The 129,224-nt window shown below is 35.7% G+C and overlaps 2 protein-coding genes and 1 long non-coding RNA gene across 7 annotated transcripts; 1 reads left to right on the top strand and 2 right to left on the bottom strand.

Annotated features, from left to right (window-relative positions):
- Positions 1-7,670: 7,670 nt before the first annotated feature.
- LOC137406611 (arrestin red cell-like) lies at positions 7,671-37,259 on the bottom strand. Of its 4 annotated transcripts, none has more exons than XM_068093212.1 (14): positions 37,240-37,259; positions 35,410-35,555; positions 35,036-35,066; positions 34,377-34,437; positions 34,014-34,156; positions 29,598-29,696; positions 27,038-27,097; positions 22,805-23,008; positions 21,557-21,641; positions 19,371-19,443; positions 17,468-17,614; positions 13,228-13,434; positions 10,610-10,742; positions 7,671-8,576 (listed from the first exon to the last, which is right to left on the bottom strand). In XM_068093212.1, exons 2-13 carry the CDS (start codon positions 35,460-35,462, stop codon positions 10,643-10,645), a joined length of 1,263 nt encoding a protein of 420 aa, XP_067949313.1. In that variant the 5' UTR covers positions 35,463-35,555; positions 37,240-37,259; the 3' UTR covers positions 7,671-8,576; positions 10,610-10,642. The 4 variants fall into 4 exon arrangements, with proteins under 4 accessions (XP_067949313.1, XP_067949312.1, XP_067949315.1 ...); XM_068093211.1 differs by lacking the exon at positions 37,240-37,259 and adding an exon at positions 37,039-37,150; XM_068093214.1 differs by lacking the exon at positions 37,240-37,259 and adding an exon at positions 37,039-37,150 and having other exon boundaries at positions 7,671-8,516.
- A 448-nt stretch (positions 37,260-37,707) lies between these two features.
- LOC137406610 (transmembrane and coiled-coil domain-containing protein 3-like) lies at positions 37,708-68,838 on the top strand. 2 transcript variants are annotated; one of them, XM_068093208.1, is made up of 15 exons: positions 37,708-37,801; positions 46,515-46,635; positions 47,807-47,942; positions 48,854-48,999; positions 51,104-51,217; positions 52,741-52,881; positions 54,214-54,366; positions 55,027-55,248; positions 56,877-57,060; positions 57,515-57,682; positions 58,950-59,080; positions 60,628-60,778; positions 61,296-61,375; positions 66,050-66,199; positions 68,208-68,838. In XM_068093208.1, the coding sequence occupies exons 2-15, from the start codon at positions 46,522-46,524 to the stop codon at positions 68,358-68,360; spliced, it is 2,043 nt and encodes a 680-aa protein (XP_067949309.1). In that variant the 5' UTR covers positions 37,708-37,801; positions 46,515-46,521; the 3' UTR covers positions 68,361-68,838. The 2 variants fall into 2 exon arrangements, with proteins under 2 accessions (XP_067949309.1, XP_067949310.1); XM_068093209.1 differs by lacking the exons at positions 60,628-60,778; positions 68,208-68,838 and having other exon boundaries at positions 66,050-66,157.
- A 36,113-nt stretch (positions 68,839-104,951) lies between these two features.
- LOC137406560 (uncharacterized) lies at positions 104,952-107,141 on the bottom strand. Its single transcript, XR_010979900.1, has 3 exons — positions 107,070-107,141; positions 106,151-106,360; positions 104,952-105,405 (listed from the first exon to the last, which is right to left on the bottom strand). It is a non-coding gene; the product is annotated as an uncharacterized lncRNA (long non-coding RNA).
- Positions 107,142-129,224: the final 22,083 nt, after the last annotated feature.

The raw sequence follows: 129,224 nt of genomic DNA, 5'->3' as shown, positions 1-129,224 counted from the left end.
ACGCTAGATTAGCTTTATGATCAGACGACTCCAGATCTAAATAGTAAAGTTTCCCAACGAGAGTTCCCATAGCATGTATTTGGTGGGGTTTGTTCTTAACCCAACATCTACTGTGGCCAAATTGTACTATCATACCCTTACTAGCGGCCGACTGTACAGAGAATAGATTTTGTTTCAAATCTGGTACATGAAGTAAATCGTGGAGAGTGGCTTTTCTTTTCACTTTCCGGCTAACGGACACTGATATCATAATGTTACCTGAGCCTATGGCATCCAATACTCTGCCGTCCGCTATAGCAACTTTCTCAGGCTGGTCAAACTTTGTGTATGTACTGAAACCACTGTTTTCAGGAGTCATGTGATGAGTTGCCCCACTGTCAATGAGCCATTCTTTCGCTGCCGCTATATTTTCTCCTACTAGAAAAGCGCTCTCCTCACTTTTAATTCCAGTTGCTTGAGATTCAGTCACAAATTTAGCTCCATGCTGATTCGCCTGACCACGGCCCTGACCACGACCACGGCCCTGACCACGACTGTAGTTTCCGCGACTATAGTTTCCATGATTGTAGTTAGCACGATTGTAGTTACCTCGACTATTCTGTTGCGCTGTGCAATCTTTGACCATGTGATATGGTGAATTGCAGTTATAGCATCTTCTCTCATACGTGTTATCTCCGACGGTATATAAGGCAGTGTCAGAATTTGAAGTCGTTTTTCCATACTTGCCGCTTTCACCAGAATCCATTTCAGCAGCTTTTACGCCATGTTTCTGCTCTTCATTGAGTAACGCGTTTTGAACAAATTCTAATGTTAGGGTTTCAGGCTTTTGCGCTTCTAAGGCTGTCACGACAGTTGCATAGCTACTCGGCATACTGCCCAACAGTGTTACTACCTGATCTTCCTCGCTCACCGGGGCTTTGATAGCCGTGAGCTTGTTTACAATATCCTTCATATATTTTAGATGATTTTCTATAGATGTACCATCACGCATGATAGCTCTGAAATATGGTTTCTTTAGATATATCCGATTTGCTAGTGTGTCTCTGTCGAAGTGAGACTGTAACTTCTCCCACGCTGCTTTCGGTGTCTCATACTCAGTGATCAAATATATGAATTCATCACTGATCGCCAATACAATGTGACTAAGAGCTCTCTGTGATTGTTTTATATAAGCTTTCTTAGCATCTGCACCTTCCGTTGGCTCTGTAATACTACCGTCACAATGTTCATAAAGTTCCTTTGCAATGAGCAAATGTTTCAGTTTGAATCGCCATGTAGAATAGTTGGACGTAGTAAGTTTATCCACAGACAGTTTATCATCCATGGTGCTTGCTTGATATTAGAGTCTTCCTGGGCCCATAACCTATTGTTTTATACGCGATTATAAGGGATTTATAGTTGAGTCCTTTTATTATACAGCCACCATTATCAGGATACAATCAAGCAAGGGAAGAAGAAAAAGAATTGTTGGTAGAATATAAGTTGAATAATAATAAAGACGAGCAGACAACTCTAAAACATAATCCAACATTATCTAAACTAATATGATATAATAATATTTGAACATATAGATGCTCGCTACTTTACAGTTTCAGCTTGGCCATTCCGTCCGACTATTCAACATACGTGTACATGTCCGAGTTGCGATCATAAAAAATGTCAAATTCTGAAGAGTTAAGACCCTGGCGTTTCGAGCCTGACGCTCTATCTGAAGAAGATCCTTAACAGAATCAAACCTCCCAGCAAGTAAGCACCGCCACTAGCCAGCTCTTATGTGCCAAGCTAGCTAGTAGTAATAGTTTTAGCTTGAAAGTGATAGAACGAATATTATTATTATATACATGTATATGATTTTAATGATGATAATTATCACTTCATATTGCGAAAAAATAATTACAAATTTTTTTCGAATGACAACATTAACAATTTTAATATTTAAATCTAGTGCTGCACTGATATACTGTTGAATAACATCGACCTGATGTATTAGCTATGGTTGCATAGACATATCTGTTCATTTCTTTAGGAGCTAATACCACCGGCTACAGAGTGGTGTGTCTGCAAGCGCTGTCAAGACATGCCATCTCTTCCTGAATGTTTGTGCTGCCATGATGCTGAGTTTGCGCATCGTCTCCATGACCGCGGGGAGCATGAATGCCTGTGTACGCATCCTGGTGTGGACGAACTTGTGGCGCCTGCACCCCTTAAGTTGGGGTGGAATAATTACCTGCGATATCACAATGAGTTGGATTTTCATTTAATGCCAATAACACCAAAGCTATGCTAATGTGTCAAGCATTATCTACAATTCTTGTGTTACACATTTAATGCATCGGTTGAACACACATATTCTGAACTCGTGGAACACAAGGAGAATTGTTATATTTGGCTTGTACACTTACTACAGTAGAGAGTGTATTAGTTTTATGATTTTGTTATATAAAGATCGAGATTATTTTGATGATCAACAATTATTGTTTTTCAATAATTGTTTTGGTAGATAATCTATTCCCATTTGGAGAGCCATCGCCAAATGCTAGGAAAAGGTTGTGTGCCTACCGCAATCTTGTGTTTTGGTTTATGCCGCAAATCTTGTTTGCAAGTCTGCAAACTCTTCTTCATCATCCGTTGGTGGGAAAAGAGCCTGAATCTTAGACACCAAGCAGGCAGGTAGAGGCCGTCGCTCACCACGACGAATTTGCGGCATAAGCCAGAACACAAGCTTGCGGTATGCACACAACCTTTGTAACAACATCCGTTGTAATGGACCTCACTCTCAGGCCGTGGGAAATTTGATCGGACTGGCATCGCTTGAAGCCTTCCAGCTCCATGGCGTTAGAGCTGGTGGTCTCCGTTGACTGCAAAGTAAAAAAGTTACGACCAACAATCACTTTCACATTATTTGAATGAATTATTTAGCTAGATCAGCAACTTAATGTTTATGTATTAATAACTACTGAAAAATTTGGGTTTTTGTCAGGCTGTGAAGTAAAAACTGTCAAAGTTTTACCTTGACAAGATGGCTGCTGACTATTAAACCGCAGCTCTGATCCATCATAGTGTAGGCCCCGTATAGTGCGCAATGCCCTGGACTATCGCATCTACCGTCACCTGCCAAATCAAGCTCCCAATCGATTGCTGCCATCAATCCCTCGTTATGCAGGGTGTACCGCTCAGCAATACACTGTAAAATATTGTAAAACTTCATTATACAAGATTAATTTGTATCATTATCATTAGTCCAAGAATGTAGAATCCTCTTCCCCCTTTTTGTGCTATATTATGATGAAGAATCAGAATTTTAAATTATAATATATTTCGCTTGAAGAATGACATACTTTCATTTCAAGAAAAAAATTGTTTCTAAATGTCATTATTCAATTAGTGTGCCTAGCTTTTACTCACATTTTCCAAGTTTATGGGTAAATATTAACACTCACACCATGTAAGTATTCTCTTTGTTGGTAGAGGCAAACAACACTGTGGCTTGGTATCGCCATGTTCAGGAGCGACAGAAAACGGAGGTTCTGCGTAAGGCATCCGCCAGAAAAGAGTGATGCAGCTGCGAGCAGGGGGTTGATGACATGAGCTCTGTTCACCCTGGCAGTTGTTTCCAAGTGTACGATTGGTGACAGGAGGCACATGTAACCTTGAACTCTACCCATCCGCCTTCTCTCACCATCGTGAATGAGCAGGGGAGGGCGCAGGCTTGACAGTGAAATAGTCGCTGGAGTGCTGTCACACTTACTATTATTTTCTCCTCTTTGAAGGAGGATTCGGGTCTGAAATCACAACACAATAGTTGACTTGCAACAAGATTTGTACAATATCATTTCCTGTTATTATATCATATTTGCTTGATCAGAAAAAGAATAAATATATAGCCATGCAATCATGACACAGATTTTACAAAACCTTATCAGAATCCATGATATTGTAAACATAAAAATGTGAGTAAATAACTATGGATATTCTTTATATTTTGTCAAGTTTGGTTAAGTTCAGCTCTATCTTACATGTAATTGGAGAGTGTTTGACGCTTCCCAGTCTTCAGTGGTTGGCACAAACTCTTCATCATCTAATACTAATAATAATCATCTAATAATACTAATATGCTATTAATGATGATACCAGAAAATGACAATAACTATTTTATATAACATATCTATAAGTGAGTGGGGTTAAGAAATTTGGCGAAATTAATCGTGAAACTTATAACATTATTTTATCAATTATAGATTAATATATTACGTTTTACAGATAGATATGCAGTATGAATTAGTTTTGTTATTATAATAAGAATAATACACGTAATTAAAAAGATAAAATACTAATAATATCATATTACAATTAAATGACATTAATATTGTAATATTAAATATAGATTAATACAGTAGTATTAGGAGAATACTAGAAAATAACCCGAGTTACTACTACTAATACAAGTGGTTCATAAAATAAATTACGTGCTTTGGTGGCATGTGGAGTATGCAAACAGGTTAGAAAACATGTCGTCTTTGAAATGGCGAAAACAAAGGTAAGAGTAAGCAGGCGAATAAATAAAGTTTGTCACATCCAGCTTCACCCAGTTGCTCCACGCCCGGTGAAGGTCTGGTCTTTTCTCTGCTCTTGGCTAAGAAAAAGGTGCTTCTCAGCTTGCCAGCTGCACAAACACGATGTGGCGCGTTAGAGATTATGACGAATTGAAATTAACAAGTTTAATACGAGAAAGCGTATCTGTTATTTGTGATAGATCAAACTTGAACTGAAACTAACATTATCTGATCATGTGACTTACAATTCTCGCCATATGGCGCGAACAACTTCTACAGCATTTTTCGACCATCATAGCGGACCACAGGGATCATCATTTTTATCAGAGGATGATATGCAATCGTTCAAGCTAAGTTTGAAAAATTAAACATATTTTTATGCTATGTTTTGAGATATCAGTGCTCAAAGTTGCAGCATTACGATGCCGATGAAATAGACGCGTAAGAACAATAGACATGGTTTTTATCGCAAACGTGAAGTATATTTGTGAAAATAGTTTGACGAATAAGGATGCATGAAAGTGTAAACATAAACCATCTCCCACACATACGTCACATTTTAGCCGTTTTAGAAAACGAATTCAAACTAGGGTGGTCTCATGTCGCTGCGATTTTCTGTTCGTTTAAGAGCGTTTAATCACATTCCCACATATTTGGCACCTACTACACAACAGAGTAAGACATGGCGAATCTTTTGATACCAAATAACTGTAATGTGAATTTTGTTGCAAGTCAACCTTTAACCTTCTTTGTCTGACCATTGTGCCTGCAAAAAAGTTATAATAGTATTACGTATTATTTGTGTCCTTTTTGTATTTTGTGCTTGGCTCATTATTCAGTATGATTAATGACTATTATGCTACCAACACTATATAAAGGAATGCTGACTTTTTATTAAGAGCGTGATCATTATTAGCCTCGTTAGCCTGTCAGTACTCATGACAGTTTTGCTAATAAATGCTTATAAGACCCGACACTCTCTCTCTCAAGAAATCTTTAGGCTTAAGGAGTTAAAAGCCACCTCAGAGCAGCATACTGCGCTGTTACATTTGGCAACCTACATGTGACTGTGACATTTCTTGTCACGCGTTTGCTTGTTGTGCAATAAATAACAAATAAAATTTCATTCAACTCACAAAGATAAAATACTTCACATTAAAATTACTTCGATTTGAGAACATTTCGATGGAATATAAGTGATGTCCAGTGTGCCCCATGTCATGTACCACTGTGCCCCAGCCATGGGGCACAGTGGTCCATGATCTACTGGCCCCATGGCCAAAGGATTGGCATAGATCCAGAAGACTTTCAGATGTGTCAGAGAACATATATATTTCGCTTTCCTATTAATTTAAAGTCAGTTGATCGACTATGGGTTGGAAATCTTCAATAAGGTCAAAAATGGCCTACTGTACCCTCGTTACCCGTACCCTTATATTGTCATGTTACCTGTGATGCGATAAGTAGTTGTTTCATCTGCAAGAGCTATTCGCCCAAAAGGAAAGGCAGTTTATTCATCTCAATGCCAAACATTCTCGGTTCCAGCTCCTTTCAAAAGGCCTCATAGGCTTGAACATAGCTATCATTTGGAAGCAAGAGTGCTTCATACCCTAAGAAAGAGTAACCTTCACTAGCCTATGACTACAACTGCCGGTACATGTATGAAAGTGTTTTTTACCAAATGAAATGATCATGCAAATAGTTACTGCAAATGTTCACTGTCACTTCCCTACTGAAGCTGGTAGCAAACTGGCCGGAAGTGTTCCTACATGTTGCACTTTGGGTTCTCCAAACCACTCACTCATTGGGCTTAGAATCCGATTTTATTTCAAAGGCTATAGATATAAATATGTAGCTAGTAAAATAAGTTTCCATTTTGTCTTTGTCTAGCATACTTTCTGTATTGTGGCATATGATTACAAAGTGCTTAATTTGGTATGTTTCCATGCATAATATCTGCTAAGAGAGGGCAATAAGGACCATGAAGCTTCCCCTAAAACATGCATATAATGAAATGTGGTTAAAAAGAAAAAAGGTTGAAAGAGAGTTGGTAGTTTTTTTAAAAGGTTTGTACGGTTAGATAGACTGCACTAGTATTTCTAACTGTAGCTATAAATAACAGAATGAAAGTTGTCCATGATTAAGTGCCCAAAACTTCAATTATTCTGACCTGCAATGGAAGTAGTGAGAGATACCCAACCAGCATTGTTTTGACATTCAGTAGAGTAGTACATTAAAATGGCATTTTTTGTCCATGTATAACACCTAGTAGCCAAGTCTTGCGAACGTGGCTATATACATCCTATCTCCAATATATAAATTTCTCACAGATGGTCTCAAAGAAGTGTTGGTCCAGCTATAGCTAATAATTAATGTCTTGGAATAAAGAATCCATATAGCCCAAGCATCAATCTTGGACCCTCTGGCTTGTCAGTCCAATGCCTTACCAATTCAGCTACCAAGCTTGCTGGATTCCTTAGGCGAAATATGTCGCTGTATGGGCGCAAATACACTGCCGCTCTCAAGTATGACACAAAGTGGTGACATAACATCATGGGAAGCGGTAGCTCTTATTAGTAAGCTCACTCAAATTATCCATTGGCAATGTGCCAAGCTGATAATAAGTGGCAGGCAACTCTCATTGTTTATAAGCTGACTTTTAATACCCGGTCAACGCCGGTTAGCACAGCTAGTCATACATAAAGCAGAACTGTCATGAACAAGGATTTGGAAAAATGATAGTTTGAAAATTGCACCAATAGAATTGCCCAGTTTATATGCTATAGGTAGTCAACGGAAATCATTTGTGAGCTACTCATTCAGTTGTTAACCCAAACTATCCAAATTTTCAGTGGAGCACAACTATTAGCAGCTGAGCGTAACAGTTGTCCAATATTCAATTGTTCAGACACTCGTTTTATCATCTAATAACATTATCATCTTATTCAGCAACAAGTTACCTATCTGAAGGCATGATAAACATGCTGTGACCATGTCAAGTTACTAACCTAGGCAATTACAAACACAACCTGTATTAAAACTGGGAATACAACAGAGGCAACAACTCAACTTTTTTACCCCTGGCCTTTTTCCTCTCGTTGAAAAACAATGCTAGTATAAGCTAGAGGGCATTTTATTCCAAGTGATAAATTCAAAAATAGGTTGATATTAAGTGGGTTAAACCTTGCTTACATCCAATGTTGCAAAACAAAATCAATTTGGAACAATGTCAAATAGCACCAACAACATCAACCCACTTGTAAATTCAACATATCAGCAGTAATGTAATATGCATCACAATAGAGAGTCGCAGTACACTAGCCAATGCACCAATTCATACTAATTAGTAAGTGCCAGTAACTTTCTCCATAGCCAAGTTAAATACCATAGTGAACAACTAGTAATCAGCTGAATATCAGTAACTATCAGTAATACAACTAGCTATATAACAGACATAAACTGCAGTGTGTCCTTTTCCTCATCAATTCAGCTTCAGCTAAACTGTTCTTCATCCCAATAGCTAATATCCAAGTATTTAGTATGCTAAATTCACTTAAAATATTGACAAAGAGTGAGAAAGACGACAAACATGTCACAAACTTGTGGCATAGACACTTTAAAAAGCAAAAGTGCATGACATCATCATAAAAGCTAGCACAATTGCTGGTTACATACAAATAACAATATAATATATATATATAGGTAGCGCTTAGCAACACTGGACCAGCCAGAATACCCTAGACAGGGCCTAATACAGCTATATACCATAACAATAAGCGTTACAACATAACACAATGACTAGTTTTTATTGGCGAAGTCATCGCTGTGCTTCAAATGTATATTTATGCATACGATATTCTCTCGTGCACCGACAATTCCAGTCTTGTGATGTCATCTATATGTAGGTTCTTGTTAGGTTCTGAACCAGGCACTGGTCCTCGTTTCATCAAGTGAATAGCACATCTGCAACCGCGTTGATGATTACAAGAACTGTATAGGATATGCCTTTGCACAATGGAGGCTCTATAAAACATAAAAATAACGGCTAACAGTGAAGAGCTATTATGAGCAGGACTTCTTGAGATCAATGATTTTAAGACTAAAACAAAGGTAAAAATCATGGTTCAATATTATTAAAACGCTGTGTAACAAAACTATGTAAATAAATTATGTACGTTCGGATTTATAAAACTGATGTTTCAAGAAATGTCAGATGTCATAAGCAGCAAATTACCTTGGGTGTAGGGTTGAATATTCACTCAAATGTTACACTACACGTCGAAAAATTTGTATTTCAAGTTATTCATAAGTTAAGGTCGAACAATCTTAGAATTTATCAGATGGGACGCAAAAGGGAAAACTACCGTATTTGGCTCAGCCATGATTGAGCTTTATACAATGGGATAACAGATATTTCTCAATAAGCGTTGTACAATTATTTTGTACGTATAGCTAAAATACCGCCAATTCATTTGTCAACTACCGTCAACAATGATAAACATAGTACGTAAGGTGTCATGTTATCAAATGATTAGTTGAGACTAAGGTTTTTAATGTTGGGCCAAACATACAACTACAGTACTCGAAATATCCCGAACTTGGGCAATTACACTCAAAAGGCTCTGTGGGACATAACATGGTGTAATTAGATCACCTCACATACAAGAAGTATCATCATGTTATTATAAACTTGCTCATCTAGTATAATATTCCAACGAATGACCATTCATACATCTAGTACAGCTATGGCCAAATGGCGGATCTAGATCCGGATGCGGATCTCTGTAGTTTTTTTGCGAATCTTTCAAGTTGGCTGTCAAAAAATATTTTTGAACTACTTAAAAAAAATTTGGTTTAAAAAAATTTTTGCAAACTTTTTACTGATTTCTGTAAATTCATTGTTTTCAGCAATGAATTTTGTGAAAAACAATCATAGAACAAGACTTACAGATACTCCTCTTCATATACTTTAAGAGTCACTGTAAGTAGCAGGAAACCGTGTTTTGATAGTATTGTGAAGTCGAATCTCACTTATCATTTTTCTCACTGATATCAGACATATTTATTATGGCACATTCATTCAGTGATTCTTAGCCAAATTATGAATATAAACAAAGTTTTTAAAAACCGTATTTGACGCTTTGTTTTAAGATGTACACAAATAATTGCATGTTTATATGTGGTAAAAAGTAGATAGCACATTTTCCGCTCGTTGTGGATCTTTAATTTGTCAGATTTGACTGTAGCGGATCATGACCAAAATTATTTGGCCATCCATGATCTAGTAAGCATATCAACGCTGCCATGTAAAATGCCTCAAGATTAGAATATTGGTGATTTTGAGAAGCCCAAGCGTCATTAAACTATTGTCATTTGCTGCATGAACAGCAAACATAGCATTTGTAGTACGAGTAGCATTCTGCATTACCTGCAGCGTCTGACTTCGGCTTTTTAAGTACAGTACTACACATTGGCCAATCATAGCACCATTAGTTAATTGCTTGTCATCTTCAAGTAAGCTATTTTATTGCCAAGGGCTACTTTAAAAAAAGCTCATGGCACGTTTGACTTGCAAATTATTGTATCTTAATACCGACACATCAAATGTACCCAACGGTGCTCAAACTTTACCTCTAACTTAGCTTTTAGTGGCCATCTGGTTTCCTTCTTTTACAATGATGCCTGAAGCACAACGATCACAAATCACTGATTAACCGAGCGAAGAAACTTTGAATAATACAATAAATTACAAGCCCTGGGTAGTCGATTAGAAGTTGTCCCCTGCTACACATCAAACACCCATCTACTGTCTAGTATTGGCAGTGAATGCACATTTAAAAATGATAGTGTCAACTGCTATGTATGGCTTATTGGGCTAGATGATCTACATCTAGTCATACAAACAGACTCCTGCGCCTTGCATGCATCATACAAAAGCTGAGGCACTGTCAGATGAAGGTAAATACATCTCAATTATGCCTCAACAACGTCATGCATACAAAATGGTAATTATTTAATAATAAATAATAAAAATAGCTAGATTGTATCTTACTCACCACATACAACAATAGAACAACTACAATTTGTTTCTATGCATCCGCTTCTTCAGTTTCGGCACCTTTCAATCGTAGTCGAGCAAAGTCTTCAAAGATGATGTCATCATCTACCAGTGCTGGATCATTTCCTTCCCTGAGCAAAAGGCAAGCGATCAGATTGTCAAAGCTGTAGTACATCACCTCATTTCTTACTAGAGATAGGTAGCTTGACATTAAAGAGCTGAGGGTTATGTGCAAACAACAAACACTGCGAGCACACTATATGATCTGGTGATACATTTATGACATCAGCATGCATGCCCAAAAAGACCTGGTATATTTCATGCGCTGTTGACATTCCTTTGAAGACAGAAACATGTGTGAAGTTGAAACAAGCTTTTAAATGATATTGTCCTCTTGCTAGTCTGATTGTACAGTGTGATGTCCGAAAATGCCTGGTAAAAGGGATGCATATTTGTCATGTTTCGTAGCAGATCTAAAGGCTGGTTCACATTATACTGCCGTTAATCAGCGTTTTCCTTTCGGTGTTCATTATGTGAACCGTGAGCCAATGGCATCAACGAAGCATAGCGGACACGTCGGGAAAGTTTGCAGCCGTCAAACCTTCCCGATATTTTGCCGAGCATTGACGACTGCCATTCAAATGTGGACCATTTCGGCAATGATGATTAGCAAAATTTATTCATATCCGTCTATGATAGTCGCTGCGGGACTAATTTTTGATTCCAGCACGCGAAAAAAGAAGTTTCTTCGCAAAAATTTAAAAAGAGAAATGATAACACTACGTCACGGAGTATTTCTTGATGCAAACGCGGATGGGTTTGTGATAGTGTGAAGATGGTTATCATCGACAATCACCAAAGTATTGTGGCATTAACGCCAAGATATAGCGATATAACGTGAACCAGCCTTTAGAGAACAAATCGTTAAACATTCAGCTGCGTGAAAATTTCAGTGGTAAGCTTTTAGGTGTTTTAAAAAAGTTTGAGCAATGGCATGGATTTCATTGGTGTTTTAAAATGTCAGATTTATAATGTGAAGTGGTCCTATTGACCCCCGAGGGTGTTAACAGACATAAATATCCACAATATTGAGACAGAACTTATAAATCAACACAGATATACTCATAACCAAAGTAATACAAAGTAAGGAGATGCTCCTAACGAGCTGCTAGCCCTACCCTTTCTTCTGCTTGTTCTTTCTGCCACAACAAACAATGCAACGCTACGTCAGTAACAAATATGCAGTCAAAAAGCAGTTCAATCAACGAATAGCAAAGCAACTAAAGGAGCAACTGTAAGCTGGAGAGGGTAATGCATTTATTCTTAATATGTTATATGAAGAATTGAAGAAAAACATGGCATTTTTACAATATGACCATTGCTGAAATATTACATCTAGATGTTTCTATACAGTCGAAGCTTGGCATACCATAACCTATGCATACGGGTTTTTTGGCATACAATGGAAAATTAGAGCAAATATTTGTCTTGACATACAAAGTAATTTCCCACATAGGACTAGTAAATTTCTGCAAAAAAAGTTTAGTTTTGTAAATCAATTCGTGTGTAAGCAGTTCTGCTTCACCTAGTTTTTTAAATATTACTGAAATAATATTGAAAAGTAGGCCTACTTCCATGTAGTTTTAAAATCATGTATCTCAAAAGGCTAGCGCGAGGATAGTAGTTATGAAAAAGGATATGCTCTACGTTCAATTAAAACAACAAATAAGTGATTAGGTCGGTGTCTTTAAATCTTTAGACCTTTAAAAAGTATTCGAAGTCAACTAGCGGTTATTGTGAAGAAGAAAGCTATGCAAAAAAGGAAAGCTGGTCATGATAATGAAAGATAAAAATGTCAAATATATGTAAAATAAGTATGTTAATTTGACAAGTTCAGATTGTATAAATTAGGCTAGCTAAGGTTGTTTTATGCAACCTCAGCTAGCCTTTGCCTTAATGTAATGTGACAATGAAAACCTATGACCTAACAACAACGACAAAAAAATGCAAGTAATTGAATTTAAGTATTTATAGTTAAGCTTCTTGAGATGTGCAGCATACTGTTACGAAACACAATGGACCTACAGAAAGTTTTCACATTCTCAATCAGTTCCTGACTGAATACCTTAAATTGTTATAAACATATAACTTTATACAATTGTTATAGACATGTAACTTTATACAATTACCATAGAAATGTATCTTTATACAATTGTATAGACATGTAACTTTATATAATTTATGATATAACATTTTACGAGTATGCCAAGATTCTAACACAAACATGCCGACGGTATTGTTAACAACTACCTAAACAACATCGCTGTTTCACTACGGAATTTTTCGCATGTTCTGACGGAATTAATTTTGCCAAATAAGTTTTGGCTCAGTATTTTTGCAGTGAAAACTGGAGGTTCTGTCTTAGAGCTTCATCCTGAAATTTTTTTAAATCACCAAAATTAAAAAAATTCTGCGGATTTAAAAAAACTGCCTTATAAGGGCTTTCCGTAGCAAAGAGCTTGTTACACAAGAAAGCTTAAATTGAGGCATATGACTAGTCGCTTCCCATGACAAGATGGTTGATTAATAATGGGAAAAGTGGTGGGCAAAACTTACTCTAATTCGATGAGGTTCATATCGACAGCGGCATCGGCGCTAGCACTTACGGGACGGCTGGGAGGAGGCGTCACTGGTTTGGGGTGAGTAAGAGTGAAGGGCATCTCGAGGATGACATCACTTGCTCCGAGTGACATGACTAATTTCACCTTGACCCTGTACTGCACCACTATTCCTAAGTTCTCTCTGTTCACATTGTCACGGATACTGAAAGCGTATATAATACCAGCATTACAATGCATCATTATAAACTGGTCTCTAGTTTAAACTAAACTAAATAAATAAAATTTTAAATAAACTGGTCGCTTGAGTTTATGTAGGACACTTACATGTACTTACCTGTACTTACTTGTATAATAACTTTAGTTTAAAAAGCCTAGAAAAGAGGTTTTCTAAAGCGTTATAATTATGGCTCATACTTCAAAAAAAGTTTCGATTCTTTTTCGCAGAAATTTTGATTGCAGGTGGAAGTCTGGAACATCACCACTGCGCAGCAAGATGGATTACTGTATAGTCTGTCAATGACTAATTTGCAGTTTACGTTTTTGTTTGGAATTCTATATTGATCATACTAGCTGTTGATCTAGTATGTTTAATTGTTAGCTATGTGTTCATTGAATAACGGTATGGAGTGACTGACAGCCAAGACTTGGTGAGCTCCTCTGAATGTTTGTACAGTATGTATAACTTTTCATTGGCATTGGTAACCCTCAAAATAATTTGTTTCGTTACACGCCAAAATAAAAAAAAGAAATACCAATTATTCAGGAAATCTAGTGTTAAAGATGAACTAGTAATGTAGTAAATTGTGTCAGAAAGTATCAGTATTTTTCTATCATTTGCAGTTGTTTTTGATGTTTGCGGTGATCTGACTGTCAGGATGTTTCAAGATTAAAATCGACAAAACTTGAACGCGATTCTAACGCTCAGATAAAAAAACTATATTATGACATCTATAAATGCAAAGAAACCGACGGAGTAGAGACTCGTAATACCGATATCAACTACTGCAATGATAACAACTAAAGATGTGAATTTGTATGTATTTTTCTTCTGACCATTCTAATCGCGATCAAGTTGTATCGATTTTAATCTTGACATAACCTGGCAGTCAGATCACCTCAAACATCAAAAGCAATCGCAAATGATAGAAAAATACTGATACTTTCCGATAACGTCTACAAAGAACTTGTGTGTGTTTAGCTTTAAGTGACCCATATTTGCAGTTAGAGCTACAAATGCTGTCGTATTTTAAACTAAATTCTCCCTAAACATTAACCTTCCTACAGAAACTTCTCAGATTCTCAATCAGTTCCTGATGAACATTTGACCCCCACCACTTGAGCAAAACGACTTCAGCAGTAGCCTTCTTGTCTGTATGGTGCAACTCAATCCACAATATGTAGCCAGATTCTGATTTTGACTTCAAAAGAGCTTTAAAACGGCCTTTAGTGCCTTCTAAACTACTTTTATAACAATTCTTACGAATTAAACAAATTTATAGTAAATGACCATATTTATCTCATCTGTGTTTTGAGAAAAATGATTAATTTCCTGTTTTGCACAAGCTGTAGGGCTGAGTGACTTGCTAATTGGCACAATTAGCTAAATTCGATCACATATTCAGAATCTAAACAGCGGAATAGCCTGTGCAAAAAACCAATCATAAATAATTTAAAACTGATACTTTTATTTCAATGGCCTATAACTACAAACTAATGCATGCTAAGGCTTTAGCGATTTTAGTCACCTTTTTAAGATTAAGACATCATCATTTGAAAACATTAACACTTGCATAGTCACAGTGTTGGCTGATTCACACCTTATGGTCATACAGTGCTGTGTAATTGACACCTTAAAGACCAGTCATACCTCGATATAAGAAGATCCCAACACACGACGAATTTGAAACATGAGAAAAATTCTGAGCCAAACTTTGCCTTCGGATACGACACAAATTTGAAATACAAGCGTGTGAGATGGTTCTCGATGCAACCGAGTATGCGAAAGGCTGCTTGCGAGAACAGTATCGCTCATCCTTTCTTGTCAAATAAAAAAGGATTTCAAAAGGTCGTCTAAAGGTGAAGGTTAAAGTGAGACCGAATGTGATGCAAAAAGGGCCGAAAGATGATAAAAATGGACACGAAGACAAAATTGGAATCAGTTTAGTGTAAAATTAAAACTAACTTTTAAGTGTGGCACAGTGAGCTGAATTCATTTACTTAAAGGTTGACTTGCAATAAAACTCGCATTACAGTTATTTGGTATCAAAAGATTCACCATGTCTTACTCTGCTGTGTTGTAGGTGCAAAATACGAGGAAATGTGATTACAAGCTCTAAAAGCTCAAAAACTAACAGTTGATCGCAGCCATCACGAAACCGCCGTAGATCGGAATCAGTTTATTTTTCTGACGTAGTCATTACATTTGGTTATTGTTTTGTCACGTGATCTTCTCACGCAAATTGAAAGGCCAATAAAAGGTTCAATATAAAACTTCTCGTAGCACTAGTTTATGACAAACACTGAGTTTTACCGAAGACCCCTTATCAAATATAGATGTTCGCTACTTTACAGTTTTGTTTCAGCCTGGTCTAATCGGCAAGTCGTAATCTGATTAAGTGACCCAATACTTCGCAAATAATTTCTGCAGCACTTTTCGATTATCACAGGTGACCAACAGGCTCGTCATGTTTATCAGACAATGATATGTACACCTTCGAGCTAAGATGAAAAAATTAAACGAATTTTTATGGTAGGTTATAGGATATCAGTGCTGAAAGTGACAGCATTACAATGACGATAACATAGATGCGTAAGAACAATAGACATGGTTTTAATGAATGGGTGAAGCATATTTGTAAAAATATTTCGACGAATGAGATTGCGTGAATGTGTAAACAGAAGCCATCTTGTACAACTACACCCCATTTGAGCCGTTTTGGAAAGAGATTTTAATCTACGGCGGGTTTGTGATGGCTGCGATTAATTGTTCTTTTTCGAGCTTTTAGGAGCTTGTAATCACATTTCCACATATTTTGTACCTACAACACAGCAGAGTAAAACATGGTTAATCTTTTGATATCAAATAACTAGTGTGAATTCTGTTGCAAGTCAACCTTTAAGTTAAATTTAACCCCTTGAACCCTGACGGCCGAAATACCAGCATTCACATGGCTCTGTTTAAAAAAGCTGTTTCTAAGTAACAACGTGAACCAATCGAATTAATTCTCGCACAGGATGTTAGACCAGAAATTTCACTTCCACTTGTAAGTTTTCAAATATCGCGATCTACTTCCTTTGTTATAAAAAATTTCAGTAGAACAATATCGCGAAAAAAATTGATACGACTCATTTGTTGGTAGATTATAAATGATTGTGATGCAAATGAAGAGCTTTATGATACTAAATATAATTTTCCAGCCTATTTTGAGTCATGAAATGATAATTAACATGTGCTCGATGGATATGATACCACTGTCAGTAAATGTTTTTACGAGTTTTTAAAATCGTACGAATTTTTATAGTTTTAACCCGAATAATGGAGAAATACTGTTTTTTTCTGTTTGATGAGATTTGCTGTGGGTTGTCCGACTATTTTACTAATGTTTTACCAAATATCATTGTATTATGAGCACATTTAGATATATTTAATAAAAGTTTAAAAACTTTGCATCGTTGGACAAATTGTCCAGGATTACTGACACGCATTGACAAGAACGGCCAGGGTTCAAAAGGTTAAAGCTTATGTTGTTACATGAGCGTCATAAAAGTGTAGCATGCCACCAAGTCTCTCTCACAACGTTATTAGCCGCTACAAGATTTCTTAAATGTAAGAACTCCATACAGTACTGTACATAATAGTGTTACATTTTATTGTGAATCATAACCACTAGATCTGTTACTTTGTGAGCGTTGGTAGTAAATTAGAACAAGTAAAAACATGTTTTTCAAATGTAATATCCTGTCTTTAGGTGTTTTTTCCAAAGGGTGAAAATGAATATATTTGTATTTAATTATTTTATACCGGAAATTTGATTTGAGATACGAGAGAATTGACCCATGAGCACGGTTCCGGAACTCATTAAGCTTGAATATCTAGGTAAGACTGTAAGGTGTTGTGTGATTAGCATTCATGGTAATACAGCGACGTTTGAATAAGATCTCATGCCCATACAGTGAGGCCTGACAGTGAGGTCTGACAAAGATCCGTTACAGTGAAATTGAGGAAGCAACCTTACATGGTGGAGGAAGCCAGGTTTGTATCCTCGTGCTTAAGTTTGCCATCCAAAGCAAGTCCTCTCTTGTCTCTGTTGTCCTCCAGAGATGGACAAATTGTGTAGACTTTGCAGAAACCACTTTGGCTTGGCAGCACCGGCATACCTGACCTGAAAGGCGCAGTATTGTTAGAATTATAAGAGACAGCAGGTACATTCTTCATAAAACAATTTGTCATTACACATATGTTTGAAGTGGTTTCATACGTCAGAAAACACAGTTACGAAAGAATATTTTCGCAAAAAAACTGTTTCATGCTAAGGTAATAAACACAAAGGTAAGCAGGCAGCACACAAACGCACAGTGAAAGCTGTTTGCAGGATAGCTACAAGCCCTACAATACAGAGAGCATAGCAATGACCAGAGGAAAAAGGAATGATCAATGGAAAGATAAGAAAACTTCAAACGCAAGATTAGCGATGCGATTAAGTGATGAATAGGACTCACTACTAGAGGAATTAGGGCTAAATGTAAGGTTCTTTTACTCACTCAAAACTGTATACGCATGCTTTGCATTTCTCAAGTTGCTTGCTCATGCAAACCTCGCTAACCTGAAGGACTGCAAACACCAGGATAGTGTTAATTATTTTTCAAATGGTTAGGAATACCTCATCCGCTGTCATGCAAATGTATAGAGAGCCATCCAAAAATGGTTTTTTATTTGGTTTACAGATCCGCTCTCATAATGACATATTGATATCTTAGTAAAGCTCGCACCACACTCCTGCACACACCGGTAATCAGTACAGCATGCTATCTATATTTTGTAATTCATTCCATCAATTCAAGACCATACCATAATTTTATCATTTTGACTGCGTTTTAATAAAATGTAAAGTCAACACGAAGAGACTCCTACCAATGTTTATTAGTGCTTGAATGATGACAGATAATCAAACATGAAGCAGCATTTATGATGAAAGAGTCACATGTATCTAAGTTTTGTACTTAAAATTATTAGCGGATGGCGAATAGCATTGGTGCTTTCAAGCACACATTTTTATTCACTATTAGTAAATTATAAATGTGGTAGAAGTGAGCGAATGTGATCAATACGAGCAAGCAAGTGGCGCGGTAACCATATTCACTGTATGAGTAGTTAAACAAGGAAACACACTTGGTCAACACTAAGTATGATCAATATTGAATGCTGAAATGTGAGTGATTGGCATATGCCGAAATGTGAGTGATTGACATATGCCGAAATAGCTAAAACAACCTTTAAGTACTCTTTTCCAGTTTGTTTTCTTAAATCATAGCGCAATAAAACATCTTATATACTTATATATTAATTAAATAAATTAGTAGAAAATTTTGTATAGAGGTAACAGAATAATCTAAAAAGTTTTACATATCCAACAGCATAAAACTCATCAAACAATCAGGTGCTTCAATTTTTAATATCAGAGATATTTTTACTTCAGACTACATTTTAAGACACAGGTTAATTATGGATTCAAATATGGATATAAATTTCGAAAGTTAAAAGATAAAATGAAAAGTACCTTCAACTATAATAAGAAACAAATTTGATATTAATATAAAAATATTTCTAGAATTGTCACCAATAATTTCAACATTGCCAAGTTTAAATACCACCATGCCAACTTTAAAGCGACTTCCTGGTGAGATATAATGAGTACGGAGCGCAAACATTCCTTAAACGTTCACTATTCAAAAGAGCTTGTAAGCCACAAAACACAAACAAACAAGGCATGCTAGGTGTGAGACAACTGGAGAGAGTGAGAGACAAAAGAAGAGAAGTGTTAAAGTGGAGAGTTAAAAATAGACAAAGGCAAGCAGCAGTGACAGCAGTGACAGCAGTACAATGAGATGACCACATATAATACCGTGTAGTACCCTTACTCTGATTCCATCTCAGCCACACTGCATTTGTAACTAGCTTTGCTAAACAGTATGATATCCGAGACTTGAATAACTGCAACAAATTGCATTATTTTACAATATAACAGGTGTAATCAATTATTTTTGGAATTGTCCTCTCATACTAACATTATTGTAACGTTTCTCTAAGTGAGCAAACCAAGTCTGTAGAAATAATCTTGAAGCTGTCTTTACAGAGAGATGGACTCACAAGTACAATGCTATTAAACTAATTTAGGAGTTGCCCTCTCGAGTTAAGCGTTGCAGCAGCTCCAATGAAGTAACAATGGAATTGCCTCATCAACGTGAGCACAAGAGTTTAATAGAACAATCTCGTAGTTGTCTCCTTCGAGGCCAAACAATGCACCCATTAGCCATATTAGTGACATAAACTTCTTACAAATGCGGGATGCAACAAGCATCAAAGCATTTTTGGTTGATCAAAATTTGCTTCTATCAACAGAGACATTCTTTTACCTTGCAAACTATTTAAACTAACAACATAATAAAGCTGATATATTGCACTAAATTGCACGAAATAAGAATAGCTGTAACAATCGCAGCCGAGACTGATAGCACATGGTACAGCCACACTGTGGGATAGTCAACTCATGTCTCCTTTCCTCTCCCTTCCTCATGTTACAACCCACACCTACGACACACTCATCTACCAGTGAACTTATGAACCTATTAAAGATAAAATTACGCAAAAATATAGCAAATTATAACAGAAAGTATTGGTAATTTTCTATTATTTGCAATTGTTTTTTATGTTTGAAGCATTCTGACTGCCAGAATGTTTCAAGATAAAAATCGACAAAACTCGATCGCAGTTAAAATGCTCAGATTCAAGCGAAAGTCGATTTATGACATCTATAGCTCCACTTCGAATAAAGACGCATAGCGCTGTAACTTCAACGCAGTCATTTTGACCTGTATTTTTTCTCCTGAGGGTTTTACCAGCAATCAAGTTTTGTCGATTTTATTCTTAAAACATCCTGGTAGTCAGATCACCTCAAACATCAAAAAATGGCTAATGATAGAAAAATACTGATACTTTCTGATAAAATCAACTAAAATTTTGCGATTTCATCTTTAAGTTCACTGACTCAGTCATAAACTCGACAACCTGCATATTTACCCACAAATACCTTAGCTTATCAACCATCTCACTGATTTACCTACCAACACACACATAGCTTATCAATCATCTCACTGATTTACCTACCAACACACACATAGCTTATCAATCATCCCACTGATTTACCTACCAACACACACATTTTTTTAATCAGTTACCCCTAACCCCCTGATTAAGAGTTTTTAGAGGCATCACACAGCTGCCTTCACGGTATCAGATTTCCTCATCAGCGAATTAGCTGCCTGTAAATTCGTCAGGCATCATCAGTGGTCATATTGACCTGTAATCCCACAAAGAAAAACCAATTTTAAGAGTGTGAAGATTAATCGTACAAATGAATCTATGCTAATATTACACTTGCGCAACATAAAGATCGACCAAATGGGAGATCATGTCATATCTTCATTTCAGCGCTAAATCAGCCCACCTTACTGGCCACTTGTTTTAACCAAAGGTGCACATCACTCCTTGAGTGTTCCCTTATTTTCTGGGCAGAGCTGAAGAAGCAATGCATGGTTGTGGATGTCCAATTGGCCGTAAAAGTCCTCATACAACTTTTTTTAAAGTATAGAAATGAAAAATTTAAAGTGAAATAGTTTAGTTAACAGTGAATTAAAGATATAATTCCTTTTTTACGATATTATATAAAAGGTAGCAATGGTTGAAGTAGTATCGTGTTCTAGCTTCTTTGTTGCCAAATCAGCTGATGTACAAACATCTTTACATAATATATTTACTATCTTAGCCTAAGTGATGAGCATTCAACAATCAAACACTAAAATATAACTATTCCCTTACGCATGTCCAAATTTAACGGGATATCATTTATTACCTACAACAAACTAAAGACAGACATTTATAATACAGCTATTGACGAATATCTAAAACCATTTTTATTCCCAAAAAGGGATGGACACCAATTAGTTGGTCAAATACACTGGGCACATTTTATGGCTTCCAGCGATCATGTGAATAGCATCACAAATAGTGAATGAGGAGTGAGAGTAATTTATGCCCGTCTGCATACCTTGGATAGCTATTTTCTTAACCTTTTTGTTAGAGTTATTGTCAATGGTGAGATTCACTGCTATCTTCTCTCCATGGTAATATTTCTAAAATGAGACAGAAGCAAAAATGATCCCAAAAGGCACTATTAGACTGATAGAGCACACACACGCTATACAGCCTAGGTAGGACTAAAGCTTTGTAGCTTAGGTGAGATTAGAGCTTTGTAGCTTAAGTGAGACTAGAACTATGTAAGACTAAAGCTTTGTAACCTCGATATCGCAGAAGCTTTGTAGTCTAGCTATGACTAAAGCTTTGTAGCTTATGTATCGCTGAAGCTGTATAGTCTAGGTGAGATTAAAGCTTTGTAGTCTATGTATGACAAGATATTTGAAAAACCTATATAAGTGCACATGAATCCTGGGTTGTGAAGTGACACAAAGTTTAATGCTGTCGGTAAACTAAACAATGTGAACTGGGCATCACTTTTACTGGGAATTTATTTAGCAGCAAATTTGTGTTGTTCTCTAGACTAGTCTTAGCTTATCATATACAAACTTTTACAGAAATATTATATATAAAGTATTATATATAAAACATTGTATATAGAAATTGCATAAAACATTATATATAATGTTTATATAATGCATGTAAAACATTGCATATAAAAAATGCATATAAAACATTATATATAATGTTTATATAAAGCATTAGATATAAAACAATGCATATAAAAATAGGACAACCATTATGCATTGCCAACTGTGTAATTGCTTTCCATGATGAGCAATAACTATTATAATATGAGTTGGTCATGAACCTGCTCTACCCGCTCATGAACGAGAATGTCCAACGATTATAGAAGTATTCCCCAAGGAGATCACCCTGAGATTCGAATGAAATTGTCTGTTTGGTACCAAAACTGTAAGTTCTTATTAACGGCATTTCATACCTTTCAAATAAAATAATTTGTAACGATTCTTGGAGGTGGTGTGAAAGTTAAAATTAGTCCTCGTATATAAAAGATGATAGATGTAATTTCTTATAAGAGCGTAGTACATCTATGAATCATATAATTTCCTAAACATTGTTCTCGTCAAACCTTGTACATATTGAAACCTATATTGTATATATGTGTATATTGTATGTATAAACCTATTATATATTGATAAAGTGATGAGCTTTAGTCACTAATTGAAATGCATACACATTGCCACTTAGCTAGACTTCTTCACAGAAAAACAACTAAACTTCCATGTCTACTACGTACTTCCTTATCTAGCGACGCTTCCACCTTCACCTTTCCACTCGACATCATAAAATCCTTGGTACACTCGGCTCTAGGTTGGGGCGCCGACTCCTCAGGCGCGTATGTCAATTTCCTGATAGCAAGCCGAACTGTACTTCGCTTGTGCGGTTTCTCAGCGTCATTTTCAGCAACCCATGTTTTTAGTTCATAGTCAACGCCGCAGGGCTACAAACAAGTCACACTCACTCGACTGATCATTGAATTATCAATGTTTCTTCAATGGAAAAGAAAAATATTCTATCGACAAGACAGAGCAAAGCATTTTTTCCGCTTATAACCGATCACAAGGTATAACAACTCCAACAGCAACTGACCAATTCGACTCTGATTTCTAAAATAATAATGAGGATGTAAGTAATCCCTTGGAGACGGAGTATCATTTCTGCTTAGCTTACTACAAGTAGAGGCTGTTCATGTTTATAAGAGGCAGTGTTACACAAACAGAGTCTCTGAGATTTAGACTGGACAAGGAGTCCAGTGGTAAGGGAACATCAATGAGAACAATCTAAGGTTGGATGTGATTCCTGCCACCACCGGTGGCCTTATGGGATTTGAACCCAAACCTGTTGTAGGCAGTTCAGGTGTTCCAGACTAACATAACAACAGGTACAAAGGTAACATACCAGTAATACATGAATAAATACATACCAGTAACAGTATGTACGGGTAAATATGCCCCATTTCCAAACAATTACAAAAACTTGAAGTTTCCCTACAGTAGACCATTCGCTTGAGAAGCCTTCCCCATAATAGCGTAACATTGAAGAAATCACGGAGGTTAAATAATGACACTTCAAGACAAAATAAAAAAGCATCAAATGACTTTGAATGACAATTCTGCCACTACGAATATTGATCAAATAGCCATGCTAAACCATTAAGCGCAGTAAATTCACCGTTAGAGAATCATTTAAAGCGGATTGAAGAAAGCTAATCGATAATCATATTTCTTCAACACAAAGCATTAAGCTGACAACAAGAATAAAATCTAATTAGTTTGGAAAGCTAGAGCGTCTACCTAGTGCGCCAGCCACCGTAAGACAAACATCACAAGAATCCAGCTAGACGGAGCTAACTAGATAGGATCAGCGCCCTCTGAACCCACAGCTCTAATTAGCTATGATTTATGTATTCGCACCAATTATATAGCAGTGTCACCTTCGTTGAAAAGCTCTTGAAAATCATGGGCTTTAGCGACAAAAGATGTATGTGTTTGCAGTATGCAGGCGCTAATGAAAATAGACAATCGCGTCAACAAGGTGAATTGGATACAAGTATTAGTGTGAAAACAAGTGTTGGTAATACCAGTGAGTGACTACAGTGCCCCCATTTCCTTCCACTAGCTTTCTTACCGGCCATTGTAGGGTCACTTTTGCCAGCAGCATTTTGTACTACGGTAATACTGGTAATACTGGTGATTTGATGATCAGCATAACACCAGTAATTGACCTTTCATGATTTGAACCTAAGACATACTGATTGTATGCCAGAGCACTAACCACTGAACCCTGACATAGTAGTCTGTACAATAAAACTTTGAAACATTCAGGGTGTGTGTATATATTTACAAGTTCACTACTAAGTTTGCAAATTCTATAACTTCGTTGCATAAAAGTTATGTCATTGTTTGTGTGTGTGCCCACATGTTTGTGTGTGTGCCCACATGCACGTGTGTGTGCCCACATGTTTGTGTGTGTGCCCACATGCACGTGTGTGTGCCCACATGCACGTGTGTGTGCCCACATGTTTGTGTGTGTGCCCACATGTTTGTGTGTGTGCCCACATGCACGTGTGGGTTAGCCTGTGTAACTACCATGCGTTTCAACATTTTTTGGTCGAATTTTTCAAACTTCACACGAATACGCTCGGTGCCTTCTGTCAGGTCACTACAATATTTGGTATCAAAAGTCCACCTGGTTCTTTTAGAACCAGCCACATAAACACCTACCTGCGTAGGTGCTATCTGATTGCAAATAAAATAAATGCGGGCATCAGAAGGTTTACCGTTAGTATATTACTCAAAAGTTAGTATTTGGGCAGTTGGTTGATAGAATACCTAGAAGTTTCATAAACAGTAGTGCAGATAACAGTAAAAGACATGGCAAACTCATTTCCAAATGAGATTCAATGACAGCTATTGATTGCAAATTCATATTTTTATCAAAACTTGACACGTTGGTCGAAATGTGTTGCTTCAAAATATTATAAAAAGTTTTTCCAATCTACTTCTTACTTTATCTGTTGTAAATACACGCATAGCAACATTATAACATTGACCCATGCATAAGATTTACAAAAAAGCTATATTTTGAGGATTTTTAAAACAAAAAAAAAGAATTGAACCAACAACACAATACACAAAACATTAGAAGTATTGTAATGGTGTCTTATTTTTCATTATTTAACAGATTTGAGAGATAACAACATTTTGTATGAAGGGTCTCAGGGCAGTTGCTATTAATATAACAACTTGCTTTAGAAGTATTTTCTGATATGAGCTTAATAAGAATTCTCTGTTTCTGTAATACTGATAAGCAATTTTAACTACTCAAATAAGGCATCAAATACATTCCGCAGTGGTATTTCGGTGATCACTCAAGTCTAGTACAGTCATACCTCGCCATATGAGTGCCCCAACATACAAAAAAATTGAGATACAAGCAAAATTTTGATCAAGTTTCTGCCTTGAGAACTTTGAAATACGAGCTGGATGTTTTTCCATCGTAAGATATTGTTTTAAGTTGTTTTTTTCATAGTACAGGAACTGATCAATTAGCATTTGGTTATTTTATATAGTGGACCCCGCCATACGACATCAATTCGTTCTGGTGTTGGAACTGTAAGGTGAAAATTTCTATGGAGTGGTATAGAAACCTATAGTAATTAATTAATAAAACCCTCCCTCAGTAAAACATCAAAATTCTATATACATACTGTACATATTAAAAACTAGTAATAAAATGGTATAGTAACCTTAGTAACTATAGTTACCTATTCAGTGGTTATGATCTGCAATCAAATGTAACATTACTATGTAGAGTATGGAGTTCTTATCTTCGAGACAGACGTAGTGGCTAACCAGAGGTGTGAGAGACTTGGACAGCAATGCGATCGATACACTAGATTTTTGTGGCACTATGTAACACAAATTTTGAATTGAGCTTAAATGAATTTAACTTATTAAACACACCCACGCATGTGCTTAGACCACCAGACCTAGCTTACAAATAGTTGGATTACAAGAGTGCACCCCCCACTACCAACTGTGTGTGTGTTTGTGTTATGCGTCACACACAAACAAACGTACGCCAAGCTAAGTTGTAATATTGTATATTTAACTAAACTTAACTTTAATTTTGCAATCATCCTAATTTTTTATTACCTGTTTCCAGCTTGGCGCTTTTTGCGTCGCTTTCACTTTAACTTATCGCCGACCTTAATAAAACTTCTCTCAAACTAAATCGACAAAAAAGACCGAGCAATACTGTTCAAATTTGGACAACACCGAAGAGACACGTTGATGTTGTATGGTAGGGAAAATGCCATAACGAAGGGTCGAAAAATCTTTGCGTTCAGCATCATAAAGGCGAAAAAACCGTAAGAGAGGAACAGCGTAGACCAGGCATGTACTGTATAGGAAACATTGCTTCGAGATGCAAGAGAATTGAGATACGAGCTCAGTACCGGAACACATCAAGCTCATGTTGAGGTATGACTGTAGTTACTAGACTATTAGTTATCCATCCTTAGCTCAGGCATGTTGACATTTAACACCAAAATGGTCTGGTTTTACCAAAATTGTAATAACTAGGGTCAAAATTAGCCATCTTAATAAGACAGAAGCCTCGTAAAGTGCAAAAGCTTGAGGAGCAGGTTGTGTACACAAAAAAATTAATAGCATCTGACAGCAGTGCAACCGGTAAGCAAAAACAAAGCATTGAGTTGAGCATTTCAGGATACAATCTCACTATTCCAGCCTAATCTCACGTAGTACGTACATGAGCAAGCAACAAATCAGCGTGACAGTGAGAAGTTCAACGATTTTCATTTCCTAATGACAGAAGCCATGTAATTATCACCTAGTTGTAAGTGTGCTGTATCCTACAATAGCCTAGAATAATGGACCAGGCGCTAAGGGAGCGTAAAACGTCAATAGATGAACAGACGCTCTGGTAGCACAAAGAAGAAACTGACCTTGCCGGTATCTTCTGGGCCGGGCTGCAGTGTCACGGATGAGGGAGTATTTTCTGGTATCTACAAAGTAAACAAGGCTGTTTGCTATAAGGAATTCCATGAAACTTCAAGTACCACTGATACCTAATAACACAAGCTGAGACGAGACGTGACAATGAATTACATGTAGCTATAACACACCAGGAATAGGGTCAAGTAATGCCTGTGTAAGAAGCAGTGACGCTTGCTATACTAACACAAACGAGAAGACATGTGAAAGCTATTTTTATAGTGTAGGAGAACACACCTACACCTAGAGCTTGAGACAAAATACAAAATACGTCCGATCTCAGCCAAATCATAAAATTACAGAAACACAGATCGCGTCGTAACAAAACAGCTAATCAGGTGAGGATTTGAATGCAGACCTTATCAAACCCACCGATGATAGAAAAATACTTTCATACATATACATAATAAAATCAGAAGACAACTGGGTAGATGTAGAGCATCGCGATACGACGATTTAACTATTTGGTGACGAATTTTAAGCTGACCATTTGAAAATCGCTACCATGTAAAAAGATATCGCCAACCACCGAAATGATGTAATTGTGTTATGGCGATTCATCTCACGCATCTCACGCCTGATGAGTTTCAGAGTGAGCGATATTAAAACTAAAATGTAGTAAACTTGATTATAATCAAATTTTGCCAACAGTGTAGAAACCATGTTACAACAATGAAGATGGTTATAGACATGAATATTAATTTACAAATAGCAAAATTGTACAAATGACTGTTTGCTTTACGCGTGCAGGCAATATATCGCGAATCATCTATTTGCAATATCGAATCGTTTGGTGATTTATGTAAACCGTGAAGCTCTAGGTAGATGTTGTACTGATACATAAAAGAAACCGTCTCTGACATCATTGACTTTGTTTAGAGATAATGTCATGACATTTCACGAGAAGAGAATCTTAGGCAGCAGTTGGCGTCCTAAAGATACCCTTTAGTACAGACTAGCGAGCTATACCCCTTTTTCACTCTCTGTGCCACAGCAGCCAGTTCTATAAATCTATTCAGGCTAGGAAAGGATGAGACGCGAAACAGGCGCGAGAATGAGACATGAAACGTGTGTTTACGTGACAATAAAAGCAATGATCAACAGAAGATATTGAAAAATTATAACTTTGAACCAGCTTGGCTTTTGATGCCAACAACCATTATATCAGTGCTCTTTTTTAAGCTGTGTAGACAATACTGATCAAGCTTGGCCTTAGATCTTTTTTAAAAGACAAGTTGGCTGTCTAGACTAACGTTCCACGTTTAATTAGAGAGAGACACAAAGACATAACGGCTAATGCAAGCTGTGCGTTAGCTAATGGCCGTCGTCGAGAACTGACTAAACCGATTTACAGAAATTTGAGGCGACAGCATATATCGAGTGCAGTAATCGACACCTTTAAACAGCGTAATGTGAAAGCTTTGGCAAACAGTTGTGCAATTGTATATACATGACTATATAATACTGATTAGCCTGTCCTCAGTACGAGTACAAGGGCTAAGAAGAACAAGGCAATCAGCTCCGATAACCTTTGACAGCTGAGAGTAACTTAGATCAGTGAGCTAGCCAATTAAAGAACATAGAATTGTAATAGATGTTACCAGAAAGTATCTGTATTTTTCTAACATTTGCAATTGTTTTTGTTGTTTGAGATGTTCTGACTGCCAGGATGTTTCAAGACTAACATTGACAAAACTTGATCATGGTTAAAACACTCGGAAGAAAAATACACACAAAATGATGCCACTAGTCGCCATCGTTTCTATAGTTGATATCGGCTATTGCACTCAAGTTTCAGCATTACGATTCTCTATTTTGCTGGTCTCTTTGCAACTATAGACATCATAATCGCACTTTCGCCTGATCTAGTTGTTTTAACAGCAATCAAGTTTTTTAGATTTTAATCTTAAAACATCCTGGCGATCAGATCACTTCAAACATCAAAAACAATTCAGATTTATAGAAAAATACTGGTACTTTCTGATAAAATTTTGTGCAAGTCCATCTTTGAGATGCTTTCTGAAACCCAACACATACCTACTTGGGACATGAATGAAAAGATATTTATTGTTCACGATGGGTATGCGAACAAACCTTGGAGTTATCCTTCATTGGCCTCTTCAAAGATATGCAATCGACAGGGTTATTGCTCTATTACTTAGAAGACGATATCGTGTACCACCAAGTATCTCAAATAGCACAAAAACTCAAATACTTATACACATTATGAGAGATTCATAACGTCAATCCAAATGCCATATGCACCCCCTACACAAACATCCCCTCCGGGCAGAGATTCCGACAGCATTCTGTTTACATCCCAAACTAAAACCAGATCACTGATGAACATTGTGCACATAGATAGAGAATGTAAAAAAATTGACGTCTAAGATATAGCTAGTGTTTGACAGCGAACAATTCTGCAGTACCTAGATGAGGGGAGGAGAGAAACGCACCGATACAGTGCAGATACAAGTTGTATTTAATGTGAAGGTCAGTGAAAATACTTACATCAAATGAAAAAGGATGGGCATTCGCACCAAGTTTCTTTATCAGCCGGCTTTGCAAAGGCGTGAGCGGCTTCTCATTTTCTTCCAATGGGGGATATACCTACCAACAAAATCGGGTCTTGGAAATATGATGAAGCTGAGTGAAATTGTCCGAAGTCGAATAAGTTAGAGTGAGGTCTAGATATACAGGGTAAGGTCTGTTGAAATAGAGTAAGGTTTAAGGATGGTTCACACTATATCGCCGTTAGTGAGCGTTATCCTTTCGGCGTTAACAGTCGATCGTGTGAACCGAAGGCATCGACGAAGTTCGCGGACATGTTGGGATAGTTTGCAGCGGTGAAACTTTCCCGGTAATTCGCTGAGCACCGATGACCGCCGTTCAAATATGAACCATGTCGGCAATGGTAATTCTCGGTCCCGAATAGAGTGAGATATTCATATCCGTTTATGATAGTCGCTGCCAGACTAGTTTTTGATTCCAGCACGCGAAAACAAAGATGCTTCTTCGCAAAAATTTCAGAAGATAAATGAAAACGCTATGTCCCGGAGTATTTCCTGATGCAAACGCGATGGGTTTGCGATAGTGTGAACATGGACATATCATCGACGATCACCGAAGTATTGTGACAGCAACGCCGAAATACAGCGAGATAGTGTGAACCAGCCTTTAGCGAAACAGAGTGAAGGATAAAAACATTGGCTAAGACATTGCGCAACAAATTGATGTCTGACAATATTTTCTCAAAAGTGTCGCTAGGCTCATTTGAAACTAGCGACATTGATGAGGAGTGAGAGTAAGGCCCTATGATCTTAACATGTATCAAGAAAAGCAGTATCTAAACTCTAAGGAAATTATAACAATATAACAATTATCCTGTACACCATAGATATGCGAAAAAATCTCCTTGTGGACGTTAATTGTTATGCATTCAAATCTCAACATAACAATTTGATATGCTCAGATATTTGCTTCGTTTGTCAAATATTCTTATAAGAAAGAATAAATTTCATTTTCTTGAATTAGTTCTAGAGCCAAAAAAACACCAATAAATAATTCAAGTAACTTCGTAACTACGAAGGGACGATGTAAAACTGTGCATGGATAAAATTTAATCTAAAAACTTCAAATGTGTACAAGAATTAAATTAACCGAGTAGCTATCAGCAAAAACGTATTTATTGTTAGGACACATTAAAGACATACTAGTTGAAAATCTGACTGAGTAAAGTGTAGGGTTGGTAGCGAAGTGAGCCATGGAAATATGATGTGTAACTTAGTCTAAATATAGCCTAAACTAAATTAATATACTTTTTACTATTATGGCATTTCATTTTTGCTAGCTTTTTTAATTTTAGTTACAAAATTACATGTTTCAAGAGATTCTTCATATCATATGTTTAAGATTATTTCCTATGTCCATCCAAACATTAGCTCAAATTTTATTATTGCGCAGTCAACCCTGTTAAAACGGACTCCGTTGGTCCAGATATTGGATAAGACAGACCGATTTGGGCATGACAGTTGTAATCAAAGTGCAGTTGAATAATCAGCGCAATTGATGATTAGTTTAATGATTTTAATAAAAATTATTAAATGTACGAAACGCTTTTTCAATGAGGTCGTTTATATAAATCGCTCGCAAGAGTGTAATAAGTTTTTCAATGATATCGTTTGTGTGCTATTTGACTTTCATGATTGTCAAACATAATTTTATATGATTTATAAATATGTTAGAAAATCACAACATGAGTTTGAAAGGGCAACTTATTTAATATTCAGCAAAGCAAAACCATTGTAATCCTTTGCATAAACAGGAGGTTCTACCAATAATTTGCCGTTTCAGGACTTACCGAACCTTCGTTGCAATTTTTAAAAACTATTGTAATTTTGTTCCTCACAGGCTACATATTTTAAGGTATATACAGTACAATACAGTGTACAATATACAGTACAATTTATATAGACTTATATATAGCTACATCAGTTAAACCAGGAAATTGGCAGAACTGCACAATCAGCTAAACTGGACAATCAACTAAACCAGACAAGCAACTAAACCGGACAATTAATTAAACCGAACAATCAACTAAACCGGACAAGCAACTAAACCGGACAAGCAACTAAACTGAACAATCAACTAAACCGGACAATCAACTAAACCGGACTATCAACTAAACCGGACAATCAACTAAACCGGACAAGCAACTAACCCAGACAATTAATTAAACCGGACAATCAACTAAACCGGGCAATCAACTAAACCGGACAATCAACTAAACCGAACAATCAACTGAACCGGACAATCAACTAAACCGGACAAGCAACTAAACCGAACAATCAACTGAACCGGACAATCAACTAAACCGGACAATCAACTAAACCGGACAATCAACTAAACCGGACAATCAACTAAACCGGACAAGCAACTAAATCGGACAAGCAACTAAATCGGACAATCAACTAAACCGGACATGTAACTAAACCAGATTATCAACTAAACCAGGCTACCGACACCCCTATTAGTCCATTTTTTATGAGGGTCAATTGAATGTTGAAAAATATATACAGTCATACTCGGTGCCACTTCATACGAGAAACTTGAGATACGGGCCAGTTTTTAAGCAAGTTTTAGCATTAATATACCAGCCACTTTTGAGATACGAGCACGCGAGTCAGTGACCAAGTATGTCATAAGTGTCTTATGAGTACAGCATCATTCTGTATTTTTCAACTGCTCAAGTTGTACTTTTGCGACGTGTTTTTTGTGTGCGCGTTTATCAGTGCAGAAATGAATGAATTAAAAATATTGCGCGTAGACCGAAAGCCAACTGGTACAATGAAGGATAATGAAAAAAAGCGAATGATAACAATTAATATTAAAAGTGACATTATTGAAAAATATGAGAGCGTAAAAGAGGGCCGCATTTCTACTAAGGAGATAAGAAATATGTTAGAAAATTGGCAAGTTTTCAGAATTCATAAAAATAGACATTCGGACAAGTTGGTTAGTGGTCGTGCATTAGTCCTTTGTGACGACGACACCCGTGTTCGTTTTTTTTCGCAACATGTTGAAAGGGCGACAAAGGCAAACGACCTTAGATAGGTTCCTTTTAAAACGACCGCGTGATTGTGAGAGCGAAACAAAGGAAAAATTAGCTAAGCTGCGAGAAGAAATTTAAAACTATAAACATCAAAGATGTTTTAATTACGTAAGTTTAAGATAAGTTTGCTTTCAAGTCTGTACATCAGAATCCAAATTTATCAAAATCAAATGTTGTAATGGAGGATAACTTTTCTCTCCCCTCTTGGCAAATGTGCTAGCGTTAGCTGCTATTGTATGTACATGTATGTATTTAATTTTACATTTTAATTAATCACCCTTCCTTGCCTTTTTTTCATTTGTTGCTTTTTGAAAGCATGCGGTAAGTTAGGCCAATTACCAAAATGTTTTTTCTGTTACAATATCTTGTTTCAAGTGTTTTTGTTTGTGATTTTTACACTATGAAACCAATCAATATTTATTTAATTGTTCTATATATATATATAAAAAAATGGAACAACATGCGAGTAAATTGACATACGAGTTCAGACCCAGAATGCATTAAGCTGGCAAGTCGAGGTATGACTGTACGTAGAAGTGATCAGAAGCCAAGGTTTGAAGCCATTTAATATGAGAAAACAACCATATGAAGGACGCCAATCAACTCAGCTAAGGTAACCACTTACAAAGAACAACGAATTGTCTTGTCTCTCTTTATATATTCTATATCGACCTATGTCGGCTAGACTGCAATGCTAAAGTTTCCTACTTTTACCAGCAATCATTTACAAGTGCAAAATGACATCAGAGAGATTCTTGACCATCTCTACAGACGATAATTATAAACCATTGCCAGACAGGATAAGCCCTGATGAAGCAGCATAAGGACATCATTTCTAAATTACGCATGCTGCCAGAATACTTATGCTCTAAGCGTTTAGGCAATTATCCACAATCCCTATTTATAGTGAAACCAACAAGATTTTCAATTTGGAAGCCAATTAAATGGCTATCTCGAAGAGGATAATGCGCAGTAAACATGACAAAGTCTCATTGGCATTGAACTCTGACAGCCTTTTGAAAATGTGAGGAGACCTGTGAACAGTAGTAGTGGCTGCTGATCAATAAAGGCAGGCGAATAGGAAAAGCATGGAGCAAACGTAGCCTGGCGAAGCGAACAAACCAATTAAACTGTTTTATGGAAAGGTTTTGTAAACTAGAAAGGCAGTCTTGCAAGCTAGAAAGATGATGATGTTACGCATGCAAGAGGTGCTCATGATATACTCCAGCTTTATAGACAATTAGAGATTCCCAGAATAAGCCTTAACCGGTTTGCTGGAAATACGATATGCCAATGCTGGCCTACAACCATCTTACCTGAACTGTTGAAACAAAGAGATCTTTGCGGAAAGTCAAGCCAAGAACGTCCAAATCTTCCCTGCCATACCGGAATGCTGCCAGAATATTAGTAAATACCTTCCTGTCCTTGACATATTCAGGGTCAACCAAAACAACACCATCTGAAGGAAGAAAGATAATTTCAACTACTCAAACATAACATCGAATGAAACGACCCAAAAGAAACTAAGTTGGGTTTACTTTTTCTGCATAAAGAATATAATGCGCCGCTAAGATAATAAACAAAAATGTTACTAGAACAGCAGATGGTAAAATGAGGGAATAGTCGCTCAACCTAACAGCATATAATTCAGTAAATGGCTGGGGTAAGTACAAACTTACCGACTATGTCTGTGTTTGAACCAGAATCAACAAAATCTCTTTTACCTAAGTATGTTGTAATCTGTAACAAGCAAAAATAACTAAAGCCTTCCATATTCTCTATCAGTCCTAATAAAAATAACAACACGTCGACACATTCAAAATCAACAACTTAATTACTTCATTATAAATACTAAATTGGGTAATTCATTTCTAAGAATTTTTACACCAGAGATTATAGCGATGAATCCGAAGCTACTCAAATCGATATAAGTACAACTGATGCGTAGGAAATGCTTAAAACTGAATAACTTGCGTGGCATTTCTTGAGCATCATTCGCAAGTACCGTTTCCATCTTTCACAAGCATAAAACATCCGTTAAAGATTGTGAGTACATGTGAGTTAAAGATTGTGAGTACATGTGAGTTAAAGATTGTGAGTACATGTGAGTTAAAGATTGTGAGTACATGTGAGTTAAAGATTGTGAGTACATGTGAGCTAAAGATTGTGAGTACATGCGAGTTAAAGATTGTGAGTACATGTGAGCTAAAGATTTGTTGTTTATATCTTATGGATGACACAGCCTTGTGAATTAACCGCGTCAAGGAAACATAGTAACAGTGAAGAGAAATACGCAGGGTTGCGGAACAGATTGCATACAGTACATACAAAAACATACCTTTGAATTTGGGCTAGCTTTCTTGAAGACCCTACAACAAAAGATCACTGTAAAATTCTACCCAGAAATCTTGCAGCCAACCTATGAATATTTTTAATAGTAAATTCCACCTTTAAACCATTGCAAAAAATCAACATTTAAAAGAAGAAATCATTCTTGTAGCTCGTGCTCAATGGCATGGTTATTGGCAAGCAATTCAATCCAAATATATATACCTATGACTGAGAAGAGTAAAAAATCTGCTGAAAATTCGTTAAGTGTGAATGAAACTTTGAAATAATATATTCTACCTATTAATAGCAAACTATATGCCTTTCGCCTTGCGTTTAGCGATAGTATGAAAATGCTAAATAGAAATACTAAATTATAAGTACCGTGTTGAGCTTTGGGTGCTAGGTCTTGCTGTGCTTTCTCCATTGGCTGCCATTTTACGACATATATCTTCGTCGAAAAATTGTTGAGCGGTGTATGTCAGTAGAATGCTCTAAACTCAAAAATGCCCCGTTGTGTCACTCGAAATCTACATATAAAATATCATGGTTACAATCAAATTATTTATTTAATCAATTGTCTAGCTTAAAATAGACATTAAAACAGCCTAACGTTGGAAAGCCTAGCCTGTGGTTCAGCACTTAGACACAAATTTGATTCTTTCGAAGTCATTCAACTATCCAATCATGCCTAGCAGTTCTGCAGTAGACACCTTACATACCGTTCCCACTACCTGCCAGAGCATTGATTCACACGCCATGGCAGACACACAGGCATGCTCTAGCCAGAGGCATTCTGTATGCAACTATCTTATGCCCCTCGTTTGACAGGCAATAAATGTGTTAGGAAGGAATGCACTTAAACATCTCATAGCTCAATTAACAATCCATCAGCGTGAGCTGATGCCTATAAACTTCATTACAAGTGCTCCAAGCTATTTGTTACATGGCAATTACACCAGATAAAATATTTGCACCTACATCAACTAGAGAATTTATCAACTAGTTCTAACTAAACCTATGATATGGTAGTTATCAATCTGTAGAAAACAAATGCTGACACACACTTGCATTTTTTCTGTCTAGTTTATGTACGGCCTGAAGCTATGAGTAGTTGGCTGGGCATGCTGTAGAATGCCGGTTGTGTAGAATCTCAAAAGCCAATCCCGCAAAAAATTGTTATGCGTGACGTTCGTGAGCCTGTAGTTATAGTTATATAACACTATTATAGGCTATATAACTATGTATATAATTATATAAATATAACTATATAAATAACTATATACAATATACATATATAATGAACTGTTGTTTTAACATGTTGTAGCCATGACAACAAACTACATTTCTTCTGTCCAACAACAACTTCAAGTAAACTTTATGCAATAACAACCCTAAACAACTTATGGTAAATTCTGATTGCATAAAATTTACTAATTGATCATTTGCCATGCGCTTTTAAAAGATGTGTAACGTGACACTGAACATCGCTGAAAATGAAAATGCCTAAATCAAAAACTTGCAGACAGTACAATTGCAGACGAAATGTTTAAATTTTTGGGAACAATAGTAATGTGTGAATGCCAGCAGAAAAACTTGCAATACATTATTAATATGTTACTCCACGAATATAGGAGACACAGAAAGTAAAACATATGAACAACATAAGTCATACCTCGACTAGGATGCCAATGGTCTACTCGGCCAGTCCCAAAATCCGTGAATTGAACACACATTAAATATTGACAGAAACAATCCTGCTTGCACCAAATGCAATATACAAGATAAGCTTCGCGTATGTAATATGTAGGACGGCCAATAGTATAAAATGAATCAAAAAGACGTTTTATAACCCAATAAGACGCATACACACATACAGATTGCTAGCGCAACTTTTGGATAAACAAAAAATGAAACCTTCATACACCGTATAAAACTATATCCATGCGTTGCAACGAATAAAAGTTACAACACCCAGAGGCTACTTGCACTCCAACCTTACTAAACAGATACCTGAGCAAAATGACGCGGTCGCTACTGAATTCTGGTCATAATGAATAGTTGGATCAATAGCAGTCAAAGAATAATATGTATGGTATTGACACTATCTAACATTAGCATAATATGTCATATACATAGATATCTAGTACGTAGTTACTTTCCATCGTGCAAAGTGGGTAAATACATATGTAACCAAAACATAATTTTATATACATTTTCTGGATTCTCTTTACGCAAGAAAACTCTTTGACCAATCAACGGATATTCAAGCGTCACGTGGTTCCTGTTTAGAAAACCAATAGGAAAAGCGATGTAGATCTTCAGACAGAGCAGTGTGAAATTGATACAAAACCTATTCTAAATTGCTCTGGCTTTGCTATATTACGTAACTTTTTATTTATGGAGATATGCAAAATGGTGAAAACAACTAATTTTTCTAGTAAAACTTAAAATAAGTAATATATACTTTTAATTTTATGCTTACACATTAGTTCACTTTTAAAATGTTTCAACGTCTGTGCATTATGATGGTTACTGTAAGACGCTAAGGCTAACGCTATATTATTACTAACCTATCTTTTATCTTTTTTAACTTGTTCTAAACTAGCCTTTTAATTTATCACCGTAAATTCGGGCTCTACTAGCTAGCGTTCGGCGGTCATGATCTCTTCGTTCAAAATTCGAGTTTCTGACCACGTTTAATTGTGACAAAATTTATTGAACGGCTTCGCAAAGACGTCTTTGGACGGTCGCTTAAGATTCCCTCTGCTTCGTGGTAAAGAATCTAAATGTTGTTACATTGCTCTATCATTTATGGTAGTCTGAAAAAACACAGCGTACGCAAAAATTTTAAATTTGCACGCTCCCATATTGGTAATTTATGTCTCGCAAACTTTGGTGCAAATAATATTTTATGTGCCTTGAAAAGTTTACAATTTTTACGCTGTTAGAGCTGATTTAACAGAGTATTTTTGACAGGGCACAGATTCAGCTGAAACCAACTACCATGGGTTTCAGTTAAGCTCCCGTTCAGTTTTCTACGCGCTGTAACAATGTGCTTTAAATGCCATGTATTTTAACAGATGCTTAATACCAACTTAAAATGCTTGGCCAGTTGGCGCTGTACACGAGTGGTAATGCAGCTATGGTTTGTTGTTTATGTTATATTCGTTGAATGCGACCCTAATCATAAGCTACTACTGAATGTCATAAGTACTGAAAGTAGTTTTAGATTAGTAAGTAGAAACCGGAAAAATGCTTTATTACCCATAGTTCTCTCGTTATCTGCAGCCTGGAATGCGGCAATACACATAAACAATATCAAGAACAATATTGATGTCTATGCATAATCGATACGAAATAAGGCTAACTCACACTAAGTAAATAATGCAACATCTCCCTATCAGTTATATACTCGGCTCAAACTTAAGATTCTAAACATACAACATTAGTAATAAAATATATCGATGCCATCAATACAAGTAGCGCAAACCAAGAAAACCAAAGATTTATCAGAAACTTAAACAAAGAACCCTGAGCCAACTGAAACATTTAGCATCTTACATCATACCCAATATTTAACATGCTGAGTCACAACTTAACAGTTATCATAAAAGGTACATAACATAGTGAACAGTGTGTGTAAAAGCGTTACATTGTATCATACAACCATTTGGTTGTATATACTCAAAACGGCATAGTTCACTGGTAATCAATTAGATATCTAGGCGGTTCCGATTGATGACCAGAACGTGTAACAGTACAAGGCTCAGCATTAGATAAGGGTATAATAGCAGATCGGTTACGTGTTAAAACTCGACCGTTGTAACACTGCACAGACACTGACCTCATACAGTCATTGGTAGGGTTTTGTACTACACCCTCATTTCTATTGACTATTGTCACGAATTTGAACTACACTGCCCCTTTCAAGAGGTCTCAATGGTCTCACTTTAGTGTTGTTATGATTGTCCTTCATGTGTAACTTAAAAGCATCATTGCTAGCCTTGAAGGCATCATGGTCAGGCAGTGAAGGTTTCAGAGTATCTGGATGAGTAACAACTGTCGTACGTAGTTTTCTCCCCATTAGCAGCTCAGCTGGAGAGTAATGTCCTTGTTGTGGAGAAGATCTATAATCTAACATAGCCAAATAAGGGTCATCCTCTTTCTTTAACATACGCTTTATAGTTTGTATAGCTTGTTAAGCGGCTCCGTTAGCTCTAGGGTAATGAGGACTACTAGTCACATGAGTAAAACCATAGTTCTTAGCAAACAGAGCAAAGTCTGTAGACGAATATTGAGGGCCATTATCAGAGATAAGGCACTCGGGAACACCGTGTCTGGAGAACATGCTCTTTATATGTGATATGACACTTTTTGAGGAACTATCATTTCTTAGCAAAGCTATCTCAAGAAACCTTGAGTAGTAGTCCACTAACATCAAATACACCTGGCCTTCATAATGAAAGAGATCAGAACCTAACACCTGCCAAGGTTTTTCAGGTGTAGCTTTAGGCCTAAGAGGTTCGATAGGCTTAGCGGCCTCTTCTCTACAGTTCAGACATTGATTTATCATAGTCTCAATAGCTTTTGACATGTTTGGCCACCATACACAGTTTCTGGCTCTAGACTGACTTTTGGTGATACCGAGATGACCTTGATGCCAGTCTGCTAGCACATCCAACCTTTGCACAAAGGGTATAACAATGCGTGTTCCAAACATTAGGAATCCTTTGTTGATGCTTAAAAAGGCTTGTTGATCAAAGTAAGGCTTTAGAACTGTGTTAACAGAAGAAAGATAGGATGGCCAGCCTTCTTCTACATATGATATGACCTTATACAACACCTCATCATTTCGCTGTCTTTTATGCATGGCTTTTAAACTTCGATCTAATCGATTGTGATGAACTATTTCAGCACTGTAGTGTTCTATCTCTTCAACTCTAGATGTGTCTAATAAATCTGGTTTAGCGTAGGTATGTCCCGACAAAGCATCCACAGATATGTTATGCTTTCCATTGATATTAGTAATTACATAGTCATACCTCTTAAGTCTAAGCTTGAAATCCTGAATGCGTGCGGGGAATCTATCTAAGAACTTATCTCCAAATAGCGAAATGAAAGGCTTGTGATCCGTTTCAATGGTTACCCGTTTCATGCCCAGAATATACTTAGAGAATTTCTCCATAGCCCAGCAAACTGAGAGCTTTTTTCTTTATAGCAGCATACCAGTGCTTAGTTTCACTAAGAGATCGGCTGGCCGTAGCAATTAGCCTTCATGTTCCATCCTCTTGAATCTGACTGAGTGTTGCCCGCACCCAACGATTAGAGGCATCCATTGTCACAAAAGTCTGCCTTGTAGAGGTATATGTAGCAAGCAACGGTGGTTCTTTAAACAGGTCTTTCACAGTTTTAAAAGCCATGGTTTGACTATCTCCCCAATACTATCCTCCTTTTGCGATGTCTGCATGAAGAAGATCTCTTAGGGGTTTACTTATTTTAGCTAACTTATTAGAAAGTTTTGCGAACTGATTTGCTAGACTTAGAAAACTTTTAACCTCTGTAACTGTTTTGGGGGTGGGAAAGTCCATGATTCCTTGGAGCCTGGGACCAGCATGAATTCTTGTTTTATCAATTATATGACCAAGAAATTGAACCTGTGGCACTCCAAACTGACACTTGGACTTATTAAGTGTCATGCCAGATTCTAAAATCCGCCCAAGCACTTTTTGTAATCTATTGTCATGTTCCTTTTTGTCTTTCCCAAAGACCAGCACATAATCCATGTGTATAATTATACCCTCAATCCCAGATAATATTCTGTTCATCTCTGCTTGAAATATTTCTGGGGAACTGTTCAGGCCTTGAGGAAGTCGTAAATAATGAAACCTGCCTTTGTGTGTAAGAAATGTGGTAAGCTTAGTAGACTCATTGGGCAAAAGGATTTACCAAAATCCGCTGTTCGCATCGATTTTGAGAACACTGCCTTATTCCAAATTAGCTAAGCTATCTTTTACTACAGACATAGGATGTACTTCCCAAAGTATGTGTTTTTTCAAAGTCAGTAAATATTCTCACCGACTCTTGATTAGGCTTAGGTACTACGACCATTGGTGCTACTCAGGGAGTAGGTTCTTCTATAGGGGCTGCAACTTTATCAACCAACATTTTATTTAATGCTTCATCAGCTCTAGCTCTGAGGGGAAAGGCGATAGGTCGAGGGACATGAATGGCTAAAAGAGTAGAATTGGACTTTAAGCAGATACTATGCTCTCGGTCTACCTTTCCCAGTCCACGAAACCGATGGCTATATACTTCCACAGATCCAATATCACACCGACTATTGTCTACAAATACTAGCTTTAGACTTTCACAAGCTTTTCTACTTAGTAATGGAGCTTTTCTACTTAGTGTGGGTCAGCGTCTTGCTAGCGTGAGAAATTGGTCTTTCACTGCCATCTATGTATCGGTGAAAGAGTACCACTCCTAGCCCAACGTCTGATGCATCACAAGAAATCCCGATATCTAGAGAAAGGTCAAAATGTACCAATTCCGTGTTGTTGCATAGCATTTCTTTCAGCTTCAAATATGCAGTCTGCTGTTCTGTATTCCAGTGCCATTGCTCTCCTTTCTTGAGTAACTTCTGGAGAGGTACTGTAATTGTAGATAGATCTGGTAGAAATTTGTGGTAAAACTGAATCGATCCCAGGAAAAATTTGAGAGTAGCCACATCGGTAGGTGCTGGCATCTTCTTTAAAGCTTTTACTCCAGCTTCTTTGGCTATTTTCTGGTTAAAAAGTTGATTTCTCTGGTATTCCACAGTTTCTTGTGTAAATGTGCATTTCTCCAGTCTACATCGTAGTCCTCTGTCTTGGAAGTCTTTGTAGAATTCTGCGAAGGTCTCTCAGGTGATCTTCAGCTGTGTCTCCGCTTACTAGAATGTCATCAAGATAAACAACAACTCCTGAAAGATCCTGAGTTAGTTGTTCCATGATTTGTTGAAAGTATCCTGGGGCAGAGCTAATCCCAAATGGTAATCTCTTCTGTAGTAGAACTTCTCTGTGGGTGCTGAAAGCTAATCTTTTTTGACTTTCAGGTGTCAAAGTAATCTGATTATACGCATCAGTCAAGTTTAGTGAAACCATGTCCTCCTCCCAGTTTTTTCATCAGATCTTCTGGTAGTGGAATAGGTTGTCTGTGTTTCTCCAATTGATGATTCACTGTTACAAAGTAGTCTCCACATACTCAAAGTTTTCTTTTGGTTTGTCCAGGCAGCAGTGCTTTTCTAATTGGTACCACTGGTGTCCCATAAGAGTTGAATTGAACTGTTTCCCATATTCCTCTTGCAATTCCGGCATCATAGGCTTGAGCTAGATCCTCTTGAAGGTACTGGTCTGGCTTTGCAGAATATGAGTTGTGCATCTTCTTTGAAGCGGATATCCAATTCAAAATCCTTCAAGAAAAGATCAGGAAACTCCCAAGTAAGTCTTTCACATGCTGCTCGTAAATTTTCATAGGATTTTATTTGCTTAATCTCCTGCAATTGATATTGGTTGATTAATCCATCAACTGAGATTTCAAGTTGTCGAATACCATTTCTTCCTAGAAGGTTGAGACTTGGTATTTTGCTTACGACAAAATGTAATTGCGTCATGTTGATGTGAATCTAGCTTTGTTTTGACGAGACAGACTCCTAGTATGTCGATCTTGTCTTTTGTTGCCGACTCCTAATGAACTTCTGAAGTTTTGAGTGTAGGGCTCCCCATTTTCCTCCAGTTGTCCAAGGATATGAAGTTGTCTCCCGCTCCAGTGTCCACTTCCAAGGTCATTGTGTGACCTTGTAAATCAAGGTTGACATGTAGCTGTGGATTAGTGTTGACAGTTTTGACGGCCTTCACTAGGTTCAAAGGCTTACCACCTTTCTGCTTTTCATGGCAGACGACTTCTAGAAGTCATGTAAGTTTACAGTAATTGCAGGTAGAATTCTTATATCTGCATTCGGTAGATTTGTGGTTAGATTTCCACACCAGTAGCATTTCTGTTGATCTGCAGATGTTGACGGTTGAAGTTGTCGTCTTGTTTACCACCTTGACAGGATATCCTGCACCATAGACTGTTTCCTTTGCCACTGCTGCTGCTTCCTCCATTTCCATAGCAATTTCGATAGCTCTGGCAAAAGTAAGGTCTTCATCTTTTAATTTGAATAGTGCGTCAAGTATTGCTTCATTCCCGACTGAGCAGATGAATCTTGTAGGTAAAGCTTCCATCTTGTGCATTGGTAATACTTGCAAAGTCACAAGTTGTAGCATCATGTCTTATTCTTGATGCTAACTCTTGAGTTGTCTTTCCTGGATTTCTTTTCATATTGCTCCAGCAACGATTCTTTCTCTAACAATGAAAGTTCTAGGGTTATTATTGAGTCATCATGTAGTTTTCAATATCTTCCATTGTCAGTTTGTTGACTTCTTTCTTTGGAGTTCTGTTGATCTGACCAATCAGTTAATTGTTTGTAAATGACTTTTGATTGATTGGTTAGAAATATCTGTGGAACTCGGTCTTCAGTAATAGAATTGGCTCCTATGAATGTCCTGCAGCGCAGTAAATAGTCTGTCCACAGCTCTGTATTTAGGTCAAAAGCAGTAAAATTAGGAGTAGTTCCTCCTGCTTTTATTTCGGTCTTCTGCGTTAACAGTTCGATCAGCTGTCTATATTCTTCTTTCTGCTGCTCCAACTGCTCTCCCTGCTGCTGTCTCTGCTGCTGTCTCTGCTGTTTCATCTGCTCTCTTTGCTGCTCCAACTCTTTCTTTGCTGCTCCAACTGCTTTCTTTGCTGCCGTCTCTGCTGTTCCATCTGCTCCTTTTGTTGTTTCATTTGTTTTCTTTGAAGAGCCATCTGTTGAGTCAGCAGTTGAATCAGTTGCTCGGTTTGAGTAGACATTGTAGGGAAAATCTAGAGTAGAGCTGAAGTGTAGAGTGTCCAGCTGAAGAGTGTCTTTGTCGCCAATTCCATCCTTGTTGCCAATATATGTTGTGTTCTCACTGTAATGTTCTTTATTCCAGTACTGACTTTACAATGAAATTGTAAGAGACATCCCAAGTATATATATGTATAGAGGGCTATTATAGCAAAAGTATTATCCTGGAATTATACATTAAGCAAGTAAAAGTAATCTGTAATTATTCCATAAATAACCAGCTATGTATTATACTATAATGACATAGCCAACTTCATTTGCAACGTAATTCACTGGTTGGTTGTCCATTGTAATGTCCCAACAATTACCCATAATTCTCTTGTTATCTGCAGCATAGAATGCGGCAATACACATAAACAATATCAAAAACAATATTGATGTCTATGCATAATTGATACGAAGTAAGGCTAACTCGCACTAAGTAAATAATGTTTAAGTATATAAGTATAATATAAGTTTAGAGCAACTCGTGTGCTGTCTGAAGTTAGTTTCTGCCTGTGTTACCGAACTTCAAAAACTTGTGCTGCTACAGCTTCGAGCCATCACCTTATGTAACAGTTTTTGAAAGCAAATAAATACTTCATCAATTGTAGCACAACATGTAGTCGGGGCAATCTAAATACAACATTGAACATATATATCCTTCATGTACTGTCAAAGATGCAGGTGAACATTTAGTGACTAATGTTAGCCATGCAATTTGTTTGCATGCACAGGGTAGATTTAGATTGGTTTCTTCTTAAAACCAATTAAGCCCCAATTTTGCAAGAATATTCTGTCTGCTAGGCATTCTTAGCTTATCATGTCTTTAAAGGGCATGCGTTGTATGGAGTGTCTTGTAATCCAGTTTTTGCAGTCTGCTGCTCAACTAGGGTGTATTACTCCTTTCAGTTTTCCTTCACAATGTATCACTTTCGCTTACTAGTTCTGCAAGCTGCCAAGTCCAGAGCCAACCGTCTGTTCATCATATTGATCTATCGGTCTTTCATATCTAAGGCACTGTATAGAGCAGCCACTTGTGTGGCGCTAACTTTGTTCACGGATTATAGTTCACCAATAGACCATGCACCCATACATGGATTACTATCAATATATGGTGTTGCTCTAGCGATTACCTGATTTTGTCTCATCTGCCACTCAAGTGAGCTTTCACTTAAAAAAGGGTGCTGATTTTCATTGGTAGGGATTTAGTGAATGTATGTTTAAGCAAATTCTATGGTTAACTTAATTTATTAAGTGGATTTGCTTGAAATAATCATGTAAACAGAGGGCTGTTGAGTAACTGTTGTTTTCTCTGATTAATTTTTTAGCATAAGGAGTAGGTATCATGTCAAAGCACTTGAACATTGCGTACTGTACTCACAAACACCCAGCTTATTTAGCTTATGGGATTTTACATACTGTAAATTGACGGGTTTTTCATTGATGCTCTACCTTCATGGTTGCTTGCTTGAACTTTTACCGCTTTATCCAGTTCTCAATGCTAGTTTTATTTAAATCATCTGGTATTTTCTTTTTTTTATTGGTTTCTCAACAATGTGGCTAGTGCTTCTATGCTATATACTGTATAGTGTACAATCTCACCTACTTTAACTAAATATTTTTTCAATTTGCATTTATTATCCATTTTACATGTCGGCGGCTACATTTTATGTGACAGGTGTTTCACACAAATCTTTTATATGCATTTGTTGAGCCTTTGTCATTTACGATAGTTTTGTGGTGGAATCAATACATACCTTTTAAAGACTACTTAAACCACGTGATTTCTAAATGACATTGCAATCTATATGTCTATTTTAACTCAGGAGTTCTTGTTTCAGAACTAGCTTCACATCGTTATTGTAAGGTTCTACTTGTCTCTGTTGAATTTCCTAATTTGATAGTGCACTTCACAATCCAGACACCCTGTATGAGTCACTGCTTCTGCCCAGAATGAATGTTAGTTGATCTGTTGATCTTGGGTAATCTGTAGGTTTTGTGTGGTCTGTCTGACTTGCTATAGTGTTATAAATTTTATTAGGTTTGCTTGAAGTTATTTTTTTGTCAGCCTTTCAGCCAACAACATTTAGCTTTTTCAGCTCTTTTTTTCAATGCTGATACTTTCTTTTATTTGCATATAGTTTCATGATTACTCCAATATCATATACATATATAATCAAGAATTTACCAGAAGGAGAATCACTTACTATTTAGCAACTTTATTTTACACAAGAATTGAAAAACAAATGTGTCTTTGCTTGTTTTTTAATTATTATTTATTGCAATGTCTTTAAAGATTTTTGCATCTTGCTCAAAGTAATTTTTGAGAAAAAGGCTCGTTATCTATGGTTTTACTTCATAGTGACTTATCTTGTTCGAGTTGTTCTTTATAATTGAGTACTGAAACATTTATCAATTTGTCTGTTCTATGCAGCTGCACACTATGCCATACTGGCTGGGAATAAAAGTTTTGCTCGTGCCTGTTTCCAATCTTTATTCATTTACCAAGTACTTTCGTTGTCTCTTCATTTAGCGGAGAGATGAGAAACCATTTAATCTACCCGCTAATCATAATTCTCATCCTTCATCTAGTTGGCTGCAAAAAAAGTAACAAGCATACTCCAATCAAAACGCCCGCTAAGGCACCGCACAAGGTGAGCAAATTGTTTCAAGTTTTGCCGATTTATCTTAAGCCACCCATTGGTCTGTGTGACAAAAAAACACTTATTCAAAGAACATCTTAAGATAATAATGATGATAGTTGACAGGTTTTTATAGTGATGACCCAATGTGATTTTATCTAATAAAAAAGATGTCTCTATGGTAAATCAGTTATGATTTGTTTTCAGCAGAGTAAAAAGTTCAGTCGTTACTAGCATCAGCATTTATTATGGAAAAATTAATTAATTTTGATTAATTAATCTTCATTAAAAATGAAGATGTCTGTGGATTGAGTGGTAGAAGAAATGGTGAGTTTCGGTTTGATGGGTCAAATTGAGTTGGTTGAGAAAATAAATGGCACCTTTAAACAGACGGTAAAAAGTGGTGAGGAAGAGAAATGAAAGCTTTGAGTTTACCAGGAAAAAATTGCACCTCTCAGCTTGATGTGAAACTGAGCAGTGAATTTTAGTTGGATTAAAAATGTGATGGTTACTTTTAACTTGCAAAAGGAGAGGTAGCGTTTTAAGTTTTGTGGAAAAAGCAGCGCTAACTTTTAAGTGACTGAACAGAGCGATGGTGCATTTGAATTTGATATGATGATAGAGGAAGTCCTTAAGTGGAGTGGGAGGAGAGATGCTGCCTTTGACTTCAGTTAGAAGGGTGATGGCAATTTGGTGTATTGTAGGAAGGCATATGGTAGCTTTGAGTTTAGAAGGCAGGAGTGTGACATTGAGTTAGTTGGATAAAGTGTAAAGAAAGATAGTCTTTTGGAGTTGGGTAAAATGAGTTATGTGGGAAACATGGTGGGTACATTGGATAAGGGATAGGGATATTGGAAAGGGAATGTGGCAAGGGTTAGCTGGAAAAAGAGAGTTACTTTGAATGACTGGTAAAAGAGGATGGTGACAGCACATAAATAATGTGGGGCAAATGATAGTGGTGTTGCGTGGGTATAATCAATACCAAACTACCAGATTAAAGGCATGCTATTTATTCATCATCCCTGATAAACGCAATCCTAATTTTCATTGAGACAACATCTAGAAATCATTTACTCTGAAAGGTAACTTCAATATACCATTTTTGAGTATGCCTTCATTTCCTTCATAAAGCTGTAAAAACAACCAATGAAGCGCTTTCCGTGACAGGCTGTTTTTGTTGTAGGAAGTTCAGTTCACCATCCCGCCTTACCATGGCGGTACAAACTTGGAGAATGTTTGTCAAAAACTGAAAAATGTAGCCAAAAGGAAAGAAATAGTTGCTAGCAAACTAAAAGCTGCTGTAGAGAAGCTATCCAAGAGTGAGTAATGCGTCGCAAAATTCCACGTGCAGTCTCGTTGTACACATTTTTTTTGTATCACCCTATTTGTCAGTAGTAATTGCGCAGTGAGTCACCCTGATTGTAAAATTGCACTAATCTAGATGTCTAATGTTTCATATACTAATATGTATACTTTATGTTCATGTTGTTTTGGTCTTCCCTGGCAGAGAGATTGACGAGTGCTAATTTTTTTATAATCAGGTAGCTTTTTAATTTTACGAAAAATTTGCTTGTTTGGGTGAGGAAGGGCATTCAAACAGCGTCGTCATTAGAGCCATGCGAGCCATGAGATTTGTCTGTAGCCTTAGAATCTTCCCTGGGATTCAGTAAACTTGACTAAGAAGCCTGTTATAGGATTTTATTTAAAGCAAAGGCTATCGACAACAGCTGGCTTTGCTGGCAAACTATAGAAAAAGTTAGAAACGCGTACGCTCTAAAAATGTCACTCTTATGCGGCTTTGATTTGCGAAACTTTTACGATTTCCCGAGTGTCGTCGAACTAGTTAAGCTTTCAGGTTGTGTTATTAATAGCTAACCGTGTGAAACAAATCACTGAGGCTCACACATATGTGTATCAGTCAATACTCTTAAACAAGAGAGTTCGCTGTATCCTGAAGAGCTATTAATGTTTTTTGTATATATGAATCTGTTATATAAATCGTTAGGTTTCTGGACTGGAATAAATTAAATGAATTAAAATGTATTCTTATGGCAATATTTGCTCCAACATACAACAGGGATGACATACAGAGCAACTATCGAAAAAAGTTAACTTTATATGTAAAGACGACTACATTTTTAGTTTTCAAACATTTAGTGGAAATTTACTTCATTTTATTGTTTTCATAACTCCTTGGTATCACTATTGTATGCCGAAAGCTTTACTGTAGATCAGGAAAAAGATGGGGAGAGCTCCGAGCCTGCTGACAGTCAGAGAATTATCCTTAACATATTCTCTAAGCAGCTCAACTACAATGAGCAGATCATCTATCAAACTATTGATTGGTTAACGCAAAGCTTGGCCGGCCAGTTCAAGGTCAGTGTGCGCGTGAAAACTAGGGAGGCTAATTTTAAAATTAATGTGTGGATGAACTCTGATATCATCAGGAAACTAGTATAGTAGGGTTATGCGCTCTTAGTCTTCCCATATGATGTCTTCACTAAGATGTGCTGACACTTTGTGTAAAACATTATTCACAGATTTGCAGGATGTTTACCAGCCGTCATACAGTGATGTGCAAAATAAACTGGACTCCTTTGTTGGTCAACTAAAATTCTCATTTACAAAATTGTTACTCGTTGCGGATTTAGTCAATAACCATAAATTATATATTAAATTAGTTCTCTTTTTTTTGATTTCAAATAGGTAAACCAAACAGCCGTAAAATTATGTTTTCGAATAATTATGTAGGCTAAATTCTAAACACACCATTTGTTTAATGGTTGAAGGTAGCAATCTGTACAGATATGATTACACCACATACATTTTTATTTGCTTATTTCAGGTCATATACAGTTTATTTTTTAAATAATTTGCATATGAGTGTACAGCGGCATATAATGAGTATATGATAGTACACAGTGGTATACTTATGCACAGCACTGTATATAAGTTACCCATAAGCCTCTTCAGCAACTAAGGTTTGATAACTCATGACTGCATGGTTGAAGGCTAGTCTGAAATGAGCCTGACATGCTTGTATCGCCTTTTTGATAACGAGTACATAACTATTCTGGAGAGTTCACCTCAGCTTTTCTGCACCAGATTCTCTAGTGTATTGTAGACCCATGAAGGCGTCACCAAGTTTTGCTGCTATCTGTGCTCTTTATTTGAGCTGTTTTGTAAAGAGCATTTTGAAAGTGCAATTTGGGCCATTCATTCTGACTGAGAATCCAAAACTTCAATTTGTGTATCATCAGGGTCCGATTAAAACCAAATGGTTTAAATCATTTTTAAAAAATCATGTTTGATGATATTTTTGATTTTTTCCTTGTCAAAGGCTGAGATTTATCCTAAATATCATGTTTGATTTATCTTCTTCAGAACTTTCCCATCTCACTGAATATGAACTGCACAACCTGGTCAAAATTAAAATAAAAACAATTTTTAATAAATTAAAGTTATGCAAAGTTGTTTTGTTATGTTGCTAATGTTTTCATGTGGCACACTTCAAAAAAATAATTATTATATTAGCGGTTATGTAAAAAAGCTAGTAATTGATGTTTTCAAAAAATCCGATTTAAATAAAAAAAATCCAACTTTTTAAAAAAATGATTGGATTGTCAGCCAATCAGAAATTAGCCAAAAAATTATTCGAATTGAAATTTTCGTTTTTTCACTTTTTGCAGTACAATATCTAATCAAAATACTACAACAGCTAGTTTAGTTTTATTTCATTATGGCCCATTTATTAGTTGCGCTTTTTAATGTTGTCAAAAAGAGGAATTTTTCTTACAACGAGATTTAAATAAAATGGCTCGTCAAGGTTGTTTGATTGCTTTGAATATAGTTATATACGTTAGTTACAATGTTAGTTATACATTGTATCACACTAATTAGTTGCAATTAATCAGTAAGAATAGTTTTTTGTCTCGTCACCTTATAGAGAAACTTGAAGCGCAGGCTCGGTAGTGAGCCTGCGCTTCAAGGAAAAACGAGTTATGCCATGTATCTCTTTCCTCATTTTCCTCATGAGGAAAGAGATACACGGCATAACTTACTCTAACTCAGATTGGAGAAACTTGCAACTAATTTAATTTCTATATTTTATTATTTTTATGGTTTTTTCTTTTTTATTTTCTATCAGCTTTACTTTTCCTTAGGAAATTTCAATGTTTGAAAAACTTGAAACATATTTTAAAAATTAATTTGATTTCGAGTGAAACATCTTTCCTGAGATTTGACTCTCTTGTCATGATAGTACTTGATCCAATCCATATCAGCTTGTAAAACTTACAGCTCTTATTATAACTACATGGCAATGTGACTGTTCCGCTCTGCTACATTTGTCCTTGGTTTAGTATGATGACTTATGTACAGTATACAGCCTCAAGAAACACTTTCTTTAATCTCTCTTCGCTCTGAATATAGTATAATTACTCTCTTTTATACAACGGAAATAAATCATTCGTTTTGGCAGGATTATAGGAACATGAAGGTGAGCATAGAGACACGGTTGAAAGCTCTTCGAGATGCAACATTTCAGGAGGAGCAGTGCTACCACCAGCTCCTTCTTGCTGAGAAGGACATCAATGTAGGTGGTTTATGTTTACCAGAACTTTCATGTATATGTTATTGATCGCTCGCATTTAACACAGCTTAGTGGTCATACAATGCTCTTCTGCTTGCAAATGCATTGGGTAGAAGACGTTCACTTGGTAGACAGACTTCGCATAGCAGAATACCTACCGTATTTTTCGGACTATTAGCCGTTACTTTTTTCAGATGTTTTAAGCCATGTGGCTTATTTAGAGGCTGTGGCTATTCTGTGTTTTTTTTCACCGCTAGGGCGCACTAACTGGAATCTCCAGTTAGCGCTCCTTTAGCGGTGAAAGAAAAACAAAACAGTGCCTAACGGTACTGCTTCGTTGGGTACTGCGTTAAAAAGCAGCGGTTAATACGGAACAGTACCCAACCGAAGAGGCAAACTCGGTAGCAGGTTGGTCCTCTATGGTTGAGTCGGTGGCCGACCTGGTTGGCCTACCGGGTGATGGACAGTCAAGCGAACCACAGCCAACTTCTGTCTTTCCTCTTGTCTCAGTCGCCATCTCTCGAAAGAGCCGAGCTGGTCGGCATGATAGCTTGGTCCTCGTCGTCTTTCAGCAATTACCATAATTATTGTGGTTGTTGGATCTCATTTCCTTGGTCTAAAACGTATTAGTTTAACATATCATGATCATATGATGTCTTTCATGCTGCCGGCAGTAATCTACAGTAGATCATGTGTTATTGTTACATACGGCCTTAGTCTACAGTGTTCAATACACAGTCATACCTTGCTGTACGAGTGTCCTAACATACGAGAAATTTGAGATGCGAACTAAAATTTCAAGCGAATTTTTGCCTTGAGATGCGAGACCAATTTGAGATATGAGCATATGAGACGGTGATTGACGCAGCAGCTTAGCGGCTGAGTATGCGAAATGCCGCTAACGAGAACAACATCGCTCAGTCTTTCTTGTCAAATCAGTTAAAAAGGCTAAAAGTGAAGGTGAAAGCGAGTCAATTGGTAGAAATTGATGAAATATTAAACCAAGATCAGAGTTTAGAATTAATTAAAAATTTGAATTAAGTTCAGTGTAAGATTAAAACTTGTTTCAAGTTACATGTTAAATTAAATTCATTTAAATTAATTTAAAATTTTCATGCTAGCATCGCGAAAGTGTTGCATACTTAATGTGTTGCTGTCAAGTCTTTCTGACAATGCCGTTAGCCGCTACTGTCTGTCTCAAAGATAAGAATTCCATACAGTAATGTACATAATAATGTTATATTTTATTCCAAATCATAACCGTTAGATATTAGTTACTTTGTGAGCATAGGTAGTAAATTAAAACAATTAAAAAAACGTTTTGCCATCGTAATATGGGATTTCAGAGGGTGGGAACGGATTAATTTGTATTCAGTTATTTCATTTAGGAAAACTTGATTTGAGATATGAGAGAATCCACCAATGAGCTCCGTTGAGGATAGCATTATGCTTGTATGTGGATGTATGACTGTATAAAGGAAGCAGGAGAAAAAAATACCATGTTGTTATTGTTGCCATGTTTACAGCGGACAAAAGAGTTAAATCAGGCCCAGGATTTTGGAGGAATTCTGGGAGAGATTCTGTCACAGTTAGCCGAATCAGCGGATGAGCTGGTGGAAGATCTTGGGGACAATTTACAGGAAGACGATGCCATGAGGCAGCGAATAGTGAGCTACTTTAGGTCTCTAGCTATAAATCGTAGGATGCAAAGAAGCAACTTATTTGGTGTTTGAGTAACTATGCAGCCCAGTGTCGCATGGGCTTCTGGAAGGTATCGCAAGGGCTTCTGGGAGGTGTCGCACGGGCTTCTGGGAGGTATCGCAAGGGCTTCTGGGAGGTGTCGCATGGGCTTCTGGGAGGTATCGCAAGGGCTTCTGAGAGGTATCGCAAGCGCTTCTGGAAGATATCGCAAGGGCTTCTGGGAGGTGTCGCACGGGCTTCTGGGAGGTATCGCAAGGGCTTCTGGGAGGTGTCGCATGGGCTTCTGGAAGGTATCGCAGACAATGAATTCATAGTCAAACACTGACCTGGTGCTATAGTTTAGCTGCTGAGATACATATACCTTGTTGTTATCTTGTTAGATTTTCGCGAAACGTTCCATCTGTCATGAAACCATTTGTTGGTGCCCATTAGAGTTTTCAGACTTGTTAGTGCTTTTTGTATCTTATATAGATTTGGTGTCACCTCAACAGTGCCTTTTAAGGTGAACTTACACAAAATTTTAGATTTGTAGATTTTATCAGAAAGTATCAGCATTTCAACAGCAGCGATTGTTTTTGATGTTTGATGGGAACTGACTGTTAGTATGTTTTACGATCAGAATCGACAAAACCTGATCAGAATCAGCAAAAATGCTCAGACTCAAGCAAGCACCATTATGGTGTCTATAGTTACAAAATGACCGACAGAATAGAGACGCATTATGCCGAAACTTCAATCTAATAACCGATATCAATAATGAGAGAGACAGGCAGCCGAGCAACTAATGGCGTCATTTCGGAATGTATTTTGCTTCTGAGCGTTCTAACTGCGATCAATTTTTTAAAATTTTAATCTTGAAACATCCTGACAGTCAGATCACCGTAAACATGAAAAACAATCGCAAATGGTAGAAAAGTATCGATACTTCTGATAAGCTCATCTTTGAGTTGTCAGAAGACAATGTACTGATAACTCTAGGTAAAATTAAATGCTTATCAGGATTTCAGGCAGTTTCTCTGACTTTTAAATTGTAAGGAAACATTAGAAGAAATGCCCCATAAGCTTATGTTGATAGCCTGTGCTTCGGCGGTATTTATTTAATTCAGGCTGGCTGGGCTCAATCCAAGTATTTTGTAAGGAAAATATTTTTAAAATATGAGGTTTATACACTTCTTACAGACTATCAAATAATAGCTAATTTTGTTTGGGTAAAGAATGATATAAGTTGACAGTTTTCAGCTACACACATCCCTGTTGGTACTCACTAATTATGCTACTAAATCTTTCGTATTTTGCAGCTGGGTAAAAATGGAGAAAACATAGAAGCCCTAGTACGAATGGACTCGGAAGATGAAGATATACAAAGACTTGCAGATGCCAATGGCAACCAGTTTGTGCTCAGCAGGAGTCAAGACTCAACACGACCTCATGAAGACATCACCTTGCTTTTGGTATGTCACTATATTAACTGCTATGTGCAATCTTTGGCTGCCGGTTGTAGTGTTAAAGATTAACTTACACAAAATGCTAGTAGATTTTACCAGAAAGTATCAGTATTTTTATATCATTTGCGATTGTTTTTTATGTTTGAGGTGATCTGATTGCCCAGACGTTTTAAGATTAAAATTGACGAAACTAGATTGCGGTTAAAGTGATCGGAAGAAAAGTATGAACTGAAATGATGTTGCTAATTGCGCGGCTGTCTGTCTCTCTTGTTAATAATATTGGAGATTGAATTCAAATTTCAATCTCTTTGCTAAAGGTCAACTACTGACGTCATAATCGTTCTTTCTCTTAAATCAGAGTATTTTAGCCGCGATCAAGCTTTGTCAATTTTAATCTTAAAACATCACCTCAAACATTAACAACAATTGCAAGTGATAGAGAAATTCTGATATTTTCAGACAAAATCTAATTGAAATTTATGTGGGCTCATCCTTAAAGATACCATGTTCTTTTTTGGAAGAATGAGACAAAAACTTGACACCCGAATCTCAATGAAGCCGTTTCCGTAATTCTATAATCTTCAAGTTTCCTCTCTTGTGTACTTTGTTATGCCATTTATCGTTCATAGACCGCAGGTAGATGTGTCGCTATTATAATCTTGCCAGGATATGGTGTACATCATGGTAGGATCAGCGTGTCTGAGCTATATGAGCTCTCTACTCGGGCTACCCATAATGTTTGGACAAGTCTTGTGCGGGATCATACTCGGGCCGTCTGCCCTCAACATTCTCTCTTCTCTCGTTCAGCTTGAAACACTCGCTGAGCTCGGTGTCTTCTTCATCATGTTTTCTGTGGGTTTGGAGTTCACTCCGCTGCGAATCCGACAGGTGAACATTTGCCACGTAGAGTGTATTTATAGACATCCAACCATGTAGAGTGTATTTATAGACATCCAGCCATGTAGAGTGTATTAATAGATATCCTACCATGTAGAGTGTATTAATAGATATCCAACCATGTAGAGTGTATTAATAGACATCCAGCCATGTAGAGTGTATTTATAGACATCCAGCCATGTAGAGTGTATTAATAGATATCCTACCATGTAGAGTGTATTAATAGACATCCAGCCATGTAGAGTGTATTTATAGATATCTCACTACGCAGAGTGTATTAATAGATATCCAACCATGTAGAGTGTATTAATAGACATCCAACCATGTAGAGTGTATTTATAGACATCCAGCCATGTAGAGTGTATTAATAGATATCCTACCATGTAGAGTGTATTAATAGACATCCAACCATGTAGAGTGTATTTATAGACATCCAGCCATGTAGAGTGTATTAATAGATATCTTACCATGTAGAGTGTATTAATAGACATCCAGCCATGTAGAGTGTATTTATAGACATCCAACCATGTAGAGTGTATTTATAGATATCCTACCACGCAGAGTGTATTAATAGACATCCAACCATGTAGAGTGTATTTATAGACATCTAGCCATGTAGAGTGTATTTATAGACATCCAACCATGTAGAGTGTATTTATAGATATCCTACCACGCAGAGTGAATTAATAGACATCCAACCATGTAGAGTGTATTTATAGACATCCAGCCATGTAGAGTGCATTAATAGACATCCAGCCATGTAGAGTGTATTTATAGACATCCAGCCATGTAGAGTGTATTTATAGATATCTCACCACGCAGAGTGTATTAATAGATATCCAACCATGTAGAGTGTATTTATAGACATCCAACCATGTAAAGTGTATTAATAGACATCCAACCATGTAGAGTGTATTTATAGATATCCAACCATGTAAAGTGTATTAATAGATATCCAACCATGTAGAGTGTATTAATAGACATCCAACCATGTAGAGTGTATTTATAGACATCCAGCCATGTAGAGTGTATTTATAGATATCCAACCATGTAAAGTGTATTAATAGATATCCAACCATGTAGAGTTTATTAATAGACATCCAACCATGTAGAGTGTGTTTATAGATATCCAGCCATGTAAAGTGTATTAATAGACATCCAACCATGTAAAGTGTATTTATAGACATCCAGCCATGTAAAGTGTATTAGTAGACATCCAACCATGTAGAGTGTATTAATAGACATCCTACCATGTAGAGTGTATTAATAGACATCCAACCATGTAGAGTGTATTAATAGACATCCAGTCATCTAAAGTGTATTTATCAGTTCAGTGTCTATATACTTTTCATAGACTGCAAATAAAATATTTAGATAATATTCTATTTAGTTGCAATAAGATATATTGTGTGAAGTACAGTAGAAGGCAATGAATCTAAAGGTGTTGCTAGTGATTAGATTATATATTACATTTGCATAACTCAATATTTAAATCTTTATTTAAGAATATTTTGAAACTTGCACTAGATTTGTGTATATCAAATTAAATGCACCATAAGTATTATATTAATTACTTTGTAATGCTATTTGCTGCCTCTCAGCAATCTCTTGTCGCACAGATTATCCGTATATCCATCCTCGGCAGCTTTGGTCTAATGGCGCTGCTCGTCTTGTTCAGTATCCTCCTTTCCTTAGTAATCTCAAGCTCAACACTCGGAGAATGCGCCTTCATCGGCGCCTGCTTCTCCCTTAGTAGCACTCCCCTCGTCATCAAGTTCACCGCACCCACTCAAGCCCAAACTGGTAGGTTTCTCAATGTCCCTTTCCTGTGCGGCATATATTCTCACCATTCATCATGCTGATTGTTGTCATTTTATATCCCAGTCAGACATGTCAACAAAAATAATTCTTACCTCAATTTTAGGCACACATACTTGTGAACTAATTTCAGCCAGTGGTTATAAACGGGTCAAAGAAGGTTCTAGAATTCTTAAATTGATTTCATACTCAATTTATATTATACATACGTCAATTTTTTGCGTAGTACGAAACAAAACTTTAAGTAAATTTCTTACTCTAATAGGACTGTATGTTATAGAAAATTTATGTTATATGAGCGTCTGCTGCGCACATATAGTCCTTAAATGCTTGTGGACTACGCGTGTTTCGCAGGTGGTTCTGGCATTGACAGCTGGAATTTCCAAAATTTCACTTCAAAAATTCTTGGTAGTTCATCGCTTGCGTGATTGGTCTGCAGGTATGCAAGAAGAGGCCAAAGCCGCGAGGACAGAGTATTCAGAGGTCTTGCTCGGGATCCTAGTTCTGCAGGATGTGCTCATGGGCATGCTCGTAGCCTTCCTGCCCACCCTCGCAGGCCATGGCACCATACTAAGTTCACTCGGCCTTCTTGGTCACATAATATTTGGTATGCATTTGTTTATTGGGTGGTCTACTTTTTATTTGAGCATTAACCGATGATACTAGGTTAACATTTCCAAGATTTGCTTTGTGTACTGGAACAATATCTTAATAATAATAACATGTAGTTTGTTTATTCCTCCAGAGCTAAACATCTACAACAGTTATTTAATTAATACTGGAGGTAATTACGCATAGCATTAAATAAAACTTTAAAAAATATAAATGTAGAAAATTAAATCATATGATTTAACTAACTTAGTAATGTATTAATCATAATCAATAAGGGCTCTGTACAGCTACATAACCTTTTTGTTAATCACTTTAGAGACATTGAAAGTGCAGGCTTGGCGATGTGTAGGTTTGGAGATGACAATAATAGCAACTTAATCTAATTTACACTAGGTAAACTTTCAGCTGATGTAGTTTATATATTTCTTAATTTTTTAGTGGTTTTTTTTTCCGGTTTTTGTTTTCATCAGCCTTTTTACTTTCTCTTACAAAACTCTAACGTTTGGAAAACTTGAAACACATTTTGAGAATTACTTTTGATGTACACTCAGATATTTCATCTAATTTTATATCCTTGGAAATCTGACCCCAGAGTTGATAGTAAAATTTAGACTTGACTGTTTTTCTTATAGTAAATATATCCATTAATACAATAACGCTTTAATAGAATAATGGAATTATGAACTACATATGAATAAAAACCACTGAAATATTAATACTTATATATCATGTCTGAATGATATTAACAATGGAATGGGCACAACTGACTGAACCATAATTTCTTAATGTGTGCAAATATCAGTATCACCGGAGCCAAAAATGTCAATAACTGTAGTTTATGAATTTAAAAAACGCTTCCAAATGTGTTAATATCTTGTGTTGTTACTCCAATTGTATTAACACTGTGTTTTATGAGTCCAAATAGGTTAATACTGTGTGTTATGACTCTAAATGGGTTAATACTCCAGGTGTGTTAATACTGTGTGTTATGCCTCCAAATGTATTATTACAGTACTGTGTGTTATGATACCAATCTTTGAATTTGTGGTTTTTCTGTGAATTTTTTCACTTTTCCATCTCAAATTGTCCTATCTGATGTTTCGCGACCTTGAAACATCTCGGTGTCTTTCAATATAGCCTCAGTTACAGGTGTTTAATGTTATTGTCAAGGCAATCACTCGAATCTTGTTCTCAATTTGTCTGATGTATGACTGACTTCTCTGTCAATGTATTGATTTTAAAGTTTCTCGTGTGTATTACAGCATTTCTGTCGATGACTCTTCTGTCTGTGCTGGTCGTTAAACTCTTGCAAAGACTTGAGACAGTGTTACTGCTGTGCTCGAGCGAACTTTTGACCCTCATTTCTACTGGCCTCGCCTTCATCATGATGTGGGTGAGTCTGATGCTGTATTTAACTTTATTGCCACTCTCAATATTTAGCTCTATCATTGCATCCAGTTTGGAATTGCCCAGCGTACTGAGCCAATTAGGTACGGAATTTTACCCTTCGACATTTAGCAAGGTTCCTATTATAACTTGTCTCCAGTTTTTTGCAGGTCCTTAAAAATGATGCGTTAAAAAGCTGAGAAATGTTGATACCTACTGCTTGCAATAAACCTTCAAAGATCTTGTAGTATGCTAGTGATCTGTTGAAGCTTTGAATTTTGTATATCATTATTTTAAGTGTGAAAGCATAGTTTATAGCAGCTAATTACTATATTTAATATTGTTGCCTAAGGGTTCATTGCACTCATCAATATGTTTGCTAGTTTGCAGCAAAAACTGGTTTTTTATGTGCAATAGAAGAGGAGTTATGAGCGTTGATCCATTGTAAGCCGAGTTTAGATGCTATCAAATGGCATGCTATGAATCTGCAAATTTATAAGTTATATAATGATAATCTATCAAATGATACAAATATATATTCAAAAACAAGTGACATAAACAATCTTTATAATACACGCAGAAGATATGCGTTTTTGGATTTTGGTATTTGTATTTTTTTAATTTGCACTTGTAAAAGAAGTACTTGCATCGCTTGCTCGACCATTTGCATTCTGATTTTTACTCTCATTTTAACTCATGCCAGCTCCCTCTGGCTGTTCACTATTTTGTACTATGTCTTCTGAACTGAAATCTTCTGCACCGCTGAACAAGGTGATATTAGCGTCTGAACATCATTTGAGCAGAGCGAATCTTTTACTTGTCGCCATTAAGAATCCATACTTTTTGCGTAAAAAAAGAGAAACTTTTAGTCATGCCTACAGCGCGCACAGCTGTGCTTATTACAAATCTTAGCCATAAAATAGAGGTACAGATTCTATCAAAAAACTCAAGCCGATAATTAGTTTTTATAATCCAAATTTACTGATAAATAAATAAATTAAAAAAAACATATCGTTAAGTGAAGCCACTCTGGATGACACTGGTTTAGTACGCTGGAGAAAGTTTTTTATTACGATAAAGTCGGTCATGGTATGGAAAGGGTTAATACTCTTTGTGTCTACATAATTTGCTTAGCCATTCTTCTGCCTTGAGTTTCTTTTAAACATGTTAGAATTATGCGTGGTCATATAATTGCTTAGGATATGTTTGACGTGGATGTCTCATACTGGAATGATTATTTGCCGTGGTCGGCAAAGTATTTAGCAACACAACTGCAAGCATCACTCTTAAGTGACGGTATGCACTGCGCTAAGTAAAAGCATCCTTATGACTGTCCTTTTTACTGTTAATAAGATTTCAGTTTGTCAGAGCTGGTGTGGGATTCATTCGGTTTTACGACTAATGACACGCCGTAACAGTGTCACAACAATTTAATCTATTTATGGATGTCGGCTTCGATGCTCTCTCATTAATCTTCAACTTAACCAAATGGACGGTTAGGTAAAGATTTTTGCTAAGGGAGATTAGATCTATATCCATGGTTGTGACGCACAGGTAACTTTCAAGTTTGGAATCTCCATGGAGCTGGGATGTTTCCTCGCAGGCTCTATGATTAGCACCGGTGGAGAAATGCTTGCTTCCAAAGTTGAGCCCCTTGTCACACCAATCAAAGACTTTCTGTCTTGTATTTTCTTCACTGCGATAGGTAAAAGGTGTAAAGTGAATTTTAGAGTGAAATATCTCTGAGGCTTCTATCGCTATATTTAGTACTGATTGGCATAACTGACGATGTTGACACTAGTGACAGCTTTAACCCTTGTTATGCATGTGAAAATTGCGACAAGTCTGTGGCACACGTGGCAGGTGCTACCAAGTTGGTAGCACCTGCCACGTGTGCCACACACTTGTCGCAGTGGTAGTACCAACTGTGTCTGTTTGCGCCCATGAGAGAACATAATGGTGGCAGCTATATCCTTATACAGGCTAGAACCAATTCCTACTTTGAGGTGGTTGTTTATAGTAAATGCAAATTAAGGGATAGTTGATCATATGGTAGACATCGCTCATAGCTGATGAGCTGTAGACAGACGTCTTCTTCAGATTCTAAGCTTTACATTTAAAGTTGCTTCTATTTTATGTTGTGAAAATATATGGACAGGCTATAAATTTTATACATTTGTGTATTGCTAGTAGAATAGACGCATGCGTTCTTTTTCCTACAGGTCTCCACGTCTTCCCCTCATTCGTTGTTCTAGAACTTGGATTCCTTGCTTTAGCTACAGTGCTTGTTGTCTCTATTAAGGTAATTTCACTATATCATGAATCATTTTGTTGAAATTTTATAATTTATTGTTTATTAATCACTATATCATTAGTAATTTTGTTGAAATTTTAGACTCCGTCATAGTTTGTAGGGAAGTTAAAAACTATATCAAAAAAATAGGTTTTTTCTTTATAATTATTTTGATTACTATAATATATCGTAAAACCTCTATTTGAATGCCACTTTTATTTGAACGCCATCTTTAATAGATTGTCACTATAAGTGAAGGGTTGAAAAATATAGCGCCATGGTGTTCAAATAGAGGTTTTACTGTAGTTATGAAAAAAGGTTCTTTTAGGATTTTAGTAATGTAAACATTTTCAAAGTATAGAGTCAATTCAAACGCTTGACGTTCGGCTTGCCAGCCCAATACTCTAACACTATTACATAATGAAATCTAGGTTTTCTTTGTAATTGTGGGCATTCTTATTCTCTGCACTGTATCCGCACACCTGATGATCTCTCACCGCACACTAGACTGCCAGGGAACTAGTATATATATTATAACTTAAATCTCAAATTGTGTGTACTTCAGTTCGTTCAGCTATAGCTATTAAAATGTTGGAATGAAGAATCCGTATTGCAGAAGATTTGATCTCAAAACCTCCCGTTCACCAAGCAAATATCTTACCAATTAAGCTACGCAAGATTGATAAATTTATTGGGCGATATATATTGCTGTGTGTGAAAATATGCTACCGCTCTCTGTTACGATGCTATGTAATTTTATGCTTGCTTTCACGGCTCTTGTTACTAAGAGCCCACGGCTCTTGTTACTAAGAGCCGTAGATAACTAGCTTACTCAAATTAGCCATTGACAATGTGCTAGGAATATGGCAAGTGGCAGGCAACTACATTATCTGGCACTGTTTATAAGCTGATTTTTAATACTCGTGCAACACCGGATATTCCACTAGTACATCTATAATAATAAATGTATGTATGTAACTTACATATAGACAAATCATGTTCTTTAACATGTCATTAAGGATGAACACACACAACATTTAAGGAGATTTTATCAGGCGTTTTTTTATTATTTGTGATTGTTTTTGATGTTTGAGGTGATCTGATTGCCAGGATGTTTGAAGATTAAAATCGATAAAACCTGATCACTGGTACATGTGAGAGTACTATATACTGAAGCTTCACTATATATGGCTTCACTATATACTGAAGCTTCACTATATATGGCTTCACTATATACTGAAGCTTCACTATATATGGCTTCACTATATACTGAAGCTTCACTATATATGGCTTCACTATATACTGAAGCTTCACTATATATGGCTTCACTATATACTGAAGCTTCACTATATATGGCTTCACTATATACTGAAGCTTCACTATATATGGCTTCACTATATACTGAAGCTTCACTATATATGGCTTCACTATATACTGAAGCTTCACTATATATGGCTTCACTATATACTGAAGCTTCACTATATATGGCTTCACTATATACTGAAGCTTCACTATATATGGCTTCACTATATAGTGAAGCTTCACTATATATGGCTTCACTATATACTGAAGCTTCACTATATATGGCTTCACTATATAGTGAAGCTTCACTATATATGGCTTCACTATATACTGAAGCTTCACTATATATGGCTTCACTATATAGTGAAGCCAGTTTGCACACTTTTTTATGAGCATTCTAATTTCCTCTCAAGCATTAGAAACAATGGCAAATGATAAAAAATACTTATGCTTTCTAATAAAATCCACTGAAATTTTGTGTAAGTTCATCTTTAACCTGCCGTAATATGATATCATAAATAAGGTTCATAAATATGATATCAAGATTCATAATTTAACTGCTTATTTTCCACACTAGATTACTTACACTGATGAAATATTAATTAATTAGTGGAATAATTAAATAAATTAATATTAAATATCAATAATAATCAAATGAACAAGTTCACTCTTTTTTCAATATCATTTTATTAATTCTTAAATAGAAAAGTTAACTAACAGCAAAACATTTTATTGCATTAACAGTTAATATTTGTTGTTATACCAGAAGGTGTAGTCCGCGTAAAGGGTTACCACAACTGAGTTTGCCAAAATTCACTCTGTTATTTATCAAGATATGGAAAATGTACAATCAGCAAGGAAGAGCAAAGCAGGAAGCTGAAATCATAGTTTAGCTTTTATATACATGATAGGCTTTTAAAGTTTCCAAGTGCAGTTACACTCTCACTATACACTCTACACACTTACACTCTCACTATACACTCTACACACTTACATTCTCACTATACACTCTGCACACTTACACACTCACTATACACTCTGCACACTTACACTCTCACTATACACTCTGCACACTTACACTCTCACTATACACTCTGCACACTTACACTCTCACTATACACTCTGCACACTTACACTCTCACTATAAACTCTACACACTTACACTCTCACTATACACTCTACATACTTACACACTCACTATACACTCTACACATTTACGCTCTCACTATATACTCTACATACTTACACTCTCACTATACACTCTACACACTTACACTCTCACTATATACTTTACATACTTACATTCTCACTATACACTCTGCACACTTGCACTCTCACTATACACTCTACACACTTACACTAAACTCTTACTAATTGGTCTTGAACATTATTCAAAAGTGTTACATGCAGTTGATGCAGTGTAGGTGTGACAAGAGAGAAAGCGATGTTTTAAGGTCAACTATGAGATTCTCATCATCCAAATCAAACTTGAGATCTTTCACCCATTTGTCACTTTACATTTTGTGGGATTTCTTACGTAGTGCGAAGCAAATGCTGGACATAAATTCCTTATGTTATGTTTGAATTTACGTCATAGGAGGTATAATTTGTAGGAGCTTCTACTGCATTTATGAAATGTATTTCTAGGAAATATTTTGTATTTATCTCGGAGGATAAATTAGCGGTATAGCAGTTTGTCACATTACAAAAATGTAAAACCTTTGACTGTTTTAAACAACTTTAGACAAGTCTTACAAAGTGTGGATCCTCTTTCACTGGTTCATTGGTTAATGGCCAGAAACATAATACAGTGAAACATGGATAACTCAAACTTCACGGGACCGAGCAAAAGTGTTTGAGTTATCAGAGCGCTCAAGTTATCAGAGCACAGTCACAAGTGAATGTATTTATCAGTAGATACATATACAAACTACATGTATATATAAAACTAAAGTATAGGTTGTTTGTTGTAAGTTAAAGGGCATCTGATGTAGAGTTTTAAAGTATTTATCAGAAAGTATAGATATTTTTATACACTTGAGATTTGTGTGTTGTTTTAGGTGATGTGACTGCCAGAGCTTTTTCAGATTAAAATTGGCAAAACCTAATCGCGGTTAAAACGCTCAGAAGACATTTTTTCTTCTGAGTGTTTTACTCGAAATCAATTTTGCCAATTTTAATCTTAAAACGTCTTGTCAGTCACATCGCCTAAAACTGCAAACAAATTTCAGCCCAATAGAAAAATATCTATTCTTTCTGATAATTTTTAAAACTGGACATAAGTAAACATTTATGACCAATGCAAAAAAGCATGCTTTACATCTGATCAGTTGTTTCATTTAAAAAACTTATCGAGTGTAGTCTGTGACAAGGTATTTTTTTGACAAAGATCAACAGTGTGACTTATTGTAGAAATAGATTTTAAACAGTTATTATAGTCCTTAAAAACTTGTTAGCCTTTTCTAACAAAATTGCCCATCGATAGGTACGCCTTCACTACGCACTTGTCTAAACCAAGTCAATAATACACCGTCCAAATCATCGTGCGACGTTGAACGATCTCTTAGCCTTGATGAATTTTGGTCACATAATGATCTTATTCTTTCTTTTTGTTTAATCCATGTTGACACGGTACTTTTTGGAAGATTTTCTTTTTTTGATAATGTTGATAGCTTTTGTCCTGCTTCGATTTCCTCGAGTACTTTAAGTTTGTCAGAAGGTTTTCACGCTTTTCTTTGCTTGCGTGAAGCCATCGTAAAGCGGATGTCTGTTGTAGCGGACGCCAAGCCATGAGCCTATTTGTGACATTTTATCTTTATGTATCCGCATATAATCACTGTTACAATATGTATTTTGCATGCTGTGTCTATCTTTATTAAATTTTTATCGCTAATACCTTCTAACGTTTATAGCTTGGCCGTAACTAAGCGAACGTCTTAGCAACCCTATTAATCATTTTTATACGATTTCTTTTTCGGTTCCATTATACGGTATGGGAAAAATTATATGTACACTATACGCGTATAAAAAGGGCTTTCGTTAAGAAAGCAGAGTAGTCTCAGCTCCGCGACTAGTGGAAACTCCTTCGAAATAAATTGAACGGAAACCACGTTTGTGAATTCGGCAAAAAACTGTTCGAGTTAACGGTGCCGAGGTCGAGTTATATAAAGCCATTTATCATTGCGTGGGAACGGACCAAGCAAATCCTTTCGAGTTAACCATGTGTTCGATATATCCGAGGGCGCGTTATCCATGTTTCACTGTATATCTTAGTGTAAATGCCACTAAATGGTAGATATTCATGCACATGTTTATGTTGTAATTTGGGCTAGAACTGAGACCAGCTCTATGAATATCTATGAAGATTTATATGTATTGCAGTTTGGTGCTAGCGCTCTACTCATGAAAACATTCCTACCCCATAAGTCTAAAAAGTACTCATCCATTATTGCTGCCGGTCTCTCTCAAGTCAGCGAGTACTCCTTCGTGCTCAGTTCGAGGGCTCGTCACTTGCAACTGATCTCTAGAGAGGTTAGTCGTAAATATTGTCTTTTGAATCTTAGCTCGAGTTTTACTATTCTCTGTCAATAGTTGATGGCAATATTCAATGGTAACAAATATTCTTGCATAGATTTCTATAGCACACAGTCTTTGATAGATGGGGGATTTATATTTACTAGCTACAGACGGTTCCCAACCTACGAACGAGTTGCGTTCCGAACGATTGTTCGTAAGGTGAATTTGTTCGTAAGTTGCTTCAGTGCTATATTTTGTATTATAATTTATGTTTAAGGCTTATATAAGTATATTGAAGGTTTAAATAAGTATCTTTAAGGCTTGTATAAGTAACCTGTATTGGTTTGTACTGAAAAAAAAATTTAATAAAATGGAGATAATACTTTGGTGGACGCCGGGCCATGACACTGCATTTCTTATAATTATGTCTTGTCCTTTTTATTATATTGTTGTTTTAATCGTTATGCTATCACTTATCATTGCTGTCTTATGTTTTGTATGTGTTGTCCGTTTATTATATCATTGTTTCACTCGTTATGCTATTGTTATATCTGATATACCGTCATAACACTATCACTTATCGTCACTTATATTGTTGTCATACAACGCGGTAGCGGTCCTATTTATTCACCTTGTTAGCCGGTGTTCTTGCCGTTAGCCGGAATGGTTGATATTATTGTATATAACTGAGTGCGCTCATTTAGTTGAGCAGAGCAGATAGCCGTACGCTCCTCGACTAGTGAAGTTTCCTTCGCTAATTAAAAGCTGAATGGAACTACACGCACTCTCTTCTCTTTATTTATTAGTAGAGATCGAGCCAAGTAAAGACCGGCAAACCCCTTTACAATACGTATGTAAAGTTCAAACAAAGTTCAAACAAATAACTCGAAAGTTATTCGAGTTACGAACAACGGTACATACGTTCGTATGTATCGTTGTTCGTAACTCGAATGTTCGTAAGTAGGGAACCGTCTGTACTAGCGGTAAGTTCCGCGATGCAAGGAATTTCTTTTATTTGTAATCGGATAGCCTCGAGTGGGTGTTTAGAGGACAGGAAACAGGTGAAGGGTTTAAAACCAAATATTTTTAAAAGAAAGAGAAAAGCAAAAGGCATGGAGCATACACATTTGAAATTTCGATGAAATTGGCCAAAAAATGTGGAAAATCATCGGTTTTACGCAAACTAATACGCGCGCACACAATGATGAAGTGGGATTTATTAATATAATGTATATTTGAGATTAGTTAGTTCCTAGTTTTGAAATAAATGTGTTGTTGTTACTAGGAACACTCCTTGTTTGTTTGTTGTTACTAGGATATTGGAATAATTAGCAGAACACATGCTGAGCCGCTAATGTATAAATATTTCTCTGTATCAATCTCTCTCACTCTCTATCGATCTTTCCATCTTTCTCTTTCTTTCTCTCTTTCCCTCCCAACTGAAAAATTTCTAAAACTGAATGCTTCTTAACTTTAAATATAACCTCAAGAAGGCCTCACTAACACCACAGATGGAAAATGATAAATAATTATATAAGGTTATAAAGTTGTTAACATGCATTAGTATGAAAAACCTTTTTGATTTTGGCCTGACAAGCAACAAGAGTTCATGAACTTTGGTTACCTACTAAAGTTCATGGTAAGGGTTGAACCCTACCCTTTTAGAGTTGAAGGAACAACAACTTTTATAATTGATTTCTTTGTAGCATAGAACTGTTGTGATTTGAAACTGAGTGACAAAATTTTTTATTGTACAGTAAGTTTTGTTTAGCTATTCAGTATTTTCTTTGTGCATATGAAACCACTCTTGCTGCATTACATGTGTGTGATGTTATCATTGCTGCATCACATGTGTGTGATGTTATTATTGCTATATTACATGTATGTGGTGTTATTATTGCTATATTACATGTATGTGGTGTTATTATTGCTGCATTACATGTGTGATGTTATTATTGCTGCATTATGTAGTGTTATTGTGTTACTTATTGCATTTAGTATGAGCTGACTGTTGGATTTTTAGGTCTACCTTCTCATTTTGAGTGTCTCCACACTCAGCCTTCTCATGGCTCCCTTTCTTTGGAAAATTGTCTTGGTTACGGAAAATGTGAACCCTCGCACAAGAATTCCGAGTAGTTTGAGCAAACCTCTATCTCGCCAAAGCTCTGTCAGTTGATGGCACCATAATGGTTCTCTATGACCTCATGTTTTTCTATAAAACCTCTCTATTTTTTTCTCGTGATATAATTCAACATTTTTGTAATATTTATTCTCTTTCTATAGGTATGGCTTAGAGGTTGTCTTAGGCTTCTTGTCAGAAGCTTTAGGGCTGTTGGCAGTAGAATGTTGTATATGTGTATTATCAGAATGCTTCGTCTGGATATGTAAATTGGTTTTTAATTGATTCTCAAAGCAGTTCTTTTACATATCTAGTGTTTTTTAAATACAGACTTTTTATGGTCTCTACTTTACATAGAGTCCATTTTCACGAATCCTATATGACAATTAGTTTTTACTTCTTACATTCACCCATCTTTTTTGTACCTTTTCCTCACAATCAGCAGCACATTGATATATTATCTCTCCTTGCGTTTGCTCAACTGTATAATTCCACATTTTACAAAATATTTTCTGTTTCTTTTACCGTGATTGGCAAGGTGATAACAAATAAAGTGTTAAATTTAATTCTCAAGTAAGCCACTATTTAATTTTCATTTTATTTGAAGAGCGCATGAAGCAATTAATGTGTATACGATACGAGTCAGCAGAAAGTAGTACATTACGCGCATCCTGTTGATGTGGAGTTGCTTTTTCATTGTGGGGATAAGTCCAATAAGCCATGGTGCTTTCTTTCCCTCGTACCTACATTTACCCGCCACATTACTCAGCATTTAATCCTTTACCGTATAAATATGTTAAATATTCAACTTTAGATGATTCTCAGTTTAACTAAAGCATGTTGAGACTCTGTAGGGATTATTTCAGCGTTATTATAATACCTTGTCTGCTATGTTGATATTTTGCAGTTTTTTGTATTTTATTTGACCTTTATTCTATAAGTCCAACAATTGAAATTGTAAAACCATACTATTTTAATTACCAAAGGCGATAATCAGCCAATGAATGTCATACCTTTATCTGAAGAGTTGATCATATTCTTTTGCTTCATTCTTCACTCTGTTTTAGGATTAATAACCCTACATAGTATATCTCCGAAGCTACCAAAACAATAAAAGTAGAGCCAGCCATAACTTTTGAGCAAACTGAAGCAAGACAATCAGTAACGAGTGCCCAGCGTCATGGTTGAAAGAGAGGAAAGAGTGTGGTAGGAGTTAAAGCTGCTGAAACCCCTAGCTCGCTTACGCACTTACTTATAATCAGACAAAGTTTGCCATCGATAGTAGCAAAGTACATACCTGATTACCGGCCAACTAGACCAACTACAGTCTGATAAGACTAAAAGGCAAAAACCCGCAAGTGGGACACCATCCGAGGGCACTAAATTTTGCTTTAAACTATGGTCCAAAAATAGAGTACCAAACGAATCATAGGTGTCTTATGGGGAACATGTTTGTCAAGTACACTCGATGCACCACTGTAAAATTGAAAATCTGGAATTTTTTGCAAAAACTGTTAATCCAACTGCAAGCTTTTGTTGAAAATATTTCATGTCCTTTGAAATATTTTGTAATATTCTGAAACGTTCTGATTCTGAGCGTTTTGTTTCTCTCATTCAAAAATATAACAGCTGCTTTTATTTAACTTCATTTGGAGCCAAAACAATTGATTAGTCTGGATTTATGCTAATATTGACAGTTCAAGGTCAAGTTTACCATTTAATTGCCTCTTTATTTCCATTACCAGGTGAACAACAATTCTTCAGCAAGAGTTAGCAGAGCATAAGTGCGGCATTGTTGAAGGAGTGCCAGCAGAAGTAATCTGGCGCTTCAAAACTGCTGCTTAAACATTAAAAATATGTGCAAGATTTTAAAACTGCTATTGAAAGGGTACGGCACAAGGCAGATGAATTTATGGTTTTTGTTTGTGCAAAAAGACACCGATTGGAAAGCGTAAACAGGGATATAGTGCACCGTGTTGGATAATATCATCATTCAATTCTTTAATGGCAGCATAATTTTAATGTCATTTTTAATATTTACAATTTCAAATGGCCTGTTATCAGAAAAAAATACTATGCTCAGGTAATGATCAGTACAACTTCTAATAAAACATAAAATTGAATATACGTTAACCTAATTTTTACCAGTAAAGTTCAAGTATCTGACATTATGACTGACCACTGTTATCTCTCAACTTACTCATCACTAATACACACCCTTTCCATGTCTCCAATGTAAAGTAACAAAGACAAGTTGTTTATTAATGTATTCATGTAAATCATTTTAACATCCCTTTGCAACGCATTGGTTCCATAAATATGTGGAATTATATGCAGAGAGAGTTACATGGGTTACAGAGAGACCTAAATCAATTGCAGCAGACACTTTTGGGAGAATTTGATCTAAAAATAAGTCAAGTTTAACGGTCAAAGCATGCAGCTGAACAAATTTGTTGTGGGTGTAGAGGTATAATTTCAGTTTTGCATCTTATTAATACTCAACTAACCATATTTTTGCCAATTTTTGATATATGTAATCACAAACCTCATTTGGATGTTTTAAAAGATGTGTTGAACAAGCCCTTTTTAGCCTCACTGCTGTGTGTTGTAAGAGACCACATGTCGATATACACAGTGGGTCCCTATATCCAACTTTAGCACCAGTGTGATGAAATAATAAAGCAATCTGAAAAACACTCATGGTTGAACTAAATTGAACTGTAATTGAAATTAAATTGAGCTCCTGATTAAATAAAACTGGTGACATGATTTTTTGGTATTCCAGGACATATAATCATAATTACCAAAAAACCTGTATTTGAATACTACCTTTATTTAAACGTCACCACTATTTGAGCGCCACTATAAGAGAAGGGTTGATAACTGGAGTGCGGCCCTTCAACTGAACGCCACTTATATTTGAGGGCCACTTCTGTTTAACCGCCACTATTTGACATTCTTGATCTTTACGAATCTATATAAAAGCAAGTGGTCAGTAGAAAAGTGTCCACAAAACAGTGCTAATAATGGCTTAATTACATGGATAACAATTAATTTGTTTGTTGTTTCTGTTCGTATCAGAGTTTGCTTTCCAACTCCAAGTCTTTACGATTTTTCTATTAAAACTTTGAATGCAGCACTATAGAAATAATCAGGAACTGTATCAGGCTGATAGCAGTTCCTTTTTCAACGCAGTCTTAATAATTCTGTGTATGTGACAACAGTTTTCGCATTTACGGTCGAATCTGTGCTACTATGTATTTTGAGGCTAAAATTTTGAGGCTGTTTTGATTACCAGTGATTTTTTTACTTGCGTGAGAAATCGGTACATATATTTTAAAGTGCATCCCGTAAATATTTTGCTCTGCTGAAAAATTGTTTTGACGCTATTATTGATTAGCTCGGCTGTGCAAAAGGTTAGAATACACTGTGGAAGTTATTGAACAGCTACAAGAATATGAAATTGTTCTAAATGAAAGCAACAATCGGAATGCAACTGGTCGAGTAAACGCTGCGAATATTTTTGTTTTAAAAATGTTAATTGTTGTTTTAAAATGTTATTTTTGTTTCTGAATGTACTATAAATACAGTTTGTTTATTTCACTCATTCTTGAATATATGTAATTGTAGCATTTGATAGATTATTATATAGTTTATAAATATGTAGATTTATAGCATATTATTTTATAGCATCATTGTGGTAATCTGAACTCGGCTTATAATGGATCGATAACTCCTCTTCTACAGTGATCTCTCACTATATTCATCTTTCGTGGCTTCACTGCTTCCTGGATGTTTTTAAAAAAGTGCATTGTATTCTGAACCTTGATTGGCTGAGGGGCTTCACTGTTGTCTAAAAGTAAAATATTGATGCTGTACTGTACTGTTTTTTCACTTGTCAATTGTTTTCGTTTCTATACATTCTGCTAAATTTACGTTTGCAAATGTTCTCCGTGACAAAACCCACAATGTTGAAGAAATGTTCTGCACTGACAAAGGGGTACCTCCGGCCGCGCCAAAGAGGCTGAGGAAGATGTGGACGACAGCAGCAACATGCTTTATCAAAGGTGGTAAAAGAGTTGTGACAGTCCGCAATAAGGCTTTGTGAATAAATGACTGCAGGAAAAAGAGCATAATGCTGATTACCAAAGTTATCTATACAAAACTAAAAAACAGACATTACGGCGGAGTGGAGTCAGGACGAAGAGCACAGCTGAGACTGTGAAATACGTGTGAGTGACAAGGTTTCCAACTTTGTATTACTATATTAGAATTATTATTTTTAAACAAATTTTAGGCCTTGAAAAAGGTTTTGATTTTTTTTCATTCTATAGTACAGTATTGCAATGTGAAATAAAAATAAATAAAGCTGTCTATTTCACAGAATTCACTTATCATGGGTAATTTTTGGAACGCAACACTCTCAATAAACTAGAGATCACTGTATTGCACATCAAAAGCCAGTATTGGCTGCAAACTGTAGCAAACATATTAATGAGTGCAATGAGCTAGTACGCATGCAACCTCGTTAAATATAGTTATAAAATGAAAATATGCCCTCAAATTTGGACTGAAATAAAAAAACCATACGATGATCAACGCAGACTATAAGATCATCAATAGATATCAACTAATCAGCTTCCTCGTGCATATTTATTTAGAGATCTACAACTAGTTGGAGGTAAGTTAGCAAATTTCTTGCATTCAAAATGGTTAAAATTGTTCTGCCAAAAGAGAGTGCAAAATATAGACGACATTCGATTCGCCTGTGAAGGGGTTAAATTTGTTTTCTCAGTATTCTGATGAGATGTTTGAAAAATACAATTCTATCCTACTAATAAAACGTTGCTCTTAGGGAACAGTTGAAACATAGAGAGCCATGGCATTCAAATAAAGGTTTTACGGTATGTGAACAGGTGATACTGATAATAGAATGCAATGATACTAAAACAGGTGTTCAAATTTGTTTGATTATTTAGTTACAGACACTATTGAACAGGTCCGAATACAACAGCTGTTTGAAGTATTATAGACACTAGCAGGGTTGTTGACACAAGCAGCATATTTTTGAGAATTCTCATGAAAGTCTATTTGAATTGAAGAGTAAATAAGGGTGAGACAAATTGATAGTGCAGTGTCAGATTACAAAGAAAATTCCCATTAATTTCTATATTTAATGAATCCATGATTTAAAACTCAAAAATGCTTATGAACTTCCAAAAGTTCAGGTTAGAACATGTACTCAGTTAGAACCTATTTTAGTATTATTTAGTACAACTAAAACATATGACTCTTTTCCATAAAGCCTTTACTCCACAATGTCATCGTTTAACCCAAAAAGCTAAAATTCTGTTAGAAGCAACCCCGATTAAAAAGTTTTATAATAAATCGATAAGTGTGTCTCTTTCAGGCAAATTATAGTTTTCAATTTAACGAAGTAAACAATGAGTTGCATGGCTGTATGGTTTTCATTTCAATACTTTCTTTGTAAGTTGAAACCATTAAACTGAAAGCATTTTGTGTAACAATACACGGCAATTTATTTATTAATCTAATAATTTTGCATTAGGGCTCTTCACTCCAATTTTCAAATGTCGCAACTAGATAAAATTTAAGATTAGAATATTCTGTTACTTTTTTGTGTAAAACTCGATTAAATGCATTAATGAAAACTGCATTCCGTTTAAGTTTAGAGGAGTTGCTTTCTCTTTAAGGTAAATAATCACAGGTATTTAGTGTTTAAAACCACAATCAAACAGCTCACAAAGGAAAAAGACAAATATAGACATAGATATAACAACACTGCCATTCCTTAATTTAATAATGAAAATCTATTGAATGATAGATGGGTCACTTTGGTTATATTGTTTCATTGTTGAAGTGTTATTTTTGATTAAAGAAACCATATCAAAGGTGGCCTTTATGCTCAAAAACAAGACAGTGCGGAATGAGGAAATGGAGATAAACTCAGATAAAGTTGGGCAAAGCAACAAAAAGTAGTTATGCAGAACCAAATTGCAATGATGGTACACTAACAATGACGTGGCAAGTGGCGCTAACAATTGCCACTAACAAGTGGCAATGATGATGCCACTTGCTTTCACAGTAGGTACAACTAACCTCATACTGATGTGACAGTCTCTACTGTTAATACATATGCAATACCCAATAACTGCTAATCAGCCTTGTTGCTACACGATGGTCCTGTTCCTGTCTGCTCGGACCATCACACATAGGTTTCTTTTCAGTGAAAAAGAAAGGCATAGCAACTCAGTACCACAACATACTAATTCATTCTCTGCTTCCCTTCACTAGGCATTTACCTCAGCAATGATGTAACGCCATTTACATAGCGAGTCTTCTTAGCCATTCCTCTAGCTTTCCATGCAAGCCAGCTGTCGTATTACTGGATAATCACAGGAAGGCCTCAAATATTCACACAATGTGCAACAGTTGGTTCTAGAAATTTCCTGTAACAAGGTGATTTGCTTGTAGGCTGTTTTGATGCTAGCATTGGACGCTATGTTTCACACTTTGAGAATTCTGCTAAGTACTTTTATTGGGGTTTCTGTTTTACAACTTGACAATTCAACAGTGAGTTAAATTATGAATCAATTAATGAAATTTAAAATCAAATCAATTATCAAAATCAAATCAAAATCAATTAATGAATCAACTATATCTACTTCATATCCCTTAACTGCTACATCACACTGATATCATACCGTGTATTTAATCAGGCTGTGATGGTGAGTTATTCAAGGGCTTGATTTGACTCCTTCAAACAAGTAAGATTTTGTTGGTCATATTCTGCTGTGGTTAGATATATTGTTTTATTGGTAATAATTACATTCTAAACAGAAATGGTTGCCAAATTGGGTCATTCAAGAATCATAAGATAAAAACCCCAATAGTCCAATAAAACCATATAGACGGTTTGACATACACCTTTTAAAAACATTTTTCTGCTACAAAAAACGGGCATTAGGTAGAAGACTGTTAAAGCAGCTAGCAATGATATTTAAAAATAACTATTAGAAATTGTATGCTATTGGTTCATAACAAGTTATAAACAAATGCATATCATCTCACCCATAGCGTTACATTTAATTTTAACATAAATGTTTGAGATGACATTTTAAGCTTCTCAACTACCTTCAACAGGCATGACTATGGTACTGATATTCAACTGTTTTTGGAGACTTTATATTGATGAGTTTAACCGATATTTTCTTATTGGCCAATAGAAACATAATAATAAATATAATAACTTTTAGTAAGTTAGACCAGAGCAATGTATTCAGTGACTTAATTAGTCTCCAAGACTAAACAGTGAGTAGACAAATAAAATCAAACAACTCCTACATGAGCTAATATATAAATCCTATAGAAGGCACTTTCATCGGATTTGCAAACTTAATTACATGCTACTCATTTATTTAGTATGTACACTACCCACAAGTACTGCAGGTAGATTGCTCTACACAAACAATTAGGTCACATGACAATGATGTAAAGAGTGCATCAATTACTAACGATGTCACTCCTGAAGTTACGATTTACACAAACTCATGTTGACTATCCGAATGGCAGTGCCTTCTTAAGTAGGTAGGCTAATATACAATCATACTATGATATAGACCTCATACTAACATATGTACTATCATAATGACAGACCTCATTTTAGCACACAGACTTCATGCTCACTCACAGCTTACATGCCGACACAAACGATTCAGTTTAAGTTGGAGTCATGGAAGATTTGCCGGTTAGCTTTAATTTAATAAATATTTAGTTGAATTACTTTGTTTTAAATGTGATCAATCAATACTCGTCTAACTTTCTCTTACCTGTACTGTACCCAAATGCCTAACATTTTGACTGTATGAATACTTTTTTAAAGATTAATATAAACAACAACAGACAACAACCACAATCTAAAATTCTATATAGTCTTTGATTGAAAAAAATGTTAATCAGTCTATTTTCTAGTCAACCCTTTTACTTATAATAACATTTAGCATTTCCAGGCACTGTACCATGCCATAGGACTTGCGTGCCAGAACGCAGAGCAGGCTAAGAAGCTGGCTACTTTATTGACCAAATATGAGTCCGTGTTTAGCAGTGGAAACGACGATATGGGTAGAATGTCTCTCGTGGAGCACTCTATATCCGTGAAAGATGAGACCCGACCTATCCGTCAAACCCCTCTCTGCTTAGGGCCTGAAAAAAAAGCAAAGGCCAAAAAAACAGGTACAGGACCTGTTGGCCAGATAGTTGATTGAGCCGGCTAGAGGAGCGTGGAACTCGCCTATTGTGTTAGTAAAGAAGAAGGATGGAAAATGGTGGTTTGGTGTAGATTACCAAAGACTCAATGCGCTAACAGGACAAGATGCATATCCCCTTCCCAGTGTAGACAAAAGTTTGAATGCTTTAGCCAAAAGCCGATATTTCAGTACCCTCGATCTTGTCAGCGAATACTGGCAGGTTCCCTTGGACGAAGATGCCAGGGAAAAATTGGCCATCTTCAGTCACTCAGGATCGTGGAAATGGAGAGTCCTTTCTTTCGGACTGTTTTCCGCCCCATCCACCTTTTATTGATCGATGGAGAGAGTGTTGCACGGGCTTCACTGGCAAACCTTACTATTGGACCTAGATGACATGATTGTTGTTGCACCTGATTTCGAGACCCACTTCCAGCGGCTGGAGGAAGTGTTCCAGCAGCAACGACAGGCTGGACTCAAGCTCAAGCCGATGAAATGTGAACTGCTACAGTCTCAAGTGTGGTACCTGGGTCACATGCTAAGTAGCAGATGGTTTGCCACGAACCCAGCCAAAATGAAGGTAGTCGAGCAGTGGCCCACCCCAAGCAGTGTTCAAAAACTTCAAGGTTTTCTAGGTACTGTTGGGTACTACGAGCAGTACATCCCGGGGTTTGCCATCATTGCGAAGCCCCTCCATTGGCTCGTGGAAAAGGGAAAGTCTTGGCAATGAACGGGCAAGAAATGGGCAGCGTTTGACATCCTTCACCACAGCCTTACCACAGCACCCGTGCTGGAGTATCTGGATCCAGGGAACACCTATATCCTGAACACGGATGTCAGCGGATGCAGCGTGGATGCTGTGCTGTCACAACAGCAAAGTGACTAAAACGAGTGATTGCTTACTACAGCAAAACACTTAGCCCCTCGAAGAAAAATTACTGTGTGACACATAGAGAGCTGTTGGCAGTAGTCAAAGTGGTAAAACACTTCCCCCGTACTTATACAGACAGGATTTTTGGCTTCGCACAAACCATGCCTCTCTGTGATGGCTCTGTCGCATTAAGGACGCCTCCCAACAGATGGCATGTTGGCTAAAGGTGCTAGCCGAGTTCAAATACGTGCTGCAACACCGTACAGGATTGAGCACGACAATGCAGATAGCTTTAGCCGACAAGCCTGCAGAGACTGTTGGCTGTGTGCCAAAATCGAGCACCGCGATTGGAGCCCAAATTGGCTGGAGTTAGACAAAGAAGACCAGGAAGAGGCTAGAGTGGTCTGGGAAAACCATGCTCTGTCAGAGATTTCCAGGCCGACGCTAACGGCAGCCGGTTAATGAGTGTGACCCCCTGTCTCAACTAAGACAGCCAAGGTCAATCCGAGACCAGTCAAGGCCAGTCTTAGATTCCCTGACATTAAAGGTAATGACTCGAGGCACTACTAGGCACCACCAGGAACTACATAAAAGCTGGGCGGAGGTCGCCAGGATCGCGTGCAAAATGATCGGCCAGATGGGCCAACGCCTTGCCTTCACAGGGGCACGGGCCGGCCCGAAGTTGGTAAAAGCTACCCTAGGACCCAAGGTATTGGCACAGTTAACCGACCAGTTGGCTCGGCTGCAGAGCAAGGCCAAAAGTGCCATGCTCATAATGTAATAAGTGATTTGGGGCCACACAGAAGTGTTTTCAGAACAGCTGGAGTTGAGGAGCCAGAAGCTCAGGACTCTGCATAGCAGGAGGGAATCTCTAGGAATCAGGCAGGATGGCATGATGAAATCCAGAGTGGCCCCTCATGGTCCAACCCGGTGGTGTACCCTTTGCCCACCGGCTATGAAGGAGCCGGTAACCTAGCAGACACACGCCATGACCCACTCCAGGGCTAGGAGAATGGCAGGCTGCCTCCGGCTAACATGGTACTAGCCCTGACCGACAGCTGCTGTCCGCAGGTTAGTACATAGCTGTGAGGTGTGCCAGGCTGCAAAGCACAGCGAGACTAAACCTGCAGGCAGCCGGCACAGTTGTATGCTGGTCGTTCCTGGCAGAAGGTAGTCGTCAACTTGGGGCCCCTCCCTACCATTCCGAGAGGCAATAAGTGAATCTTTGTACTCTCGGGCCATTTTACTAGATAGCAGGATGTCATTGCCATCTCAAAGGCAACAGCTCCAGTAGTGGCCTGTCCCTCGATAAAAAAATGTTCTGTTTTCTGAGACTTCCTGAGAAAACCTATACAGACCAAGGCGGTCAATTTGAGAGCCAACTGATGGAGGAGCTCTGCCAGCTCTGGAAGGTGAGCAAAGCACAAACTACTCCCTAACATCTCCAGGCAAATGGGATCATAGAGAGAAACAATCGAGGCCTGGGCGACTTTCTGAGAACCATGTTGTTGGCACGAAGACAGGAAGAATGGGATGAATTCATGCCCTAGCTCATGTGGGTGTACCAAGGCACCCCACACACCGTGACAGGCGAGACGGCAAACTTAAGGATGTTCGGCAGTTGAATGTCACTCCCTTCCATGGAAATGCAATTTACTAGCGAATACTTGCTGTGGAGACAGCAGAGGCTAGCAGAGGCGCACGAGGCTCTCAGAAAGGCGCAGATGGAGTCTAGACAGGTAGACCAAAAAAAGCCAGCACTGTTCGCACCTGGTGATTGGGTGTGGTTAGTGAACAGGCGGCGGCAAAGGAGGGCAAGTGTTAAGCTACAAGCTAAGTTCATTGGCCCCAACTAAGTCAGAACTACCTGGTTCAACCCCACCTATGTGGTGGAAAGACAGGGCCAAACCTCGATCCAACTTGAGTCCAGGTTAAAATCCTAACATGCTTGTCTGGAAAACCTTGAATGCGCTCCAGCAAAGCTCGAGCCTCGAAGAGGGCTAAATATGAGAGGGGCCAGGAAGGCTCGGCCTCCACGAAGAAACCATACACTAACGGACAAGGAATTAATGGAGTTTCCTTCCCAAATGAGTACAGCTGGTAAGCTCGACGAAATGGGAAAGGCAACTTCGCAGGCCAATGCCAAAAATAAAAACTTGCACGAGGGTTTGAACTTTGATTTTCCTGCAACACACTCCAAAGCGAAACTGGAGAGGAAAATAAATCCCTTCCCTCTAGAAAGCCCCGGTGAGTTAGACGGGGACCTGAACTCCGGACACTTAGCGATGTCCCCCAGGCCGTGGAAAAATTAAAAGAGCCAAACCACCGTCCGTTCCGTATTAGACTAAAGCCGGAACGATACAGTGATTGAGTTTACCAAACAACGAAAGACGCAAGAGGATACAGAGGCCCAGCATTAACCGGTGCCACCCACCTAGAAAAAGACAAGCCACAGACCAGAAGACCCAGGATCCTAGCCACTAGACCAGTAGATCATCAGTTATCCGCTGATAATAAATAATTGATCAGTCAATAAATTACCCGCCTTGAACATTATGTTGAACAGATTGAGAAGTGGGCCCGTCTGGCTACTCCACCTTTTGTATTAATTAGACACAGTTTCTAATAGAGGAGAGTGTGTGGAGGACGCTGGTTCATTACTTTTTTATTCTTATAAATGCTTCTATCTATCTTGCATGTTGTGTTTGCGCTTTTTATTGTATATCGTATAATTAATAAGCGGGTCATTTATATTGTAGCGCTATTGTATTATTATAACCATGCTAACACATTACTAACTCCATTTATTTTTATTGTTAGTCGGTTATTTTACTCGATTCCATTATCTGGAATGGGTAAGGTTAATGTATATAAAGGGAGAGTGCTCGATAAGAGAACAGAGCAGTATTTGCAAGCTCCTCGACTAATGGATTTTCCTTCATAAATAAAACGAACGAAAAGCCATACTTATTCTCTCTTCTTTATGCAACAATCTAGATCGTGCCTAAGTAAAGGCTGGAAAATTCCTTTACAATAGATTGCCATTATTTATGTCTTGTCAATCACTCTTGTAATTTTAAAAGCAAACGAATATTTCCACTTGTTTTATGGTCGCCATCATGCTGTATCGTATTACCATAGTCCCAAATCTACCTAATTGCCGATCTTTATATATATATAAATCTCAATATTAGCTTTTTGCCTAATTCTACATCTGATGTCTAGCTATGGCGATTAAAATCCAGCGAAGAAAAATCTGCTTGGCAATAGGATTGATCCTTGAATTCCAATTTTTTTGTAACACACGCAACACACATTCAACCCACTGCTCCATGCAGCTATCTTACTCCACTATGGCATAGCGCTCATACTTATTGCAGTTACCAATCACGATGATAGCGCGTGACTTCGCATTCGTGCATCTGAATGTACCAGTTCGATTGTAAGGGTATGTGATTTTTTTCTCAGCGTTATAGCGAAGCAATAGTCGAGTTTCTTTTAGCTGCACCCGGTTTTAAAAAAAGGCTGTTTTTATACCGTATGCTTCTCTTAGCTGGCTTACTTGTCAACCAGATTGCGTGCCACAATCATTGAATACAAGCAAAACTTTGCCCATTTCCTTTATTTACAGTTTTTACGTTATTGCTTCATTTATTGTAACTAAAACTAATTTTTTAAAACCAACTATCTTCAATCGGTTTCATTTAAAACATTGTCATTTGTATGCATGCTTTTGTTTGTATGCATGCTATTGCGTGGTATATGGATATAGTACAGTAACATGCAGAATTTCCTTATATCAACAGACGAGTAGGGAGTCTTTTATGCGTGTTCATCACAAAAGCTCATCATAGTATTTGTTTTGTGTATTATCTTAAACATTTTTTGTTCGATTTTCACAAAATTGGGATTCACATTTTCTCTCCACTCCATCAGACAAAGGACATAGTTGCAAGTCAGAAATCGGTTGCACTTGGCAACATGTGTGAGTAGTATTGTTCTGTTTGTGTAAATTATAACATGGAGAGCGACACCGATGGTAAATAATTGAATCTCTACAACAATTGTTACCAATATAATTATTTATGTTGAACAGAATTCTCACTACTCTGATTATTTTCTTCTATCAATGTTAAAATGTGAAAGTTAAATTTCATCGTGTTGCTGTTTGCTACTATTGCAAGCTGGTTATCAGAGGGCTATGACTCAAGTGTCAGCTACTTTATCAGGAGTTGTGTTCTTCTGCATTATAGACTGAGTGCATAAGTCTTTGAAAATGACAACTTCAATATCTATACAGTTTTTATCTGTAGGCAAATAGACTGTGATTGATAGCCTGTGATCTGTAGGCGAATAGGCTAATTTGAGGTGAAATTATATTTATATACAAATCACTATGCGTAGAAATATACTAAAATTCTAGTTAAGTTAGATATACCAAAAATCTATTAACTGCTGTAAACAAACAGTGAGAAAATAATAAAATCATACCTGTAATCATATACATCGTATACTCTGTAACATTCTGGTAATTTGGGTAAACTAAAAATAACTTCAAATAAGAACAACAAAAGTTTTGAATAACTATGAGGCAAATAAACATTTGTCCACAATTCATTTTATACTCTGTGCTGTTCATTCTCTGTAACAAAGTTTAAGGTATAATATTTAGATTGTTTCCTTAGCAGGTAAGTTCTTTAAAGACTCAGCATCTGGTCTCAAGCTTGTTTCTTTCTAAACAGAGTGGGTTGAAGTTCACTGAGGGGATCTGGTTTTTGTTTATATGTTGTATTTTTAACATTATAAAGTTTACTAAATTATATGACTTTTAATTAGTTACCTATTATAGCTTATTTCTATGTGTAAAACGTGCCACATTTTAATGTTAATATCTTCACTCTGTTTTTTAAATACATTTTCTCGATGAAAAATTTAGATAGATCAGATACTTATCACAGTCGATCTTAACTTTTAAAAATAAGATGAATTTATATATATATATATATAATATAATGTAATGGGATTTGTGTCCCTTGCCTAAGCTCTGAGCTGCACTGATGAGGCTTCAATAGCCGAAACAGTACTGTCTGTAGCATGAGTATATATATATATATATATATATATATATATATATATATATATATATATATATATATATATATATATATGTATATATAAATTCATCTTATTTTTAAAAGTTAAGATCGACTGTGATAAGTATCTGATCTATCTAAATTTTTCATCGAGAAAATGTATTTAGAAAACACTAGTCTATTCTTCTCCTGTATATATATATATATATAAATTGGAAAGTCAAATAGTTTACTTATCTTTCAGCTACTGTCAGTTTCCTGCTGGCGCATTCTTCAGGCTGTAAGCTTCAACAATGGCTCAATATATATATATATATATATATATATATATATATATATATATATATATATATATATATATATATATAAACATGCACTTGGACCTTGACCCAAGGGTGAGAGAGCTTGCCGAAAATATCATCAACAAGATGTCAGCTGCTAATGATTATGGGAGCAGGGTACCACTACGAAGAGTTAGCAAGGCCATACCTAAGAAGCTGTTAGAAGACATTAACATGGCACTGGAGTCGATCTCAACTGAATCAATCAGTGAGACTAATGCCTTAATCTACAGTACAGCAACCGTCATCTTGGAGGAGATGGATATTAAGCCAATGTCATTAGGCTCAGTGAGAGATCTAACCACAGTTTGGAGCGTCCAAAAAGGGAAGCCACAATAGAAGCTCTAGAATCTGCCAAACAGCAGCTAGTAGCACTCTTGGCACGACTGAAGCGATACACCAAAGAGCGGGATAACAAGAGAATGAACAAACTGTTCATCAATAATCTATCTAGAGTGTATTCCCAGTTCAAAGGTGAACTGCAGAGGCCAATGTCTGAGCCTCCCCGATCTAGCACTTCAAAGTTCTGGAAGGACATCTGGGTGAAAGAGACTACTCATAACACCACTGCAAATTGGCTGAAGAGGCTTAAAGAGAACCATCAACACACTGTGGTTCAGCAAGGACTCACCATCAGCAAAGAGGACATCAAGTGCAGAGTGCAGCGTATGAAGAACTGGGCAGCACCTGGCCATGACATGATTCAAGCCTTCTGGTTAAAGAAATTGACATCACTTCACACTAGAATGGCTAAGCAGATGGAATGCCTAATAGAAAAAGGTGACCATCCAGAATGGCTGACCAAAGGACAAACTGTACTTCTGATAAAAGATCCAAAGCAGGGGCTGATTCCCAAAAACTATCGACCAATAACGTGCTTGACCACTACTTGGAAACTGCTCTCAGGAATAGTTGCAGACAAACTGGAAGAGCACATGAGTCACTATATGACCAGTGCTCGGAAAGGAATTGGCGCAACACCCGAGGAGCTAAACATCAGTTACTGGTGGATCGGACGGTCTGTCAAGACAGCAGGAGAAAGCAAACCAATCTTGCCATGGCTTGGATTGACTACAAAGAGGCCTATGACTCAATTCCCCATAGTTGGATACTTGAGTGCCTCAGTATGTACAATGTTCACCCTGCTCTTGTGGCATTCATCAAGATGTCAATGACCAAATGGAAGACGGAACTGGAGGCTAATGGCAAAAAGCTGGCGAGTGTACAAATTAAGCGAGGCATCTATCAAGGTGACTCCTTATCACCGCTGCTCTTCTGCATATGCCTAAACCTTTTAAGCAATATGCTGGAGGAGACTCAATATGGGTACCAGTTTAAGAGTGGCACCAAGATAAACCACCTCTTCTACATGGATGACATCAAGCTGTACGCTAACAAAGAAAGGAACATTGATTCGCTAATACACCTCACTCAGGTATACAGCAAGGACATCGGAATGACCTTCGGTATTGAGAAATGTGGAAGGCTAATTCTTAAGAAAGGCCATTCTATGCTCACAGATGGCCTAAGAATGCCAAATGGTACCATCAAAGATATAGAAGAAGGGTACAAGTACTTGGGGATTATGCAAAGCAACATCAACCACGAAGCCGAGATACGTCACAAAGCCATTACCGAATACAAGAAACGCCTTCGGCAGGTCTTACGGAGCCAGCTCAATGCTAAAAACCAAATAATGGCAATAAATACCTACGCACTGCCAGTAATAAGATATCCAGCAGGCATAATAAAGTGGACTGAGGAAGCCATCAAAGAAACAGATATAGCAACTCGTAAACTGCTGACCATGCATGGAGCACTCCACCCAAAATCTGATACTACTAGGTTGTATCTTGATAGGAAAGATGGCGGTAGGGGACTCAAAAGTGTACAGCAGACAGTGAAACAGGAGGAGCAAAGCATCAAAGCATATGCAGCCTCCATGGCCATCTCAGATAAGTTGCTAGCTGAATTTCAATCGGCTGCTCTTACAACGGACCTACGCCCTGATGATGAGGAAATTGACTGGCACACGAAGCCTCTTCATGGTGCTTACCACAAACAAATATCTAAGGTTGGCGATCTTCACCAGACATATATGTGGCTGAACAAAGGAAACCTAACGGCCAATACAGAGTCGCTAATCATGGCAGCCCAGGAGCAAGTGCTCCCAACAAGGCAACTCCAAACGAAAATCTATCACACTAGAGACGATCCTAGATGCAGACTGTGCAAAGATGCACCTGAGACCATCCAACACATCATCAGTGGATGCAGGCAGCTAGCAGGGAACGCATACACTGAGCGGCATAATCATGTCGCAGGTATTGTGTATAGAAGTCTATGTGATGAGTATGGCCTTGATAAACCACAACACTGGTGGGAAGCTCCTGGTAAGGTGAATGAAAATGACCGCGCTAAGATCCTGTGGGACTTCCACATCCAAACTGACAAGCATGTTCTAGCAAACCAACCAGATATAGTGGTAGTAGACAAGGAGAACATGAGGGCTACTATAATAGATATAGCAGTACCCAATGACTACAATATAGCCAGCAAAGAAAAAGAAAAGGTAGAGAAATATCTCCCTCTTGGAGAAGAAATTGAAAAATGCTGGAATGTAAGAACAACTGTAATCCCAGTAGTCATTGGGGCACTGGGCGCAATAACACCGGCGCATAAAATGTGGCTTGCCCAAATACCAACAACAATCAACTCAGGTGAGTTGCAGAAAAGTGCGCTATTGGGAACAGCTAAGATCTTGAGGCGAGTGCTCAAACTCCCAGGTCTCTGGTAGGAGACCCGAGTTAGAGCAGAATTTACCACCCATACGGGGTATCCGGGGTGAGGAAACAATTTTATATATATATATATCTATATATATATCTATACATCTATATATATATCTATATATATATATCTTTCTGGTATATTGTCTATTCTTCTCCTGAAGTCTTTGTAGAAGTTCTTCACACTGCACAGTACATATTTCGCACAGTTTTATCTGCTTATGCTCACTATCGTTGTTTTGTACTTGCTCTCACTCAAGCACTCTCACAACGCTGTCTTTCTTAAATGGCTAAAAGATGCGAGTCAATCACTTAGTTACAATCCTTACATCATGACTAAAGAGCTATCCCCAGTTATATGTTATAAATTAGAAAAATAAGATTTAGTTAACATAAAACCGCAAAAGTATTCATTTAACTAATATACATTTTTACAATGACGGTAGCAATAAACTTTATATATAAGAGTAATCCTTTTTCCTATAAACAATAGACTAAAAATAAAAAATGTAAATGTTCAAATAGTGAAGTGATATTTTCTGTATGAGGAAAATTTTCTTCTCTTCTGATTAATATGTAGAAAGATATACAACTCAGTTGTAGCGGCTTTGTTTTAGTTTGATATAAGATTGCTAGAAAACTATATAAGCATTTACTACAAATGTTATTATTTGATAAGAAACTGTTCATAGTAAATTGAATCAATTGCTACTTACACTCTCACTACGGCCAGCAAAACTAAACACTAAACTTTTTTTGTTACTTTGTGCCAATGGAAACAAAAACTCAGCAAAAACCAGCATAATAAGTATCTGTATAACAGCTGCTATGTAATGTCTTTTAACTCATTAGTAAATCCTGATCATGCCCTGCTAAAATAAATATATCAAAGTATGTACAAACTATTTAATTTTTATACTTTTTAAACCCACAAGTTAGCATCTGCTGTAGTATTCAATGATATTCCTAAGCATAGTTAAATATAAATGTGACACTGACTTAGAGGGGTGTATGATGTTACGAATGAAAAGCAGTAAAAATTACAGTCATCCAATAAGAAGCCAGCACATGCTCCTTACACTCATAAATGCATGAATACCTTACTTAATCAGAGTTGGTTTTGTGGTCTTTAATGGCACATGCTTGTCAAATCGCGACCAAAATAACTTCAGATGCTAAACACGATCAAGACTGACTGCTGCTTTATCAAATGGAGTCATTAGAGAACAACACGGGAAGTTTTGGTGTTCATCAACTTTCTACTAACGACGCCTGGAATTCTAGCGGTTATTATTATCATCCCAACAACACACAGACACATATTACAAATAAAGTTCACATTTTAATTGATCTAGTTCGATTTTCTCTATATGTAACAGAGGCTTGCTTAGGATTATTAGTCAACTCTGTTTTTGTGTGTGCGGTGATTCGAGGTAAACATACAAGCAAGCAAGTACACATTCAGCTGATCAATGTTGCTATAGCAGACATGCTCTGTAGTCTTTCGCTTTTTGTCTATTATGTATTAAAGCTGTTTGACATAGCACGGACACCTCAGAGCTTATTTTATTCGAGGGAGTCATTATATTTATACCAGAGCTTTGTGAATGGCAGTTCTTTTTGGGGCGCTGTAATCAGCATTGAAAGATTAGTTGCTGTTTTCTACCCTCTAAAGATTCGACACTACACAACAAAAATGAAATCAGCTGTTGCTGTTGGAGTATGGATGCTGTCCATTTTACTAGCCATTTTCGTCACTATTGACTACACTGATATAGGCTTTGCACTAATGCCCTGGTTACCATTGCTGATAACTGTACCGGTGTACTCTCTCATAGCCTACAAATTGTTCAAACGCAAACAGATTGGAGAAAGCCATCAATCTGACTCAGAGAGGCGCAATAAGCAGGTAAAGTGAGAATAAATATAATATAGGGAGGTTTAAGTTTAAATCACAAATCACAGATAGTGAAGTTCTTCATTATAGAAAAACTTTAAGAAGTTACCTACTGAGAATCGAGACATGAATAGTTACAGGGAATGTTATACATATTTTATGGTACATTTTACTGATTAAACAATTATGATTTGAACTACTATTTAAGTTTTTTTGTTATTTAATAACATTGATGCATAAATTCATTGTTTGTAGTTTATTTTTACTCAGATTCATTTAGTTATTTCAAATTCTAGGAAATGTTTTCATTGCTATCAATGTCAGACTATTCAGCTCTCAATAATTTTACTCAAACCATACCTTAAAAGTTTGAACATACAATGAAGCTCTGGATGATTTTCAACATGCTGCAATAATTGGAGTTTGCAAAAAATCCTATTGCAATATATTAAAGTGGAGGCTCAATGGTACAGATTCAAAGTAATTAAAAATATATGAAACATGAAATAACATGCAAAAATATAAAATACGCGTTTAACTTTAACTAGTACAAGATTAAGTAGGTTACACTGCATATCCTAACTTTTACCTTTAAACCTACAGGTTGCCAATACTACACCCTCTTTGTATGCACCTTTTTCATCCAAGCAAGAGTGTATAGTAGAAACAGCCTATAGCTGTGTGTACTTATTGTTATCTTATTAAGTTTATTAAAATCGTGGCCAATTATTAACTAATTAATTATAGAGCCTGGATAATGTCTTTAACTAAATAATGAATTGAATCAATAAAGCTGTGACACGCTCATTTGCTTTTACACGGGATTTAATCATAATTATGTCAACAGCTGATATAAACAATAGAATGCAGTAATAATGTGATACTGTAACAGGTGCTTAAATTCTTTTGATTATTAAATTACAAGCATGGCTGATCAGGTCAGAATGTCACAGTTGTTTGAAGTATTATAGAAACTAGTAAGTTTGTTGACACCAGCAGAAAATGTAAGAGCACTTTGATTGACAGTCAAGTTGAATTAAGTATAAATGAGTATTGCAAAAAGTGTAGATAAGTGTGAAATCCAAACTGCCACTTTGCTATAACCTAAAATGACATTTGTTAAGAATAGAGCACTTTTTAAACTCAATGTTTAAAACTTGTAATTCATCAATTTGTATGTTTTACACTGAAATTCTCTGTCAAGTGATACATTCCAATATTACTTTGAGAAGTTGACTTATCATTGAAACAGTATTCATTGGTTTTCAGTATCGAATAAAAAGTGCAAACAATCAATGTTAAACGTATTTAAACATTAAGTAGTTCATCGATTTAATATAAATTTATTAACTTTCTGTTTGGTCGAAGCATAAAGACAATCAATTTGGTCAGATTGGTTATATTTGTTTATTTTTGCAGTGTCTTTTGCGACTAGTTTCCAAAAACATAACAAAGGTGTCCATAGCCATAAAACTAAGGAATGAGTAGGAGTGAGCGAATAGAGATAAAATGATGTAATATTAATTTGTTTGGCACGTGCTGTTACAAGGTGATTTGCTTGTAGATTGTTTTGATGCTCGCAGTGGAGGCTATATTTAAAACTCTGTCAACCCTGCCAAGTATTGCTACAATTATAGCTGTGTATACCAAACGGGTTTTCAATGGGCGAACTCTTTTTCTGACGACGAGTGTGACATCCGTCATAGCCTTACTTAACATTTTCATCACACCGATACTCTACTGTATATTCAACCAGGCTGTGAGGGTGAGTTATTTAAGTGCATAATTAAAATCTGCAACTTCAAGCAAACGGGATTTCCAGGGTCATATTCAGCCATACCTGGAGATCTTAAATTGAAGCATTCAACAAAACTTTGAATTATGTACAATTCTGTTGACATTTGGTGAAAAGTTTACAAACATTTCAACGTAAAATTTAAATCAAGTTCTATTCTGACTTTATATTGTGGTGTACACTAGTTAGCAGTTGACTTTATATTGTGGTGTACACTAGTTAGCAGTTGACTTTATATTGTGGTGTACACTAGTTAGCAGTTGACTTTATGTTGTGGTGTACACTAGTTAGCAGCTGACTTTATATTGTGGTGTACACTAGTTAGCAGTTGACTTTATATGGTGGTGTACACTTGTGAGCAGTTGACTTTATATTGTGGTGTACACTAGTTAGCAGTTGACTTTATATTGTGGTGTACACTAGTTAGCAGTTGACTTTATATTGTGGTGTACACTAGTTAGCAGTTGACTTTATATTGTGGTGTACACTAGTTAGCAGTTGACTTTATATTGTGGTGTACACTAGTTAGCAGTTGACTTTATATTGTGGTGTACACTAGTTAGCAGCTGACTTTATATTGTGGTGTACACTAGTTAGCAGTTGACTTTATATTGTGGTGTACACTAGTTAGCAGTTGACTTTATATTGTGGTGTACACTAGTTAGCAGTTGACTTTATATTGTGGTGTACATTAGTTAGCAGTTGACTTTATATTGTGGTGTACACTAGTTAGCAGTTGACTTTATATTGTGGTATACACTAGTTAGCAGTTGACTTTATATTGTGGTGTACACTAGTTAGCAGTTGACTTTATATTGTGGTGTACACTAGTTAGCAGTTGACTTTATATTGTGGTGTACATTAGTTAGCAGTTGACTTTATATTGTGGTGTACACTAGTTAGCAGTTGACTTTATATTGTGGTGTACACTAGTTAGCAGTTGACTTTATATTGTGGTGTACACTAGTTAGCAGTTGACTTTATATTGTGGTGTACATTAGTTAGCAGTTGACTTTATATTGTGGTGTACACTAGTTAGCAGTTGACTTTATATTGTGGTGTACACTAGTTAGCAGTTGACTTTATATTGTGGTGTACACTAGTTAGCAGCTGACTTTATATTGTGGTGTACACTAGTTAGCAACTGACTTTATATTGTGGTGTACACTAGTTAGCAGTTGACTTTATATTGTGGTGTACACTAGTTAGCAGTTGACTTTATATTGTGGTGTACACTAGTTAGCAGTTGACTTTATATTGTGGTGTACACTAGTTAGCAGTTGACTTTATATTGTGGTGTACACTAGTTAGCAGTTGACTTTATATTGTGGTGTACATTAGTTAGCAGTTGACTTTATATTGTGGTGTACACTAGTTAGCAGTTGACTTTATATTGTGGTATACACTAGTTAGCAGTTGACTTTATATTGTGGTGTACACTAGTTAGCAGTTGACTTTATATTGTGGTGTACACTAGTTAGCAGTTGACTTTATATTGTGGTGTACATTAGTTAGCAGTTGACTTTATATTGTGGTGTACACTAGTTAGCAGTTGACTTTATATTGTGGTGTACACTAGTTAGCAGTTGACTTTATATTGTGGTGTACACTAGTTAGCAGTTGACTTTATATTGTGGTGTACATTAGTTAGCAGTTGACTTTATATTGTGGTGTACACTAGTTAGCAGTTGACTTTATATTGTGGTGTACACTAGTTAGCAGTTGACTTTATATTGTGGTGTACACTAGTTAGCAGCTGACTTTATATTGTGGTGTACACTAGTTAGCAACTGACTTTATATTGTGGTGTACACTAGTTAGCAGTTGACTTTATATTGTGGTGTACACTAGTTAGCAGTTGACTTTATATTGTGGTGTACACTAGTTAGCAGTTGACTTTATATTGTGGTGTACACTAGTTAGCAGTTGACTTTATATTGTGATGTACACTAGTTAGCAGTTGACTTTATATTGTGGTGTACACTAGTTAGCAGTTGACTTTATATTGTGGGGTACACTAGTTAGCAGCTGACTTTATATTGTGGGGTACACTAGTTAGCAGCTGACTTTATATTGTGGTGTACACTAGTTAGCAGTTGACTTTATATTGTGGTGTGCACTAGTTAGCAGTTGACTTTATATTGTGGTGTACACTAGTTAGCAGTTGACTTTATATTGTGGGGTACACTAGTTAGCAGCTGACTTTATATTGTGGGGTACACTAGTTAGCAGCTGACTTTATATTGTGGTGTACACTAGTTAGCAGTTGACTTTATATTGTGGTGTACACTAGTTAGCAGTTGACTTTATATTGTGGTGTACACTAGTTAGCAGTTGACTTTATATTGTGGTGTGCACTAGTTAGCAGTTGACTTTATATTGTGGTGTACACTAGCTAGCAGTTGACTTTATATTGTGGTGTACACTAGTTAGCAGTTGACTTTATATTGTGGTGTACACTAGTTAGCAGTTGACTTTATATTGTGGTGTACACTAGTTAGCAGTTGACTTTATATTGTGGTGTACACTAGCTAGCAGTTGACTTTATATTGTGGTGTGCACTAGTTAGCAGTTGACTTTATATTGTGGTGTACACTAGTTAGCAGTGAAGCAGTAGAAAAAGGAAAAAATAGTAAATTAAAATAGTATTAGTAAAATAACTAGGAATTTTCAAGTGCTGGATGCAGAAATGCAAGAAGTTTTGCGCATTGCACCTTTAGACTTTTCTACACAATTAGAAAAGTTTCTTCAACATCAACTTATAATCCCTTATCAAAGTCAGAGAATGAGAGCTAAATGTATTTTTATTAATGATGAATGGAAAGCAAAATAAATATAGGAAAAATTGTGATGCCTGTAATAAACATACTGTGCATGGAGAACTTCTATGAAGAAATATATTATTACATTTATAAAGGATTATAGCTACCTATATGATTTTAGTTAGTTTATGTTATTTCTGAATTTTGAATTGAAAATTTTGAATTACTTTTCAAAATTCCTAACTTATACTACTATTACCTTCAAAAGACTGTTTTAAGTTATACTTAGTAACTAATATTGTTCTAATCTAGTAATGAAATTAGTTTGTTACTGAAAAAGAAACCCCAAAATTGTAAAACAACTAATTTTAGCTGTTTCTGTTTATACATAGTAACTACAGTAGTTATATAGATTCACTCCTTGATGGAAGAGTTACTAGTATATATTAGTAGTTGCTTGTACTCTACTGTATTCTTTGTAGGCTGACTTTAAAATGCTGTTCAACAGCATGTGTGGAAAGCTTGGACAATTAAAATGAGCCACTCCATGAGATTTCAACTGACTCCTTTTGAAGCTGAGAAAGCTTCTTACAAGATGCATAGTACTTCAAGAGCTTCTCTATGTATGAAAAAATTTTAAATAATTTACTGTTTATTTTGTGCAAAAGACTGAGCAGAAGAATGCAAAACAAAACGGAAAAATTCAAAACTGTTTTTAAAGTTTGTTTTCATCAATTGTTAGCTCCTTTGTGCATCCAACTCAGCTATAACCTTGTTATTTTTCTATATTTAGTGGTATAAAAATAAATACAGTTTAACTTAAAGCTACAGTGTATTTCCTTACAAATAAAGCACACATGAAGATTAAATTGTCATGGAAAGTGACTTTCACACTCACGATCTAGTGTGGAAGAACACAACCCTTAATAAAGTCTCTGATTCTTGATTTGCATACAGCCTTTGATGAACTCCTAGCAATAGTTATAAAATGCGATTGTTTAACTTTTGAGATAGCAAGTAGAGAGATGGTGAAATTTAGCCTTCACATTTAAACTTTGATAGCAAAGGGAAATTAGTATAGGATGGTAGTTTGATTTAACTAAATAATTATGTCGCATGAAACCTGCTTAAAGTGCGAATCTTTTACTATCGGTGTCATCTTCAAAGTTATGATTGACACAAACTACATAATAGTACTCTTTCAAGAGCTGGTTGCTAATTTCTGTTTTGCAATTAAATAATTTAAGAAGCCTTACCACATAATCCATTTGCTACATTACAGCTCAAAATGTACATAATTTTGCTCATAAATTCAACATCACATAAGCACAGTTTTAACACTACTCTGAGCTAAATAATGACCTGGTAAATAACCCACTGATACTATTAACTAGTAGAAAACTCATTAAGTTTTGACAAACCAGGAGGAAATACAATGCACTGCATCTTATGACCTTATGACCTCGTGGATATCATGTAGCTCACACATAATTGTAATAGTAATTAGGTAGGCATGTTACATGGCTAATAGGAGACAGTATTATTGTGACACTAAAACAGGTAAAAGAATCTGTCTCGTTTTCAAATTACAGATATAATTAACAAGACCCTAGCGCAAAAGCCATAAGGTCACAGATTAATGTAGCTTAGAAAAATAGATAAGACAATTCCTTAAATTATTGCTACAGTATTTCCTTTGCAGCTCTGCATGAGTAAATGTATAAAATAGATAATCATTTTAAATACTCAACCTGCTAATGAATGTTTATAAATAGCTGCACCCATGGCAACAGCACAACCTTATTAAAACGATTAACTCTCATTTCATTTTATTGGTGAAGAAAGGATTGCGGATCTCCTATTTCAACAGTGAGTTCTATTTATGAATGATTCATTCTATTATTTTCTATAAATATTATAGTAGCCTAGCTGTAAATGGTACACTATCACTCTACTATGTCAAATAGAAGTAGTCAAGGAACTATACACTGTATATCTAATGCAAGAGTTTTAGCCGGTGGAAAATAGTAAAATAACACTAATGACAAACTTGGACCAACATAAGTAAATATTTTTGAAACAAAAATGCAAACTTAGCAAATTTTAACATCAAAAAGTAGTTTAGTATTTTAATTATCACAACATATTTATAAAAAAATTTTTCCGCTCATATATATTCAGCCACACCTAAAACCATTTTGTGTATTCTATGAATTTTCTTTCATCCAAATTTTTCTAATATTTTAGAAACTTGATAAAAATACTCAAAAAGTGCTACAATTTGCAGAAAACTCAGCATGATTGCATTAGTGACACCTTATAGCAACACCTTATAGTAGCATCTTATAGTAACACCTTATAGCAACATCTTATAGCAACACCTTATAGTAACACCTTATAGTAACACCCTATAGTAACACCTTATAGCAACATCTTATAGCAACACCTTATAGTAACACCTTATAGCAACACCGTATAGTAACACAAGTATTCTGACTCATAGGCATTATCTGCTTATGAGTGTTTATATATAGCTGTATCTATGGTATATATTCACAGTAATACCACTTTGTTGGAGAAAGCATTCTACCATCAGATGTTTCTGGTTGAATGACAAGCTTTTTATTTACCAGCCAATGTCAGTGGTTAATCTTTTTTTCTGTACTTTCTATCTGTGAGTGCAGCATCTGGCTTTAAGTGCCTAATGAGCATTTTGAACTATTGATATATATTTAGTATCTCCGCTGGTTTTCTCTGTGTTTCACTCTAACACTTGCTCAGGCTACTATTTAGCCTAGAGTGTTATTCAGCTTGCTTGAACATCCTAACAATATTTGCTCTTAAAGTTACGGTGGTGAGAATTAAAAACCTGAACTGAAGATGGTAGTGGTTTACAATGCATCGTAGAGAATTTACATTACACAATGAAAATACAATTGAGTTGGATAAAAAGTAAAATACACTTGAAACTTAAATGAAGGCATAAAAATGCTAATCGGTCGCAGCTTTAAATGTAGTGCTGTGTGTTTTTTTTATCGACAGATGGAAAAATGACATATAGGTTGTCTATAGCCTCGTATCACTTTTGTTATCCATGTCCTTATTTGTCGTTAATTTTAGAGTAGTTGGACAGCACTAGACAACAAAAAATTAGTCAAGTAATTATTTTCCTTTCTCCTTGAAGAAGTGACACGCTTTAAAAAATCTTTTAAACACACCGCAGTTGTTGGGTGAGTTGGCTTTTCTCTGTTGCTGCTCCGTTAGAAGTTAACAAACAAGACGAGCTACAGCCAGAATAGGAGTTTATTCAATGGTTGTTTAAAACTTTCTCTAAACTTTGCACGCAATGTTGTATATGCCAATGATAATGTCTACAATCACAATTTATCTACCCTTAAAACAAGTTGATTGTTGATAAGAATGCTCCAACAAATGCTGATGGTGTGAACAATCCTCCTAGTGTTTATAATACTTCAAACAGCTGTTGTTTTCTGACGTGATCAATCATAGCTGTAAGTTGATGATCAAACAACTGTTAACACTTGTTTTTGTGTCACAGTATCACTGCATTCTATTACCAGTACCACCTGTCAAGGCCTGTATGATAATTATATGTATTGTGAGAGTAAGAATTCCAGGCACTGGTTTATCTATTCAGGTCATTATCTGAGTCAAAATTTTATCCAGTCTTCTAAATTGATTAGTCACATTGTTCTTAAAATGAGATAGGATGGAATTAGTGCACACTAAATACATGTTGTGTTGACATTAGACACTTGCAAAACTTAAAACCTTCCTTCGAAAAATATTTTAAGCTCCCAAAGGCATTGCACAATAAGGCTTATGATAAGCTATTTGATAAGCTAATCAAAGTCCAATTGGATAAGTTGCAATAAACTGCAGCGCTGTACAACTTTGAAAATGTTTAAATCACTACATACTCAGTTATGAGATCCTACCGCATGCTTGGTATTTTTAAATTGTAACATTTTTGAATAAAATGTGATGCAATCTTCTTTTCCACCAACCATAAATCTTTAGTGAATGCTGCAGATAATACTATATAGTTACAGAACAAATGTATAGTAAATATATATTAAAGTAATTTAAATTAAGTCAGTAATGAACCACTATCAAATGAATAAGGTTTTGAGAGCAGGAATTAGTGTTACCAAAAGTCCCCAAAGGCATTGCACAATGAGGCTTATGATAAGCTATATGATAAGCTAATCAAAGTTCTATTAGATAAGTTGTAATAAACTGCAGAACTGTACAACTTTGCAACTTTTTAAATCACTACATACACAATTATGATATTCTTCTGCATGCTTCATATTTTAAAGCTGTAATATTTTAGAACAAAGCGTGTTGCAATCTTCTTTTCCATCAATCAGATAGTACTTCATATCCACAAAACCAATTTATAATAAATACATGTACAGTCGAACATGGATAACTCGAACTTCACGGGACCGAGCAAAAGTGTTCGAACTATCAAAGCGTTCAAGTTATCAAAGCACTCTCACAAGTCCATGTATTTACTTATTTATTAGTAGATACATGTACATATACATGTACAAACTATAATATAAATCAAAAGCACAAATGGCTTGTTTCAAATTAAATGCTTTTAATGTAAAGTTTAAAACGTTTTTATTAAAAAGTATAGAGAATTTTCTATCACTTGAGATTGGTTTGTTGTTTGAGGTGATGTTATTGCCAGGACGTTTTTTAGATTGACATTGGCAAAACTTGATCATTGTTGAAATGCTAAAAAAAAAAGACATCTTTTTCTTTTGAGCGTTTTACCCACGATCAATTTTGCCGATTTTTCTTGAAGTTTATGCAAAGATTACCTTACTTTATCTGGGATTCGTTAAGAGTAATACTCCGAGGCAGTTCAATTAGAAGTTTTACGAGGTTTTATGGTACATTGTATATCACTCACGCTTTTTGAATGGATACTTATTGAATGTACACACGTATTCTGTGTTTAGGTCAAACGATGAATAGGTTTTTTAGCTAAGACAACATATACGATTAATTACAACAATTTTTAAGACGTTTTAAACATTCAACATTCCGACGTTGATTCAACCATAGAGTTATCTCCCCTAGAGTGATAACTACATGAGCGTTACCGGTGCCAACAAGGAGCGTTTAGGCCACGCCCTTTTTTTGTGCTAGTCAGTCGTAGTGATTGACTAGATCAATAAAATCAGCCATGAGAAGGGTTAAACAAGGATCATGAATTTCCAGTTAAGATAGTAATTAATGCTTATATTAAAGAAATGATGGATATAGTTTATTACTTTAATATATGCTTATTATTTAAAGCAATTCAATACCTACCAGGGATCGCTAAACATATTATGGAAATGTTTACTTTTTCATATCCATTTCCATCAATGATATGCGGCCCCCACAGCCCCATACAACAATGATATACAGCCAATGATATACAGCCCCTGTATATCATTGTTTCCATAAACACAAATATTTCCATAATTTTAGGGAGATGGATATGGAAATTTTATTTTAAAAATATGGAAATGTTATTGAAATGGAAATAATATGGAAATGTTATTGAAATGGAAGTAATATGGAAATGGAAATAATATGGAAATGAAGTAGGGAAATGTTATGGAAATGGAAATAATATGGAAATGAATTATGGAAATGTTATGGAAATGGAATTAATATGGAAATGAATTATGGAAATTTTATGGAAATGGAAGTAATATAAAAATGAATTACGGAAATGTTATGAAAATGGAAATAATATGGAAATGAAGTAGGGAAATGTTATGGAAATGGAAATAATATGTAAATGAATTATGGAAATGTTATGGAAATGGAAATAATATGGAAATAAATTATGGAAATGAAAATAAAATGGAAATGTTATGGAAATGGAAATAATATGGAAATTAATTATGGAAATTTTATGGAAATGGAAATAATATGAAAATCAATTATGGAAATGTTATGAAAATGAAAATAATATGGAAATGAATTATGGAAATGTTATGGAAATGGAATTAATATGGAAATGAATTATGGAAATTTTATGGAAATAGAAATAATATGAAAATCAATTATGGAAATGTTATGAAAATGAAAATAATATGGAAATGAATTATGGAAATGTTATGGAAATGGAATTAATATGGAAATAAATTATGGAAATTTTATGGAAATGATATGGAAATGAATTATGGAAATGGAAATTGTGACATACACGTAAGCCCTGATACCTACTTGACTTGCAAAGGCACTGAATAGATAGTGAAAAGTAAGTGAGTTAATGCAATAGTTACTCATAGATAAGATAGATAGTCATACTGGGGATGTATTGCATTGGTGTGATGGGAAGCTAATCGACTGCCATCAACTATGAGCTGTACTACCCGAGTTGCCCGAGTAATAAAAAAGTCTTTGGACAGAAAATTTATTTTTATATAACATTTACCATTCTAACTTTTAAATTTCATATCATGAGAAAATATTTTTAAGCAGCTCAAATGAATTAAGAGGAAAAAGAAAACAACTGTAAAGGTTTTCAAGCTTTTTCAAACAACTACAACTTTTAAATTTCATACCATGAAAGAAGTGTTTTGTTGAAATAAATTAGGAAAAAAAACTGCAAATGTGTTTAAATGTAAAATAATTAGCAAGTAATGGCTAAATATAATCTGTTTAGCTATGATTACAATGAAAAATTATTTAATAAATAAGGTAATAAAAGAGTCTATTTTATTTTTATATAATTATAATTTAGTATAATTAAGTATGTTATAACTTATTTTTATTTAACATATAACAACATTTGCCACTTTAACTTTCAAACTACATATTATGAGAAGTGTTTTGTGTAATTGAAATAAATGAAGAGAAGAGAGAAAATAAGAACTGTAAATGTTTTCAAGCTTTTTCAAACAACTACAACTTTTAAATTTCAGATCATGAAAGAAGTTTTTTGTTGAAAGGAATTAGGTAGAAAAAGGAAACTGCAAATGTGTTTAAATGTAAATGTGAAATAATTAGAAAGTGATGGCTAAATATAATCTGTTTAGCTATTATTACAATAAAAAATTATTTAATAAATTAAGTAATAAAAAAGTCTTTTTTATTTTTAAATAATTATAATTTAGTATAATTAAGTATAATTTATTTTTATCTAACATATAGCAACATTTGCCACTCTAACTTTCAAACTTTTTGCTTGCTTACATCAAGCAAAGATGTCCACTAACTAATGGACATTTTTGCTTTAAGCTAGTCTATGTATTTGATTGATATGTATTGAAATCTAATATTACATGCAAGGGCTGTTTGTGAACTGTGGTGTCAATGAATCACTCTATCACCATACAATGTCAATACTTTCAGTTGATGGCAGTCGATTAGCTTCCCATCACACAAATGTGATACAACCCCAGTATGACTATATCTATCTTATCTATGAGTAACCAATGATATACAGCCCCCATGTGTGGGGGCTGTATATCATTGGAGTAACTGATTGCATTAACTCACTTACTTAACACTATCTATTCAGTGCCTTTACATTGCATGTAGGTATTGAATTGCTTTAAATAATAAGCATATATTAAAGTGATAAACTATAATCATCATTTCTTTAATATGAGCAATAATTACTATCTTAACTGTGGAAATTCATGATCATTCCCATGGCTGATGTTATCATTCTGTCAATCACTGCGATTGACTAGCACAAAAAAGGGGCGTGGCCTAAATGCTCCTTGTTGGCACCGGAAACGCTCGTGTTGTTGATGGCACAGTTATCACTTTAGGGGGGAGATAACTCTATGGATTCAACACGGAATCAACGTCGGAAAACTATTCATCACGGGCTAGCCGAGTCACGCACTCAACGATTTTCGCCACGCACATACAAAACAAAAACAATATGCTGTTTTTGTTTTGTCTGTGCGTGGCGAAAATCCTTGGGCGCGTGACCCGGCTAGCCCGTGCTATTCATCGTATAGCAGTATAAATCAAATTTCACCAAACCTTTAGAAAAGTAGTTGACAAAAATATTTTGCCAATGGTGGTAATAACGGCGCTTATGAATTACGAAAAGATGAGGTTTACCTCTATGGCTTTCAATAAAGTGATTTTCTAGAGCAATAACAACCGTTTCGGTAGCCGTTGGGCAAAAAAACAGTTCGAATTAACAGTGTTGAGTTCGAGTTATCTATAGCAATTTATCATTACGTGGGAACGGACCAAAGAATTCGTTCGAATTAACCATGTGTTCGAGCTATCCGTGGCGAGTTATCCATGTTTGACTGTATATATTAATATGATTTACATATACTAAGATACATACTATGAAATAGACATCATACTAGCATACATACTATAATATGGACCTCTTGCTAGCATGCATTATTTTTCAGTCAATTCTTACTACCATCATACTATGATATAAACATCATACTAACATACATACAATGATATGGGCCTCATACTAATATGCTAGCTTACTATGATATGGATATCATACTAACACATGCAATATAATAGAGATCTAATACTAACATACCTATACTGATATGGACCTAATACTAACATGCATACTATATTATAGACCTCATATTATTATAATATACTTCTTACGCTAACATACATACTATGATATAGACCTCACACTAACATTCATACAATGATATGGACTCCATACTAACATACATACCATGAGGCAGCATAACGCCACAGAAGCATTGCGTATATTTATTATTTTCCTAGTTACTAATCACTGTTTCATCCACTGACATAATTAGCACGCATTCAGTCATTGGGTAAACTTCTCAAAAAATTGTTTGCTAAAAGCTCCATCCAACAGGCGTTTGTTCAGATGAAAACAAAGGAGAAGAAGATCTCGAGCTCTTGTGTTTATCATACTGGCTATAACAGTGCACTGAGATCTTTTGTTTTCTAGATATTACTGTTTTAGCAACGGAACCCGAAATAGGAGCTACACTAATTTCTTATACATCACTATGACCTATTTATTAGTCAATTATTTTATTGTATATGCGTAAATTGTGGCTTGCCGAGAGTTAGAATAAAAATTAAAATTAGGTCATTACTTAAAAAATTCTGTACTCATCACAGTAGGTCAAAATGTACACATCTGCATTTGTTATTGTTAAATATTGGATGAAAAAAGGTTTAAATGGTTTGAACCGTAGTTTTATAAAAATATTTGCTCTAACATAGAAGTTCAATGTACAAAATGGGCAGTAGAATGATTTCACTGTCTATACAGATACTCAACACTACCACTCTATGTTTCTAACAAATATGACTCAATTTGACTCAATTATATCTTAAAACTAAAAAGCTAGAGACAGGAAGATTTACCCTGACTGAACGTACAGTCGTTATTGCATAGACATGTGATCCTGGTAAAAAAGGTAATAGAAATGTAATGCTAAAACAGGTGTTAACATATGTTTACTTATCAAATTACAGACTTGGTTGATCAGGTCAGTATACAACAGCTGCCTGTAGTATTATCGACACTTTTGGAAGGCTGGTCGATAGCGGCTTGTTTTGGAGCATTCTTGTGAATGGTCAGATTAGTTTAAGTCCATATTATAGGGTGGGACAAAATTCCTTTTGCAGCTCCATAGATTTAATTACATAAAAAACAAATATTTTGACTCATAGACTTGATCTGCTTTTGAGTGTTTATATATAGCTGTATTCATAGTAACCGGACCACATGAATATAATCACAGTAATACCACTTTGTTGAAAAAAGTGTTTTACCGTCAGATGTTTCTGGTGGAATGGCAAGCTTTTTATTTAGCATCCAAGTTGTTGGTTAAATCTTTTCTTTTTTTACTCTCTATCATTGACGCCTTGTCTCACTTGTCAAATGAGCATTCACAAGTAACAATATACATTAAACATTTCTGTTAATATTCTCTGTGTTTTACTTTAACACTGGCTCAGACTACTTTAAACTTTAAACACACTACTCATGGTGAGTTGGCTTTTCTCTGTTGCTGCTCCGTTAGAAGTCAACATACAAGACAGGCTATAATCAGAATAGGAGTTTATTTAATGATTTTGTAAAATTCTTTTTAAACTTGCATGTGCTGTTGGATATGTCAATAAAGATGTTTACAACGACAATTTATCTACCCTTAAACCAAGGATATTGTTGATAAGAATGCTATAACATCCATGTATGCTGATGGTGTGAACAACCCTGATAGTGTTTATAACACTTCAAATAGCTGTTGTATTCTGACCTGATCAATCATACCTGTAATTTGATCCTTAAACAAATGTTATCAGCTGTTTTAGTGTCACAGTATCATTTCATTCCATCACTAGTGCAATCTGTTTAGGCCTATATAATTATTTGTCTCATGATAGCAAGAATTTGTGTCACGGGTCTATTTATCTAGGTAATTATCTCTGTTAGAATTTTATCCAGTCTCACAATTTGATTTGCCACATTGTTTTTAAAATGAAATAAGAGAAAATTCATACTCCATAAACATATTTTGTTTTTACATCAAACATTTACAAACTCAAAATCTTTATTTAAAAACATCGTTTCAACTTCCAAAGGTGTTGCACAATGAGGCTTATGATAAACTATGTGGAAAGGTAATCAAAGTCTAATTGGATAAGTTTTAATAAACTGCAGAACTGTACAACTTTGCAACTTTTTAAATCACTACATACGCAGCTATGAAAATCTACTGCATGCTTTGAATTTTAAAACTGTAACATTTTAGAACTAAGTGTGTTGCAATCTGCTCTTCCGCCGATTATAGATATTTAGTAAATACTGCAGATAATACTACATATTCATGGAAAAATGTTTGGTACGTATACATTAAAGTGATTTACATTGAGTCAGTAATAAACAATTAACCAATAAAAAGTTTTTCATCATTCAGAGATAAGTGCAGTAATGACATTGGCTCTGTTTGGAAATAAAAGTGATGATGTGCAGGGTTACATTGAATCCGTATATATTTTAATGGTTAAAGTTAAATAATTTGTTTTAATGCCTGTTATTATTTTTTTAATAGAAGATATAACATTTTAAATAGTTTTAAAACTTTTAATTACATTTGCATAATAATGCAATGTTATTTTTAATATATTTTATGGCCACTGAGTAATCTGATGTTAATAGCCGTTGAGAAATACAGTTGAATCGAAATCAACCAAACTAATCAACTTAAAATCAACTTAGAAAACACATTTGTATTTATTTATTCATCAATGTAATTTAAACAAAATTTGTTTAAATCTATTTTCAAATCAATATGTTTATGTATAGAAATTAATATGGCAAAAGTCATTGTTTTATTTTAACTTTTATCATAATTTTGGTAAGCATACTAGTTATGGTAAGCATACTAGTTATGGTAAGCATACTAGTTATGGTAAGCATACTAGTTATGGTAAGCATACTAGTTATGGTAAGCATACTAGTTATGGTAAGCATACTAGTTATGGTAAGCATACTAGTTTTGGTAAGCATACTAGTTATGGTAAGCATACTAGTTATGGTAAGCATACTAGTTATGGTAAGCATACTAGTTATGGTAAGCATACAGTTGGTACATACATGTAGTACATAAACTATTACTTCAATACTTTTACAGCAAACATTTTTACCACTCTTTATTACTTGATTTACATGTAGAGTTGGACTTACCAATTAAACATTTATCTTCATTTTGATTATCTGGTTACTGTGCTTGTCTAAGTCTGGCGATTTACTTTCTCTAATCTGCTTGCCATTTCATTATTTGTGGGTTGTGAAAAATTTAATATGTGTGGTACAATAATTGCTTGGGCTGACAGCCTTATTGGAACTACGTGCATCATCTGTTTTTACCTGACATTTAGTTCGCTTCTTCTTTTCTATCCTCTCTGCACATTCTCCAACAATTCAGTTCTTACTGTCAAAGCAACCATATTAACATCATCTGACACTTTCCACTTTCTGAAGAAGTGAGTACTTAGCAAATGTGGGTTTTTGTTTGGTTTCAACCCTTGCAATTGGCAGTGGCTTATTTTCTGTTTTCCAATGTTTCTTTATCACCTGGTGTTGACACATACGGTAAAAAATCTAATCTGACATAATATTCTGTTGAGAAAGTACAGCATAATGACATTGAAGAGCTAGATATTGTGTCTCCATTGTGAGGTATAGCTGCATTTTATGTGTATCTTATAATAATTGAAAACAATTGTTTTTATTAAACAACCATTCACAGTTAAAAAACAACAAGTAAGCACAATCAACCCATTAGCAGACATTGTAATTTTACATGTCGCACTAACATTTTGCAACACAAAGGGGTGACATATTATTTTACCTCTAATAAGATTGACAAAATAATGTGGTTTACACAACCACTCTGTTTGTGTAAACTTTAACATTTACACTGACACCATTAGTAAATGATGGATGATTCAAGATTATTCTCATGTGATACCATTACACAAATAAATCAAAGTACCGATCTTCACTGATTACTTTGCTACCAGAGTTGAAACGTGAAAGTAACATTTCACTGTGTGTCTGTTTGTCATTTAACAAGATCAACGATTACATAGATCTTTTATGGAACTGTTGCAATATGCATATCATGAAACTGTAACTCAATGGTCAGGTATTTTATAAGGATATGTGTTCTTCCAAATTAAATAAAGAGGAACAATTTTTATTTAACGCAGAAGAACGCCTCATAGAAATACCTGATCATGACAATTACAACCTTAATATTTGTTCTGTAGGCAAATACACTGTAACTTTAGCTTTAAGTGTATTTCTTTACAAGTCATGAAAGTATCACAAGAAATATAAGAATGGTATCATTGAGTTTGCTGCACCAGATAAATTGATAACTGCTGAAAACAAACATTTGAAAAATATTATAATACTCTCTTTAGTTATAAACTATGTGTATTCAATATCATTCTGGCAGATTTCTAGGCTAAAATGTTCTCAAACAACAAAAATTAAAGATTGGCAATGGTTCTGTTAAAAACATGTATTTCACAATTCATTGATCTGTACTGCTCTACATTTCTAACAAAGTTGAATATATATAACTTAGATTTTTCTCTGCAGTAGTTGGGAGGTTATTGAAGTATTCAGTGTCTTGTTTGAAGCTTGTTGTGTTCTACACTGACTTGGTTAAAATCTTACAGAGGGGCTCATTTTTATACTCCCCTTTTCTTGCACATACTGTTGAACAGCATTTTAAAGTCAGCCTGCAAAAGGTTTAGTATAGTGTAAGCAACTACTAAATATACTTGTATAATGGTAACACTTCCATCTAGTGACCTAATCTACAGTTACTAGTTACTATAAACTAACACTTATAACAACTAAAACATAAAACACCCCTTTGAACCTAATGGTAGTAAGTTAGAAAGCTTAAGATCTCCTCTCGAACATTATAGTGTCAAAATTTGACCCCAGACTTGTATTACCATTTACTTTAATAACTGCATGAAGAAAGTATACTAACTACTGTAAAATTAAGATATTAGCTGGCAGTGCCATTATTTACAATAGACTTGTTGAACTCTTGCATCAGTGTTTTTGGATCCATAATTTGCTTGTTGTTAACCACTTTTAGAAATACATAAAAACACTCAACTTTCATTATTTGACTTTCATGACTGATTAAAGGTTAAACTAAAATTGTTCCCATTTAAGTAATAGGTTCAAAAAATCAAAGTGGCAAAATTATCTGTATTTCTACCTTAAAGACCAAAATATTTGTGTTTTGGTCTTACGTATTGTTCAAGCTCAGTATTTATTTTTCTACCTTGTTTTCAGCTAACATGCACAACAAGGTGAAGTTTACCATTAAATTTTAACAAAGAGAGAATGTAATACAAAGCTTTGACAATTACATAAAGTCAAAGTCTTCAGGTACATCCAAATATGACTAGTAAAATTACGCTTGTTTGAGGTAGTTGAGTTTAGTTATGTCATTGATACACTTACCCTCACAGTCTGGTTGAATATGCAGTAGAGTATCGGTGTGCTGAAACAGTTTACAAGAGATATGCAGTAGATCACCACTCTTGCTGCAAAGTTAGGTTCAACCTGGAGATTCTGTAATTCATATATGTGTATGAAAGAAGCCAAAGAAAATACCATTGGTAGAGTTGTCAGAGTGTTAAACGCGGCATCCACAGCCAACATCAATATAATCTACAACCAAACCATCGTGTTACTGAATATTTGCAAAACCAACTTAGCATCGTTTTATAAGGTTATTAATTATTAACAAAATACAGAACTTTCAATGTTGTTACAAACAGTGACAGTATTACTAAAATTATGTATATTGGCAGTATTACACTTAAATTAATACTTTTGAATGTCTAAAAAATGTGTCAAAAATTAGTGAACACAGCATAGTTTAACCTGATTGTCTAACCTTATTTATGCTAGCCTAAACAAACTCAAAAACTTTCAATGTTGCTATGAATAGTGACAGTATTACTATCTATGTTAGGCTAGTCTAGTTAAAACAAGACTCGTCTAGTAGAGTTGAGTGGATTAAAGTGAATTAGCTAGTTTGAATAGTGTGAAATAATTGAAGTTCTTAAATTAACTGGTCTGATGATGACAGTGATTAACTAATTTACTTGAATATAAAACAATAGAACAACTCTAACTAAAATGAGTCTATTAACTGTGAGTTTATGCAGTAAACCTTTCACTAAGTCTTGTACTCAAGGAAAATGCAAAAACAATAACAAAATTTTATATTTTATTTCAATTCTCATCTTGACTTATGGTCACATGACTTATGCCACTACTGGCAGACTTCATTGATAAAATTTTACCCTGACTCGAATCGGTGGATAAAGAGTTAGACTTGCTAATACAAAAAAATTGCTTTAAATTTATTTACCTGCTTGTTGCGCTTTTGTGATTCAGGATGACGAGTTTCTCCAATCCGCTTGCGATTGTATAATTTGCAGGCTATGGACAAGTACATGAGAACATTAATCGCTATGGGTAACAGAGTAATTGATAATTTGCAATAGATCAGCAGAGATGACATGCCAGAAACGCCTGCTAATATGCTCATTGCCCAAACCACTATAACAACAGCTAATTTCTTTCCTGTAATATAGGTCTGTATTTTCAGAGGGTAGAAAACCGCAGTGAATCTCTCAATGCTAAGTGCAGCACCCCAAAAAGAGCAGTTATTAGAGAAAATACGGTATAAAAATGCTAACACCATATCAGCAAAGCTTACTGAGGGATAAAGACAATATGAATATTGTATCAGATGCTGAGTTGATATTGCTCGCATAGAAAAAACACCACCAAAAAGAATGTCCGCTATAGCAACATTGATCAGTTGGATGTGTACCTGCTTGCTTGTGTGTCTACCTCGAATAACCGCACACACAAAAGCAGAGTTGACTAACAGTCCTAAGCAAGCCTCTATTATATACAGAGAAGCTATCATTAGATCAACAGCAATCTTGTCTTCACTTTTAGTAAGAGGATGCCATGTGTTGTTAATATCAAGATAATAAAAACCAGAACTTGAAGTGTTGTTCTCTCATGTCTCCATTTGAACAAACGTCAATTAGTGTTGATCTTGTCTAGTAGCTGAGATCTTGGCGAGTAGTAATTTAACAGCTATTTTGAAGCGCATGTTCGAAGACTGCAAAACTATATCTGATTGACTAAGGTATTCATCATATGCTAGTTTTTAGCCATAAAAACATTGCTGGCATCTTATTGGATGGCTGGAACATTCATTGATTGTCATGGATATTACCATAGACTGCTATAAGACATTATCAAATTTAGATGAAGCTACTTTCAATAATTTTACATAAATACAAAATATTTTAAATTTCCTTCTATTAAGTATGAACTGAAAAAATAAGCAAACTTGTAATTTGGAAAGTTATATATCAATTCTTTGACAGCACCGACATAAAATGTTCATGCTTAACAGATAAGAACATGTGCTACCCTCCAGCGGATATAAAGTTGGCTGTTGCATTGGTCATTTTTGAATGTTCTTTTTTAAGTTTCTCACCACATAAAAAAACAAGTTGTATTCATTTTTTGGTAACTAAAACTTGTTCTTTTTTGTCGGCTCTTTTATTATCCTGATAACAACTTCAGCAAGTTCATTTTAGCCATTCTTTAAATTCTAGTTTCATTTGCGTTTCTCTCTTGTACTGTCTATTATTTTTAATTACTGTCTCATCTTAAGCACGTAAAAAAGTAAGGCAGTGTTTTGATATTAGTGAGAGTTATAACTTGGCATTATTTCCTTTGTTTTACTAGATATTTTAATAAAATGTTGCAATTTTTGGTGATGACCGGTACATGTAGAACAATATTTTAGACTCAAGAATGGCAACTCAAACTAAGTTATATATGCTGGCATTTTTCGCCCTTTAAAAGCGAGAAAAGTTATACAAATAAATTAGTATATTGAATTTATTTTTATTATTTGAACTTTTACTTTTATATTCTTTAGTCTCGTAGTTGCAACAAAAGCTATCAATCTTGTCTATAGAGCTTTTTAATATTGCCATTATAAAACTTCATTTCAGTTCAGTATATTTTTTTGGTTTCAGCTCCAATAAACTTTATTTTTGTTATTTGCAAAAATAATCTTGATGTAATTAGTTGACTTCACCCTTTACACTGAATTTAGCATGGTATAGGCTTTCTTTTAGTATACATTAAATAGACCTCACACTAAAATACATATGTTGATATAAACCTCATGCTAACATACATACTATGATATAGACCTCATACTAACATACATACTATGATATAGACATTGTACTAAAAGACATATTTTGATATACACCTCATGCTAACATACAAATTATTATATCAACCTAATTCCAGCATCCATACCATGAGACTTCATACTAGCATAAATATTATGATATAGATGATATGCTGTTTTTCTAGATCTACCTGTACCGTAAAACCTTTGTTTAATAGCCACAATAGCTTGATATGCATCCTCTATAGTGGTGCTTCATTATATGTGACAATAAAATAGAGGACGCTGTCACATTTTTCAAATAGCTCATCAGAATTTTGAGAAGAAAAATCTAACCCTTTTAAGGGCAAAGCGAGTTTTGCCTGTATTTTGCACTTTTCTGCTGGCCTAGCGGCAATGAGGCTTTTGGATGCACTAAAAACTGCTTGGTTACTTCAAACTTGTTGCAAATCCAAAGTGGATATACATTAGGAAGTTGAGAAAACTCTCAATCAGCTGATATCTGTTGCTTGCAATTACCCTGCAATGATATTATAGCCTGTGCCCTGCATTGTAATTTAGGGCTGATTTCAATTTCTTTTATCATTCTAATTTTGAAGGCATATGTTTATTTTATAACTATATTTAATCATGTTGCATGAAAGCCCATTAAGCTCATTGTTATGTTTGCTTCAGTTTTCAGCCAAAACCGGCTTTATATGCGCAATAGAAGAACAGTTTTAAACAGTGATCCGTTGCAAGCCGAGTTTAGATCACCGCTGTGATGCCATCAAATAATATGCTGTAAATCTACAAATATAAAAGTTGCTTAATAATAACCTGGCAAATGCTAAAAATATATATCCCAGAACAAGTGAATTAAAAAAAACTCATAAAACATTCGGAAACAAAACTTAAAATTTTTGAAACGAAATGAAACCATCAATTGCTCTTTTAGTTGTGCTTTGATTGCTGCTTTTTTTTGAAACTAATTGTTTTTTCTCGCTGTTATTTACCTTCCACAATTTCTTCTGACCTGAACTCTTCTTTTGTAAAATTAGTTGATGTCTGTGTTTAAACGGTTTTTAGAAAAGCAAAATTTTAATTGTTGCTTTTTGCACAAATAATGGTAAACTTTTAGACGCATGCACACTAAGCACAACTTTTAGCCTAAAACTATTAGTACAGAGTCTATCATAAAAGTATATATTTTTACATGCATTCAAGTACCAAGACTCCGGTGTAATTGTCAAAATTGTTATAGATAATATAAAATAATTAAAAACTAAATAACTTTAAATATATCAAATCAAAAAACACAAATACAGAATGTTATTTAGAATTGTTCATACACTTTCCTTTATAGTTACTAGGTGTTACTACTGCTAGCAAAGTTTAACAATATTTGAGCATTGTTTCTTTTTACAAATTATAGCTGTTTAAATATTATAAAAAAAACACCATTCAAAAAGGAAATAGAATACAATAAAATAAAGTCTTTTTTCAATAAGTTGTAAACATGTACAAAAAGTGAATTATTACAGATATCATAGGAATTTGTAAATATTCAAAGAATTTAGCACTTATAAATTTGATACAACGTGGCCATGCTGGCATTCTTTTTCTTAAAATAGCTATGCTTATCTATGTTTTTCAATATTTGTCATCAGTGCTATTATAAAGTTCTCTACTGACTAAAACTAACATATTAACTACATGTATATACATGTAATTCTTAGACGGATTTTAGCTGATAAAATTGGGTAGAGTAATTGTTTAATGTTTATAACTATTGCTAAGCTGCTACAGTTGTGGTATAAAAATACGGCACATAATTTAGAATTGGAACTCAGTTGTGAACATTTACGATTTTAAAATCATATTTCCCATAAAAAAAAGATACAATGTAAAATTTGTGTAGTCATACTATTCTGTCACCAAAAATACAGCTATCTATAAAAACTCATAAACAGGTTGAGTATAAAAGATTAGTTGTTTTATACATTTACAGAGCTGAAAAGACAATTATGTAGCAAGCTAATGAGATAGCTTCCCTTCTCTTTAATCACTGATACACTCTAGCCTTGTCAATCAAATCTGTAATTTAAAAAATCAAACATATTCTTTCACCTATTTTAGTATCCTAATAATATGGTATCAAATTACCAGCCCCACCTGTCTATCTAATTATAAAGACAGATATGTGAGCTACATGATATCTGCAAAGTTATAAGGTCATGGAATGCAGCGCATTGTCATTATTTTTTCCTGCTTACAAAATCGTAACGACTTCTCAAACAAGCCAGTAATATTGTACAGGATTTAGCAGGCCTTTAATCAGGCTCAATCTAGAATGCAATAAATATTGCATACATCTTTTTCGCAAAAAGAAGATAGAATGTAAAATTCTTGTATTCATGTTATTCTGTCACCAAAGATACAGCTATCCATAGCACTGACAAACAAGTGAAATACAACAAGATTAGTTTTTATATAAATTTACATTAACAGAGCTACAAATGAAATTCTGTAGCAAGCTATTGAGGGATAGTTTCCCTAAGTCTTTGTGCTGTTAATATAAAAGCTTTAATAACTATTACACTCTGGTCGTGTCAATCAAATCTGTAATAAAAAGACCAAACAAATTCCTTCACTCTTTTAGTATCCTAATGATATGGTATCGATTCACCAGCACCACCTGTCTACCTAATTATCAATACCAATGTGGGAGCTACATGATATCCACAAAGTTATAAATCCATGGAGCGCAGAGCAATGTCAGTATTTCCTCCCGCTTTCAAAAACAAAATAACTTTTCAAACAAGCAAGTAATATCATCTAGTGATTTAACCTAGCCCTTATTTAATCCAGAGTAAAATTCAATCTGTTCTATTATAATGTTGATTTTATGAACAATCTATTGTACTTATATTGTAATATAATATTAATTTAATGTTGAGTTTATGAGCAAATACTTGGGCATAGTGAGATGCACAAAACAACAGGTGCAGGTCAGAAGTTAGTTACCCTGACAACATAAGTGAATACTTGAGTTCTTCTTGTGTGAATTATAACATGGAGAGTGACTATCTTGATAGATAATTGACTCTCTACGACAACTCTTATTAGTATAACTAGTCATGTTGAACAGGGTTCTCACTTATGCTGATTATTCTCTCTTCTATTAAAGTTAAAATGTGAATGTTACATTTCATCAGCTTGCTGTTTGCTGAAAACCAATTTAAGAGCTGCACACTATCTTTTTACATTTATTGCTAGCTTTTTATCATAAGGTTATAAGTTCGTTACGCTGACAACATGTCTGAGGACTTGAGTTCTGTTTGTGTAAATTATAGCATGGAGAGTGACACAATTCATGGATAATTGACTCTCTACGACAATTGTTATCAATATAACAATTTATTTTAAACAGAGTACCCACTTATACTGATTATTTTCTTCTATTAGAGTTAAAATGTGAACGTTACATTTCATGAGTTTGCTGTTTGCTGAAAACCAATTTAACAACTACACACTGTCTTTTTAGATCTATTGTTAGGTTTTTAAGTTTATGATTTAAGTGTGAGGGATATATAGTACTATATTGGGAGCTGAGTCTTTTCACATTATAATGATCATGAGACTCACTGAAAAATGACAACTTAGCACTCTAAACATTTTTTATGCAAAGAGACCATAGTTTGGGTAAAATTAAATTTCCATACCAATCACTTGAAGTAGAGATATTATAAAATACATGTATATTTAAATTAGATTTAACCAAAAAGCTAATAATTCATGAAAACCAATGTTTGAAAATAATACAATTATATCCATAGTCATAAGTTTTACATACTCTGAAACATTCTATTAGTTTTTATGAATCAAAAGTCACTTCCAACAAGAACAACAAATGCTTTCAATATTCATGAGCTAAAAAAGCAATTTTCCACAACTGATTTTATGCTTTGCACTGCTCATTTTTTTGAACAAATGTAAAATAATATTATTTAGATTTTTCTCTGAGTTGAAGTAGCTCTTGAAATACTCAGATAATTGGTTAAAAATTGTTCTGTTATAAACCGAGTTGGTAGAAATTTCCCAGAGAATATCATCTTTATACTCAATTTTTTTGCCCAGACTGTTGAACAAGACTTTAAAGTCAGCTTACAAGGAATACAATCGAGCGTAAACATGAATAAAAAAGAAATGAATAAACGTTACTAACTGTTTTAATATTCTGTGAATCAACTGTGGAAAGTGACTGATCTTAACAGGCCATGACAATATCTACAATAAACTTCTTGTACTTTTGCTTTAATACATCTTTGATTTATTTTTGCATTTCTTTTATCGCTTTCAAAAATGCGTAAAACCTCTCAACTCTCACTTTTTAATTTTTATGACGCATAAAAGTTAATTTGGTAGAGGCCGTTCAATTTGAGTACCAAGATCAAATGTTTAAGTGGCAAAACTAACTGTTCTAAAATCAGAATATTGCATGCAGTCTTAAAATATATTACTTTTGTTCAATAGTAATTTTTACTACCTCGTGTCCAACTATCATGCACAATCAGCAAAAGTCTGAACTAAGTTGAATTGATTTTTATGTGGACCTTTTCGTACACTTCACTCCAAATGTTAATGTAGTTACACATAAGTCAAATTTTGATTAACTGTAACAATGCAAAATGTCTAGGCCCAATTATCTTGCACAAAAGTGCATGCTGACTAAATGTAAGTCTAAATCATATTTAAACATATCTTATTCAAAAAAGAGAGCTTTCTAAATCTTTGGTTTATTTACTGTGCATACGCTAAATATTTATTTCACCTCAATTATAGGTTTCAAGATGTTTCATGTTTTCTGTTTTGGTTTTTACATTAGAGTTGAAGGTTTTCAACTTGTTTATGGTTGCAAACAGCTAAGCTATGCGAACTACATTTGTACATAACTTGTTATGAATAAAGTGAATACAACCTTGAACAAATGTTTTGAAAATATCGTTATTAGTTGGTTTAACAATCTTCCACCTTATTTCGGTTAGCTTAATTTTTGTTTCTCTTAGCAGAGGAAAGAACTTCAAACGGTATGTGTCAAACCTCTTACATGATTTCACATGCCTATTTTGGTTTTTGTGTTCTGATTCTTGTAAATTGATGATTCTATGGTTTGGCAAAAAATTTTGTTTTGAATAAAATTAATACCAATAAAATAATATATAGAAGCGCAGCTGATTTGAACACTGTAATCATGATGGTTTGTAGAAGATGAGGTTAGTCATGTTTTTGATTGACTCAATCAAAATACCTGCTGAATATGCAATAGCACACATGTGAGATGAAACAGTTAACAAAAAAGATATGCTGGAAGATATACTACCAACATTGAAAAGGTTTTTGTAAAATTAATTTGTTTTTACAAAAAGTTTTTGTAAAAATTTTTTTTGTATAAATTACAGTATGACGTAATAGAGTTATATGTACATTGAAAGCTAAGGCAAAAGCTATATTCATAATTTTCATAGTTGTCGCAGTGTTAAATATGAAATCTAGTGTTGCCATCAATACAATATACAAGCAAATCACCTGGTTACTGCATTATTTTAAAATCAACTTTTCAACACTAAAACACTGGGACACTAAACAGATATAGCTAACGTGACCGAGTCATTTGTCTGTGGATCAAACTAAACAGAAATTCACTAAATTTTTCTCTCTCAAATGACATACTGGTTGGTCACTTAAGTGCAAAAAAGTTTTTCTCTTGGTAATCAATATCAAAAGCTATAAAAAGTTTTAGTAAAAAAGACCACCAATCTCCAGGGCTGATACTCTGAAAAAAACACCCACCTGGATAGGCCCCGACTTGGATATTGTACCCCCAATCACCTGGTTGGTCAATTTGAATTTGGATATTGTACCCCCAATCACCTGGTTGGTCAATTTGAATTTGGATATTGTACCCCCAATCACCTGGTTGATCAATTTTAAATACACCTCCTAAACACTGGGAGTTCCTTAGAGGGCGCCCAGGTTCCACGCCCCGCTAAACATCCAATATGATTCATGCATTAATAAAAAAAATAAAGCTACAAACAAAATTTTCAATTTTATTTAAATACGTTTTAATTTCGGATCTTCTGTTTGTTTAGTAGGCTTCTGCAAAAACGATCGTTATTTCTTCTGCAGGCGGCTTATTTTTTTGTTGCTAACAGAGACAAACATATTGTAGCTTACTATTAGCAAAAAAATTAAACAAAAAAGGCAATTAGCTAACCATAAATCAATTTATATAAACCGTTCGTGTGGCGACATAATAGTTGCTCTGCCCACTAATGTCAGTATCGCAAAACGACAAAATGTCGCTATGCCTGCAAAAGGGTTAATAAAACTGATTCCAAACAACCATCAGGTCACCATTTTCATTTACAAAAAAAAACATAATGAATATCAATGAATAAAATATCATATCATTCATTCTGAATATATTGCTAAAGAGTTGCTAAGATGATGCAGTGTCGACTGTCTCTTTTCCCTTCCTTTTTTGTTAGCAAGCAAGCAGCAGCAATCTGCTTTAAAATGAAGACTGGAATTTCAGTGCAATTTCTTGGTAATACTTTGGCTGAATAAAACCTTAATGAGCATGGGCCCTTGTACTGGCTTGCTTGTGGAAACACCCCCTAAAGTAGCAAATTCACTGACAGTGCCCCATGGTCTGAAAACCCCCCTAAAACGTTATTTTGGGCCGAACCTAATGGGCCTTTTAGGGGGAGTGTCAGCCCTGGGCACCAATCTAAGTGATAATAGAGTGTACTGTTAAGTAGTGAATCTAGAGGCAAAAATCTCAGTTCATGAATAATGAGTTTAAATCAAATATAATAGCTATTCTGCTGTTATAGCGTATTAACTTAAACTATATAAAGTAGTGATTTAGGTGTTATAACTTTCAATTATATTTACATTTCAATCAAACTGTGTACATGTACACAGATGTAAAAACAGTACTTGTGTCAGCATGTATCTTTTATACATCAAGCTGGCTGTTTGTAACAATGCTCTAATATAAGCTGCTGGTGTGAACAACCTTGATACTGTATATAGTACTTTAAACAGCTGTTACATTCTGATCTGATTAGTCATACTTGTAATTTGGTAAACTAACAACAGTTTAAACATGTTTTAGTATCAAATTATTTTGAAATTAAAAAAATTCTATGTCATTGTTTTCATTTTAAGTATTATCTTTTAAATTTTTTTAGCTTTTACAAATTACCTTTCCATTTTACATAGAGCATGGAAATGTTGCACAATGTATTAAACGTCATACCTGCAAACTTTTTCAACTGTGTAATCAAAGTTTTGCTCAACATTCATATTCTATGTTAAACAAAGCAATGCCATTAAACATAGCTACAAAATTTTGGCTGCACTTAAAAAGTGGGTGGGAAGATTACAGCCAAAATTCCTAACAATAATCTCGAAGAAAAACTAACATTTCGATTTGTTAGAAAAAATCTTAAAGTCTATTCCTTACTACCTACATTGTACGCGCTTTATTAATAATTATTTGTGTAGTATTTGAATATCAATTTAGGCAAAATGAGTTATCTTATAATTATATTAGATAAGAAGATTATTGAATTGCTTGTACTAAAAATATTCATTAATTGCAATTTATTTGTAACATTCCCACATCATTGTGTAATATTAGTAACTGTTTACAAACTATATTTTTTAATATTAACAGAGGCAGCTAAAATTTGCCATATTATCACTATTGCACACAAAATTTTACCCTTGGAGAGTTTTCTGTTGATTGGTTTTTTAACAAAATATTAGAATATTATTGAATTGAGCAGAGTTAAGTCTGGTCAACCAAAGAAACAAATCTCTAAAGTAATTAGTCTGAATTAAACAGAAATTATCAAATTTACAAGTTATTAGATTAAAGTAAACTTAAATCTAAACATTACAGAGGTCTCAGCTGGTCTAAGCTGACCTTATAAACTTAATATTTCAAGTGTGCAAATAAAAATTTGCGGTTTTCTACGATTTATTAAAAATTCTCACAAATGTCTGTATTGTGTAATTTATGGAACTTTCCCTTTTAAATTGAGTAACAAAAATAAAGGATATTGTAGAGTACTTTTTGCCCACACCTAAGTTTGAAAGGTTTAGCATTCATGATTACTTCAATTATACTTACTGTTCTTTTCTTCAACATTTAGCTTATTGGTTTGAAAACAATCCGGCTGTTGGGATGTTTATCAAGCTTGCACACCAAAATCGTGTAAATCTGCCCGATAAATTTTTTTATTACTGAGCTGCAGATATATATATATATATAAATATATATATGAATATATATAGATATATATATATATATATATATATACATGTATATGAATATATATATATGTAATTCTGCAATCAACTCTGGTGAGTACACTATTGGAAACAGCTAAGATCTCGAGGCGAGTGCTCAAACCTCCAAGTTTTAGGTGGGAGACCCAAGTTAGAGCAGAAATTACCACTCATATGGGTTAACCAAAGTGAGGAAACAATTTTTTTGTTGTTTTTATATGAAATACATATATACTATTTTCCTAATTAATAATCACAGTTTTATCCACTATCATAAACAGTACGCATTCAGTAATTGGGTTAATTTTTCAAAACTTTCCACCCAATGGACGCTTGCTCAAATTGAGACAAAGGAGGATAAGATCTGGAGCTTCTGTGTTTATCATCCTGATCATAACAGTGCGCTTAGTTTTTCAGTTTTCTAGATGTTAAGAATAAAAAGCTACACCTATTTCTTATGCATAACTGTGACTCGTTAGTCCACTCTCTTGTCAAATGTGCAAGTAGTAGTTTATTAAGAGTTAGATTATTAATTAAAACAAAGCAACCATATTTAATTGAAATCTTTATAATTCTATTGCTACGAAACACCAAACCTCCAATATATATATAGTTTTTGTGAATAAACAACATTGATACAGAGAATCACTGTTTGTATATTTCGTTTACTTATAATCACACAGTTCATCACACTATAACATAGAACAAATTCAGTATGCAAAGCTGGCAGTGGAATAATCTTGCTGTCTATAGAGATATAGACATTACCATTCCATGTTTCTAACAAATTGGAATCATCTATATCTTGAAACAACAAAACTAAAGACATCATTATTTGCTCTCACTGAGCGTATATTCATAATTGGATAGACAGATGATACTGTTGATGAACTGTGATGGCGATGTGATGCTAAAACAGGTGTTAACATCTGTTTATTTATCTTATTACGTGTATGATTCATCAGGTCAGAATACCACAGCTACCTGAAATAATATAGACACTAACTATCAGGGTGCTGGGTAATATATCAGGGTGCTCCAAAGTTTGCATAGCAGCAAACTTTGGATCATTCTCATGAGCGATCAGATTCATTCAAGTGATGAAAATAGTGTGGTACAGAATTTCCTTTGCAGCTCTTTAGATGTAAAAGCACAAAAAAACTATTCCTACTAATAAACTTCATTTGCTTATGAATTTTTATATATGGCTGTTTCTAGGGTAACAGGAAAACATGAATATAGTCACAGTAATACCCCTTTGATGGAGAAATTATTCTCCGACATGTATACATACATGGACCCATACACGTATAAATACAGGAATACATATATGTATATATACATGTATAAATAGACATATACATACACGTATACGTACAAGTATACCTATATAACATTTACACTACATGTAAGCACTTAATGAATTTTCAGTCAATGTATTTCCAGTATCACAATTTGTATTTAACACATCATTTATGTTAGCCTGAGAGGTATATCACAGGATACCGTTTTGCTTGAAGGCTATAATTTAGTATGTGTATGGGTATGATGTCTATATGATGGTGTGTATGTTAGCATAATGGATATATAATAATATGTATGCTAGTATGAAATCGATATCATAATATGAGTGGTAGCATGAATCCTAATTAGTTGTCTGCAAGTCAGTATGAGACCTATATTATTGCATCATTTTTCACTGATATTTTGCACTGTGTGTGTATCTATACATATAATTTTTTAAATATTTTTATACTGTTTGCTGTTACTACTATAATGTGAAGCTTTGTCTTTTTAGATTTTGTAGCCATTATTTTAGAATTTTCAACTTATATATAGACTTATGCAACAGATGAGAAGTTCCTCACATTATGAGTCGACCACAGTATAAAAGACAAGCAAAATCTTTCTGATTGCGCGTCTCACATCAGATCCAACCACGTAAGATTTGTTACAATGAAGACAAGTTCTTGGAGACAAATAAAATATTAAGTACAAATATGTCTGTTTCACTCGATATTTAAAAGGCATATTATAGTACCAAGAAGAGTAAATTACAGAACTCATGTTAAATTAACATTGACTCACAAACATGCTGATGGAAGAAAAAAGTGTGGACTATAAATTTACAACTCCGTATTTTGCTGGGCAATAAAAACTGCCATGTAAGCAAGCGTCTAAGATATATTGTGACAAAGTTTATTCTTAGTAAGTGATGTGCTACTGAAAACTAAATTATTGTGTGATAGAAAATAAGTCAACAGATTTACATTTTTTACACATTTTAGCCGATATTATTGCTAAATACTGCTTTTTTATTTACTTTATGCTTTCTTTATTAAAAGCAATTTGACAAAAAAACCTGAAAACAACATGAAACAAGATAGCTAGTACTATAAGTTATATTGTAGCAAACAATCAGCTCAAATAGTGAGAAGATAATATCTGTATTTAATTTTGTCTAAAGATAAAAAAATTGCCTCGTGATTTACTAGCACAATTTCATGTTGCACATGACACATACACTAGCAGCGGACACTTAGCAGCCCAACAGGCGATACTTTGTAATACATAATTGTATACAAATGGAGATAGAGATGTAGCAACAGGAAAATATGTGTGTAAAATGTAGGCATAGCCATATAGGCAATGGTACACTTTGAATATTTGAATATTTATTTTGTTACCAAAATAGCTTCTAAAAGTAGTATGAGCTGTAATAAAGTAGATTTACAGTGTATCCTGTTATATGATAAACTTAACTGTTACATTATCCAGTTTCACTACACTATACTTTAAATGGTTTCTGTTTATATGCTGTATTTTCACCATTATAGAGTTTACTAAATTAAATGTTGCACTTTCAACTAGTCACCTAATTTAGCCTATTTCTATATTTAAAAATGCCACATTTTAATGTTAGCATCCTTACTCTGTTTTTTAAATACAATCTTTCCTGAGGAATACTTTACATAGCTCAGTTACATATCACAATCATAGAGGTGGAACGAGACAGGTTTTTAAGCTTGAGACGAGACTCGAGACACTGTCTTGTAAAAATTCGAGACTCGAGACACGAGACAGTAAAATAATGAGCAATTGGTGATGATTTCACTACACAAGTACTAGCTACTTGGTATATATAAATTAATAAAACTCTTTTTAAATTGAATTTTCACCTGGTGTAAACGATTTAAATACAACATTTTAATAGTGATATGCATGTAGTTTTTGTAAACAAAAGTGACACAAACAGCTCTAAAATACCGAAGTTATATATTCTAAGAATTTTGAGCTTGATTGATCATAATTATTATAAACATATTGCTTTGTACATGTATATTTTTACCATCTATTGAATAGTTCTTACTTTTTAATGTAATGTGTAATGAAACCGATAGCCGTCGCTCTACAAAGAAATACCGCAACTAAAAGAACACACGATAACACTTTCATTCTTATCGTTTCATTATTGTTAAGTTTTGTTTGTGTATTAGCTGTAGTATGTGAATTATATTTAAATTGTACTCATGAAATTATATTAATTACTGTATACATGCACATGTATATTCTTATATTGAGCTAACAAAATGTCATTGTTAACCGAACACGGACTAGGGTCGACACGGCCTTTCGTTCGTTTCTCTGTGTCCGGGCAAGTTTTACCCGCGATTGGTAGTATATACATAAAAGAGGCCCGAATTTTATGAAGGGCAGTTGGTGTTTAGACACGATACGATAAAATACAGACATTTTACCCGCAAAAGTCTAATTTATTAAATTGGATTATCCGAAGAGTAATTAGATACGACCCGGTATTTGTTTTAAGGACACAGAACCGAACTAAAAAATAACAGGGCCGTTGTCCGGACTGGTCAGATCTAAAAAAGATAACGATTTGTGAGTTTCTAGCTGCAATTCCTAACTCGGTTGCGGAATGTACACAGAAATAAATTTTGGCGCCTACAATATAACTGCACGTTGACAAGGTCGTTTCTACGGAACTGCAAAACTGCTAATGCTAGTTGTACTGCGTAGTTGTAGTAGGCCGTTGTTGTAAATGGTTTTTAGTATATTCTTGAATAGAGCTTGTACATTGATAATATTATTACAAACTATTACGTATGTACTACATTGCAAAGCAGTTATTTTATATGACTACAGCAGGTTTTGGCTTGCCCACAAAACAGTTATACTTTTTTTTCTAATTACAATACAGATTAGAACCTGACTTTTCAGCAATTATAAGCCTAGCTACAAAACAGTTATATTTCTATTAAATACATATTGGAACCTGACTTTTCAGCAAATATTAGCCTAGCTACAAAACAGTTATTTTTCTATTAAATATATGCTAGAACCTGACTTTTCAGCAATTATTAGCCCAGCTACAAAACAGTTAGCCTATATTTCTATTAAATACATGTTAAAACCTGACTTTTCAGCAATTATTAGCCCAGCTACAAAACAGTTATATTTCTATTAAATACATATTGGAACCTGACTTTTCAGCAAATATTAGTCCAGCTACAAAACAGTTATATTTCTATTAAATACATGTTAAAACCTGACTTTTCAGCAATATTGTTATATCTCGTTTTGTCAGTTTCTGCTTACCGAAAAGGAGTTATCTCCTCATTGCTGGGAAATTCGACCTTTGCATTATCTAAGTCGGAACTGCGTAGGAAATTGCATTATGGTTTGGATCCGCCATCTTGTAATCCACGTTGGCATTCGCTATAGTGTATTTGGCACGATTAGTACGACCAATAACATTGCGTAGCTGGCCTACGTCACATTGGTATAGCGTGAGTTATTTCTCTTAATAGGGGCAGTGCTGATAACCTCCCTCTGTCACAGTCCTTGCACTCGTTGGTCTTCAGATACAACATCTAACCGGGAGATTCGAACTATCCTTCTTCCTTTTTGGGATGGACTCTCGACCGGTGAAGGCCGCTTCCACGAGACGGTGATCGTCCTGCATCTTTACTATCAAAATCCGTGCCTGGTCACGGCAGGCTGTGGACATCCAAGAAGGAGTGACCAGTCTGCAGTGGGCGATCACTGATAAAAAGGTAGATTACAGTTATAACATATTTTCATAATTAAAGCCATTTTTATATTGAATTGCGCATCCCACAATGTAATAGCTATAAGGTTCACACCGTAATATTATTAAGCTCTGCTTAATAATATTATGTAATAATAATAATAACAGCCAACGGCTATCTTTCTCTCGCATGCTCAGCGAGCTGTGGAATATTGTGATATGTAGAGAATTTTAAATACCGATTAATTTCAGTTACGGATAACTAATTTATAACGAATTCTTTCATATCATTTTGGTGGAGGTGCCTGTTCCTTCAACGCGGTACAGGTTATAATATAAATAAAAGGCTGTTGGTAAAATAAGTTTCATAACGAATATAAATAAAGGAATAATTTACTAATAGAAATAATCCACTAATTTTCTTTTTGTGCCATTCCTGGTCTACTACACGAAGGCATTCGTATCTTCGCTGACCTTATTGGCTTTAATTTTCATTGTTTCGAATTTGTCATGAAGTTCTTTTACAGCTAACCGCTGTTTGATAACGAATATAAATAAAGAAATAATTTACTAATAGGAATAATTCACTAATTTTCTTTTTGTGCCATTCTTGGTCTACTACACGAAGGCTTTCGTATCTTCGCTGACCTTACTGGCTTTAATCTTCATTGTCTCGAACTTATCGTGAAGTTCTTTTACAGCTAACCGCTGTTTGACTTGTTTTACTAGGTATGTGTTTTCTAATCAGATATTAAACATAATTTTGCCCCGTTCTTTAGTGGGTTTATTGGAATTTTTTTTTCCTTATTATAATATTGTTCCTTGTTCTTTCACTTTCTTACACGCGGTGTTTCCTCCCTGTAATCAGTGCCGGTTCACTGGTTGTTTGCTTGCTTGTCAGCTTGCATGTTCTCGAACTGATTATTATCGGTCTCGTTAGTGGCAGTCTTGCCGTAAACCCTAGTTTCTTACCCACACCTGCAATCGCGTGGCTGATCACCTCGCGTTGGTGTTGTGCGTATCGGAGCTCCCCCTTTGCTGGCGTCGTTCCAGCTGTGTTTGTAGTGCCGCTTCTTGCGTTGCGCTGTTTTCATTAGGGTTTGTTAGTGTTGCCTGGTGTTCGTGGGCTCACTGTTTAAAAATTTTGGGAGAACTATTATAGTGAAATAAAAACTATTACACCGTATTAAAAGCATTATATTGTTAGAACTGTTATAGTGAAATAAAAACTATTACACCGTATTAAAAGCATTATATTGTTAGAACTATTATAGTGAAGTAATCACTATTACACGTATTAAAAGCATTATATTGTTATAGCCATACATTAATACATTCTTTTAGTGAGATAATAATTTTAATTCTTGCATTATGGCAGAAGGGTTTGATGATGACTTTGACCCCATGGCAGATATAAATCCACTAAACTCACGAAGTAGATTAAATGTTCAAGATAAATCAAGTACACATAAGCAGGATACAAGAGCTGAAATGAAAAAGGAGATGCTCGAGTTCTGGAAAACTCTTCCCGAGGATTTAAAATTAGAGGTGATGAACCATGAACTAGGGTCGGATGCACCAAATCTAAGCGCAGCATCTGCATTTAGAACACCAAGAATGCAATCCCTTTCGCCAACATCGAGCAATCCGTTTATAACCCGCAGTAGAGCAAGTATTTCTTCTGTTCCTCCTACGGCCAGTACACAGTTGCCAACCAGTGCACTTCCTACACAGCCGCCTTCAGTACTCGCTACACAACCATCTCCAGTACTCGCTACACAACCATCTTCAGTACTCGCTACACAGCCATCTTCAGTACTCGCTACGCAACCACCTTCAGTATTCGCTACACAGCCATCTTCAGTACTCGCTACGCAACCACCTTCAGTATTCGCTACACAGCCACCTTCAGTACTCGCTACACAGCCACCTTCAGTAGTCCCTGTACAGCCACCTTTGGCACCAATAGTACTCCCTAATTTCCATGATATGGACAATTTTTCCAATGGTCCAGGAGAAAGTTGGGATAGTTTTATTGAAAGGTGGGAAATAAAAATTAGACCATATCGCTTCTCGAGCGAGCAACTGGCACTTACTCTGCCAGATAGATTTACTGGTGCGGCCTATGCTAAATATAAACGGGTTGTTAGGGCCAACCCTTCACTCATGATTGACTACGTACAGCTTAGAGCTGAATTAAACAAACTTTTCACTGTCCATACTAATCTTCAGGGGCGTGGTTTATATTCTATCCAACAAGGTCGCCGAACGGTCGGTGAATATTATGCCGAACTCTCCTCGCTTGCTGATACAGCGTACGGCAACGTACCAGAAGCATATCGTGACACTTTCGTTGTAGACATTTTTATTCAAGGACTTCGAGAGTCCATTAAGAAAGGACTTATGTTTAAAGGTAAAATGACCCTTTCTCAAGCGCTGCATGAAGCTGAAGTTGTCGAGCTTGCAGAATTACAAAATAAAACCCCAGCTAAAATAATGTCTGTAAACGAAGTTAACTCAGTCGAACCTCTTCTCGCTCCCTTGTGTAATCAAATCAAGGATTTGAAGCTCTTGGTGGAAAAACAGGCAGGTAACCCAGTAGCTCAACGTAATCACCAGCCTCAACCACCATATCAGTCTAGTTATGGTAGTAATCACCGTAGACCACAGGATAATAATAAACCTCGACAGTTCTCAAACAACTTTCAACCACGACCACGTACCCAAAGTTACAACTCGCAGAGTCAATCGCAATCTTTCAGAAATATATCTAATCGTGGTCGCTCGCAAAGACCTTCTTATGGTCGTCCACAACAACCGCAATCGGCGGATAGACTTAGATCTAAAAACAATCAATCTAACAATGGCTGCTGGACATGTGGTTCACGGAATCATTGGTCGAGAGAGTGTCCTAAGAAAAATGTAAACGCTGTCACTGCTACTGCTGATGGACTTGAACCACAACAGTATGCAGAGTTTCTCCTTACTCAACCTCAAGAAATGGACGATTTGAAAGTCAACGCTGTTGAGGTCGTCTCAAATCCACCTTTGAGGAAACCACCCTCACGTGGTACTGGTTCGAAACTATCACCTAAGAATAGTTTCATGCTCACCCTTCTTACAGTCTGTGCTCTGTTTTCTGGTACTGAATCTGCACGGATCATCCTTCCGGATAACCCGATGATTTGCGGTTCTACTCCAAAAGCTGCTCACATTTACAACATCACTCATGAATACCCCTGCACATCCAATGCAACGAGCAATAATCATACAGTCCCTCAAAACATGAACATACAAGTATATCAAAAGAACATAGTAGAGTGGCAATCAAAAGCCTACCAGTGTGCAAAGTTTAAGGACAAAATAGCTACCCAAATTTCTTTCTTTACAGATATAAAATCCCGTACTGCTACAATTGAACGCATACCTGTAAGCAGAGAGGAATGTGAAAGGATGATAACACACAAAACTTGTTCTGCTGGTTCTTTAATTGGTTCTAATGGTGTATTTGTTACTCAAAATTCTGCCAATGCATCCTACCAATACTGTTGTAAGGAACATACTTTTGAAGCTGATCAATGTAGTGTCATTGTAACTTCTGTCTTTAAGAAACACAATGTAGAAGTCTTTGAGTCACCCGCAGGTGATGTTTCGCATTGTCGTTATGAACATGGTAGCTGTTTACTCTCAGATCAATCAATACTTGTATGGGAAACTAATAGGGAAAGTTATTGTGAATACGAAAAATGGTACACGATGAAAGGGAAATTGTATGAAGACCACTTTGTCAGTAATGATCGCAACTTGGCTCTAACTTTCCATACGTACGGGTATCTGTCATTCACTAACTGTAAGGGAAACAAAACTAGTCTCTCTGATCAAGGAGTCATGATATCTTTTCTTGATCCTGTTAATTTTACTACGTTAGCTCAGAAAATTAAAGTTGATTACACTGCTTGGGGTGATGATGTAGTACTTTTGAATGCTATGTTGCAAGGATTAGCAGGAGAAATGCATAATAACCTGATAGAGCAGTTCTGGGACAGTTACTATTATACATGCCACCTTCTTTCACAAACTTTAAAGATAATCACTTTGCTTATGGAGAAACACCCTACAGTCAGTGCTAGGTACATGCTACAAAACCCATACATAATAGCTTCAAGTGGGCCTGGTATTCTAGAAATTTATCCTTGTACCGAATTACCTCCTGATCTTTACCGCATTCTTCCAATGTCGGAAAACAATTGTACGCAATTCATTCCCATCGAAGTAAGCATGGGCGGTTCAAAGAGAATTGGATATCTAGATCCTATAGAAAACGTTGTCCACAAAGATACCCACACTGTTGACTGTTCCTACATAGATAGAGTGATCCTTAGACTAAATGGTAGTACGTTACGTTATTCACAAACTGGTGATCTTTCTGCTTTGATTAATGTTTCTAGACTTCGTCTCCCTGACATTCAATTAGGCATACAGCCTATTAAAATCCATGAAACTGTTTATAGCACTGCTCATCGTTTAAATTGGCATGAATTAAGTAACCACCAAAGTCTAAATACCTTGTTAGCAACTTTAGACCGCCAAAGACAAGTTCTGGAAGCTATGGGCGTACAAAGTTCACCACATCATACTTTAGAACATAATGTTATCGAGTCAAAGGAATCACTGCTTGGTAATTCCTTATTTGCTTTTCTGTTTGGTGGACACGTTGCTTCCGGTTATGAATTATGGTCTTTCTTCTGTAATATCATTGTTTCGATTGTGGCCATAGGTTTCATATTGTACACATTGAGAAAGCATTGTTGTCCGAACTTTCGAGTCAATATACCTCGTCTTGTTAATGGACAGCTTGTAGCTAATGTAGACGTTGAGCGTAATGATGCAGATTGTTCCACTGATTCTGAGGATGAAGTCGCAGAGACGGCTGTCTCTCCTTTAACCCCTCAACAAATAGTGCCAATGGAACCCAATTGTCCAGCCCCTACTGGTCAATCTTACCTTCCCCCTTTAACATCAACATCTGAGACATGTCATCTCAGGACTCTTCCAACTACTTCAACGGCTACGCACATCCGTCCTCCTGCGTACCAACCTATCTACCCCAAACTTGCCGAAGCTGAATTGGAACGATGTGATGAGCCGACCAATGATGCTCCTTGGCGCCCATTCAATTGGCCTTCTTTCTACAGGAAGAGTACCAAATGACAATTCGGTCAGTCACCTAATCCCTTACCAAAGATCAATATGATTGGCAATCATCAGAAATCTACCCAATGTCAAGCCCTCATATCAGTTATCATCAATGGTCGAGAATGCATCTCCCTTGCTGATGCTGGTGCTTCTGTATCTTTACTTCATAGTGATATCGCTAAGGCGCTTCGTTTGAAACTTACTGCTTCAAAATTGAATGCCACTAGCGTCACCAGTGAATCCTTAAAAATTCTCGGTGAAACCACTGTGAAGGTCTCTGTTGGTTCACAATCTTTCAATCAAAGATTGTTTGTGACTTCTAATATCACCCAAGAAGTGATATTGGGTACCGATTTCTTAAAAAGGTTAGGTGATGTGACCTATAACTTCAACAATTGCACTTTCAAATTCAATAATACCGTCCTACCTATGGGCACTCGTAATCAATTTGATTCTGTTTCAGTCCTTAACGCGGTTCAGATCCCTCCTCTATCTGAAGTCGCAGTTGTGGCTAATGTTTCAACTCCATGTCTTGACGGTCATCAATGCCTTTTCGAAGGTGACAATCGTCATGTTTCTAAGCATTTGTTGGTTGGGAAATGTGTAGATCGTGTTTCTGGTACTAAAGTTCATATACCCATTATAAATGTGAGTAAAGAAATACAAGAAATTAGTGTGAATTCGATTGTTGGCACTATCGAACCTCTAGATGAGGATGACAATCTTATGACCACTAAGATCAAGATTCCTACAAAGGGGAATACAGTAAATGTGAAGAGTATTAAACCTAGTGAGCGTGTGGATCTACGTAATACGATGCTGACTGACAACCAAAAAGCTAAACTATCTGATCTACTTGATGAATTCAAAGATATTGTCGGTGAAAATATATCTGAATTGGGCAGAACAAAAATTGTACAACATGTCATTGAGACCGTACCTGGAACGGTCCCAGTAAGGAGTAGACCTTACAACATCCCTGTTGGTCTTCGTGCTGAGGTCAAAGCTCAGCTTGACGAAATGCAAAGGCAAGGGTTAATCACTGTTGGTACTGGGGAGTGGTCTTCTCCCATTGTTCTAGTGAAAAAGAAAGATAACACCTGGCGTTTCTGCGTCGATTATCGCAAATTGAACGCTGTAACTGTAAAACACTCTATGGCTCTTTCTTCTATCGATAATGCTGCTGAAATAATGCATGGTAAGAAATATTTCAGTACTATCGATCTTTGCTCCGGTTTCTTTCAGGTAGCTCTACATGAGTCTTCCCAGGAGAAATCTGGTTTTATAACCCCTTGGGGTCCTTACAAATGGAAAGTCATGCCGCAAGGTGCTTCGGGCTCTCCTTCCACATTTGCCCGTCTGTCTCTTGCCATTATGGCCGACCTCATCAGTAATGGTAGTAGCTGTGTATATCTTGACGACTGGTTGATGACGTCGAAGGACTTTCCGTCACACCTTCAATTATTGAGAACGGTCTTTACTCGTCTGAGGTTTGCGGGATTGAAATATCGTCTATCCAAGAGCTTCTTTTGTCAGAAAGAGGTTTTGTATCTTGGACATGTAATCTCCCAAGACGGTATGGCCGTAGCTCCACATAATGTCAAAAAAATTGTGGACTTCCCTGCTCCTAAGGACAAGACTGGTGTTCGCAGACTCTTGGGTCTGTTCGGATTCTATAGGAGTTTCATCAAGGGATT

This window comes from Watersipora subatra, chromosome 10 (genome assembly GCF_963576615.1).
Source record: "Watersipora subatra chromosome 10, tzWatSuba1.1, whole genome shotgun sequence".
NCBI lineage: Eukaryota > Metazoa > Bryozoa > Gymnolaemata > Cheilostomatida > Watersiporidae > Watersipora > Watersipora subatra.
The sequence above is the reverse complement of the archived record's forward strand: the minus strand, read 5'-3'. Positions and strand labels throughout refer to the sequence as shown.

Coding starts and splice junctions, on each gene's coding strand:
- LOC137406611 (XM_068093212.1), bottom strand. CDS start 35,462: ATGGCAGCCAATGGAGAAAGCACAGCAAGACCTAGCACCCAAAGCTCA. Junction 23,009..27,037: donor GCCCAGAAGATACCGGCAAG/GTCAGTTTCTTC, acceptor ACTTGTTTGTAG/CCCTGCGGCGTTGACTATGA. Junction 10,743..13,227: donor ATGAACCTCATCGAATTAGA/GTAAGTTTTGCC, acceptor CCTTTTGCTCAG/GGAAGGAAATGATCCAGCAC.
- LOC137406610 (XM_068093208.1), top strand. CDS start 46,522: ATGAGAAACCATTTAATCTACCCGCTAATCATAATTCTCATCCTTCAT. Junction 55,249..56,876: donor CTCCGCTGCGAATCCGACAG/GTGAACATTTGC, acceptor CTTGTCGCACAG/ATTATCCGTATATCCATCCT. Junction 66,200..68,207: donor TGCAACTGATCTCTAGAGAG/GTTAGTCGTAAA, acceptor TTGGATTTTTAG/GTCTACCTTCTCATTTTGAG.